A 144,179-nucleotide genomic window follows, 5' to 3' on the forward strand; every position below is an offset into this window, starting at 1 on the left:
GGTTTTGGTTGATTTGTGTCTTAAGGTGTTATTCTAGTACGAACTCTAGGGCTGTTTGTGACACTTATAGGAATAGCCCAACGGATTGATTGGAAAGAATAACTTTGAGATGGTTTCGTACCCTACCATAATCTCTTCGTTCGTTCTCCGCTATTAGTGACTTTGGAGTGACTATTTGTTGCATGTTGAGGGATAGTTATGTGATCCAATTATGATATTATTGTTGAGAGGACTTGCACTAGTGAAAGTATGAACCCTAGGCCTTGTTTCCTAGCATTGCAATACCGTTTACGCTCACTTTTATCATTAGTTACCTTGCTGTTTTTATAATTTCAGATTACAAATACCTTTATCTACTATCCATATACCACTTGTATCACCATCTCTTCGCCGAACTAGTGCACCTATACAATTTACCATTGTATTGGGTGTGTTGGGGACACAAGAGACTCTTTGTTATTTGGTTGCGGGGTTGCTTGAGAGAGACCATCTTCATCCTACGCCTCCTACGGATTGATAAACCTTAGGCCATCCACTTGAGGGAAATTTGCTACTGTCCTACAAACCTCTGCACTTGGAGGCCCAACAACGTCTACAAGAAGAAGTTGTGTAGTAGACATCACTCCTGCTCGAGAGGTTCCTCAGGCACGATAAAATCTCCATCGCCGAGGCTCACCTCATCCTCGGAGGGTGGAAGGTAATTACTGTCCTCCGAGTCTTCGTTTGCGGCCTGTTCATCAAGGCTAGCTTGCCCATCCTCCCGATCGTTTTGTTCAGAGTTTTGCTCGACGGGGTTTTCTTGGTCTTCAGCATCATCCGGAGTATTGTTGTTTCTCGTGTCGGTATTGTTGTCTTTGCTGCGGCGTGATTTAGAGCGGCGCCGTCGGTGCTTTGGTTGTATCTCAGGAGGTTTACCCTCGACTGGGTCTTCTTTGTCATCGCCGTTAGCTTGCTTGGGCGTATCCACCATGTATGCGTCATACGAGGAGGTGGCCGGCCAGCGTCCAGTAAACGGCGAGTTTTTGGCTTGCTCCTCTCCGGCATTGTCATCCATACCGTCGATGTCTTCGGAGACGTAATCGAGCATGTCAGTTAAGTCCTCGACTGTGGTGATGAAGTGGGTGGTGGGTGGGATGTAAAATTCCCCGCTCTCAGCCCTAGTCCGGGCTAGGCGTAGTTCGGACGTTGCTCCTCTGTAATCACGACGGATCACATCAAGTCCAGAGCCTCGCTTAAAGGCGAGGTTTGGCCCGAGAAACAGAGCATGTGGAGTACGGCGAGAGGGAGACTCCTTGGCCGAACTCACACGATGCCGGAGAAGGGTCCGGCTCCATGATGCCTGCCAGCGACACTACTTCCCCCGGCTCTCCCACAATGGGTTTGGTGGCCGTAGATAGTCCGGCGAGCTCAGAGAGCCTGTCTTCGGACCTGGCGATACGCTCCAGATCTATGGCCAGAGCGGAGATTGAGGGCGCGAATCCTTGGAAGATCAAGTCTCCTTGGATATCCGTGACATAGTCCAGATTTCCAAAACTAATCTGGTGACCTGGGGCATAGCTGTCGATCTGCTCTAGATGGCCAAGCGAGATGGCCCGCAGTGCGAAGCCACTGAACACAAAGATCTGGCCAGGGAGGAAAACCTCCCCCAAGGCAGCTTTGTTGTAGATGATTGAGGGAGCCATTGAACCTTCTAGTCACGACAAAGTGGAACTCTCAATGAAAGCACCAATGTCGGTGTCAAAACCGACGGATCTCGGGTAGGGGGTCCCGAACTGTGCGTCTAAGGTTGATGGTAATATGAGACAGGGGACACGAAGTTTTACCCAGGTTCGGGCCCTCTTGATGGAGGTAATACCCTACGTCCTGCTTGATTGATATTGATAAGTATGAGGGTTACAAGAGTTGATCTACCACGAGATTGTAATAGCTAAAACCCTAGAAGTCTAGCATGTAAGATCATGATTACCTCTACGGACTAAACCCTCCGTTTTATATAGACACCGGAGGGGACTAGAGTTGTACAAAGTCGGTTACAGAGAAAGGAATCTTTATATCCGAACGCCAGACTTGTCATCCACACCAAGGAGAGTCCCATCCGGACACGGGAGAGAGTCTTCTGTCTTGTATCTTCATAGCCCATTAGTCCGGCCCATGTCCAACAGGTCGGATGCCCGAGGACCCCTTAATCCAGGACTCCCTCAGGGGGCGCGCGGCCAACCCTTGAGGCCCTTTTCTCCTTTCCCGTATGGCCCACTAAGGCCCACTACTTGTTGGAAATATGCCCTAGAGGCAATAATAAAAGGATTATTATTATATTTCCTTGTTCATGATAATTGTCTTTTATTCATGCTATAATTGTGTTATCCAGGAATCGTAATACATGTGTGAATACATAGGCACCAACATGTCCCTAGTAAGCCTCTAGTTGACTAGCTCGTTGATCAACAGATAGCCATGGTTTCCTGACTATGGACATTGGATGTCATTGATAACGAGATCACATCATTAGGAGAATGATGTGATGGACAAGACCCAATCCTAAACATAGCACAAGATCGTATAGTTCGTTTGCTAGAGTTTTTCCAATGTCAAGTATCTTTTCCTTAGACCATGAGATCGTGTAACTCCCGGATACCGTAGGAATGCTTTGGGTGTACCAAACGTCACAACGTAACTGGGTGGCTATAAAGGTATACTACGGGTATCTCCGAAAGTGTCTGTTGGGTTGACACGGATCAAGACTGGGATTTGTCACTCCGTATGACGGAGAGGTATCTCTGGGCCCACTAGGTAATGCATCATCATAATGAGCTCAAAGTGACCAAGTGTCTGGTCACGGGATCATGCATTACGGTACGAGTAAAGTGACTTGCCGGTAACGAGATTGAACGAGGTATTGGGATACCGACGATTGAATCTCGGGCAAGTAACGTACCGATTGACAAAGGGAATTGTATATGGGGTTGCTTGAATCCTCGACATCGTGGTTCATCCGATGAGATCATTGAGGAGCATGTGGGAGCCAACATGGGTATCCAGATCCCGCTGTTGGTTATTGACCGGAGAGCCGTCTCGGTCATGTCTACATGTCTCCCGAACCCGTAGGGTCTACACACTTAAGGTTCGGTGACGCTAGGGTTGTAGAGATATGAATATGCAGTAACCCGAAAGTTGTTCGGAGTCCCGGATGAGATCCTGGACGTCACGAGGAGTTCCGAAATGGTCCGGAGGTGAAGAATTATATGTAGGAAGTGCAGTTTCGGCCATCGGGAGAGTTTCGAGGGTCACCGGTATTGTACCGGGACCACCGGAAGGGTCCCGGGGGTCCACCGGGTGGGGCCACCCATCCCGGAGGGCCCCATGGGCTGAAGTGGGGAGGGGAACCAGCCCATAGTGGGCTGGTGCACCCCCTTTGGCCCACCCCATGCGCCTAGGGTTGGGAACCCTAGGGTGGGGGGCGCCCCACCTGGCTTGGGGGGCACTCCACCCCTTGGCCGCCGCCCCCCCTAGGAGATCCCATCTCCTAGGTCCGGCGCCCCCCCCTAGGGGAGCCTATATAAAGGGGGGAGGGAGGGGCAGCCGCACCCTTGACTCTTGGCGCCTCCCTCTCCCCTGCTACACCTCTCCCTCTCGCAGAAGAACGGCGAAGCCCTACTGCGGTGACTGCTGCATCCACCACCACGCCGTCGTGCTGCTGGATCTTCATCAACCTCTCCTCCCCCCTTGCTGGATCAAGAAGGAGGAGACGTCACGACGACCATACGTGTGTTGAACACGGAGGTGCCGTCCGTTCGGCGCTAGGATCTCCGGTGATTTTGATCACGTCGAGTATGACTTCCTCATCCTCGTTCTTTGAACGCTTCCACGCGTGATCTACAAAGGTATGTAGATGCAATCCGATCACTCGTTGCTAGATGAACTCATAGATGGATCTTGGTGAAACCGTAGGAAATTTTTTGTTTTCTGCAACGTTCCCCGTCAGTGGCATCATGAGCTAGGTCTATGCGTAGTTCTTTTTGCACGAGTAAAACACAATTTGTTGTGGGCGTAGATGTTGTCAACTTTCTTGCCGCTACTAGTCTTATTTTGCTTCAGCGGTATTGTGGGATGAAGCGGCCCGGACCAACCTTACACGTACTCTTACGCGAGACCGGTTCCACCGACTAACATGCACTAGTTGCATAAGGTGGCTGGCGGGTGTCTGTCTCTCCCACTTTAGTTGGAGCGGATTTGATGAAAAGGGTCCTTATGAAGGGTAAATAGAAGTTGACAAATCACGTTGTGGCTTTAATGTAGGTAAGAAAACGTTCTTGCTAGAACCCTCTTGCAGCCACGTAAAACTTGCAACAACAATTAGAGGATGTCAAACTTGTTTTTGCAGCAAGTGTTCTGTGATGTGATGTGGCCAAAGTTGTGATGAATGATGAATGATATATATGTGATGTATGAGATCATGTTCTTGTAATAGGAATCACGACTTGCATGTCGATGAGTATGACAACCGGCAGGAGCCATAGGAGTTGTCTTTATTTTTTGTATGACCTGCGTGTCATTGAGAAACGCCATGTAAATTACTTTACTTTATTGCTAAATTTGTTAGCCATAGTAGTAGAAGTAATAGTTGGCGAGCAACTTCATGGAGACACGATGATGGAGATCATGATGATGGAGATCATGGTGTCATGCCGGTGACAAGATGATCATGGAGCCCCAAGATGGAGATCACAGGAGCTATATGATACTGGCCATATCATGTCACTATTATTCGATTGCATGTGATGTTTATCATGTTTTTGCATCTTGTTTACTTAGAACGACGGTAGTAAATAAGATGATCCCTCATAATAATTTCAAGAAAGTGTTCCCCCTAACTGTGCACCGTTGCGACAGTTCGTTGTTTCGAAGCACCACGTGATGATCGGGTGTGATAGATTCCAACGTTCACATACAACAGGTGTAAGACAGATTTACACATGCAAACACTTAGGTTGACTTGACGAGCCTAGCATGTACAGACATGGCCTCGGAACACGGAAGACCGAAAGGTCGAGCATGAGTCGTATAGAAGATACGATCAACATGAAGATGTTCACCGATGTCGACTAGTCCGTCTCACGTGATGATCGGACACGGCCTAGTTAACTCGGATCATGTTATACTTAGATGACTGGAGGGATGTCTATCTAAGTGGGAGTTCATTGAATAATTTGATTAGATGAACTTAATTATCATGAACTTAGTCTAAAATCTTTACAACATGTATTGTAGATCAAATGGCCAATGTTGTCCTCAACTTCAACGCGTTCCTAGAGAAAACCAAGCTGAAAGACGATGGCAGCAACTATACAGACTGGGTCCAGAACCTGAGGATCATCCTCATAGCTGCCAAAAAAGATTATGTCCTACAAGCACCGCTAGGTGAAGCACCTTCTCTCCCTGCAGAACAAGACGTTATGAACGCTTGGCAGACACGTACCGATGATTACTCCCTCGTTCAGTGCGGCATGCTTTACAGCTTAGAGCCAGGGCTCCAAAAGCGTTTTGAGAGACACGGAGCATATGAGATGTTCGAAGAGCTGAAAATGGTTTTTCAAGCTCATGCTCGGGTCGAGAGATATGAAGTCTCCGACAAGTTCTTCAGCTGTAAGATGGAGGAAAACAGTTCTGTCAGTGAGCACATACTCACTATGTCTGGGTTACATAACCGCTTGACTCAGCTGGGAGTTAATCTCCCGGATGACGCGGTCATTGACAGAATCCTTCAGTCGCTTCCACCGAGCTACAAGAGCTTTGTGATGAACTTCAATATGCAGGGGATGGAAAAGACCATTCCTGAAGTATTTGCAATGCTGAAATCAGCAGAGGTAGAAGTCAAAAAGGAACATCAAGTGTTGATGGTGAATAAAACCACTAAGTTCAAGAAAGGCAAGGGTAAGAAGAACTTCAAGAAGGACGGCAAGGGAGTTGCCGCGCCCGGTAAGCAAGCTGCCGGGAAGAAGCCAAAGAATGGACCCAAGCCCGAGACTGAGTGCTTTTATTGCAAGGGAAGTGGGAACTGCCCCAAATACTTAGCGGACAAGAAGGCCGGCATCACGAAAGGTATATGTGATATACATGTAATTGATGTGTACCTTACCAGTACTCGTAGTAGCTCCTGGGTATTTGATACCGGTGCGGTTGCTCACATTTGTAACTCAAAGCAGGAGCTGCGGAATAAGCGGAGACTGGCAAAGGACGAGGTGACGAGGCGCGTCGGGAATGGTTCCAAGGTCGATGTGATCGCCGTCGGCACGCTACCTCTACATTTACCTACGGGATTAGTTTTAAACCTCAATAATTGTTATTTAGTGCCAGCTTTGAGCATGAACATTGTATCAGGATCTCGTTTAATTCGAGATGGCTACTCATTTAAATCCGAGATAATGGTTGTTCTATTTATATGAGAGATATGTTTTATGGTCATGCTCCGATAGTGAATGGTTTATTCTTAATAAATCTCGAGCGTAATGCTACACATATTCATAGTGTGAATACCAAAAGATGTAAGGTTGATAATGATAGTCCCACATACTTGTGGCACTGCCGCCTTGGTCACATAGGTGTCAAACGCATGAAGAAGCTCCATGCGGATGGACTTTTAGAGTCTCTTGATTACGAATCATTTGACACGTGCGAACCATGCCTCATGGGTAAAATGACCAAGACTCCGTTCTCAGGAATAATGGAGCGAGCAACCAACTTATTGGAAATCATACATACTGATGTGTGCGGTCCAATGAGTGTTGAGGCTCGCGGTGGCTATCGTTATGTTCTCACCCTCACTGATGACTTGAGTAGATATGGGTATGTCTATTTAATGAAACACAAGTCTGAGACCTTTGAAAAGTTCAAGGAATTTCAGAGTGAGGTTGAGAATCAATGTGACAGGAAAATCAAGTTCTTGCGATCAGATCGTGGAGGAGAATACTTGAGTCACGAGTTTGGCACACACTTAAGAAAATGTGGAATAGTTTCACAACTAACGCCGCCTGGAACACCTCAGCGTAATGGTGTGTCAGAACGTCGTAATCGCAATCTATTAGATATGGTACGATCTATGATGTCTCTTACCGATTTACCGCTATCATTTTGGGGCTATGCTTTAGAGACTGCCGCATTCACTTTAAATAGGGCTCCGTCGAAATCCGTTGAGACGACACCGTATGAATTATGGTTTGGGAAGAAACCTAAGCTATCATTTCTAAAAGTTTGTGGATGCGATGCTTATGTCAAGAAACTTCAACCTGAAAAGCTCGAACCCAAGTCGGAAAAATGCGTCTTCATAGGATACCCTAAAGAAACTATTGGGTATACCTTCTACCTCAGATCCGAAGGCAAGATCTTTGTTGCCAAGAATGGATCCTTTCTAGAGAAGGAGTTTCTCTCGAAAGAAGTAACTGGGAGGAAAGTAGAACTTGATGAAGTATTACCTCTTGAACCAGAAAATGGCGCAACTCAAGAAAATGTTCCTGAGATGCCTGCACCGACTAGAGAGGAAGTTAATGATGATGATCATGAAACTTCAGATCAAGTTGCTACTGAACTTCGTAGGTCCACAAGGACACGTTCCGCACCAGAGTGGTATGGCAACCCTGTCTTGGAAATCATGTTGTTAGACAACGGTGAACCTTCGAACTATGAAGAAGCGATGGCAGGCCCGGATTCCGACAAATGGCTGGAAGCCATGAAATCCGAGATAGGATCCATGTATGAAAACGAAGTATGGACTTTGACTGACTTGCCCGTTGAGCGGCGAGCCATAGAAAATAAATGGATCTTTAAGAAGAAGACAGACGCGGATGGAAATGTGACCATCTATAAAGCTCGGCTTATCGCTAAGGGTTATCGACAAGTTCAAGGGGTTGACTATGATGAGACTTTCTCACCCGTAGCGAAGCTGAAGTCCGTCCGAATCATGTTAGCAATTGCCGCATTCTATGATTATGAGATATGGCAAATGGACGTCAAAACGGCATTCCTTAATGGTTTCCTTAAGGAAGAATTGTATATGATGCAGCTGGAAGGTTTTGTCGATCCTAAGAATGCTGACAAGGTGTGCAAGCTCCAACGCTCGATTTATGGGCTGGTGCAAGCATCTCGGAGTTGGAACATTCGCTTTGATGAGATGATCAAAGCGTTTGGGTTTATGCAGACTTATGGAGAAGCCTGCGTTTACAAGAAAGTGAGTGGGAGCTCTGTAGCATTTCTCATATTATATGTAGATGACATACTTTTGATGGGAAATGATATAGAGCTTTTGGGCAGCATTAAAGCCTACTTGAATAAGAGTTTTTCAATGAAGGACCTTGGAGAAGCTGCATATATATTAGGCATCAAGATCTATAGAGATAGATCAAGACGCCTCATAGGTCTTTCACAAAGCACATACCTTGATAAGATATTGAAGAAGTTCAATATGGATTAGTCTAAGAAGGGGTTCTTGCCTGTGTTGCAAGGTGTGAAATTGAGCTCAGCTCAATGTCCGACCACAGCAGAAGATATAGAAGAGATGAGTGTCATCCCCTATGCCTCAGCCATAGGTTCTATTATGTATGCCATGTTGTGTACCAGACCTGATGTAAACCTTGCCGTAAGTTTGGTAGGTAGGTACCAAAGTAATCCCGGCAAGGAACACTGGACAGCGGTCAAGAATATCCTGAAGTACCTGAAAAGGACTAAGGAAATGTTTCTCATTTATGGAGGTGACGAAGAGCTCGTCGTAAAGGGTTACGTCGACGCTAGCTTCGACACAGATCTGGATGACTCTAAGTCACAAACCGGATACGTGTATATTTTGAATGGTGAGGCAGTAAGCTGGTGCAGTTGCAAGCAGAGCGTCGTGGCGGGATCTACATGTGAAGCGGAGTACATGGCAGCCTCGGAGGCAGCGCATGAAGCAATTTGGGTGAAGGAGTTCATCACCGACCTAGAAGTCATACCCAATGCGTCGGGGCCGATCAAACTCTTCTGTGACAACACTGGAGCTATTGCACTTGCCAAGGAGCCCAGGTTTCACAAGAAGACCAGGCACATCAAGCGTCGCTTCAACTCCATTCGTGAAAATGTTCAAGATGGAGACATAGATATTTGTAAAGTACATACGGACCTGAATATAGCAGATCCGTTGACTAAACCTCTCCCTAGAGCAAAACATGATCAACACCAGAATTCCATGGGTGTTCGATTCATCACAATGTAACTAGATTATTGACTCTAGTGCAAGTGGGAGACTGTTGGAAATATGCCCTAGAGGCAATAATAAAAGGATTATTATTATATTTCCTTGTTCATGATAATTGTCTTTTATTCATGCTATAATTGTGTTATCCGGAAATCGTAATACATGTGTGAATACATAGACACCAACATGTCCCTAGTAAGCCTCTAGTTGACTAGCTCGTTGATCAACAGATAGCCATGGTTTCCTGACTATGGACATTGGATGTCATTGATAACGAGATCACATCATTAGGAGAATGATGTGATGGACAAGACCCAATCCTAAACATAGCACAAGATCGTATAGTTCGTTTGCTAGAGTTTTTCCAATGTCAAGTATCTTTTCCTTAGACCATGAGATCGTGTAACTCCCAGATACCGTAGGAATGCTTTGGGTGTACCAAACGTCACAACGTAACTGGGTGACTATAAAGGTATACTACAGGTATCTCCGAAAGTGTCTGTTGGGTTGACACGGATCAAGACTGGGATTTGTCACTCCGTATGACGGAGAGGTATCTTTGGGCCCACTCGGTAATGCATCATCATAATGAGCTCAAAGTGACCAAGTGTCTGGTCACGGGATCATGCATTACGGTACGAGTAAAGTGACTTTCCGGTAACGAGATTGAACGAGGTATTGGGATACCGACGATCGAATCTCGGGCAAGTAACGTACCGATTGACAAAGGGAATTGTATACGGGGTTGCTTGAATCCTCGACATCGTGGTTCATCCGATGAGATCATTGAGGAGCATGTGGGAGCCAACATGGGTATCCAGATCCCGCTGTTGGTTATTGACCGGAGAGCCGTCTCGGTCATGTCTACATGTCTCCCGAACCCGTAGGGTCTACACACTTAAGGTTCGGTGACGCTAGGGTTGTAGAGATATGAATATGCAGTAACCCGAAAGTTGTTCGGAGTCCGGATGAGATCCCGGACATCACGAGGAGTTCCGGAATGGTCCGGAGGTGAAAAATTATATGTAGGAAGTGCAGTTTCGGCCATCGGGAGAGTTTCGGGGGTCACGCTGACCGTACGTGTGTTGAACACGGAGGTGCCGTCCGTTCGGCGCTAGGATCTCCGGTGATTTGGATCACGTCGAGTACGACTTCCTCATCCCCGTTCTTTGAACGCTTCCGCGCGTGATCTACAAAGGTATGTAGATGCAATCCGACCACTCGTTGCTAGATGAACTCATAGATGGATCTTGGTGAAACCGTAGGAAAATTTTTGTTTTCTGCAACGTTCCCCATCACTACTTCCCTCGGCTAATTCCCGTAACTCTCCGGTACTCCGAAAAATACCCGAATCACTCGGAACCTTTCCGATGTCCGAATATAGCCTTCCAATATATTGATCTTTATGTCTCGACCATTTCGAGACTCCTCGCCATGGTCGTGATCTCATCCGGGACTCCGAACAACCTTCAGTACATCAAATCACATAACTCATAATGCAAATCGTCATCGAACATTAAGCGTGCGGAACCTACGGGTTCGAGAACTATGTAGACATGACCGAGACACATCTCTGGTCAATAACCAATAGAGGAACCTGGATGCTCATATTGGCTCCTACATATTCTATGAAGATCTTTATCGGTCAAACCGCATAACAACATACGTTGTTCCCTTTGTCATCGATATGTTACTTGCCCGAGATTCGATCGTCGGTATCATCATACCTAGTTCAATCTCATTACCGACAAGTCTCTTTACTCGTTCCGTAATGCAAGATCCCGCAACTAACTCATTAGCCACATTGCTTGCAAGGCTTATAGTGATGTGCATTACCGAGAGAGCCCGGAGATACCTCTCCGACAATCGGAGTGACAAATCCTAATCTTGATCTATGCCAACTCAACAAACACCATCGGAGACATCTGTAGAGCATCTTTATAATCACCCAGTTACGTTGTGACGTTTGATAGCACACAAGGTGTTCCTCCGGTATTCGGGAGTTGCATAATCTCATAGTCAGAGGAATATGTATAAGTCATGATGAAAGCAATAGCAATAAAACTAAACAATCATTTATGCCAAGCTAATGGATGGGTTTGTCTATCACATCATTCTCTAATGATGTGATCTCGTTCATCAAATGACAACACATGTCTATGGTCAGGAAACTTAACCATCTTCGATTAACGAGCTAGTCAAGTAGAGGCATACTAGGGACACTCTGTTTTGTCTATGTATTCACACATGTACTAAGTTTCCGGTTAATACAATTCTAGCATGAATAATAAACATTTATCATGATATAAGGAAATATAAATAAAAACTTTATTATTGCCTCTAGGGCATATTTCCTTCATGGGGCGCACTGTGCTTTGTCTCGGTCCAGACGCTATTTATGAGGCCACTTCCGGGTGGCTGATGAGTGGGCCGGAGCAATCTAATCATATCCCGCAGCAGGCGCTCGCCCAATACGTGGCAGAAAAGGTGGCATGAAGATCGAGGCATCCTCGTCTATCCACTTTGTTTACTGCGGCGTGCTCCGTTCCATGGGCTTCCGCGAAATTTCGAATCCCGTGAGATCAGGAGACCGCAAAATAACCAATCGCGCCAAAGATTTCGTACCATATCAACACTTGAAGTTTATCAGTTAAGTTCACTTGACGACCTCTGAATCGATCGAGGTGACTGAAACAAGATCGAAGCTTCAACATGATTCACAAACTCAGACGAAATACCTCCGAAGTATGGAATCGAGACGGAGTCAACTTCAGCTCTTTCTTCACTCGGACCTCAAATCCATTCGGGGGCTAATGAAGATGACATGTGCCTAGGGTAGGGTCATAGGCCTGACCTAGACACCTTACCCAAGGACACTGCCCTAGAGTCAAAGACATTCAAAGTACAACAGAAGAAACTGACTGAGTCCACCAAGGAGTGCAATCCACTCGACCTCCAACCTCACTCGGAAATCCCAATTCCATTCGACCAAGATAAAGTCACTCGACCATATAAGACACCACTCGGAATACAGAAGGCCCAAAGTCACTCAGGATGGCAACGGTCAGGCGTTCACTCTGTAGTCTTAAAGATCATTTATAGCTCTTCATGACTGGCGTTACCAGTGATGCTCTGTCTTAATATACATTGAACCTTGTGTAACGTGGGATGGCCGGGGTCCTGACGCACTCTATATAAGCCACCCCCTCCTCTGGCACAAGGGTTCGCACCCCCTGTAACTCTCACGCATAATCCAGTCGACCAAAGCCTTCGGGCACCGAGACATAGGTCTGTTACTTCCTCCGAGAAGGGCCTGAACTCGTAAACCTTGCGTGCACAACCTCACCGTAGCTGGGATCTTGCCTCCTACGTACCCCCTATTCTATTGTCAGACTTACTCCCATGACACATAGGTCCACCACGAGGATGCCACCGCCACGCCATCCTTACTTGAGTAGACTGGTTTCCAAATTCATCCCCAACGATAGAACCGATGGCCTCGTCAAGGAAGAACCTGAAGAATCTTTATTCAGCACCGTCATCATCGTCGCCGAAGCCAAGACGATGAACAACCTAAAAACCTAGACTACGAGGGAGTAAAAATGATCCACACGCGTGGACCCGGCGACCCCCCTCACCACCAACGACATAGGTCGCCGGCGAAGGGGAGCCGATGGAGGACGGTGCTGGAAGATTGGCCTCTCCTGACAGTGGCTAGGGTTCCAGCCGCCAGGACAAGAGGAAAAGAAAACGATACAACAGCTCTCTGGTCTGGCTCTGACAAGACGACGGGTGCCGAATGCAAGGTCAATTGAAAGACGGTGTGTCGCCCTCAAGAATATGGCGGCCTTGGAATGCTCAACACCGACAAGTTTGCTCGGGCTCTATGACTTCCATGGCTTTAGTATTAGTGGAAGGGACCTTTCAGTTTGTAATACTGTAGCAGCACGGTATCTCACTGTTGCACGTGTACGGTATAAGTCAGTATGAGTGCGGCGTATGTACGTGCTCGTCCTTGAACTGGTAGCGACTCACAGACGAATGTGGCCTCATATCGGTCAGTACGCTATATGCAAACCACAAGTCCCAGTCAGATAGATTACGTAGCCTGAACTGCATTGCAGGATCTAGCGCTTATTGCATATACAGTACAGTAATAATCAAATTAAACAAGAGAACAAATCCATCCAAACTTTTCCTCCGACGTGGTAACTACTCCGTATAAAGTTCGCAGTGGCTAACAACAATAGCACAAGGCTTCACTACTCTAGGATAAATGAGAATTTTCAAATAATATAACTAGCTGACTATCAACAATGCAATTCAAACACTATCGACCTAATCATCGCTAACAGAGTTCACAGTTGTACAAGCATATACTGTATTTAAGTTTAAGGGTGCATTTAGCAGAAAATTATTGGGAAAATATGACGGAGATTGTTGTTTAATTAGACAATGCACAGTTCTGAACATGGATATCCAGCGGCAGTCCTGTTAACTCCCTCATTCCACTGTGTTCAAAATCCAACTGTAAAGCTTCCAGGCTTCAAATTGCTAGCAAAATGGCAGATACTTGGAACGAAAGGAATATAAGATCTGAATACAAGCAAACAGGAAATGATATTAATAACCAAAACTATTGGGAATAGATGGAACAGAACGACCTTGACCTCAGCAAAAGTCAAAAATAAATCCAAGCTCGTTAATTCACAATGGCACGCCATTAGTACGAAAGTGATAGGAAATGATGAGGGTGCTTGGATACGTTTTAGTCTCATGACTAAAAGTAGTGGGACTAAAACTTGCTAGCTTCACCCATGCTTGGATCCAAATACTAAAGAGACAAAAATCAAATTAATGAACATTTATTATCCTCCAAACCCTCCAATCCAGAACTCGCCTGTGTTAAAAGAAAGGAGTTAAATGAGGAGAGAGAGAGGACGAATCCACATTTTAGCAGGGGTACCCTGACTAAAAAAATTTAGCCTCAAGACTAGTTTTAGCCTCTCTTTAGTCAGGGGTGCTTGAAACTTTAGCCTCTTAAAGAGACTATTTTTAGTCAGACTAAAATAAGTCCCTTGGATCCAAGCACCCTCTATGCCCTCATGGAGGAGATTTGGCTCGAAGATCGATCAATGAAAGATGGCCAGCGCCAATACAGTGAAGTCTGCCTCTGCATACGAGCCCCCTCTGACCTGCAGCTATAGTTGTAGGAGTATATAAGTATTGCCCTGGTTTTGCTTTCTTCTTTTTGGTTTTTTGATACAATAGTTTTTTTTGGGTTTTGTTAGTATATGCTCTGGTTGGCTGCCTTTTCAGTTTATTGGTTTGTTTGGTGTTATTTTGTGAACTTCTGTACCTTCTCACCATTCTTCTCAAGTTCTCGTACATCTAATACAAAACAGCATGCATGTTGATACATGTCCAAGAAAAAAGAATGATGCCATAATATGCTAGAAATCCACAAAACACAACAGTTATGTTTTTGAGAATGGTGCACAAATCTCAACTAACCACTTGTCATCTTATCTGTAATTCTAGCAGTACATCAATCATACAGGAGGCACAGAACAAGAGCACCAATTAACAAAGTGATCCTTCAGCAACAAGGAAAAATAATGGGTTAATTTGATAAATGCCACTCGAATTCTGGCGATTCCCAGAAATGCCATTGCAATTTCCAAACTTTGAAAAATGCCATTTCCAGTGGCATTTTCCAAAGTCTGCCATGGCGTTTCTCAAAGTTTGGAAATTGCAGTGGTGCTTCCCGGAATCGCCAGAATTCGAGTGGCATTTATCCAATTAACCCAAAAATAAATTGGGTGTCTCCATAGCAAATCTAATAAATGGAATCAAAGTTAAAAATAGTGGTAGTTCCAAATGCTTCCACAACTAATTTACTGACTATCACTTTCCTAGGTTCCTGACAAAATATTTCCCACAGTAGCTTTGCATTTCAAATATCTAGCTGAACTCATGGATGAAGCGGAAACAATGCTTCTTCTTTCCTAAATTTGCTTCAACTTTTTTCTTTTCCCTTTTCCCTTTCCGACGTAACGAGTCTTTCAAGTTCAACCAAGACAACTTATATCCAATTATTATTTTGTGGCTGCCTGCCAATATCTATTACATCACAGTGTTATGTTACCCTACAGCTTATGTCCAGTGGATTTTGCATGGCCTTATAGGCATAAAACCGTGACTGGAGATGTTGTTATCACACATTATTTATGACAGATTTACATCACGAATTTGTCAGCACCGTAGTTCAGATTATGAGCATGACACTCACGTTTGTAATTTGTAAAGTGCAATGTGACTTTTTAATAAATTCTCAGCTCCCCTAACAAGGTCAAGGTCATACCTGAAGAGGTTCTCATGTGGAATGATCATAAGTATTGTCTAGACAAGATGGTCCGAGAGGTAACAGGATAACTTGTGAGATATCACTAGAGGGTCCTGAAGTTTGTTATCATCGAAGGCCCATGTGTCGACCTGTATATACAGCACATAATGGTAGCAACACAAAATGTATTCTTAGAGACGTGGACATCTTTGCTAACAGGGCACCAGGCACACACATGTTGAAGTATTTCCGCCATGCAAAATTCAGAGACATGGATGCCATGTCAGCGGAAACGTGGTCATTTCAGGATGTCAAGTAAGTAGTTTGGAGGCGAGGGATATCTACTGGACTCATCCAGCAGCCTCATGCTTCGCAAGGAGTTAAAGTAACACTAGTCAAGAACAGGTGTTTGGCCTTCAGAAGGGAAAGAGAAAAACAAACATAGTGCGTTGCGCAAGCAGTTACCTATGGTAGATGTTGTAAGTCAATTAGCCTTTAATTACAGAATTTTTTCCTATGCATGGACGAAGGACCTGAAATAAAGGGAATATCACAATTTGGCGAAGGTACAAAATCTACCATGCAACAAAGTTATGTTTTGAACTGGAAACTGTTCACATGGATCTTACAATGACAACAGCACTAGTGACAAAAGCCTTGCAACCATCTAAAAGTTATCATTTAGCAAAAACAGTACTCCAAAGTCAACAGAACGGACACAAGGGACACAATTCTATTACAATCACAGTTAAAGCTGCAATGTCATTAAACAGTAGGGTTAATCTTTCTGTTCAGGAACTACTGGACAAGATAAGGTAGCTTAACCTTTTTCCCGAAGAGATAAGATAGCTTAACATGATGTGTTGTATGCAGAGTCACCAAACTGAGCAGCTTTAATTGTGTAGGTGAACTGTTGGATCTGAAGCATTCTGCATCGGTGGAGGACAGAATGGAGCGGCTGTAGTTTCTTGGTCAGGACTCACCTGCTTGGATATGATACTATGGTCAGTGATTCTCGTACTGGACAGATCACGTATGTGCAGCTACTGCAAGAGGGGCTATCTGCTTACAATTTATAGCCAATAATCGGCTGGATCTTTCAAAAAACCTATTTTCAACTACAAATTTTCTTTAAGAGCAAACAGAACATGCTCCAAAATACTCTGCAATTACTAGTACTTTCAACAGCCAGCAGGTCATTTATGGACTATACATCTTATATTGTTCACACATCCACTCTCTCGAATGCTTATCGGTGACAGGATGCTGGTTTGATTCCGTGGTCGGATGTATAACAGTTCTAAGTTCCAAAATCATAAACTGAAAGCAAGTAAGCAGGAATGTGATAATTCAAAGGAAAGATAAGCGAAACACAAGGTGTGAGCAAACCTCAGAGTTCACTGTGGCGTGAAGAAGCCCTTGAAGCACCAAAGAGATCTTTGGCAATGATAAGCAAGCCCTCCAAGTCTTTGGCTCCCGCCTGAAGGCAATCCTTCAGCAACCCCCCTTCCTCCACCTCCCACTTCACATCCAACACCACCTCCCTTAGCGGCCCCTAAACACAAGCGTACAAAAATTTACCGACTGATCATTGCTGCAATATGGTCCGTTGGATGACCTAGGGACCAAGTCATTTCTAAAGAAAGCAGAAGAAGACCAGATCATGTACCTGCTCGGAGAAGGTAGAGAGGAGGCCGTTTAGGAGCTGAGTAGCGGCGGCTAGGAGGTCACCGTAATTACGGCGCAGCCACTGGGCCGCCTCGACCGGTGACTTTAGGCGCGAGGCCTCCGCCGCAGCGGCGAGGAGGCGGGCGGCGGCAGTGGCGCAGGAGAAGCCGCATCCGGTGACGGAGGAGAAAGCATAGTGGCGGAGGTAGTCCCAGCCGAGTGCCCACGCACCGCGAGAGGAGAGAATGGACAGGTGCGAGGCGATTCGGCGAGCGCGGGCAGCGGCAGCGGCGTCCCCCCGGTCGGCGCGGGCGACCGCGACGCGGGTGAGGAGGGAGTGGGAGAGGGAGAGGAGGGAGGCGACCTCGCGCAGTGGGACGCGGAGCGCGTAAGCGCGGGGAGGAGGTGGGAAGACTAGCAGGAGGACGATGGCTATGAGAGGGAGAGGGGGATGGGAACCAGATACTCGCCGGCGGCGTGAAGCGCCGGCGAAGGTCATCGAAGGCGGCGGGAGACGGAAGAAAGGGACAAGTCGGTGTGAATGCTTACCAAATCTGATGTTCTTTCGGGGCGATTTGATTTTCAGCCACTACTTACTTTGGACTTTAACAATTTGTCACTGCTTAGATTGTAAATAATCTTTTGCCACTCTTTAGGTCTTGTTCGGCAGCTCTTCAGCTCCGTATAATACGGGAGCGAACGGATCGTCAGTTTTGCAACTTCAGAAAATTGCACTGCACGTCGCTCCGCTCTGGCCGCTTCAGGAGCAGAGCGGTGAAGCGGAGGGCTGCCGAACACGGCCTTAGTTTGCCATTTGATTTTTTGCCACTTTTTAACATAAAACAATACTTGCAAATGATGGATATATTGTATGGACAAAACGATGGGCAAGTATGCCCTTGTGTGCCTGTTAGACGCCGATGCATGCCAGGACACAGGAGAAGCGGCAGCAGCCAGCAGCCGCTACCTCGCAGCGCACGGTGGTCCCTGACGGTCGCCGGCTACCTCCCGACGTCCATGGTGAGTCGCGACTTGGTCCCGGCGACGGCTCCACGAAGCGGTGGCAAGCAGCAGTATGCGGCGCCGACGACAAGCAGCAGCAGTAGCCCGTGGTGGCGGCAGGCATCAGTACCACGGGACGGCGGGGACAAGCAGCTGGACGTGGCGGCAGCGAGCAGCGGCGCATGGCTGGAAGGGTCGGTGGCAAGCAGAGGCACGGAGCAGTTTGCCATGGACGTTCCTATATGCGCCGCCATGGCTGCTCGTGGTGGTCTCCAAGGAGCCAAGGAGGCCCCCAGTCCGCCCTGGCTGCGGCGAGGGTACGGGGCTGCCGATCTAGGGTCTTTGAAGGCTGACGCCGGGAGGTAGTCGCCGACGACGAAGGCCGCCGGAGCGCCGGCGACGACGAAGGAGAGATGGGGATCGAGGCTATCCTCAATCGACTGCAAAGGGCAAATTAGGGATTTCATCGTGGGTCCCATTTGACAGGGGCAAAATATCAAAGTACAAAGTAACGTGTGGCAAAAAATCAATGACAAAGTAACCGGTGGCAGATTGTCAAAGTACAAAGTAAGACGGGGCACAAAATCAAATCCCCCGTTCTTTTGGGGATGCATCTCCAACGCTGACCCAAATCGGACACCTCCGAGCGGGACAGTCTGCGGACATTGATACAGTAGTCGGCTATTTAATCGTAATCATAAATTATGGACATTTTAAAAGAAATATATTAAAAATGAACAAATTTAATGCATATTTAAACAAACAAAATGATTTTCATTCATATTTGAATAATGTTTACATAAAACCGGATGTTTTTCATCTAAACCGACACAAATTCATTATATTTAGACATATTTCAACTAATTGTACCCTAAATCTAGTTTAAATGACCGCCGGTATCCACTTCTCATGTCCGTCCGACCACGAGGCCTGAAAAATGAAGCTTTGCCTTCGCAACCTACAAGCGGTCAATCGGTCGACGATGACGAGCTCGACAAGTTTACCTTCAACGGGAGGGGAGGAGTGGCGGTCTTCCCTGGACCTGAGTGCCGGTGGCCTCCCATCTCGTGATGAGTGGATTTTAAGCATACTTTTTAGAGTATATTTGAATGCCAAAATCGTTTATATCATATCCATCTATTTCGTCAAGGTGGAGTTTGTTAGAGTTGTGTCAAATATAGTGTACAAGATATGTTATAGTTAGACTCTGAGTTGTATTGTGTTTAGATATGATATTGAGTCGTGTCTAAGTAGGACACTTATATCCTAGTTCGCTTATATAATGAGAGGGTAGACACACAGTGTAATATATGCCAACATAATAGCATATGAACGCAGGGGAAGCCGGCGGCATGTGCCGGTGTCCAGGGCGATTGTATGCGGTATTATAGCGGTGTCATGGGGAGGAGCGCCCATAGTCAGGCTTCGGGGATGTAGCCATATCGGTGAACCTCATTAACAAATCTCGGTGTCATGCTCGTGTGATTGCTTGGTCTTCATATGGGCAGTGGTAGCCTCAGATTTATTCTAACAACATGCACACTTATCCGTCCGACCCTAACTCCGCCAACCACTCACAACCAAGCCACCCGCATGGCCATGGCTGCCCGCCCGCACCTGAGACACACACTCCGCCTAGAAACGCCATGCCTCCCGCCGCCAAGGCCGCTGCCCAACATCCAGACACTCCCAAGACCATCCCAAAGAGGTCGGCTTTGGTCAAAAGGGGACACACTCAACCAACGAAACCGCAGCATTCGCCCCACCTCAAAACATCACCGGATCAGCAACCGCCCGCACACGGGTGGGGAAGCGGATGCATCCACGGCCGTCACACCGCCGTGCCAACGAGGGGTGGCCCGAGTCCCATTAGTCGTCGTATCTCTTTCTATGACTGTAACACTCCCATGTATTAAGCTACAGTAATCCTCATGAATATGCTAGGTCACTTTGCTTTGCCATGCTTGATCACTATGGATTCAAATCTCATTTCAAACTCCACCTTTGAAATCAATTCAAATTGCAAGTGAAATTTAAAGTTTCACAAACATGATTGCAAAATAGTTCATCATTTAGAAAAATATTTCATAACAATTATTTGTTAAGGAAAACAACATCACTTATTTGCTTAAATGGACTATAGCAATTAAACAGTGCCAAATCAGCATATTTTTAAGTGCTTTTCCATTTATGAAAAATTCAGACAAATTCAATTACCTCTCAAACTTTTTGTGACAGTGCCAAATATTACAATGTAATTAAGTGGCCAAGTTCCATATTTTACAAAACTCTTTTGATACTAAAAAGAAATGCAAAATAGAAAAGGAATAAAAAAACAAGAGAAAAGAGCTCACCTGTTCAGCTAAGCTCTAGTATGTAGGGACAGGCCCAGCCCACCCACCACCTCACCTTCAACCTCCCGCTACATGAGGCCGACCGAGCGCCCGTGCCCGTCCCTGTCGAGCCACCTCGCCGCCCGCGCTGCTACAGGTGCCCGCGGGTGGATAAGAACTCCACCATGGACCTAGGGGACACGCGCAAGATCTTCCCCCCTTCTCGCACCGCTTCGTCCTCCCACACCATTGCTGCCTCTGTCGTCGCCTCCGCTCGCTTGTGCGTGTAGCCACTTGCCTCCCCGCGCCACGCCACCTTATCCACGAGCTCCACCGGCCTTTGCTGCATCAACTACTGCCACCCGACGGAGCTGGGTGCCCCTGCTTCGCCGAATCCGCCGTCACCTCCAACCTTCTGACGCCGCCGGCCCTCACCGTTGATTCGCCCCTGTCAAGCCTCCCCTGAGCCCATGTTGCACCCCTAAAGGATCTAGGTGAGCCCACGCGTAGAACCCCTCTCCTAGCGCTGCCTCCCGTCGCCCCTAGCCGTAGCTACCGTCGTGCCCGAGATCGCCGCCGTGACAACCGTCCTTGCAACCCTCCGCTTGAGCCCAGCAACGAGCTCCTGGTGCTTCCAGGAGCCTAGCGAGCCCATGCGCGCGTCCTCTCGTGCCCCGTAGTGTTATGGAATGCAGTATTTCAAAAATTATCCTACGATCACGCAAGATCTATCTAGGAGATGCATAGCAACGAGAGAAGAGAGTGTGTCTACGTACCCTCGTAGACCGAAAGCGGAAACGTTTAGTAACGCGGTTGATGTAGTCGAACGTCTTCGCGATCCAACTGATCAAGTACCAAACGCACGGCACCTCCGTGATCTGCACACGTTCAGCTCGGTGACGTCTCTCGTACTCTTGATCCAGTTGAGGCCGCGGGTGAGTAGCGTCAGCATGACGGCGTGTTGACGGTGATGATGAAGTCACCGACGTAGGACTTCGCCAAAGCACTACGACAATATGACCGAGGTGGAAAACTGTGGAGGGGGGCACCGCACACGGCTAAAGATCAACTTGTGTGTCTATGGGGTGCCCCCCTCCCCCATATGTAAAGGAGTGGAGGAGGGTGCCGGCCGGCCTCATGGGGCGCGCCCCAAGGGAGGGAATCCTACTCCTACTAGGAGTAGGTTCCCCCCTTTCCTAATCCAACTAGGAGGGGAAGGAAAGGGAAGAGGGAGAGAAGGAAAGGGGGCCGCCACCCCCTCCCAATTCGGATTGGGCTTCTGGGGGCGCGCCCCTCCACTTGGCCGCCTCCTCCTCTCTTCCACTAAAGCCCATGAAGGCCCATTAACCCCCCCGGGGGGTTCCGGTAACCTCCCAGTACACTGGAAAATGCCCGAACCTATCTGAAACCTTTCCGGTGTCCAAACATAACCTTCCAATATATCAATCTTTATGTCTCAACCATTTCGAGACTCCTCGTCATGTCCGTGATCACATCTGGGACTCCGAACAACCTTCGGTATATCAAATCACATTACTCACAATACATATCGTCATCGAACGTTAAGCGTGAGGACCCTACGGGTTCCAGAACTATGTTGACATGACCGAGACTCATCTCCGGTCAATAACCAATAGCGGAACCTGGATGCTCATATTGGTTCCTACATATTCTACAAATATCTTTATCGGTCAAACCGCATAACAACATACGTTGTTCCCTTTGTCATCGGTATGTTACTTGCCCGAGATTCGATTGTCGGTATCATCATACCTAGTTCAATCTCGTCACCGGCAAGTCTCTTTACTCGTTCTGTAATGCATCATCCTGTAACTAACTCATTAGTCACATTGCTTGCAAGGCTCATAGTAATGTGCATTACCGAGAGGGCCTAGAGATACCTCTCCGAAACACGGAGTGACAAATCCTAATCTCGATCTATGCCAACTCAACAAACACCATCGGAGACACCTGTAGAGCATCTTTATAATCACCCAGTTACGTTATGATGTTTGATAGCACACAAGGTGTTCCTCCGGTATTTGGGAGTTGCATAATCTCATAGTCAGAGGAACATGTATAAGTCATGAAGAAAGCAATAGCAATAAAACTAAACGATCATAATGCTAAGCTAACGGATGGGTCTTGTCCATCACATCATTCTCTAATGATGTATTCCCGTTCATCAAATGACAACACATGTCTATGGCTAGAAAACTTAGCCATCTTTGATTAACGAGCTAGTCAAGTAGAGGCATACTATGGACACTCTGTTTGTCTATGTATTCACACATGTACTAAGTTTCCGGCTAATATAACTCTAGCATGAATAATAAACATTTATCATGATATGAGGAAATATAAATAACAACTTTATTATTGCCTCTAGGGCATATTTCCTTCAGTCTCCCACTTGCACTAGAGTCAATAATCTAGTTCACATCGTCATGTGATTTAACACCAATAGTTCACATCTTTATGTGATTAGTTCACATCTCCATGTGACTAATACCCAAAGGGTTTACTAGAGTCAATAATCTAGTTCACATCTCTATGTGATTAACACCCAAAGAGTGATCATGTTTTGCTTGTGAGAGAAGTTTAGTCATCGGGTCTGCCACATTCAGAGCTGTATGTATTTTGCAAATTTTCTATGTCTACAATGCTCTGCTTGGAGCTACTCTAGCTAATTGCTCCCACTTTTAATATGTATCCAGATTGAGACTCAAAGTCATCCGGATTGGTGTAAAAGCTTGCGTCGACGTAACTCTTTATGATGAACTCTTTATCACCTTCATAATCGAGAAACATGTCCTTATTCCACTAAGGATAATTTTGACCGCTATCTAGTGATCCACTCCTGGATCACTATTGTACCCTCTTGCCAAACTTTATGGTGAGGTACACAATAGGTCTGGTACACATCATAGCATACTTTATAGAACCTATGACTGACGCATAGGGAATGACTTTTCATTCTCTTTCTATTTTCTGCGTGGTCGGGTTTTGAGTCTTTACTCAACTTCACACCTTGCAACACAGGCAAGAACTCCTTCTTTGACTGATCTATTTTGAACTACTTCAAAAACTTGTCAAGCTATGTACTCATTGAAAAAAACTTATCAAGCGTCTTGATCTATCTCTATAGATCTTGATGCTCAATATGTAAGTAGCTTCACCGAGGTCTTTCTTTGAAAAAACTCCTTTCAAACACTCCTTTATGCTTTCAGAAAATTCTACATCATTTCTGATCAACAATATGTCATTAACATATACTTATCAGAAAGGTTGTAGTGCTCCCACTCACTTTCTTGTAAATACAGCCTTCTCCAAAAGTCTGTATAAAACCATATGCTTTGATCACACTATCAAAGCATATATTCCAACTCCGAGATGCCTGCACCAATTCATAAATGGATCGCTGGAGCTTACACACTTTGTTAGCACCTTTTGGATCGACAAAACCTTCTGCTTGCATCATATACAACTCTTATTTAATAAATATATTAAGGAATAGACATCCATTTGCCAGATTTCATAAAATGCGGCAATTTCTAACATGATTCGGACAGACTTTAAGCATCGATACGAGTGAGAAAATCTCATCATAGTCAACACCTTGAACTTGTCAAAAACCTTTCGTGACAATTCGAGCTTTGTAGATAGCGACACTAGTATCAGCATCCGTCTTCCTCTTGAAGATCCATTTATTCTCAATGGCTCACCAATCTTCGGGCAAGTCAATCAAAGTCCACACTTTGTTCTCATACATGGATCCCATCTCAGATTTCATGGCTTCAAGCCATTTCGCGGAATCTGGGCTCATCATCGCTTCCTCATAGTTCGTAGGTTTGTCATGGTCAAGTAACATGATCTCCAGAACAGGATTACCATACCACTCTAGTGCGGATCGTACTCTGGTTGACCTACGAGGTTTGGTAGTAACTTGATCTGAAGCTTCATGATCATCATCATTAGCTTCCTCACTAATTGGTGTAGGAATCACTGGAACTGGTTTCTGTGATGAACTACTTTCCAATTCGGGAGAAGGTACAATTACCTCATCAGGTTCTACTTTCCTCCCACTCACTTCTTTCGAGAGAAACTCCTTCTCTAGAAAGGATCCATTCTTAGCAACGAATATCTTGCCTTTGGATCTGTGATAGAAGGTGTAACCAACATTTCTTTTGTGTATCCTATGAAGACGCACTTCTTCGATTTGGGTTCGAGCTTATCATTTTGAAACTTTTTCACATAAGCATCGTAGCCCCAAACTTTAAGAAACGACAGCTTTGGTTTCTTGCCAAACCATAGTTCATACAGTGTCGTCTTAGCGGATTTAGATGGTGCCCTATTTAACGTGAATGCAGTTGTCTCTAATGCATAACCCCCAAAACGATAGCGGTAAATCAGTAAGAGACATCATAGATCGCACCATATCTAATAAAGTGCGGTTACGACGTTCGGACACACCATTACGCTGTGGTGGTCCAGGTGGCGTGAGTTGCGAAACTATTCCGCATTGTTTCAAATGAAGACCAAACTCATAACTCAAATATTCGCCTCCGCGATCAGATCATAGAAAATTTATTTTCTTGTTACAATGATTCTCAACTTCACTCTGAAATTCTTTGAATTTTTCAAATGTTTCAGACTTGTGCTCAAATCATCTGTGAATGTCAGAAAATAACGATACCCGCCGCGAGCCTCAACACTCATTGGACTGCATACATCGATATGTAAAGGGGTGCAAAAGGAGAGCCCTTACTTTTGTACACCGACACAATTGGTAGAACCTCAAATAATTATGACAATATCCAGGCAATGATCATTACATAGGCATCACATCCAAGATTAGTAGACCGATTCCTGCCTGCATCTACTACTATTACTCCACACACCGACCGCTATCCAGCATGCATCTAGTGTATTAAGTTCATGGAAAAACAGAGTGATGCAATAAGAACGATGACATGATGTAGACAAGATCCGTTTATCTATATGGCGGTAGATATAGATCTCGTCTTTTTATGCTTAGTAGCAATGATACATATGTGCCGGTTCCCTTTCTGTCACTGGGATCAAGCACCATAAGATCGAACCCACTACCGGGCACCTCTTCCCATTGCAAGATAAATAGATCAAGTTGACTAGACAAAACCCAAATATCGGAGAAGAAATACGAGGCTATAAGAGATCACGCATAAAAGAGATCAAAGAAACTCAAATACTTTCATGGATATAAAAAGATAGATCTGATCATAAACTCAAAGTTCATCGATCCCAACAAACACACCGCAAAAGAGTTAAATCATATGGATCTCCAAGAGACCATTGTATTGAGAATCAAGAGAGAGAGAGAGATGAAGCCATCTAGCTACTAACTACGGACCCGAAGGTCTACAAAGAACTACTCACGCATCATCGGAGAGGCACCAATGGAAGTGGTGAACCCCTCCGTGATGGTGTCTAGATTGGATCTGGTGGTTCTGGACTCTGCAGCGGCTGGATGAATATCTCTTCGACTCCCCTAGGGTTCTGGGATTTGTGGGGTATTTATAGAGCAAAGAGGCGGTCCGAGGCGCGCCCTGGTGGGTTGTTCCCTCCTCGGGACTCCCCCCAGGTGCTTCCAGGGCCCAATATCTTCCATCTGGTCCATAAAAAATCTCCGTAAAGTTTCATGGCATTTGGACTCCATTTGATACTGATTTTCTGCGATGTAAAAACATGGAAAAAACAGCAACTGGCACTTGGCACTATGTCAATAGGTTAGTACCAAAAAATGATATAAAATGACTATAAAATGATTATAAAACATCCAAGATTGATAATAAAACAACATGGAACAATAAAAAATTATAGATACGTTGGAGACATATCAATAGGCATCACGTCTCTATCAAGTAGACCGAAATGATTCTGCATCTACAACTATTACTCCACACATTGACTGACTCCCGGCTGCGTCTAGAGTATTAAGTTCATAAGAACAGAGTAACGCATTAAGTAAGATGACATGATGTAGCGGGATAAACTCAAGCAATGTGATGAAAACCCCATCTTGTTATCCTCGATGGAAATAATACAATATGTGTCAGTTCCCCTTCTGTCACTAGGATCGAGCACCGCAAGATTGAACCCAGAGCTAAGCACTTCTCCCATTGCAAGAAAAACCAATCTAGTTGGCCAAACCAAATCGATAGTTCAAAGAGACTTGCGAAGATATCAAATGAAGCATAAAAGAATTCAGAGGAGATTCAAATAATATTCATAGATAAGATGATCATAAATCCACAATTCATCGGATCTCGGCAAACACACCGCAACAAGTATTACATCGAATAGATCTCCAAGAACATCGAGGAGAACATGGTATTGAGAATCAAAGAGAGAGAAAAGGCCATCTAGCTACTAGCTATGGACCCATAGGTCTGTGGCAAACTACTCATGCTTCATCGGAGAGGCAATGGTGTTGATGTAGAAGCCCTTCGTGATCAAATCCCCCTCTAGCAGGACGCCGAAAAAGGCCCCTAGATGGGATCTCACGGGTACAGAAGGTTGCGGCGGTGGAAAAATGGTTTCGTGGCTCCCCTGGAAGGTTTTGGGGTATTTGAGAATATATAGGATGTCCTGGACTTAACACAACAGATGCCCTAGCAAAAGGACTTAGGTGTGGAGCCATCGCGACGTAGTTAGCTTAAAGGGGTTAAACGGGACAAAGGACACAGAGAGTTTTACCCAGGTTCGGCCCCTCTCAACGAGGTAAAAGCCTACTCCTGCTTTAGGTTGTATTGCTTGGGTTTCGATTACCAGGGAGCGAATACGCTTGACCTAGTTCTCGACTTGTTGTTTTCTTGCCTTAACCCGCTGCCGGGTCACCCCTTTATATACACAGGTTGATGCCCGGCGGCTTACAGAGTCCCGACCGGTTCATACACAACATGTACGACTCGGTGACTAACTAAACTTGCCTTACAATACAAGTTAAACATATGGCGGTTCATCCTCTTGGGCATCCAGTCGCCTCTGGGTCCTGGACCTTCAATAAGCTTGCTTCATAACCCGCCATCTTCATCTTTAAGTCGCTAGTGGTATGACCCGGCCCCTCCTGGGCGGGTCATACCCGATAGTTATATCCCCAACATTAGGCCCCAGGTTGATTTGAACTTATTCACATCAATCTTCAGTACTTGACTTAGCAGAACCTTTCATCATCAATTTTATGAACTTGTGGTAACCCGCCATGACGTCAGCTCATCGATTTATGTTAACCTGCCATGATGTCATCTTGTGTCGGTGTACAAAAGTAGGGGCTCTCTTTGTACCCCTTTACTTGTGCATGGGCAGTCAGAGCCGCGCCCGCGGCCACACTGAGCAGGGCAGAGGAGGGAAGCCGGAGCACGAGACAACCGAAGCAATGCCAAGAATAGAGACACAAAGAGCAAGAGAGCGAAACCCTTGCCGGGGCAGCCTCCGCGGCCCCGGTAAGAGCCTTGCCGGGGCAACTTGCCCAATGCCAGCAGAGCGCGCCGCCCTTGAGCCAAGGGGTTCCAACACCGTCAACCACATTGGAACCAAGGCTCGGGAGGCACCTCCATGGTGGCATGCAGATCTTTGTGGAGATCATAAATACACAAGATCAGACGAGGACCAGAAGACGATGATCCTTGGCAGGGTCCTTGCCTAGGAGATCCACGAGACCCCCGGCAAGATCCTTGCCGGGGATGACCGCGGTGCCACGGCAAGACCCTTGCCGGGCCCTCGGCAAGACCCTTGCCGAGGACATCTATGGGGTCGCAGCCAGGCCCACGTCTGCCAAGACTCCACCACTGCTCCCATGCAGCTGCTAGCTCAACCAGATGGGCAGGCATCTGCGTGGCAGCATGCGGCCTCCACACCGACTCAGCAAGCACCTGCGTGGTGGCATGCAGATCTTCGTGAAGACTCCGCCACCATGCCAGCCCAGCGGCCAGCCAAGGTGGCACTACAACGCCTCGTCAGTTCAGACGCGCGTCGGAGCCAGGCGAGTCAGCGACAGCTGGGACGAGCTTCCTTGCCGTCCTCGATAAAGCAAGAGGGGTACGTCGGTAGTGCATTAAATGCATTTGTCCGATGGTGCCAGAGGATAGAGTCAACCATTATTCACCCTTCCACCTCCTGTGTGACACTGTGGCGACCCCTTTTGGGTATAAAAGGAGGCCTGAGGCGTACTGGAGGGGGATTCAGATCTTTGGAACTAGACACACACCGTAGCTAGTTCAAGAACTCAAGAACACTCAAATATACATCAAAGAAGGACTAGGGTATTACGCGTCTCCGCGGCCCGAACCTGGGTAAACGATCATTGTGCTGACCGCCAGGCCCGCTCTTTGCACAACCTCGTGCCCGCCAATCGTAGAAGGGATCCCAATGATTCCACAGGTGTCGTTTCCCCAACATCTCTGGCGCGCCAGGTAGGGGGCGCAGTTGTGGAAATCTGGTCAGGTTGAAGCAGCGGCTTCATCATGGTCATCACTCCAAGGAAGAAGACGACCGAACAAGTGGCATCCTCGGTGGATGCCGTGAATGCTCACGCGGCGACAAAAAAGCTAAGTCATGCAAAACTTTGAGCAATTCCTTTTTATATATAAGGTTATCATCCTTGACGATCTTGCCCTGTGTATGGAAAACCTGCACGCAACGGGGGCCCTACCACTATTGGCAACACCCTCGTTCTGTTTCGAGTCCGCTCAATAGTTCAAGCGGCTACGTCGAGAATTACAGGATGACCTTCTGCGATTGGCAACGCTCTCGTTCTATCTCGAGTCCGCTCGACAGTTCGAGCGGCCATGTTAAGAGCAGTGAGGTGGTTTGCCCGACAGCAAGCGCACCCGGCAGGCCATTGGGGGTCCGTCCTCAAGGCGCCACGGCCTGGGTTTCCGCGCCGGCAAGCCTACCCGATTAACGTAGGGTGGACATACAAAGGGAGATCGAACGGGAAAATAACATGCATCATTTCAAAAGCACTGCAGAGTTATATTACATCAATTATTGCTGCGGTTCTAACTAAAGATAAAAATTGTCTTGGTCGTGAACCTGCAACGGCGATAAGAAATGGGGTGCCTAGTCCCGGCGCTGGCCTTCTATCCTCCGAACTCCGTCGATGCGGCTGATGACGGGCTCGATACGCTCGTCGAGCATCGCGAGGTCCACGTCTCCGGCAAGCTCTCCAGCGCAGCGTCGAAGTCGAGGTTGGGGTTCCAGTATGCCACCTTGGTGAGGACCTTGGTCATGGCACCCCGGCAAAGCCTCCGGGCCTCATCGGCCAGCGGGGCCGCCCTGTTGGAGCGGAACTGATCCAGGGCCCCGAGAACACCCTCGAAGAACAAGGTCTGCCTGGCATTGGGACTCACGCTCGGCTCCGGGATGTACCTCACGTTTGGCATCCCCATGGTAGCCAGCTGCGTGGTGATCCTGCCGGTGACGCCGGCGAGGCGGTTGATCCAGAGGTTCTCGCCCTTCACAAAATCCTCGTGGTTGGCGGCTTCGTTCTTCCGCAGCTGCCTCTCCTTCTCCAGATTCTTGGTCAGGGTCTCCTCCCGGGCCCTGACCTCTGACATCGTCCCCTCAAGACCCTCCAGCTTTAGGTTCATGTCTTGGATGGAGTCATTGACCTTGGAGAGTAGCTCGGCCTTGCCGAGGACTGTGGCCTGCGCGTCAGTCAAAGCGCCTTTGGCCGCGTCCTTATCCCCTGTCAGCTCCAAGATCTGCTTCTTCAACCTGTCCCGCTCCACCTCCAGCTCGTTCACCTTGCCGGCATGGACCTGGGCCTCAGCATTGAGTGCCTCCTCGTGCCTCTGCTCCAGTTCCTGGGTCCACTGCACGACAAGCTTCTTGACCTCCTCGTCCATGCCACTGAGTGTCGTGGCGAGTTTCTCCTCGTGAGCCTCAAGGTCCTCCTCCTGGGAGTTCAGCGCGGCCTGGTGCTGGCGCCGAGCGGCCTCGTCCTTGGCGGTCTGTTGTCTCGCCGCCTCCTGGGCCTTCTCGATACCGGCCTGCTTCATGACGAGCTCCAGCTTGCGCTCGGCTAGCAGATCCTAGGCGGTCTTCAGTTCCTCACAGGCCTGGCGGAACCAAGCCTGCGTCTCGGCGACATGCCCCTTGAGGTCCACCTCTGCCATCCTGGACTTGGCCTTGTCCAGGCGGGCACATTGAAGCACCTGGAGCTTATGGAAGTTGGCGCTCATGCCCTGGAGGAGCCGCTCTTCCTGGGAACCGCTGCCACCGGCACTCGGTTCATCAACGACCTCAAGCCCGGCGGCAGCAAGCACCTCGTCGTCGAACACATCCCCCTCGGCGGGTGCCCTGGTGCTCGCCGTCCATGGGAGGTGGACGAACAGGTCGTCGCCCACCTTCAGGTACTTGCCCCGAGCCAGAGGCAGCGGAGGAGGAAGGATGGTCATCAACCACCTCCTCCTCGGCGGTGGCCTTGCCAGCCTCCCCGGCAGGCCCCTTGTCGGCCTCCTCAGCAACGGCCTCGCTGGTCTCCCCGGCAGGCCCCTTGGCGGCGTCATCAGCAGCGCCCTTGGTGGCCTCCTCAGCGGCGATCTTGTCGGCCTCGGCCGTGGCATCCCTGGCAACCTCCTCGATGACGGTGTCCATGTCCTCCCGGTCCCCCGAGGATGGGTCTGGATACCGAGAAGGGGAATGAGGCAAAGTCAAGACCATAATTCAAAAGAAGAAAAAAGAGCAGGGACAGAAGGCAAACAACTCACCCGTGCCAGGCTAGGAAGAAGTGGCTCCCTCCCACCAACATTCGGTGCCGGGACGGAGCCGCCGACGCCCGGGTTTGCCTCCTCCTCCTCCGTGAGCATGGGCTCGGTGCTTGGCGCCCTTCCCGGAGACGCCCCTCGGGGCGGCGTGGTTGATGGGAGCGGCGTGTTGGGGGTGGCCCTCAGTGGCTCCTCCTGCTGCCGTCCTCCTCCTGCAACCACGGCAAGGTCAGCACCAACAGATCGTGCCCCAGCACACGTTGATGGGGAGCGAGTGATAAACGCACGCTGGGGGCTGCGCCGGGGGATGCTATCCGGGCTCCTCTCCACCACCAGCGGCGTACCCGAGGTGCCCGTCGGGGGCTGGCCGCCCGTCGAGGCCCTGGCCCTCTTCGCCACCCTCTGGGCCAGCGTCTCCACATCCCTACAAAGATAAAGACAAGTCAAGAAAAGCGGCACGGTCTGAGGGGACGGAGATGACAAAAGACAAGATACTTACTCATCCTCCACCTCCTCTTCCGCTGTCTTCCTCTTCCTCCTCGGGCTGAGGGACCGAAGTCGAAGATGACCTCCGTGTCGTCATATGCGGGAGGAGGGGAAGCGGGTGGAGTCCAAGGACGCTTGGACGAAGAAGAGGCAGTCGCTTTCTTCTTCGCCACTGCAGCCTTCACCGCCTTCCTCGCCGCCACAACCCTCGTCTGGTGCACAGACGCCTCTTGGGTTTGTTGCAGTTGCGCGGCCCTGCCGGGCCGGACCGGCTCACTAGAGCTGGCCCACCGCAGGATATGCCCTCTCCCCATGGCCGGGGGGTCGACAGCCTCGAACTCCTCCCCGGACAACTCATCGACCACATCTTCAATGAGAGGGGCCCTGATGCCGGCGCTGCTGGCCTCCCCAGCGGATTCCGCCCACTGGGCGAGCTCCCTCTCCTCCACGACCGTCGCAGCCTTGTCCTCCACGCTGCTAGCGCTGCTGGCCTCCTTGGCGAGCTCCGCCTCCGCCGCCCTGGCGGCGATATAATCCAGCTCCGCTTGGGTGGTGTCCTGGGTGAGCAACGGCTCCTCGCAGACGTACTTCTCCGACAAGGTGTCGAATAACTTCTGCACCTGACCCGCTCCGGCTCGGCCCAATTCGGGTCATGGCCATGTGCATTAAAGTCCGGCATCATGGCGATGATGTCGGTTTGGCGGGAGTTGTTGCTCAGCGGGACCACCCCCGCCGGCAACCCAAACAGGGGCCCCTTGGCGCCCTTGGCGGCCTTGCCGGTCCTCTCAGCCTTGCCGTCGCGGTTCACGTTGAGCTGAAAAAGCCGCTGGCAGAAGTGGGCGTGCCCCATCACCGTGAAGTTGTGGTTCAAGCCGGGGCGAAGCCGCATGATGTCAGCCGCATTCATGAAAAGCCAGGTCGGCCTCCCCTTGTTGTGCAGTGGAGCGATTCGGCGACGGATGAAATCCGCCCCAATCATCTCCAGGGTGAGCTCGACAATGGTGGGGCGATGGATCCTAGTGGTGGCGACCTTGAGCTTCCCATCCCGGGCGTCGACATTGCCCCAGTCGTCTCTGCAAACCGGCGGCGCCTGGCGAACCTGGCAAAAGTCCTGTGGGTCCTCCTCCTCAATCCAGCACCACCGGCTCCGCCACTCCTCCCACCTCTACTTCTGAGCGCCCTCCGGATATGTCCCCTTCTCCTGGGTCCTTGGGATCCAGGCGACACAACCAGAGATGGCGCCTCCCTTCTGGATCCGAGGATAGAAGTAGTGGCGAAAAAGCGCCGTGTTGGGATGCACTCCGGCGAAGCCCTCGCAGAGATGGGCGAAAAGGGCCATGCATGCCACGCCATTTGGAGTGAAATCCAGAAGGTGGAATCCATAGGTGTGCATGACATCATTGAAGAAATCGGAGAAAGGGGGCAGAGGCCGCAAGAAAAGTAATCGACGAAGAATGGATACCGATTCGGGCCGGCCTCAGTGAAATCAGCGGGGATGATGCGTGTGGCCGGATGCCCCGTCGTCTCCCCCCGTCTTGCACCCCCGCAGGGGCTTGAAGTTGTCCCGGAGATGGACCGCGTCGACCATCAAGGGAAAGTAGGCGAGCTGCGTCCGCCGCGCCGCCAACTCACTCTCCGGCGGCTCCTTCCCCCCGGCGTCCTTGGCCACTCCCTTGCCTTTGCTGGTTTTAGGTGCCATGGCGCCTGCGAGAGGCGAAGGATGAAGGACAGCGAAGATGCGGCGGTGGCGAGCGAGAGCAAGATCTTGAGGAGGAGGAAGGAGGGGACGACGGTTCCGACATTGGAGAACGCACAGAAGGTAAATGAGCAGTGCGCCCATGGTTATTCCTTTTTACGGGGAAGGCGCGAGCCGCCTCTTTACCATTTACTGCGACATGACGCATGCGTGCGGAAAACGCCCCACGCATGACCCCCACATAATGCATGACCCTCCACGTCGTGCGTTCAACGCAGGTCGTGGGGAAGCGCAGCGGATGGAAAAGTTACTGCAGTAAAAATCTGCCCCGCCTGCCCACGCACCATTCTGGGCCTAGCCCAACAACGCATCGCGCTTATGTGTGGCCCAGGCCCGGGAGCTCCTGTCGGTGTACAAAAGTAGGGGCTCTCCTTTGTACCCCTTTACTTGTGCACGGGCAGTTAGAGCCGCGCCCGCGGCCGCACTCAGCAGGGCAGAGGAGGGAAGCCGGAGCACGAGACAACCAAAGCAACGCCAAGACCAGAGACACAAAGAGCAAGAGAGCGAGATGGACTTCCCCAGCAAAACCCTTGCCGGGGCAGCCTTCGCAGCCCCGGCAAGAGCCTTGCCGGGGCAACTTGCCAAATGCCAGCAGAGCGTGCCGCCCTTGAGCCAAGGGTTCCAACGCCATCAACCACATTGGAACCAAGGCTCGGGAGGCACCTCCATGGTGGCATGCAGATCTTTGTGGAGATCATAAATACACAAGATTATATGAGGACCAGAAGATGACGATCCTTGGCAGGGTCCTTGCCAAGGAAATCCACGAGACCCCCGGCAAGATCCTTGCCGAGGACGACCGCGGTGCCACGGCAAGACACTTGCCGAGCCCCCGGCAAGACCCTTGCCGAGGACATCTGCGGGGCCGCAGCCAGGCCCACGTTTGCCAAGACTCCACCACCGCTCCCATGCAGCTGCTAGCTCAACCAGCTGGGCAGGCATCTGCGTGGCAGCGTGCAGCCTCCACACCGACTCAGCAAGCACCTGCGTGGTGGCATGCAGATCTTCATGAAGACTCCGCCACCACGCCAGCCCAGCGGCCAGCCAACGTGGCGCTACAATGCCTCATCAGTTCAGACGCGCGTCGGAGCCAGGCGAGTCGGCGACAGCTAGGACGAGCTTCCTTGCTGTCCCCAATAAAGCAAGAGGGGCACGTCAGCAGCGCATTAAATGCATTTGTCCGATAGTGCCAGAGGATAGACTCAGCCATTATACACCTTTCCACCTCCTGTGTGCCACTGTGGCGACCCCTTTTTGGCTATAAAAGGAGGCCCGAGGCATACTGGAGGGGGATTCGGATCTTTGGAACTAGACACACACCGTAGCTAGTTCAAGAACTCAAGAACACTCAAATATACATCAAAGCAGGACTAGGGTATTACGTGTCTCCGCGGCCCAAACCTGGGTAAATGATCCTTGTGCTGACCGCCAGACCTGCTCTTTGCACAACCCCGCGCCCACAAACCGTAGAAGGGATCCCAGTGATTCCATAGGTGTCGTTTCCACCGACATTTTGTATTAACTTCACACGAAACCGAGAATATCTCATCATTTATTTATCTTTTAATGGACCTCCCAAAAATCAAGGCGTCCGCACAGCCACATAATCATTTTTAGCCTCCTCGATTCCCGCGCATGCCTTTTATCCACCTCCTTATAAATAGGGACATGGGCCCTATTTTCACTTTTACCCTTGCCCCCTCGTCTCCATCTTCTTCCTCTCAATGCTCCTGCGCACCCGAGCTCCACCACCGTCGGCCTCCGTTCACTGCATCAACTCCGGCCGCTGCATCACCCAGAACGGACCAGAACTCCGTGGTGCACCTCCACTGTCCGTCAGCATTAGTAAGTTCAACTTCACCCCAGAACAGATCTGTACTTAGGGGTTTCACTTGTTCATCGGTGTTCTTCACTATTTTTCATTTTCTTCTCTAGATCAAGTAGTTTTTGATCCGAATACGTTAAAAAACTTGTGCGGTAGCAATTTAGCACTCGTTTTTAATATCAAAATACCTCCCCTCCATTGAAGATCTCATCTGAGCACACAAACTTTTTTGTTACCACCACCTTAGGTTTTAGAATTTACTTCATTTTCTGAACTGCTGCAGATCCAACATTACAACACTAATCTATGAAACATGTTTGTTCAACACTTAGCCATTCCTCACTTACAGATCTGTAATATGGCGACTGTTCGGGCGGCTTAACTGATAATCCATAACCCGGCATGTACCATTAGTCCCCTTTTAAGACGCCAATAGATATATCTGCATAACTCAACGCTATTTTCCGGCTTAACATATCGGCTCTTTACAACACTTTATTTTTGAATCAATGGTCCGGCTTAACAACATAATCTTAAACCGGCAGTACTTCTTTCTTTTAGGCCTTCATCTTCAAAAATGAATAAGACTGTCACCACATGTAACTAGGTCGTTTCCCGGGTCACCGAGGAAGCATTGAACGAGTATGTCCAGACATGCGTCCTAGACAAAAAAGATGTCATCCATTGGAGGGTCCCAGGCACAGAAACCCCTCATGAACCCAAGGATGGTGAAGTGATTGTCTTTACTAATCATTTGCTCCGGGTTTTTAGCCCTCCCGGCTCAAAATTCTTCCGTGATGTGCTGAACTTTTTCAAGCGCCATCCTCAAGATATTGGGCCAAATTCTGTTTCAAACATCTGCAACTTTCAAGTGTTCTGCGAGGTGTACCTTCAACAGGAGCCAACTGTAGAACTATTCAGGGATTTTTACTATTTAAACCGGCAGACCGAGTTCACAGATGGGCCTAGCCTAGAATTAGGTGGCATCTTGATTCAAAGGCAGAAAGAAGCCACTTTCCTAGCCGCCAAACTGCCCAGTCATCCCAAGGACTAGAACCAAACTTGGTTTTATTGCCAAGACACTTCTCCTGAAGGGGAAAACCCTCTGTCGGGTTATCGTGCCAGCCGACTTAGCAACAAGCATCCTCTTCCAGACCACATCAGCATAGCGGAACGGAAAAAATATATGCTCGTCTTTTCAAAGATCCGAGATTTAATGGCCAATGGCTTGACCGGATTTGATCTGGTTTGATGTTGGGTCGCCTGGAGGATTCTGCCCTTAAGCCGCCGCCCCAGCTTAATGTGCGTGTACACCTATGACTTAAAAGATCCACAGCGCCACTTACAGATTCAGTTGACTGATGATGATATCAATAATATGACCAAGTCTCTTTTGAACGAGAGCTTGGCATATTGCAGCAAAGCCGGACTGAATCCTTTCTGCATTCTCAACTAGCCACCAATTGTAAGCTTGTAACAATTTTTAGTTGAATCATATTCTAACTTAAACTGTCCTATTTCCACAGGCCAATTCTCCTTTTTGGAATGAGAAGCTGCAGGATAAGCCGGGCAAGATGAGCCGGACGAAGAATAAGGCTCAGAAAAAGCCTGTCAAGAAGAAGACCAACACCTCTGAGCCTTTTGATTTGGATGACATTGAGTCAAAGGTAGAACTTGACTCCCTTGGCTCGTTTTTTGTACATCTTATTGACAATGATCACTATCAGGATGATGTGGAAGGCAGCCAAGCAGGCGAAGAGGTAACTATCCTTTCCTCCGACTCAGAACCTCTGCCAAGACAGAAAGTTCGTCAAGCAAGTCGGAAAGTAAGGTTTTCTCATCCTTTAGCTTATTTGGACCTCAACTTTATTTTGAAGAAGTAGCAACATGAAGCTCGCCACACGACCCGGAACAGCGGTGGTGGGGTTCTCTCCTCCGGCTTACCAAACACTCCGACTCCTCGCAAGCGCCCTCCAAAGGTTTCACAAACTTCCGACTTAGCTTATCTCAAAGCAGGTATTTTTCGGCAGCCTCTTAACCCTTCCGACTCAAATGACCAGGGAACATCTCATTCTTCCTCCGGTGACTCAACTGGGACCCAAATCCCAATCTTCAAGACCGTACCCGGGTGAGAATTTTAAGTCTACGCACTCTCAATTATGCACTTGACTGTCATATTAACCTTGTCTTGTGCTTCATTTTCAGCGCTATGGCAAAGCCCGGTGAGAAGCTGAAGGTGACTAAAACAGTTGAAGACTCAAATCTCAATGAACCGAAGAAGCAAACAACAGAAACTTCTCTCCAGGCTGTTGAGGCCACCATTGATGACCTGCCACTAGAGGAGCACAACGTCACCATAGACCATATGGATGTTGAACCGGCCATTACCAAGCCGCCAAGTCCCATCAAGCCTACTGAAAAGAAGGCTAATGATGTTGTCATTACTGGGCTTGGTTACATGACACCGGGCAACCCCACGGTCCACTACAAGAATCTTGTTAATACATGACGGATTCAATCTGTCATGGAACAGTGCAAATCCGTCATCGAGGGAGGTCCGTGATGGATTTAGAATCCGTCATGTATATCGTGTCATAATTTGACAACCGTACCACCATGAAAGTTCCTGTCCGTCACCGATGAGTCCCTAGGCCCGCCTAGGCCCGGTCCTCTATGACAGACTAATCCGTCATGGATTGACATGGCATTGTGCAAGCATGAGCCTGACGTGGAATCTAGGAGGTACCAGCATGGATCTAACATGGCATCCTGCATAGCCAAGCCCATTCCCCATTTTTTTAGTGTGTCCGTGTAACACCCTCGATGCAGCTATACCTCCCACATGTCGAGGCACGACTTAGAGGCATAACCGCATTGAAAGCAATGTCGCAAGTTAGGCAATCTTCACAACATCCCATGTAATATAGATAATAGAAGGGGAGATACATAGTTGGCTTACACTCGCCACGTCAATCAAAGTACATAAATAGCATTACATCAACCAAACACTCATGGCCCGACTACGGCGCCAAAATAAAAGATAAACCCAACATGCGACACGGTCCCGATCGCCCCAACTGGGCACCACTACTGATCATCAGGGAAAGACACATAGTAACGGTGTGAGTCCTCGTCGAACTCCCATTTGAGCTCAAGCGCGTCATCTGGAACGGAGTCATCAGGCCCTGCATCTGGTTTGGAAGTAATCTGTGAGCCACAGGGACTCAGCAATCTCGCACCCTCGCGATCAAGACTATTTAAGCTTATAGGTAAGGCAAGGTAAATATGTGGAGCTGCAGCAAGCGGCTAGCATATATGGTGGCTAACCTGTTCGCAAAAGAGAGCGAGAAGAGAAGGCAAGGCACGAACGAATAACTAGAGAACAACCTGCGACAAGCATTACTCCAACACCGTGTTCATTTCCCGGACTCCGCCGAGAAGAGACCATCACGGTAACTCACACAGTTGATTCATTTTAATTAAGTTAAGGTTCAAGTTATCTACAACAGGACATTAACAAATTCCCATCTGCCCATAACCGCGGGCACGGCTTTCGAAAGTTCAAATCCCTGCAGGGGAGTCCCAACTTAGCCCATGACAAGCTCTCATGGTCAACGAAGGAATAGACCTCCTCCCGAGGCATTCCGATCAGACTCGGTACCCCGGTTCTACAAGACATTTCGATAAGTTAAAACCAATCCAGCAACACCGCCCGAATGTGCTGACAAATCCCGATAGGAGCTGCACATATCTCGTTCTTAGGGCACACTCAGATTGTCCTAGGTACGGGTAGGCCAGCCCAGAGTTGCCCCTGGTGGCCACCGGCAGCTGACAGGTGGACCAACACTCAGAGGAGCACTGGCCCGGGGGGGTTTAAAATAAGATGACCCTCGGGCTCCGGAAACCCAAGGGAAAAAGAGGCTAGGTGGCAAATGGTAAAACCAAGGTTGGGCATTTCTGGAAATGCTTTAATCAAGGCGAACTATCAAGGGGTTCCCATTATCACCCAACCGCATAAGGAACGCAAAAATCCGGGAACATAACACCGATATGACGGAAACTAGGGCGGTAAGAGTGGAACAAAAAACTAGGCGAGAGGCCGAGCCTTCCACCCTTTAACAAGTATATAGATACATTAAGATAACAAGGAAATATAATGATATCCCAACAAGTAAATAATGTTCCAACAAGGAACGGTCTCCAATCTTCACCTGCAACTAGCAACGCTATAAGAGGGGCTGAGCAAAGCGGTAACATAGCCAATCAACGGTTTGCTAGGACATGGTGGGTTAGAGGTTGGACATGGCAAATAGGGAGGCGTGATCAGCAAGTGGTAGGCATCGTAGCATAGGCATAGCAAAAGAGCGAGCATCTAGCAAAGCAAAGATAGAAGTGATTTCGAGGGTATGATCATCTTGCCTGCAAAGTTGTCAGAGTTGACTGGATCCTCGAAAGCAAACTCAACGGGCTCCTCATTAGCGAACTCGTCTCCCGGCTCTACCCAAACAAGACAAACAAGCAACAAGGACACAATCAACCACGTGCAAAGCTCAAACAATATGATGCAAACATGGTATGCTATGCGGGATGCGATATGCGATGCATATGCAAGATTTGACAAGGAATGAATGAACCTGATCTCAACATGGAAATCCAAGTGTGCCACTGGAAAGGTGAGATGAAATCGCTTGAAAACGATATAAAGAACGCCGGAATCGGAGTTACGGTTTGGAAATGGCAAGCAATTCAAATATGGCACCGGTCTGCGATATACAGCAAGTAGACACCTAAATGCAACAAGATGAACATGCTACAGCACCCAAACATGACAACAAAATATATGGCAGGGATCCATACATGATTCTTAACAAAAGATGAACACTGAGCTTCGGCCAATTCATCCATTAACAGGTTCAAACAAGCATGGCAAAAATGCATTTGGTAAAACAGATTTCAGACTTAGTGAAATTAACACTTGTCTAGAATTTCAGATCAGGTAGCACACTTTGGACCATGAAAACTATATGCTACAGGACCTGAACATGGCAAAGTAAAGCATGGCATGGAGCTACTCAAAGAGCTTAACAAAAGTCCCTTAGTGACCTTGAGCCAAAAGGGATCAGAAAATACATTTGCAAGGATGTGAACATGGCAAAAACATAATCAGATCACAGGCTTAGTGAAAAACTAGAGCATGCTAAATCAGATATCAAGTAGGCATATTTACGAGCTCGATGCACTCACTACAGAGCAAGTCATGACCATCTAAGCATACAACCATCAAGAATACACATTATACAAGCTAGACATGGCAACAACAATAATATAGCATGCACGGATCAACTATAACATCCTCGACAAAATCGCTAACAAGTAGACAATCTGCCCAGATTCACGAAATAGCAAAAGTAGAGCTCGATTGACTCAAGCTAGGGTGCTCCATAATTGCAAACAAAGACATGGATGGATAAAGCACTACAAGATTAACAAAACATCCTTACTGATCATCCTCAAAAGAGGCACGGATCACTAGGAAATAACATGAACATATGGCATATTGAAATAAACAGATCAAGGACTTAGTGGAAATGCTAAGTCCCTGAAATCAGCATTAACGAATGCACCACTTTGCAAGCTTGTGCTAGTCACCACACACATCAAAAAAATACATGGATGGCACCTCTGGAAAGATGACAAAGCATATAACAAAACACATGTAGAGCTCAGGGGCATATCATGCTCACAATAATCATGGCAAAAATGACAAATATCTAATTGGAGCAGCAGATCTGACAATTATCCCAAATAGCACTCTTCCAACAGCATTTCGGGCACGAAGATGAACTCAAATGAAAATGATGCAATGATAGGAAATGATGTGATCTCTGAGATGAACATTTTTATATGCTATACGCGCAAAACGGATCTACGGATGCGGAGTTACGACATGACGAACATGGGCATTTGAATCAGAAATCTTGGGGACTTAGTAGATTTCGAGGGGGGGAAAGTCAACCTCCGTGAGTTTTCAGATCTGGGTGCGGTGAACGAGGATCGCCGGAGGAAGGCCGCGCGGTGACCGGAGGAGAAGAGGGAGGTCGCCGGCGATGTCGAGGTCGTCGGATCCGGTCGCTCCTTGACCGGATCTGGCTGGAGGAGGGGGTACTCCGGCGAGCTCCTGCAGGGAGGCGCGGCGCGGGGCTCGGAGGAGGTGTGCAACTGCGGCGGCGGCGGGGAGCTCCAGGCACCTGCGGGGAGCAGGCCACGGCGGAGCGGCGAGCTCCGGCAGCTGCGAGGCAGGCGACCACGGGCGGGCGGCGCCCGTGCGGCGGCGGCGGCGGAATGGGCCGCGGGGGCCCGGTTCGGGCTCCACGGGCCTCGGGCGTCGACGGGTCGGCGGGATGATGGGGCGCAGCGTGGTTCGTTGGCGGAGGCGGCGGACGTGTCCCGTTGCGGCCGGACGTGTCCGATGCGCGCGAGGAGGATGGATCTAGGGTTAGGGGAAGAGTGGAACCGCGAATTTCGGAGGGGGGGGTGTATATATAGGCATAGAGGGAGCTAGGAGAGTCCAAATGAGGTGCGGTTTTCGTCCATGCGATCGTGATCGAACGCTCTAGATGATGGAGAGGGTTTTGGTGGGTTTTGGGCCAAAATGGAGGGGTGTTGGGCTGCAACACACACGAGGCCTTCTCGGTCCGTCGGTTATCCGTTGGAGCATCAAACGAAGTCCAAATGGTACGAAACTTGACAGGCGGTCTACCGGTAGTAAACCAAGGCCGCTTGGCAAGTCTCGGTCCAATCCAGAAATGTTTAACCCCCACACACGAAAGAAAGGTAGAAATGACCACCGGAGGAGAACGGAGCACCGGAATGCAAAACGGACAACGGGGAAAATGCTCGAATGCATGAGACGAACACGTATGCAAATGCAATGCACATGATGACATGATATGAGATGCATGACAACGACAACAACACACGGAGGCAAAGACCCGAACCCGAGAAAATAAAATAACTTAATGCCGGAAACGGCAAGAGTTGGATTACATATTAGGTAAATCATATCTGGGGTGTTACAACACTCCACCACTACGAAAGGATCTCGTCCCGAGATCTAGGACTGAAAGAATGCCGGGTATTCAGAATGGAGGTGATCCTTGCGTTCCCAGGTAGCTTCACGGTCAGAATGGTGTGACCACTTGACTTTGAGGAATTTGATTGACTTGTTGCGAGTCTTGCATTCAGTCTCTTCAAGAATAGCAAGGGGGTGCTCACGATAAGAGAGATCTTCTTGGAGCTCAATGTCTTCGAAGTTGACGGTGCGGTCAGGAGTCTTGAAGCACTTTCGAAGCTGAGAGACATGGAACACGTCATGCACATTTGCAAAGTTTGAAGGAAGCTCGAGTTGATAGGCGAGATCGCCTCTCTTGCTGACGATCTTGAAAGGTCCCATGTATCTAGGGGCAAGCTTCCCTTTGATACCGAAGCGACGAGTACCTTTCATTGGAGAGATGCGGAGGTAAACATGATCTCCGATCTCGAAAGACAAATCACGGTGCTTACTATCATAGTAGCTCTTCTGGCGGGATTGGGCTGCTTTGAGGTTATCTCGAATGAATTTGCACATTTCCTCTGCCTCTGTGATTAAGTCATTTCCCTGAAGTTGACGTTCACCGGTTTCAGACCAGTTGAGAGGGGTACGGCACTTCCTGCCATACAGAATTTCAAATGGGGCCTTGCCCGAACTTGCTTGAAAACTGTTGTTGTAGGAGAATTCAGCATATGGAAGACAATCCTCCCACTTCATGCCGAAGGAGATCACACAAGCCCTGAGCATATCTTCAAGAATCTGGTTGACACGCTCGACTTGACCGCTAGTTTGAGGATGGAAAGCTGTGCTGAAGCGGATGTTGGTGCCCATGGCCTTCTGAAAAGAATCCCAAAACTTGGAGGTAAAGATGCTGCCACGGTCTAAAGAGATCACTTGTGGAATACGTGCAGAGAGACAATCCGAGAGGTATAGAGCTCCGCCAATTGAGCTGCAGTGATTGACTCTTTGATAGGCAGAAAGTGAGCCACTTTAGTGAGTTTGTCGATGACAACGAATATAGCATCATTGCCACGCTTGGACTTTGGAAACCCAGTCACGAAGTCCATCTCAATGTGGTCAAACTTCCATTCTGGAATGGCAAGAGGTTGGAGGAGACCAGCTGGCCTTTGGTGTTCTGCCTTCACTTTTCTGCAGACATCACATTCATTCATGAACTGAGCAATCTCGCGCTTCATTCGAGTCCACCAATAAGCCTGCTTGAGGTCCTGATACATCTTCGTGCTCCCAGGGTGGATGGAGAGGAGAGAATTGTGAGCCTCGTTCATGATCACTTTACGAAGGTCACCTTTGGGCACAACAATACGATCCTCGAAGAAGAGAGTATCCTTGTCATCAAGGCGGTAGCACTTGTACTTGGGTTGACTCTTGGCAATCCCAATCTTCACCTTTTTCACCATAGCATCAAGGAGCTGGGCTTGGCGAATCTGGTCTTCCAAGGTAGGAGAGACTTGAAGGTTGGTGAGGAAACCTTGAGGAACAACTTGCAGATTAAGTTTGCGGAAAGCTTCACAAAGCTCGGGTTGATAAGGCTTGAGAATCAGACTGTTGCAATAAGCCTTCCTGCTCAATGCGTCAGCAATCACATTGGCCTTGCCTGGAGTATACTCGATACTCGGATTATACTCTTGAATCATTTCGACCCATCGAGTTTGCCTGAGGTTGAGATTAGGCTCAGTGAAGATGTACTTGAGACTCTTGTGGTCAGTGAAAATGTCCACTTTTCTTCCGAATAAGAGATGTCTCCAAGTCAAAAGAGCATGCACAACTACCACCAACTCGAGGTCATGAGTGGGGTAGTTCTTCTCATTGGGCTTCAACTGGCGAGAGGTATAAGCCACAACTTTCTTCTCTTGCATCAACACTGCACCAAGACCTTGGAGAGAGGCATCGCAAAAGACCTCATACGGCTTGGATTCATCAGGCGGAGTCAGAACTGGAGCAGTGACCAATTTCTCTTTCAAAGTGTTGAAAGCAATGTCACACTCTGGAGACCAAACGTACTTGACATGCTTCTGGAGAAGATTTGAGAGAGGCTTCGCGATCTTAGAAAAGTTTTCAATGAATCTTCGACAGTAGCTTGCGAGACCGAGGAAGCTACAGAGTTGCTTCATGTTCTGAGGTGGTTCCCAATTCACAATTGCAGACACCTTCTCAGGATTCACCGCAATGCCCTTGGTAGAGATGATATGACCAAGATAAAGAACCTCATCGAGCAAACATTCGCACTTAGAGAACTTGGCGTAGAACTGGTGTTCCCTGAGCTTATCGAGTACCAAACGCAAGTGCTTGGCATGATCTTTCTTGTTCTTCGAAAAGACCAGAATGTCGTCGAGATAGACCAAAACGAAGTCATTGGTGTAGGCGTTGAAGATGAAGTTCATCATGCGAGAGAAAGTCGGAGGAGCGTTGACGAGGCCAAAAGACATGACAGTGTATTCATATGAACCAAAGCTTGTCCTGAAAGCCGTCTTGGGAATATCTTGATCACGGATTCAAATCTGATGATAACCCATACGGAGATCAAGCTTGGAGAATACTTGGGCACCTTTGAGTTGTTCGAACAGCTCGTTGATGTTGGGAAGTGGGTATTTGTTCTTGATGGTCTTCTTGTTCAATGGACGGTAATCAACACAAAGTCGGTCCGTTCCATCCTTCTTCTTCACAAAAAGAACACTACAACCCCACGGAGAAGAACTAGGTCGGATGAGACCCATTCTCTCTTGAATATCGAGTTGCTTCTTCAGCTCCTTCAACTCTTCGGGTCCGAGCTTGTAAGGACGCTTGCACACCGGTTCCGTGCCAGGCTTAAGATCGATGATGAATTCAACTGGCCGGTGCGGAGGCATTCCTGGAAGCTCTTCTAGAAAGACGTCTTGATATTCGCAAACAACTGGGATTTGCGAGATAGCATCTAGTTCACCCTTCTCATTGAGAGAAAACTGACGGATGGTATCATCACGAGTGGCAAAGACAATTACATCCTCAGACGAATGAGTCAATTGAATCTGCCTGGCTTCACAATCAAGATGCACCTTGTGCTTAGAAAGCCAATCCATTCCGAGAATAAGATCAATGTCCAAGTCACCAAGAACCGTTGGAGAAGCCAGAAACTTGTAGTCACCCAAGGTGATAGTAACATCCGGAACGATGGAGTCAGCATGCATGCGCTTACGGGGAGAGACACCTGCTAACGGACTAGGCAAAACTTGCGAAGTCAATTCATGTCTAGATGTAAACGGTCTAGAGATGAAACAATGCGATGCACCAGTGTCAAAAAGAACTTTAGCTGGAATATCATTAACAGGAAGGTTACCCATGATGACATCTGGCGAGTCCACTGCCTGAGCTGCATTCATCAAGTTGACCTTGGCGCGCTTGGGGTTATGCTTGACCACAACTGTACTTGCCGATCTCACAGGAGGAGGAGGAGGGAGGCGCCTCTAATTGAAGCATTTGTTGGCATAGTGACCCTTCTGTTGGCACTTGTTACACGTGACCTCTGAAAGCGGACGGTGATACGGAGCACTCGATCTTGGAGCTTGAGACGAAGTCTTGTTCTGAAAGCCAGGGTTGGGTGGGTGGGAAGATCCACTGCCACCTTTGCTCTTCTGATACGGCTGACGGAACGGAGGAGGAGGAAGCCAATACTTCTACTGCTTGGCCACTTGAGTAGAGGAAGAAGGAGTAGTGTCTCTGACTCGCTTCTTGGAAGCATCACACCTCAGTTGAGCAGCCTCTTGCTTCAATGCCATGTTGTAGAACTCATCGTACCTCAAGGGCTCAAAGAGAACAAGAGCTAGCTGGATTTCTTCTCTGAGACCACCCCTGAACTGGTATATCATGCTCTTCTCGTCAGGGACGTCCTGCTTAGCAAAGCGGGCGAGCTTCTGGAACAACTTGTTGTAGTCATAGACAGACAAAGAGCCTTGCTCCAGGTTGCGGAATTCCTCACGCTTGCTTTCAACCACGCTCTGAGGAATATGATGAGCTTTGAAGTCTTGATGGAATTCATCCCAGGTAATCACACGGCCTCCTCTTGAATCCTTGTACTGCTGGAACCATTCTGCAGCTTGGTCTTTAAGTTGGAAGGAAGCGAACTTGACAAAGTCCTCAGGCCCGACGTTACTGCACTCGAAATGCTTGCACAGATCCACGAGCCAATCGTCAGCATCAGTTGCCTCAACACAATTGCTGAAAGTCTTTGGCCTATTAGCAAGGAACTGGTTGAGTGTAGCAAAGTGATTCTGGTTGTTGCCTTGGTTGCCTTGGTTCGCTTGATTGCGCTCTTGAAGAATTTGCATGATCAACTGTGTGTTTGCATTGGTTGCGGCCATCACAGCTTGCCATGCCTCCGGAGGAGGGGGAGGTGGTGGCGGATCCTGATTCTGATTCTGATTGCTGCTCTTAGCGGGAGCCATCCTGAAGAGGGTGACAACCGTTAGCACATTGACAGATAAAATGAAGCTGAATCCAATGGGTTGAAATTGCAACATATAGTCTTCACATCCGAACAAAATGAACGAATGCATTCCACTTGAAATGGTCACATATCCATATATTGAGAAGCCACTTAGAATTTAGGTAGAGGAATAAATCAACAAGGTACGGAGCAAGAATGAATACTCGGTAAGAAATCCCAATCTCAAACCAAATATCCGTGGAAGAAGAACTAGAGCTACAAGAATTCCCACCTATGAAACTCCCGAACCTTTCCGGTTATGCAATCAGGTGTTGGGGATACAGGGGAAGCATAATATCTCACCCAAATATAGCAAATCCTACATCCAGCTGTATCCATCCTTCAACACATAACCGAGAAAAACTTCGGAAACCATCTACCTCAACCTTCGCAAAGCACCCGTTATACAAGTTATGGCAATACTCCCAAACTCCCGCCCCAGTACTGGGTGGCGTCGAGGTTATCTCACCAACGAACTGCATAAAAGAGATTTTCGATGTCGGCGTACTAAACTCAGGTATTGCAGAACTGCAACGATAAAATTGTGACGACAACACCTCAGAGCTCAACTCCCCGGGACACTGCCACAACCCCTAAAGACAGGAGGCACCAAGAACAATGTTCTCGTCACAAAACCATCGGAACGATTCCAAGATACCCGCGTGATCCTAAATTTTTTTTAGTGAAATTTGAGAAGAGAAGAGTCAAAACTCTATGTCAAGATGCCTTACCAGAGTGATGAGGAGACTGGGGAGTAAAAGAATTCCTAAACTCTCCGATATATAATTCCTAAATGACTCAAAACATTTTTCTAGACACAACTTGGCCGCTAAAAATGATCAAGCAATGGGGGCTCCTAAGGTCGGGGAAGGCTCTGATTACCAACTTGTAATGCCCTCGATGCGGCTATACCTCCCACGTGTCGAGGCACGACTTAGAGGCATAACCGCATTGAAAGCAATGTCGCAAGTTAGGCAATCTTCACAACATCCCATGTAATATAGATAATAGAAGGGGAGATACATAGTTGGCTTACACTCGCCACGTCAATCAAAGTACATAAATAGCATTACATCAACCAAACACTCATGGCCCGACTACGGCGCCAAAATAAAAGATAAACCCAACATGCGACACGGTCCCGATCGCCCCAACTGGGCACCACTACTGATCATCAGGGAAAGACACATAGTAACGGTGTGAGTCCTCGTCGAACTCCCATTTGAGCTCAAGCGCGTCATCTGGAACGGAGTCATCAGGCCCTGCATCTGGTTTGGAAGTAATCTGTGAGCCACAGGGACTCAGCAATCTCGCACCCTCGCGATCAAGACTATTTAAGCTTATAGGTAAGGCAAGGTAAATATGTGGAGCTGCAGCAAGCGACTAGCATATATGGTGGCTAACCTGTTCGCAAAAGAGAGCGAGAAGAGAAGGCAAGGCACGAACGAATAACTAGAGAACAACCTGCGACAAGCATTACTCCAACACCGTGTTCATTTCCCGGACTCCGCCGAGAAGAGACCATCACGGTAACTCACACAGTTGATTCATTTTAATTAAGTTAAGGTTCAAGTTATCTACAACCAGACATTAACAAATTACCATCTGCCCAAAACCGCGGGCACGGCTTTCGAAAGTTCAAATCCCTGCAGGGGGGTCCCAACTTAGCCCATGACAAGCTCTCACGGTCAACGAAGGAATAGACCTCCTCTCGAGACATTCCGATCAGACTCGGTATCCCGGTTCTATAAGACATTTCGACAAGTTAAAACCAATCCAGCAACACCGCCCGAATGTGCCGACAAATCCTGATAGGAGCTGCACATATCTCATTCTCAGGGCACACTCAGATTGTCCTAGGTACGGGTAGGCCAGCCCAGAGTTGCCCCTGGTGGCCACCGGCAGCTGACAGGTGGACCAACACTCAGAGGAGCACTGACCCGGGGGGGTTTAAAATAAGATGACCCTCGGGCTCCGAAAACCAAAGGGAAAAAGAGGCTAGGTGGAAAATGGTAAAACCATGGTTGGGCATTGCTGGAAAAGCTTTAATTAAGGCGAACTATCAAGGGGTTCCCATTATCACCCAACCGCGTAAGGAACGCAAAAATCCTGGAACATAACACCGATATGACGGAAACTAGGGCGGTAAGAGTGGAACAAAACACTAGGCGAGAGGCCGAGCCTTCCACCCTTTACCAAGTATATAGATGCATTAAGATAACAAGGCAATATAATGATATCCCAACAAGTAAATAATGTTCCAACAAGGAACGGTCTCCAATCTTCACCTGCAACTAGCAACGCTATAAGAGGGGCTGAGCAAAGCGGTAACATAGCCAATCAACGGTTTGCTAGGACATGGTGGGTTAGAGGTTGGACATGGCAAATAGGGAGGCATGATAAGCAAGTGGTAGGCATCGTAGCATAGGCATAGCAAAAGAGCGAGCATCTAGCAAAGCAAAGATAGAAGTGATTTCGAGGGTATGATCATCTTGCCTGCAAAGTTGTCAGAGTTGACTGGATCCTCGAAAGCAAACTCAACGAGCTCCTCATTAGCGAACTCGTCTCCCGGCTCTACCCAAACAATACAAACAAGCAACAAGGACACAATCAACCACGTGCAAAGCTCAAACAATATGATGCAAACATGGTATGCTATGCGGGATGCGATATGCGATGCATATGCAAGATTTGACAAGGAATGAATGAACCTGGCCTCAACTTGGAAATCCAAGTGTGCCACTGGAAAGGTGAGATGAAATCGCTTGAAAACGATATAAAGAACACCGGAATCGGAGTTACGGTTTGGAAATGGCAAGCAATTCAAATATGGCACCGGTCTGCGATATACAGCAAGTAGACACCTAAATGCAACAAGATGAACATGCTACAGCACCCAAACATGACAACAAAATACATGGCAGGGATCCATACATGATTCTTAACAAAAGATGAACACTAAGCTATGGCCAATTCATCCATTAACAGGTTCAAACAAGCATGGCAAAAATGCATTTGGTAAAACAGATTTCAGACTTTATGAAATTAACACTTGTCTGGAATTTCAGATCAGGTAGCACACTTTGGAGCATGAAAACTATATGCTACAGGACCTGAACATGGCAAAGTAAAGCATGGCATGGAGCTACTCAAAGAGCTTAACAAAAGTCCCTTAGTGACCTTGAGCCAAAAGGGATCAGAAAATACATTTGCAAGCATGTGAACATGCCAAAAACATAATCAGATCACAGGCTTAGTGAAAAACTGGAGCATGCTAAATCAGATATCAAGTAGGCATGTTTACGAGCTCGATGCACTCACTACAGAGCAAGTCATGACCATCTAAGAATACAACCATCAAGAATACACATTATACAAGCTAGACATGGCAACAACAATAACATAGCATGCACGGATCAACTATAACATCCTTGGCAAAATCGCTAACAAGTAGACAATCTGCCCAGATTCACGAAATAGCAAAAGTAGAGCTCGATTGACTCAAGCTAGCGTGCTCCATAATTGCAAACAAAGACATGGATGGATAGAGCGCTACAAGATTAACAAAACATCCTTACTGATCATCCTCAAAAGAGGCACGGATCACTAGGAAACAACAGGAACATATGGCATATTGAAATAAACAGATCAAGGACTTAGTGGAAATGCTAAGTCCCTGAAATCAGCATTAACAAATGCACCACTTTGCAAGCTTGTGCTAGTCACCACACACATCACAAAAATACATGGATGGCACCTCTGGAAAGATGACAAAGCATATAACAAAACACATGTAGAGCTCAGGGGCATATCATGCTCACAATAATCATGGCAAAAATGAAAAATATCTAATTGGAGCAGCAAATCTGACAATTATCCCAAATAGCACTCTTCCAACAGCATTTCGGGCACGAAGATGAACTCAAATGAAAATGATGCAATGAGATGAAATGATGTGATCTCTGAGACGAACATTTTGATATGCTATACGTGCAAAACGGATCTATGGATGCAGAGTTACGGCATGACGAACTTGGGCATTTGAATCAGAAATCTCGGGGACTTAGTAGATTTCGAGGGGGGGAGAAAGTCAACCTCCGTGAGTTTTCAGATCTGGGCGCGGTGAACGAGGATCCCCGGAGGAAGGCCGCGCGGTGGCCGGAGGAGAAGAGGGAGGTCGCCGGCGATGTCGAGGTCGCCGGATCCGGTCGCTCCTTGACCGGATCTGGCCGGAGGAGGGGGTACTCCGGCGAGCTCCTGCAGGGAGGCGCGGCGCGGGGCTCGGAGGAGGTGTGCAACTGCGGCGGCGGCGGGGAGCTCCAGGCACCGGCGGGGAGCAGGCCGCGGCGGGGCGGCGAGCTCCGGCAGCTGCGAGGTGGGCGACCGCGGGCGGGAGGCGCCCGTGCGGCGGCGGCGGCGGAATGGGCCGCGGGGGCCCGGTTCGGGCTCCGCGCGCCTCGGGCGTCGGCGGGATGACGTGGCGCAGCGTGGTTCGTCGGAGGAGGCGGCGGACGTGTCCGGTTGCGGCCGGACGTGTCCGATGCGCGCGAGGAGGATGGATCTAGGGTTAGGGGAGAGTGGAACCGCGAATTTCGAAGGGGGGGTGTATATATAGTCATAGAGGGAGCTAGGAGAGTCCAAATGAGGTGCGGTTTTCGGCCACGCGATCGTGATCGAACGCTCTAGATGATGGAGAGGGTTTTGGTGGGTTTTGGGCCAAAATGAAGGGGTGTTGGGCTGCAACACACACGAGGCCTTCTCGGTCCCTCGGTTAACCGTTGGAGCATCAAACGAAGTCCAAATGGTACGAAACTTGACAGGCGGTCTACCGGTAGTAAACCAAGACTGCTTGGCAAGTCTCGGTCCAATCCGAAAATGTTTAACCCCCACACAAGAAACAAAGGTAGAAATGACCACCGGAGGAGAACGGAGCGCCGGAATGCAAAACGGACAACGGGGAAAATGCTCGGATGCATGAGACGAACACGTATGCAAATGCAATGCACATGATATGAGATGCATGACAACGACAACAACACACAGAGACAAAGACCCAAACCCGAGAAAATAAAATAAAATAACGCCGGAAACGGCAAGAGTTGGATTACATATTAGGTAAATCATATCCGGGGTGTTACAGTTCGTTTAGCCCATTTATTTCAATCCAGCCCATGATATTCATCCAACCAGCTACGACATCACTCATTAAACATAATCAAACAAGCTTTCGCAACACAATTAATTTCCATTGAACATGTCAATTGTTTGGCCATTTCACAAATTTCTATCCAATTATTTCACTAAGTAAAGGCCTTCTAAAATGTGCCCAAGTACACATCCAACATCAGTTCACATGCCCTGAATAACAATTACATTAGATTACAAATATGGAACGCTGTACAGACCCTCTTAATCATCAAGTTCACCTCCGTAGCTCAAACTTCCTAAGCGCCTCTCACCACCAAGGAAACCTGTAAAAAACAATATGCTTCTGTTACAATATGCTCTCGAAACCTGTAACAAACTTCCTAATAGATACACTAAAGTATCAAGAACAGCAAGTGGACTCTATATTACAAAAATATATTTTGTGACGAATCTAATGAAACTAATTCTGTAGTGAAGATGTTGATATAGCTTCCTTTAAAATTTGTCAAATTCAGTTAATTCGGAATGGTAGAGAAAACAAGAATTAAATGAAATGTTTAAGGTGGAGATACTTCCAAAGTTACACTGCACTTAACGTAATTTACTAAACTATAACCACTACCACTACCACTGGATTTTCATAACAGATCCTACATGAAACAAATGCAAAATTTGATTATTATATTTAGAATTGGATAAGAGCAAATCCATCAAACATAGAACTTATATGATGGTCTATGGCAATCTGATCTCTACCAGTAATGCAAGAAATAACAAACCAGGCTGTGAGTAATTCTGAACAAAAGAGCTATACAGCCAACGATGGTCCGCAGAATATTTCAGGGAAGTATATCTAAACTATTATAAAATAATTATGACTGAATATGTACTGTAGTGTGAGAATGTAGTAGTGATTGCCGTCGTTGATGAAAGTCCTGAAATATGTTAACCAAGGAACACTATTTCAACAATACAGAAAGATAAAAATGCTAGAACTTAAAGCGACATCCAGTAATACATAAAGTGGATAACTCCCTTTTCCCGATATATCAAGCAGCTACATTCCCTTTTATTAGGCAGTAAGAAGAGATACAATTCTACTTTTCTCTTTCGACTCTGGAAAGACACAAAAATGCATAGCACATACGATTTTTCCCTAAGTTCTGGAATTTTACAATGCCTACAAACGAGAATAACAAAGTATATACGCTAAAAACAATGGCATCACTAACAAACATTATACATGATGCAGAGAAGTACAAATTTAATTTATTGCATGGCTTAAGTAATTACCCAAGTAATTCTTGCTAGATTTTTCAATATTTTTGCCTTTTCAAGTCCTTGTGCAGGAGTTAAGTACATTGCAATTATATAATTGCACATGAATTAGAGCACTATGAGTTTTGATCCATCGTACAAAATACTATCAGTTTAATTGTCACGAAAAATTAAGATTAGACACACCACATGGAACTTCAAGCGGCTTGTTTATCATTTTGCATCTTCGTCAAGTATTTTAGGTACCTATAGAACAAGACAGAGAGAAATAAATAATTGCATGTATGATGTATCTCAAGATTAAACTGTACAGCTACATGTGTGGGCAGTCGATAGCTACATGAAAGTTTATTATCCATTAACCAAAAAACATATAGGTTGAAAACTGCACAGCTAAAACAAGCCCATTAACTATAAACAATAAAAGTCATATTTATATGAAAAGAAAACGGCGGAAAGAAAACAGAAAGTACTCTCCTTATTCTTGAATTTGAAAGTTTTGTGACTTTAATAGTAATCATTTCAGTAAGTATAGGACCAGAATCATGGACTGAATTTTTAGTTAGAAGAACAAGCATTGAATTATGTGTATTTTCAGTCAAGCTTACTTCCAGAAAACATTATACTTCACAAATACAAACTGAGCCCTAGCCGAACATAAGGGCAAATAGATGTTTGAGTAAAGTGTATGCATAACATAAAAGGCATGTGCAGGAAAGGGCAGTGCAGATAACATCACCAAGTAAAAAATGTTTCTGGTCCATGTGAGATATCCAAAATTATGCTGGCAAGGACAGTGGAGATATCATCACCAAGTAAAAAATGTTTTTAGCTGTACAAATACCATTAGATGCACTGACCGATGTGGGATCCATCACCATTATGTGCATGCAGAAACATTGGACACTGCAGTAAAATGTACCTACAGAATCTGCAGATACGAGTTTTTCTTCAGTTAGATATAAAATGGTATGAGTTTCTTAATTCTAAAAGCTGACAGGATAAATCTTGCAGGAAATTACTCTGAATTAGCAGTGTTCAACTACAAAGCTATGCTTGATATGCAACAAGAATAGAAATTTGCCTAGTACTTTTTGTTTCTAGTACAAATAAAGGAACAAAGCACAGACAATCTGTAACAAGCGAGTAACCCTCAATGGTGCTCGTGCCCTTGCTGCTCGTGTTAATGTCAAACAAGGCAGACACCTAGATGTTTTCCCTGTACCGGTTCAACATGGCCAACGAGGCCTGCAGCCATCCTCTAACAGGAACGACTAGATCCATCCATGGCTGGTGTTTTGCCCAAGTGTTTTGCTCGTCCCAGTGGTACTTTGTACTCCTCGGCAGAGCTCCAAAAAACCCTATATTACCAGAGATGAACAGAGGGGGGCTGTAGGGTACGGGACCGGTGCAGAGGTACGTACTAACTCTTTCCGGCCGGAGAAGGTGAACAGCGGGGCGTAGAGCAGGCTGCGCACCACGGATGGAGAAGACGACCGCGACAACGAGGGGACCGACGGTGGCGCAGCTGACGGACAATTGGACCGAGCCACAAGGGCCGCCGATGTACTCTGGATCTGTGGCGGTGTTGCCACCTCCTGTACCTCACCTCAGCTCGCCGCCAGATGGAGCTGGATCAATGCACGCCGCCAGCGACGACAGGGACGTACAAATCTGGCAGTTGGTCCCACGGCCACCGTTGCCGCCTCAGATCGACGGGTATGACTGGATTGCAATAGCTCGAGGGGCCGATCTGAATGGGGAGGGGCGTGGAGTGGGGTAGATGGGTAGGGGTCAGGGGCAGTATATATGTGCCGGGCCCGGCAGGGGGTGGTCCAGGGGCCGCCGCCGGCGCCGACATGGAGCGGCGAGGGGAGGAAGGTGAAGTGGCGGCGGCTATGGTTGGCACGGGAGATTGGAGAAAGGTAACTAGGGTTAGGCTAGAGTGTGGACTTTGTAGTTAAATGGGCTGGCTCGACAATTTCGGCCCCCCGCGCTGGTGACTTAAAATTTTCCGTCACGCACGCTTTTTCACAGTTTCGCTCTATTTTTTCTCCTACATACACATTGATTGCTTCCAAGTGACATTGGGTCAAACAATGGGCACGCAAGACACATCAGCAGGAGCCACCCGTGACGGTCCAATCATGGATCAAGAAGTAAAAGGCTAGGCCCCGTTAGCCGATCCATGACAATTTCCATGACGGCCTCTCGATGTCCGTCATAAAGGCAGTACCGTTTTGTGGCTCATTCGCCGCTTGCTGATATGTGACGGTTTTCATGACAGTTTACAAGAACGTCATCACAAATCCGTCACAGTTTTCATGACAGTTTACAAGAACGTCAAAACATAGTGCTAAGGAAGAATTATCGTTGCTGACAAAGGCAAATGGTCGGTGAATCTGGAAAGCTATGCCCAATACAGCGCTCAAGAGATCCACTCTGGGTATATGAATCATCCTCATACAAGCCGTGACTTTGAGGCCGGCTTAGTCAATCTTATGAAGGGACGTTTTGAGGTAAAATCCTCAATCTTCTTTATATAAGTATATTTCTGTCAGCCGCCCAGTCTACTGGATGTGATAGAATTGAATATGTTGTAGACTGTAGATAGCCTTATATATAACAAGATCAAAACAAGTAGCCCCCAAGGACCGGCTTAAACTAGAAAGTTGAGCCGGGACTTCAAATAGTAGTGATCAATGTTGCATATGTAGCCCCCAAGGGCCGGCTTAATCAGCATGAATAAGCCGGGACTTGTCACCATAATTGTGATTAAAATCCAAGTATGTAGCCCCCATGAGTCGGCTATAATCATAACAATTTAGCCATGTCATCATAGAATTGTCTTCAAAAAAGAGAAATGTGCATTAGCCCCTCAGTGCCTAGTGAAATACTTGTATTGTGCTTGGGACTTCAAATAAAATGATTGTAATACTACCTATCATATGCATACTACAGGCGGAGCTAAATGCGAAGGAATCCCAAGTCGCCGATCTTCAGCAAAATATAAAGTTTCAACAATCTGAAACTTCCAAGTCCAAATCGGAATCGACAACCGCCTTGGAAGAGATGCGAAAGTTGAAAAGGGAGTTCAAGGCTGACATGACAAGCTGGGAGCCTGAGAAGACAACTCTGTTGAAAAGAGCAGAGGAAGCGGAGTCTGCCCTTAAGCCGGTAGCCGATGAGCTTTCCGGTTTAAAGCATCAAATTAACACCATGACAGCTGCCATCTTTGGTAAGTAACATTCTACTTCAATCTCTCCGTAGCAATGTATATCAACCATTACTCGGTTTACCAACACTTTTTCATTGATGCATGCCCGAGAAGCTCCAACCTTGGTCAAGATATGTGCGTCAAACTCAAAGCCTCATATACTCTCGTGGAACAATTATACACTGGCGCTCAACGAGCCATCTTTGCTGCCTTACACAAAAAGTCACCACCTTCTCTTACCAAGGAAGTGCTGGAGAGGCTATCTGTGTTGTCGCAAAGAATCAAAGAGTTGAAGCGATCAACTGCCCGAGAAGGTGCCATCACCGCATTAAGCCGGGCAAAGGCGTGGCAAGCAGATCTTGATCCAGAAGACTTGGCCAATGGCTGCCCAAGCGTAAAAGAAGACGGATCTCCCTTCAGTGCTGAAAGGATCAAGATGGACCTAGAGGGGGGGTGAATAGGTCCAAATACAAATTTTAATTGTTACTTAACAATTTTTAGGCAATAATGCGGAATGTGAAAGTGAGCCTAACAATTGCAAGTGAGGTACTAAGTACTAAGCAGGTAACACAAGTAGTAACTAGGCAAATACAAAGTGATGAAGTAAGTGCTAAGAGACAAGTAACCACAAGTAGAGAGTTAGGGTTAGGGATAACCGCAACTCCGGGAGACGAGGATGTATGCTGATGTTCACTTCCTTGGAGGGAAGCTACGTCACCGTTAGAGAGGTGGATGTTACCACGAAGGCACACCAACGCCACGAAGGCTCACCCTATTCTCCCTTTGAGACAACACCATGAAGGCGTTTCTCAACCACTAGTGGTAGACCTTGGGGTGGTCTCCAAACCCTCACAAACTTTTCGGGGGTAATCACAAAGCTCGATTCCTCTCCGAAAGACTCCTACCACCTAGGAGTCTCCAACCCCCAAGAGTAACAAGATCGATGGGGAAAAGCTCAAGACTTGCTCAAATCACAAATTCTTTTGGTGCAAAGATGGAGAAGGAGTGGATCTATCACTTGATTGGACAACTTCTCTCGAATGCTCTCAAATCCCTTGGGGATCTAAGATTTGGTGTGGAGGTGTAAGAGAGAGAGTGAGATGTGTTCTAGGGTTTTTCAAGAGTGAATGGTCAACCCTCTCCCTTGGAGGAGAAGGGCTATATATAGTGTGAGCTCAAATATGGCCGTTGTAGTGCAAGTGAACGGGCAGGCCGTACATCTGGGCTAGGGGCCGGACATCTGGCCTGGCAAGCCACTTAAAGAGCAAGGCAGAAAACAGAGCAGGAAACAGAGGGGCCGGACATCCGGGGGTCAAGCCCGGACATCCGGCATAACAGGAAGGCCCGGACATCCGGTAGGTGGCCGGACATTCGGCGCACAGCCCAGCATAAAAACGCCCTCTGGACACCTATGTACGGATATCCGGCAAGGAGCCTGGACATCCGGCGAGCACTGGGAGCCTAGACATCTAGCGTAGAGGGCCGGACATCCGACAGCAACACTGCACAAAAGTGCATTCTGGAATGGCTAGGCCCGGATATCTGGCGAGAGGCCCGGATATCTAGGGAGCAGCCCGGACAGAAAGATTAGAAGTAAAGAGGGGATAAAAAGAACTATGGAAAGGAGTATTTTTTTGACTCGAGCAAGTCTGTTACGAACCCAATCGATCCCCTCTTAATAGTGCGGGATCCTATACTCAAGGAAACAAAATGTAACATCATTTTAACACTTCATCCTTGAGAGAACCCACTTCGTATGCTCTTGATCCACACACAATTTGATGAACCGGGGACCAACACCTGAGATTCACTTGACAACCATTGTTAGTCCCCTACATGTAGATTGTCATTAACATCAAAACATAATATAAGGGCATGATTGCACTTTCAAGTGCTGCTGACTTTCTCAACATAGTAAGGGGAATGCATCCATTAGCAAGCAAGCTGGCTGAAGAGACGGACCTGTCCTAGTATCAGGCGGGTTATGATGCTAAAAACAAGAAGATAAAGGCGCAGGTTCATGAAGCCCAGGACCTTATTCCGTCAATTCGTAAGCACATCTTTGCCCCTGATATTGACTCGTCAACACTTATTGATGACGAGGCTATGTTCAAAGCTTTGACTGGGATCAATTGGGCCACATCTGACTTCCACCCAATGGATGATGAAGAAGAAGATGAACCAGTGCAAGATGACCCGGAAGCCTCGACCCGCCAAGACCAGGAGTCTTGATCCATGAGCCGGTTTAATTACCAGCCATAGCATTTGGTTGCCGTGTGTCTTAAAACACTTATTCTTTTGGGCCGTCCGATGCCTTGTAATAGGCTAGTTGGAAACAATGATTTACCATGCCATCGTGCATGTTGACTTGCATAACACTTTTTGAACCGCCGATGATGTTGAAGATCTGGCACTTATGCTTTATAATATCATCAAATTATGCTGACCATAGTTATCATATTTCTTGCACATAAGCAGATAACATGTGCCTTGGCGGTTTTTATCCCAGGGCGGGTCACAATGCCCCATGTAAAATCCACTGGTGACTGCATAGTCCATAACTAGGGCGGGTTTATCAAAACCTTATATAATCATAACAAAATAAATATCATACCTGCGATATTTGTTCATAATGCCGGCTCACCACGCCACACGTAGTAAGGGTAACAGCCCAAAGACTCAGAGCGCAGCGCCCTATGCAATTTATTCATACTGCCGGCTGATACGTCTCCGTCGTATCTATAATTTTTGATTGTTCCATGCCAATATTCTACAACTTTCATATAACTTTTGGCAACTTTTTATACTATTTTTGGGACTAACATATTGATCGAGTGCCCAGTGCCAGTTCCTGTTTGTTGCATGTTTTTTCTTTCGCAGAATATCCATATCAAACGGAGTCCAAACGGGATAAAAACTGTCGGAGATTTTTGGGAATATATATGATTTTTGGGAAGAAAAATCCACGCGAGACGGTGCCCGAGGTGGCCACGAGGCAGGGGGGCGCGCCCCTGACCCTCGTGGGCCACCAGTAAGGCGGTTGGTGACCTTCTTTCGCCGCAAGAAAGCTAATATCCGGATAGAGATCGTGTTAAAATTTCAGCCCAATCGGAGTTACGGATCTTCGGGAATATAAGAAACGGTGAAAGGGAAGAATCTGAGAACGCAGAAACAGAGAGAGACAGAGAGACAGATACAATCACGGAGGGGCTCTCGCCCCTCCCACGCCATGGAGGCCATGGACCAGAGGGGAAACCCTTCTCCCATCTAGGGAGGAGGTCAAGGAAGAAGAAGAAGGAGGGGTGCTCTCTCCCCCTCGCTTCCGGTGGCACCGGAGTGCCACCGGGGGCCATCATCATCACCGCGATCTACACCAACACCTCCGCCATCTTCACCAACATCTCCATCACCTTCCCCCCTCTATCTACAGCGGTCCACTCTCCCGCAACCTACTGTACCCTATACTTGAACATGGTGCTTTATGCTTCATATTATTATCCAATGATGTGTTGCCATCCTATGATGTCTGAGTAGATTTTCATTGTCCTATCGGTGGTTGATGAATTGCTATGATTGATTTAATTTGCTTGTGGTTATGTTGCTGTCCTTTGGTGCTCATCATATGATTTGATGCGTGGATCACACCATAGGGTTAGTTGTATGTTGATAGGACTATGTATTGGAGGGCAAGAGTGATAGAAGCTTCAACCTAGCATAGAAATTGATGCATACGGGATTGAAGGGGGACCAATATATCTTAATGCTATGGTTGGGTTTTACCTTAATGAACGTTAGTAGTTGCGGACGCTTGCTAATAGTTCCAATCATAAGTGCATAGAATTCCAAGTCAGGGATGACATGCTAGCAGTGGCCTCTCCCACATAATACATGCTATCGGTCTAGTAAAGTAGTCAATTGCTTAGGGGAAATTTCGCAACTCCTACCACCACTTTTCCACACTCGCTATATTTACTTTATTATTTCTTTATCTAAACAGCCCCTACTTTTTATTTACGTAATCTTTATTATCTTGCAAACCTATCCAACAACACCTACAAAGTACTTCTAGTTTCATACTTGTTCTAGGTAAAGCGAACGTCAAGCGTGCGTAGAGTTGTATCGGTGGTTGATAGAACTTGAGGGAATATTTGTTCTGCCTTTAGCTCCTCGTTGGGTTCGACACTCTTACTTATCGAAAACTGTTGCGATCCCCTATACTTGTGGGTTATCAAGACCTTTTTCTGGCGCCGTTGCCGGGGAGCCATAGCGTGGGGTGAATATTCTCGTGTGTGCTTGTTTTCTTTATCACTAAGTAATTTTTATTTGCTGTTCTTAGTTGTTTTCTATCTTTAGTTATGGGTAGGAAACGCAAAATACCAAAAACATTAGTAGTACCTACGAAACCAATGGTTGAAGAACCACTGAAAATCTATCACACTGCTGAAGCTTATTACTTGGATCATCTTCGATCCCTATGTGCTCGTGCTGAAACCCCAACTAGCTTAGTTGAGGGCAAATCTTTAGATGAGCATGCTTGTTATGTGCGACACCGTATATCCGAAGAAGGGAAAATTTTACTGGATCAAATTCATCGTTTGCAATGCTATGCTTGGAATTTATGTGAAATATATGATTTTACTTGTTGTTCTAAAAACCCTAAGAAACACCTTCCCTATCAATGTGAGTTTAGTGATAATGGAATCGTATCTTCGTATGCTAAGGGTGTTTATAATTACTATGATGTTCAACAAATTGAAGAATTTGTTGCTTTTAAGGGTGCTTACGAAATTGCTTCTTTGATTGAAAAGTATGATGCTACTCTTTACAAATCTGAAAATTTTGCCATACTTAAATATTGCTATGATAATTATGCTTCTAATGCCTATGTTTGTCGGGGGACTGATCCACGAACACCTATGGGACCGGCGGGCCGAGTCCCTTTCGGTTCGGTGGGGGCGGAGGTCGTGCAAAGAGCGGATCGAGGCGAAACACGCGAGCAGTTTACCCAGGTTCGGGCCGCACGGATGCGTAAAACCCTACTCCTGCTTTGTGGTTTGTATTGAGTTCTTGCTCGGGAGCGTGGAGTGCTACAGTACACACCAGCAGCTAACGAGACCGAGCGTGAGTGTTCTCTGAACTAGCTAACCCCCTTCTACGTTGCGCATGGGCCTCCTTTTATATGCTCAAGGGGTCACCGACAGGTGGCAACGGAGGCAAAGGGTAAAAATGGAAAGGTGCTGCGGTAGGCACAGCTACCTGCTACAGTGTATCATACCTAATCCCTGACGGCAAGGGACAAGGGCATTAAATGCCCGTCTGTGTCGCCTAAACAGTGCAAAAAGGGACCGCCAGGGACGCCACCGTTCGCCACGATGGCGATCTTGTCAGCGCCGCTTGCCACCGCACGCCGCTGGCTGCACAGCCTCCCGCCACGTACGCCTGGAAGGGTCCCAGAGCGACACGTTGGTGGATGTGCTGGAGCGCGGGCACAGAGTGGTGGCTTATCGCGGCAAGCGCCTTGCCGCGGTCGTTGTCTTGTCACATCTGGGAGCTTGTCGCTCACCGGGCCTTGCCGGGACGCGCGGCGCGTCGCGGCAAGTTCCTTGAGATGCCTTGGGTGGCCTTCCCGGCAAGCTCCTCTTGCCGAGGTCTTAAGATGCTTTTGTTGCCCTTCCCGGCAAGCTCCTCTTGCCGGGGTCTTGTCCCCTTGACTTGGATACTTTGTTCTTGAATGGCTCCAAAGGAACCACGGAGGACCTTGGCGGTCACCCGGCAGGCCTTGCCATGGGATGCTGCGACTGCCCGTGCACAAGTTCGGGATACTAGGGTACCCCTACTCTAGTACACCGACAGGAGCCCCCGGGCCTGGGCCATACACGGTGCCGAGCGTTGTTGGGCCAGGCCCAAAACAGGGCATGGGCACGCGCGGCCTAGGTTACGCCGTATCTCACTCCGTATCCACCGCGCCCTCCCCGAACGGCACGCGTCAAATGCGGCGTTGTGGGAGAGATCGTGGGTGGTTTCTTTATTCAGAAATGCGGAACGTCCACCCCTCCCTCTTTATAAGCAGGGGAAACAGGGGTAGTCCGCCCATTCGCCCGTTGCTGTACCAATCTCAGAAATCTCCGCCGCTCCCTCGCCTTCCCAAAGCCGAAAGAGAGTAGCGCTCCGCCCCCCATTGCCACCAGCACCACCAACGCCGTCGACCTCCTCCACCACTTCCGCCATGGCTCCAAAAGCCGACAAGGGGAAGGTCGTGAAGTCGACCGAGGCGCAGCGGCTTGCGGTGCTGCGGAAGGAGCGAGCAGTCTTCCCCCCCAAGCTTGCCGCGAAGGAGCTGAGGGAGAACTACTACCTCTTCTGGTCGACGGAGACACGAGCACATCCGCGCACGAAGGTACTCCCCGCCGCCGCTTGGAAGAAGGCGCCAAACGGATACCCTTTCTTCGCTTTGTTCTTCTACTGCAGGCTCTGCCCGCCTTTCTCTGAATTCTTTTGCGACATCATGAACACCTACGGGTTCCATCTCCTTGACTTCACCCCCAATGTCGTTCTGACTATGGCAGTTTTCGCGCATCTCTGCGAAAACTTTGTCGGAGTCCATCCCAACGTAGCCCTCTTTCGCCATTTCTTCATACCCCGAGTAGAGAGAGGAGAGCCCCTATCCGGCGGAATCGCCTGGATCTCAAGGGCCAGCAAGAAGGAAACTTATCTGGAGGGAGAATTCCGCGGCAAGTGGGAGGAGTGGAGAGCAGACTGGTGCTGGATCGACGAGGAGAACCCGCAGCCATTCACCACCTGGCACCAAACCCCAGTAGCACGCGGCAGCGATTGGAGTGACGTGGCCCCGGAAGACGACAGGCTGAAGATTGCTGTCACCCGGATCCTGCGCCTCAGGCTTGCCGGGCTTACTGTAGGCGCTGTTGGCGCAGACTTCCTTCGCCGCCGCATCGCCCCCCTGCAGGAACGGGGGAGACCCACTTGGGAGTTCAAGAATGCGGCAGACATCATGAGGCTGCGGCCGGGCCTCAACTTCAACTTCACAGTTCTGGAGCTCAACACGATGCTCCAGGAGCTCTTCAAGTATGACCCCCAACATCCCGAAGTTTTCAGGTTGCCGGGGGGCGTCGTTCCGCTGTGCAACAATTCCTCGCTCGACCGCATCCGTGCAATGATGCCGGAGTGCGACTCACATGGAATTGTGCCAACTTGGCAGGAGCCTGCAGACGATGTCGTGCAGCAGTTCTTCGATGACTTGGTGGAAGTGCCGATCCGCTCCGACGAGAAGGACAGCCTCACCCGCGACACCACGGATGCGGAGATGGCACTCATCGCCACTAGGCTGGAAGAGGCGGCGGCATCCGCGGCCGCGGGCGAGTTCGGGTTCACCGTGGAGGAGGCAGATGCAGCAGAGGTGGCAAGCCGTGCCGAGCGAGGGGAGCCCGCCGGCGAGAAGGAACTTGTCGGACATGGCGTCGGGTCGAGCGAGCCCGCCAAGGATACGAGCGGCTCGCTGGAGATCAACTCCTCTTCCTCCTCATCTTCAGACAGCTCGCCGCAAGCAGAGCCTCCGTCCCCACCAAGAAGGCGTCTCCGCAAGGCCGGCGACGTAGCGGAGCGGCAGGCGAGTGAACAGCCGCCGCGCCGCGTGACACGCTCCACCGTGGCAAGCACTGTTGCCGCAGGAGCATCTCACGCTGCAACGGCAACTGTAGCGGGGCCCTCCCGGACCACAGCTTCTACTCCAGCCGGAGCGGGGTCATCTCAGACCACCGCCACTGCTCCCGCCAAGCGGCCAAGGGAAGCTACTCCTCCGCCTCCTCGCGCCGGACGCGAGCCAGACTTCGACTTCTCCGCGTTCAACTGCGGCGAGGAAGAAGAAGAAGAGTAAGATTTCCTTGTTGTACTTGTAGTTCTTCAATTCTTGCTGTTTGTCTTGTATTCTCATTTGCTTTTCTCTGAACTTGTTCCTCTTTAGGACTCTGGCCCAGAGAGCAGCAAAGAGGGTCAAGGTCCCGGTGATTGTCATTGAGGACGAACCTACTGCGACAGCAGGAGGTGCGCCCGAGACAACCTTGCCGGACCCGGCAACTTTTCTCCAGAGCAGCCCCCAGCGTAAGTATACGGTTTGCTTTCCGCTTGTGAGGTGCGCATGGATACTCTATCTTTGCTGATATTTGGTTGCTGATTTGTGTAGGAGTAGAGCAGCCTCACCAGGAGCCAAGGGAGAATCCCCCGACAAGGGAGAACTCTCCGGCAAGGGAGGGCTTCCCGGTAAGGGAGAAGTCTCCGGCAAGGGAGGGTTCTCCGGCAAGGGATAGCACCGGCGCCCCCCCCCCCCCCGACGGCGGAGACCACGACTGCAGAACCCGGTGCAGGTACTCCTCTTGCTTCAAAACTTCCCTTGGATTCTTCTTCTTTTGATCTTCTTCTTGTTGAATATTTGCTTGACTCTTCCCCCTTTTCCGGCCGTCAGACCCATCCGCTGCAGAGCAGATGGAGACCGAGGTCGCCGCCGACGAAGCAGCCGGTGGTGGCGATGCCGCCGGCGCAGAGGCCGCCAAGGCTGCCGCCGCAGCAACTGGCGAGGGGTCTGGCGATCGCACTGACGGCCCTGAGGCCGCAGGAGCGCCAGGCGCTGCACCGACCGCCGACCCGTCCGCCGTTGCCGCAGCGCCAGGCTCCGAAGAGCCCCAGCCAGGCGTCTACTTGAAGGCTGGCGAAGGCGTCTTCATCAACCTCCCCTGGGCGTCAAGCTCCAGGGCGCCGGTTGAAGGGGAGAGCTTCGACGGAGAAGTGCTCGCTTCCGCTGGGCTGACGCTGGTTGACGCGCCAAGCAGCAGCAGCAACGAGTCTGAGGAGGAGCGGCTGCTGCGGAAGCTGGTGTCGCTCTACCGCGTGCGGCAAGCCAAGCTGGAATCCCGCGAGGCGCTTGTCGCGAAGGCGGGGGCAGACATTGAGAAGCGCGCGGAGGAGCTCGGGGGTTTCCACCGGGAAGCCCTCCGGTCCCTGGCGGAGGAGCGGGAACAGCTCGTCGAAGCGCAGAAGGTCTTCTTCCTCGAGAAGGCCGAAGTCGAAGAGCAACAGCGACTTGCGCTGTGAAGTTAGCCGCAGAGGAGGGCGAGCTGGCGCAGCGGAAGGTTAATCTTGACGCCCACGAGGAGGAGCTTGCCGTGCGCGAGGAAAAACTCGGCGGAGCCCTCAAGCAAGTAGAGGACGCTGCCGTCGCCGCCGAGGCCGCCAAGAAGGAGTTGGAGACGAAGGTGGCGCAGCTAGAAACCGAACTTGCCAAGAAGGGCAAAGAGCTCAGCGCCGCCAAGGACTCCAACGCGGATCTTGAGTTGAAGCTGACCACTTTGACCAAGACGCTGGACGGCGCCAAGAAGGAGGAGGCGGCCTTGAAGGAGGAGATCAAGGCCGACAAGGCGCTGCTAGAGAGTGTTGCCGCCACCCAAAACGCCTTCAGGGAGACTGTGGAGCACTGGACGGAGAGTCTTGTGAATGCTGCCACAGACATTGACAGGGAGTTGGCGCAGCTGGGGATGGAGGATCTCGGGTATCCCTCCGACGAGAACCTCCAACCCAGCGCCAAGCTCGTCTTGTTCTTCAAGGGCGTGGCGACGGCTCTCCAGTGACTCCGGGAAAGGATCCCGAAGCAGCTGGCCGACGAGTCGCGCAAGATCTGCGCGGGAGCTCTTCAGAAAGTGTTGGTGAAGGTGGCCTTCCGCAATCCGGGCCTCAACTTCACCAACGTCCTCAAGACCCTGCCGCCGGATGCTGATCTGGAGGCGCTCAAGGCCCTTGTCGCACCCATTGTGGACAAGGTGAGCGGGATCAAGAGGATCAAGGGCGATCGCGTAGATTAGGCCGCCCATTTCTTCTTTTCTTGTCGCTGTTTGCCATGTTATGAAAACAATCTGTTAGAGCTGCGACAAGCTATCTTTGTAATATAATTTTATTCTATGTAATGATTGCAATGTTATTCCCTTTACTTGGTTCCTCCCTTTGTATGTCTTTGCCCTACGCCTTTAGGGAACTTGCCGGTGCAGGCACCTGAGCCGCGAGCGCTAAGTGCGGGATGTCAGCAGCCTGCTGGCGGTGCCGCTACCGACAAGAAACCTTGTCGCAACTAGTTGCAGCTCACTTAGGTTGTTGAGCGGACTCGAAACAAAGTAAGGGCGCAACTAGCTACGAGTTGGTTCCTCCGCGCACAGGTTTTCCATACAAAGTGCGGTCGTTCAAGGGAGATAACTTAAAATTTTTAAAAAATCTGATTGCTCAAACTTTGGCAACTTAGCTTTTCTATTGTTTGCTTCCCGGTAAGGCGAAATTTTCTTGAACGACGCCTGGTCCATACCATTATCTTCTCCTTCCCCCCTGGCAAACTTGTGGGCGAGGGGAACCTTCCTTTTCTTGAGAAAAAAGAAAGAAGAGAAAATAAAGATACGGAGCCTTACGGCTCGTTATTGCTTACCGGGGTTTAGGTGCTGCACAAAGTGTTAGATAACACATGCATAAAATAGAAAGTATGAAATTGACAAAATGTGCGGAGCACATGAGCTTTACTTATGCACGGGGTCTGCGCCCGGCTTTGTACAAAGGATTACATGCAACAGCGGCAAGACTTGTACAAAAGGTGGTTGCCGGAACAGGTTCCGGCAACCGCGCCTTACGGGTAAAACTTACGAAGATGCTCAATGTTCCAGGAGTTGCTCACCGGAATGCCATCTTCGGTCTCAAGGCGGACAGCGCCAGGCCTAGTGACTCGTTTCACCCGGTAAGGGCCTTCCCACTTCGGCGTCAACTTGTTGGAATTCTTGGCGGACTGAACACGCCGAAGAACAAGGTCGCCTTCCTCGAGACTTCTGGCGCTAACTTTGTGGCTATGGTAGCGGCGCAAAGCTTGCTGGTAGCGAGCAGCTCGCACAGCAGCCTGAAGACGGTCTTCCTCAAGGAGCAGCGCGTCATCTTGTCACAGCTGCTCTTGCTCGAGCTCATCATAAGCGAGCACTCGAGGTGACCCGTATACGAGTTCCGTGGGGAGAACTGCCTTTGCTCCATAGACTAGAGCGAAAGGTGTCTGGCCAGTGTCTCGATTTGGCGTCGTTCTGATCGACCAAAGAACCACCGGCAGCTCCTCGATCCAGTTTCTTCCGCACTTGTGCAGTCTGTCGAAATTCCTGGTCTTGAGCCCGCGCAGCACTTCAGCGTTTGCCCTCTCCGCTTGACCGTTGCTTCTCGGGTGAGCAATAGAAGCGAAGCAGACCTTGGAGCCAAGATCTTGGACGTACTGCATGAAGGTGCGGCTCGTGAATTGCATACCGTTGTCGGTGATTATCCTGTTAGGGATCCCGAAGCGGCAAACAATCGACCTGAAGAACTTGACTGCTGACTGTGCTGTCACCTTCCTCACTGGTTCCACTTCCGGCCACTTTGTGAACTTGTCGATTGCGACGTACAAGTACTCAAAGCCCCCGATTGCTCGGGGAAAGGGGCCGAGGATGTCGAGCCCCCAGACCGAAAATGGCCAGGATAAAGGGATTGTCCAGAGAGCTTGAGCTGGTTGGTGTATCTGCTTGGAATGGAACTGGCACGCTTCACACTTGGTTACTTGTGCAGTTGCATCCTGGAGGGCTGTCAGCCAAAAGAAACCTTGCCGGAATGCTTTGCCGACAAGTGCTCTTGCGCCAATGTGGTGACCACATATGCCTCCATGTATCTCTGCCAACAGCTTTTGTCCGTCTTCCCGGTGAATACACTTCAATTTCACACCGTTCAGTCTTCTTCTGTACAGTGCCTTGTCGACAAACTGGTACATACTTGACTGGCGGGCTACTCTTTCCGCTTCTTCTTGCTCTTCGGGAAGTTCTCCTGTCTGAAGGAAACGGACAATCTGCTGCGCCCATGCTGGAGCTCGTGGCTCGACAACAAGGACTAAAGGCAAATCTGCTGCTGCGGGAACATCCGCTTCTACGGCAAGAACCTGGGGGTCTGCCGGAGCTTGACGTTCCCCGGCAAGCTTGCCGGAGCAAAACTTGTCGGGAGCTTCTGCTTCGACGGAACAAACCCTAGGGCTTGCCGGAGCATATTGCTCCTCAGCGCTCTTGGCGTTGATCTTGGGGACCTTCTTGGCGGCGGCTTCGGGAAGTTCTGCCGGCAAATAGTCACCAGAAATCAACTTCCTCTTCTTGCTCTGCCCAGTTGATGGCGTTACAGACGGTTGAGTCAGCTTGAGCACAAAGATCCCTGGTTCCACAAGTAACTTAAGTGCGGCGCACTTTGACAGGCCATCGACAATGGCGTTCTGAGCTCTTGGAACATGTTCCATTTGTAAGCCGTCAAAGTGCTCTTCTAGCTTTCTCACTTCGTCGACGTAAGCTTCCATCAACGGACTCTGATAACTCTTGCTTACTTGGCGGACGACAAGATGTGAGTCACCCCTGACAATGAGCTTCTTGATCCCAAGGTCTGCCGCGATCCTGAGACCAGCAAGCAAGCCTTCATACTCTGCAGTATTGTTTGTTGCTTGCTCCTTGGGAAAGTGCATCTGGACTACGTACTTGAGGTGCTCTCCGGCGGGTGCGACAAGCAGCACGCCAGCGCCGACGCCTTGCAGCGAAAAGGCACCATCAAAGTACATCAGCCACTCTTTGCCTGCTTCCTTGACGGGGATGCTCATTTCTGGAATTTCTTCATCTGGTGTTGGCGTCCATTCTGCTATAAATTCTGCCAATGCTCTGCTCTGGATAGTTGAAGTGCTCTCAAACTTGAGGCCAAAGCTTGACAGTTCCAGTGCCCACTCAACAATCCTGCCTGTCGCTTCTGGATTCTGTAGTATCCTCTTCAACGGAAAGCGAGTGACAATTGTGATCTCATGTGCTTGGAAGTAATGGCGCAGCTTTCTCGAGGCCATGAGAAGGCCGAAGAGCAATTTCTGCACACCAGAGTACCTTGACCTAGCCCCCTGCAGAAGGGAACTGACGAAGTAAACTGGGCGCTGCACCATCTTCTTCTGTGTCTCCTCGTGCATCTGCGCAGATCCATCTTTGTCGGGACCAGAGCTTGCCGGGGAAGCCCCTTGCTTGTCGCTGGATGCGCCTGCCGTGGTTGCTGGCTCGTCATCTGCCTCCCTCTCTGCTACTAACGCAGCACTAACCACTTGATTGGTTGCCGCTATATATAGCAGCAACTTCTCTTGTGGCTTAGGTGCGACAAGTATTGGAGGGGAGGACAGGTATCTCTTCAAGTCTTGCAGCGCAGCCTCCGCTTCCGGAGTCCATTTCATTGGACCTGCCTTTTTCAATAATTTGAAAAACGGCAGGGCGCGCTCGGCAGACCTAGAGATAAACCTGCTGAGAGCAGCCATGCAACCGGCAAGTCTTTGTACATCCTTGACGCGCTTTGGTGCTTCAATCTGCTCAATGGCCTTGATCTTGTCGGGATTGGCTTCAATTCCCCGCTGAGACACGAAGAACCCGAGAAGCTTGCCGGAGGGGACTCCAAACACACACTTCTTGGGGTTGAGCTTGAGGCTGATCTTGCGCAGATTTACAAAGGTCTCGTCTAAATCTTGGATCAGAGTTGCCTTGTCCTTGCTCTTGACCACTATGTCATCCATGTAGGCTTCCACATTTCTGTGTATTTGTGGCTCAAGAGCGACATGGACTACTCTTGCAAATGTTGAACCAGCATTTTTTAATCCGAAAGGCATCCGTATGAAACAGTAGGTGCCACATGGAGTAATAAATGCGGTCTTCTCCTCATCCTCTTCTGCCATGAAGATCTGATGGTATCCTGAACATGCGTCAAGAAATGAAAGCAAATCACATCCGGCTGTGGAGTCAACAATCTGGTCAATGCGCGGCAAAGGAAATGGGTCTTTGGGACAAGCTTTGTTAACATCGGTAAAATCGATACAAAGTCTCCATTTCCCGTTTGCCTTGCGCACGACTACAGGATTGGCCAACCACGTAGGATGGAGCACTCCTCTGACAAGGCCTGCTGCTTCCAACTTCTTGATCTCTTCTGCAATGAATTCTTGGCGCTCCACTGCTTGCTTCCTGACCTTCTGCTTGACGGGCCGCGCATGAGGACAAACGGCAAGGTGGTGCTCAATTACTTTCCTGGGAACACCGGGGATGTCAGACGGTTGCCACGCAAACACGTCGACATTCGCCCGCAGGAAAGCAATGAGCGCGCTTTCCTATTTAGGGTCGAGAGTGGCACTGATGGTGAATGTACCACCAGTGCCGTCCTCCTTGGCGGACACCTTCTTCGTCTCTGGCGGAGCTGCCATTGTCTTCTTACACTTGCCGGTGGAGCTCGATGGTGCGTCCTCGACGGCAGCGCAGCACCCCGAAGAGGTGTGCTTGCCGGAGTGGGCATCAGAGATCTTGCCGGACTTGGTCTTCTTCCCCCCGGGAGCTTCAACGGCAAGTGACTTGCAATCTGCTGTGGCTGCCGCTTCCCGGTAGATCTTGTCGGCGCAGATAAGGGCATCCTTCTTGTCGCCAGGGACAGAGATGACGCTTATCGGGCCTGGCATCTTCAGCATGTTGTATGCGTAGTGAGAGGCTGCCATGAACTTGGCGAGTGCTGGACGGCCAAGTATCCCATTGTAAGGCAATGGAATATCAGCAATGTCGAAAGTGACCCTCTCAGTCCTGAAGTTCAACTCGCTGCCAAATGTTACTGGCAACGTGACCTTCCCCTTTGGCTTGCTCCTTCCCGGGTTGATTCCTTGGAATGTGCCGATCTCTTCAAGCTCGCTGTCAGGGATCTGGAGTTTCTGGAGTACAACGGAGGAGATCAGGTTCAAGCCGGCCCCGCTGTCAACTAACATCTTAGTGACCTTGAGGTTGCGGATAGTTGGTGAAACCAACATCGGCAAGCACCCGACCGCAGTTGTGCGATCAGGGTGGTCCTCAATGTCAAAGATGATAGGCGTGCTGGACCATTTCAGAAGCTTGCATGACTCGACAGGTGGTTCTGCTGCATTGACTTCTCGCACCCACTGCTTGAGTTGGCGGTGCGAAGTATGCAGAGAAGCACCGCCGTCAACGCACAAGACCTCCGTGGCTTTCTGGAACTCCTGCTCGCTGGTCTTGACATCATCCATGTCTTCGTCGTCGTCGTCTTCATCCTTGTCGCGGCCGCGGGGAGGTCTATCTCCTTGCCGCTGCTTGGCCTTGCCGCGGCGTCCTCCCCGGCCGGCGCGCTTCTTGCCAGATTCTCCAGCGCCTCCTTGGGCCCTCTCCTTGTCTCGTCGCTCGTATTCAGCCTTTTGCTGCTGGACAAGCTGCTCGACCTTCTTGCAGCTCTGGAGGTCATGGCCCTTGGTGCGGTGGATCTTGCAGTACTGCTTGTCGGAGCCGTCCTGCTTGTCGGCGACCGCCACAGCCTGCCAGTTGGTGCATGCGGCAATCTCCTTGCCGGAGCTACCAACTTTGGCTTTCTTGGCGCCACCTTCGTTGCCGGACTGCTCAACGACTAGCACATCTTTGCCTTTCTTCTTCCTGTTCCACCGCCGGTTTTTCTTTGCCGGGGCAGCATCCTCGCTGTCAGATCCTCCTGCTCCTGCATTCTCTCCGGGGATTTTCCTCCCTTCCTCAGTACATGCACACTTGTCGGCCAGGGCATACAGCTCACTGACGTCTCTAATCTTGCACATCACCATCTCCTCCCGCATCCTGCGATTATGCACGTTCTGATGGAACGCGCTGATGACCGCGGCAGGGTGGACATCTGGGATGTTGTGCTGTACACGGCTGAATCTCTGAATGTACTTGCGCAGGGGCTCTCCTTCCTTCTGGGCGAGCAGATGAAGGTCACTCTCTTGGCCATGAGGTTTGTGGCCGCCTGTAAAGGCGCCAACAAACTAATGGCATAGGTCTGCCCAGGAGGATATGGAGTTGTCCGGCAAGTGCATGAGCCAGGACCTGACGTTGGGCTTGAGCACCAGCGGGAAGTAGTTGGCAAGGATCTTGTCGTCCCGCCCCCCAGCAGCCTGCACCGCGATGGTGTAGATGCTGAGGAACTCCGACGGATGCGACTTGCCGTCGTACTTCTCTGGTACGTCCGGCTTGAAATTCTTCATGCTGGGCCACTGGACTTGCCGCAGCTCACGAGTGAATGCAGGGCAACCTACCGCGTACGGCAAGTCGCCTGGTTCCCCTGGCGCATGCATGTCGACAGAGGGCCCAGCGCGCTGGTCTGATTGACGTCGCGCTTCTCTTCGGTGCTCGATGCGAGTACGAGCGTCTTCTTGCTGTCGTTCGTGAAGAACTTGGCACTGATCGCGGCGAGCTCGTGGATCTGACGACGCGGTGGAGTCGCTGTCGAGGTGGATCCGGCGAGTCGGCGATCTTGGCCTTCGAGGTGGAGAGTGCACAGAGGTTGCACCCCCACCGGTCTTGTCGCCACCGGCTCGTTCCTGGCTAACTGGCTGCGGCTGCGACGTGCTCGGCTGCCGCTGTGTGTCGCCGTTGGCGAAGCCGATGAGACTCTGAATGGTGGCCCTCCAGTCGTCGATCTTGTCCGCCATCGGAGGGTAGTCCAGGAGCAGTTGAGCTCGCGCCAAAGCTTCTGCTGCAGTGGCGGGTGGTGGTGGCGAACGGTGCGAGGAGCGGGATATGCTCGGACTTCTAACTATGTTAGAAGGAGCAGTGTCCCGTCCAGGCGACCGTGGCTCGCTCGTGCCAGCATGTTGGCGTGCATGCTGGTCTTGAGCACTCCGAGATCCACCAGCTCGATCTTGGTCCAGCAAACACATGGTACTGTGAGTACCATGACGCTTCCGGTCCCGCGCCTCCTGAGGTGGGCGCGGTGCATGTACGGACACCGAGGTCTTGGAGTGCGCCCGGTCGTTGTGGGAGCCGACTACGCCGCCGATGGGCAGCGCGGCCTTGTCCTTGGACCTGGCAGCACCGTGAGCTCCCTCGTCGATGCCCGTTCTTCCGCCGGCGTCCGCCCCATCAGCCGTTTGCTCCGGTGGTAGCGGGGCGGACGGAGCAGCTACCTCCGAAGCCTTCTTCTTCGGCGGCATGTCGATGAAGATGATGAAGATCTAGCTCGCGTGAACGCCGGATCTGGTTCACACAACCTTGACGCCCCCTACCTGGCGCGCCAAAGATGTCGGGGGACTGATCCACGAACACCTATGGGACCGGCGGGCCGAGTCCCTTTCGGTTTGGCGGGGGCGGAGGTCGTGCAAAGAGCGGATCGAGGCGAAACACGCGAGCAGTTTACCCAGGTTCGGGCCGCACGGATGCGTAAAACCCTACTCCTGCTTTGTGGTTTGTATTGAGTTCTTGCTCGGGAGCGTGGAGTGCTACAGTACACACCAGCAGCTAACGAGACCGAGCGTGAGTGTTCTCTGAACTAGCTAACCCCCTTCTACGTTGCGCATGGGCCTCCTTTTATATGCTCAAGGGGTCACCGACAGGTGGCAACGGAGGCAAAGGGTAAAAATGGAAAGGTGCTGCGGTAGGCACAGCTACCTGCTACAGTGTATCATACCTAATCCCTGACGGCAGGGGACAAGGGCATTAAATGCCCGTCTGTGTCGCCTAAACAGTGCAAAAAGGGACCGCCAGGGACGCCACCGTTCGCCACGATGGCGATCTTGTCAGCGCCGCTTGCCACCGCACGCCGCTGGCTGCACAGCCTCCCGCCACATACGCCTGGAAGGGTCCCAGAGCGACACGTTGGTGGACGTGCTAGAGCGCGGGCACAGAGTGGCGGCTTCTCGCGGCAAGCGCCTTGCCGCGGTCGTTGGCTTGTCGCATCCGGGAGCTTGTCGCTCACCGGGCCTTGCCGGGACGCGCGGCGCGTCGCGGCAAGTTCCTTGAGATGCCTTGGGTGGCCTTCCCGGCAAGCTCCTCTTGCCGGGGTCTTAAGATGATTTTGTTGCCCTTCCCGGCAAGCTCCTCTTGCCGGGGTCTTGTCCCCTTGACTTGGATACTTTGTTCTTGAATGGCTCCAAAGGAACCATGGAGGACCTTGGCGGTCACCCGGCAGGCCTTGCCGCGGGATGCTGTGACTGCCCGTGCACAAGTTCGGGATACTAGGGTACCCCTACTCTAGTACACCGACAATGTTGAACCATATATTGAGTACTACTCCGCTGTCTAAGAAGAGACTAATATTTTTCAGGAGTCTATGGAAGAAGAAATTGATGAAACTGTGAGCTCATTGGATGAAAAAGATGATGAGGAGAGTGAAGAACAAAAGGAGGAAGAACGGATTAGCTACCCGTGCCCACCTTCTAATGAGATTAACTCTTCAACTCATACATTGTTTAATTTCCCTTCGTGCTTACCGAAGGATGATTGCTATGATGATTGTTATGATCCCGTTGATTCTCTTGAAATATCCCTTTTTGATGATGCTTGTGGCCAAGATGCCAATATGAATTATGCTTATGGAGATGAACTTGCTATAGTTTCTTATGTTAAAAATGAAATTGTTGCTATTGCACCCACGCATGATAGTCCTATTATCTTTTTGAATTCTCCCGACTACACTATATCGGAGAAGTTTGCACTTATTAAGGATTATATTGATGGGTTGCCTTTTACCATTGCACATGGTGATTTTGATGAATATAATATGCATGTGCTTGCTGCTCCTACTTGCAATTATTATGAGAGAGGAACTATATCTCCACCTCTCTATGTTTCCAATACAATAAAATTGCAAGAAACTGTTTATACTATGCATTGGCCTTTACTATGTGTGCATGAATTGTTCTTTTATGACATGCCGATGCATAGTAAGAGAGTTAGACTTTGTCATTAAATGATATATGTTACCTTGTGCTCACTACTAACTTACAAATCATTGTTAATTAAAATTGGCTTTGATATACCTTGGGATCCGGGTGGATCCATTACTTGAGCACTATATGCCTAGCTTAATGGATTTAAAGAAAGCGCTGCCAGGAAGACAACCCAGAAGTTTTAGAGAGTCATTTATTTATGTTGTGTGCTTTTATAAAGTTTAAATATAAAAATAATGTGCCAAGGTTTGCCTTTAGGATGTTTACATTTGCTTGATGGTTTGTATGGTGCAGGATAGAAACTTTGGCTGCAGTGCACGATTTTAATTTTTTTACTGGAATGTCAAATGGTTATGATTCTTTTTGCACTGTATTCCTATACAAATTGTTTATGTTTCCTAATTTTGGTAGAATTTTTCAAGTACCAGAAGTATGGTGAATGTTCAGATTATTACAGACTGTTCTGTTTTAGACAGATTCTGTTCTTGATGCATAGTTTGCTTGTTTTGATGAACTATCAATTTATATTAGTGGATTAAGCCACGAAAAAGTTATACTACAGTAGACGCAATGCAAAAACAAAATATGAATTGGTTTGCAACAGTACTTAGAGTAGTGATTTGCTTTATTATACTAACGGATCTTACCAAGTTTTCTGTTGAAGTTTTGTGTGGATAAAGTGTTCGATGATCGAGAAGGTCTTGATGTGAGAAGAAGGAAGAGAGGCAAGAGCTCAAGCTTGGGGATGCCCGAGGCACCCCAAGTAAATATTCAAGGAGACTCAACCGTCTAAGCTTGGGGATGCCCCGGAAGGCATTCCCTCTTTCTTCAACAAGTATCGATATGTTTTTGGATTCGTTTCGTTCATGCGATATGTGCAATCTTGGAGTGTCTTTTGCATTTAGTTTCCATTTTTATTTTATGCACCATGCTGGTATGAGATAGTCCTTGGTTGATTTATAGAATGCTCTATGCACTTCACTTATATCTTTTGAGTATGGCTTTATAGAATGCTTCATGTGCTTCACTTATATCATTTGAAGCTTGGATTGCCTGTTTCTCTTTACATATACAACCTCCATTTGTAGAATGCTCTTTTGCTTCACATATATTTGTTAGAGCATGGGCATATCTTTTGTAGAAAGAATTAAACTCTCTTGCTTCACTTATATCTATTTAGAGAGATGACATGAATTGGTCATTCACATGGTTAGTCATAAAAGCCTACATAAAACTTGTAGATCACTGAATATGATATGTTTGATTCCTTGCAATAGTTTTGCGATATAAAGATGGTGATATTAGAGTCATGCTAGTGGGTGGTTGTGAATTGTTGAAATACTTGTGTTGAGGTTTGTGATTCCCGTAGCATGCACGTATGGTGAACCGTTATGTAACGAAGTTGGAGCATGATGTATTTATCGATCGTCTTCCTTATGAGTGACGGTCGAGGCCGAGCGATGGTCTTTTCCTACCAATCTATCCCCCTAGGAGCATGCGCGTAGTACTTTGTTTCGATGACTAATAGATTTTTGTAATAAGTATGTGAGTTCTTTATGACTAATGTTGAGTCCATGGATTATACGCACTCTCACCCTTCCGCCGTTGCTAGCCTCTCTAGTACCGCGCAACTTTCGCTGGTACCATAAACCCACCATATACCTTCCTCAGAACAGTCACCACACCTACCTATCATGGCATTTCCATAGCCATTCCGAGATATATTGCCATGCAACTTTCATCATCATCATATACATGACTTGAGCATTCATTGTCATATTGCTTTGCATGATCGTAAGATAGCTAGCATGATGTTTTCATGGCTTGTCCATTTTTTGATGTCATTGCTACGCTAGATCATTGCATCCGGTACACCGCCGGAGGCACTCATATAGAGTCATATCCTTGTTCTAGATATCGAGTTGTAATATTGAGTTGTAAGTAAATAAAAGTGTGATGATCATAATTATTAGAACATTGTCCCATGTGAGGTTATCAAACTAAAAGTGGCCAAAGAAGCCCCCCAAAAAAGAGAGAGAGGCCAAAGAAGCCTACAAAAAAGAAAAAAAGGGGAAAAAAGAAACACAAAAAATGAGAGAAAAAGAGAGAAGGGGCAATGTTACTATCCTTTTACCACACTCGTGCTTCAAAGTAGCACCATGTTCTTCATATAGAGAGTCTCTTGAGTTATCACTTTCATATACTAGTGGGAATTTTCATTATAGAACTTGGCTTGTATATTCCAACGATGGGTGTCGGCGTCAAAACCGGCGGATCTCGGGTAGGGGGTCCCGAACTGTGCATCTAAGGCGGATGGAACAGGAGGCAGGGGACACGATGTTTTACCAAGGTTCGGGCCCTCTTGATGGAGGTAAAACCCTACGTCTTGCTTGATTTATTCTTGATGATATGAGTATTACAAGAGTTGATCTACCACAAGATCGGAGAGGCTAAACCCTAGAAGCTAGCCTATGGTATGATTGTATGTTGTCCTACGGACTAAAACCCTCTAGTTTATATAGACACCAGAGGGGGCTAGGGTTACACAAAGTCGGTTACAAAGGAGGAGATATACATATCCGTATTGCCTAGCTTGCCTTTCACGCCAAGTAGAGTCCCATCCGGACACGAGACGAAGTCTTCAATCTTGTATCTTCATAGTCCATCAGTCTGGCCAAAGGGTATAGTCCGGCTGTCCGGATACCCCCTAATCCAGGACTCCCTCAGTAGCCCCCAAACCAGGCTTCAATGACGATGAGTTCGGCGCGCAGTGTTGTCTTCGGCATTGCAGGGCGGGTTCTTCTCCAAATTTCGAACGTTTGTTAAGCAGTGTCCGGTCCCATAAATGTTGAACCTCTTAGCTTCCGTGCCCAAAGGGCTATCTTCCACGCGTCGAATGAATGCGAGGCGCCAGGGCGTTTTTACATTCGCGCCCCTAGCCAGATAAATAAATTGTCTATTAAAGGGATGGGGGTTCTTAGATCCAATCCATACCATCCTCCCCAGCGAGAATTCATCGGAGCGTGCTTCGGAAAGATCCACTCCAGCATGGCCGACCTCCGCAGCTCCTCCTCTCACCCCCGTAGCCCTAAGCCCGGCGATTGGGAGAGGTGTTCAGTCCCACACAGTCGATTAGTCGAACTGCAAACTAAAGGATTTCTCCCTCCGACGTACATGGTTCCCGTCCGAGCCGGGCTCGCCACCTACAATGGAGGGGGAGCAAGCGGAGAGCTTCCCAAGCCCCTCTACGGGGGAGCGGGTATGCCTTGTCCCTTATTTACTGAGGGGACTCGGATTTTCGATTCATCCGTTCCTCCGCGGGCTCCTGGAGTTTCATGGCCTCCAACTGCATAATTTCACCCCTGCTTCTATTTTACACATCGCCGGATATGTTGCCCTCTGTGAGTTATTCCTGGGCTGCGAGGCTCATTTCGAGCTGTGGAAAAGGTTATTTTACCTTGTCCCTCGCACATAGGAGGGGTCACTTTATCAAGTGGGCGGAGCCAAAATATGGCGCATCGCCAAAACCAGATACCTGTCCGGTACTCCGAAGAAGATGTCCAAAGACTGGCCTTCGGAATGGTTTTATATGGAGGACATCCCCCTTCCGGACCCTGTTCGGCGGGGTCTTCCTGAGTTCAGCAATGCTCCTATGAAGAAACGCCGAAGTTGGCGCCCACGGAGCCCCCAGGAGGAAGACAACGGGGAAGTCCTTTACCTGATGAACCGGATTAAAGCGTTGGCTCAATCAAGATTGACAGTAATTGAGGTTATGTCAATATGTATAATGCGGGGAGTGCAACCACTTCAATATCGAGGGCACCCCTTGTGGTGTTTTAACGGGGAAGATGACGCCACCCGTTGCGGGCGTAAGGGTCCGAGCAATGCTGCCGCTTTGGCAAAAATTCTGTCCAAATTGTTCAGAGGAGAGGAATAGGAGTTCATCCGCATCAAGCCACGGGATGGATTCTCCATGTACAACCCGCCAAGCTGGGTGAGTTATATCTCCTTACTTCCATTCTTCCCACATCCTTTGTCGTAGGTACTCACCTTGCCATTTTGCGACAGGAATTGCGAAAAGCCATAAGGGAGGTCAGCAGCCCATCTCCACAGCCAGAGGACCCTGACCAGGCCCTCGGTACCGGTCTCGAAGAAGATCCGGACATATTCGTGGAGCTGATAGACCGACAGTTCTATCAGTTAAGCTGCAATGACGCCATGGTGGCCATTACGGCCGACTATCCCGGACTGCTTCCTGCATCGCAAGTATGAAAAACCCAAAATCCCAACTCCAAAAACTAGGATCCCCATTTAGGCACTTCACCTACCATATGCATATGGTGTTTTTACAGGGAAGGCATTCGGGACGCCATACCGAACCCGCAGCAACTCGCCAACAAGAGGCACCGAGGCCGGGCCGGCCAAAAAGGAAGGCGGTCAGGACGGAGACGTCGGCGCAAAGGTATAACAGAAACCCCGCTCAGTGGTTGTCATCTTTCTCGAAATGTAATGACACCCGTGTTTCTCTAACAGAAAAAACGCTCGCCGGAATATGTCCGACGATGTTGCTAATCACTCTTCCACCAGTCGGGCGCCAGAACCAGACATAGAGGCGGAAGCCGATATGGGGCGGGCGCCGGGTAATCCCCCTATAGAGGATGCAGATATATTATCCGCCACAAATTCAGAAGTGGAAAGCGCCATGAATCATAGGCGCCGCCGGGCCATACTCTGCGACGCTTGTTTCTCGCCAGAGGCATTTGATGCCTTCAATTCTGGAGAGGCGTACCTCCGTGCTGCTCAAGATGGTCTAGCCAGAGCCACGGATCAGTATGTAAAGGATGTACGGGTAAGTAAATCTGACGATTATATGTATCAGTAGCCCCTGAGACTTGAAACAGTTAGCAGAACTGATTTAAGGATCATTTTATTGTGCAGGTTCTTACAGAGAAGAATAGTCGACTGGCACAGGAGCTGGAGGAATGCAAGACCCAACTTCGGGCCGCTGTTGCCGCATTGAAGGAACCTAAAGAGGCCCCTCCTGGTAACATTTCTTTCAAAGAATGACAGGTACCATGTAGCATGTGGCATAGCTGCAGATCTAATAATAGATGTTGCAGATGAATCCGGAGGAGCAGCATGCTGTTCGGCAGCTAAAGGCTGGCGAATGCGTGCTGACTAAAGTCAGGTAGGAGAAAAACAATCTCCAAGACGCCAATACCAATCTGAGCGTGGAACTGAAAGATGTTTGAGCCCATCTTGCGGACTCCGAGAAGGAGAATAAGCGGCTTCGACGCGGCATTTTCAGTAAGTACTTGAACAAATCCTTTTGGAGGAGTTCGGCAAAGAAGCCGGCTAACAGCGTTATGTCTGTAGGTATGCTGACGGGTCGTCCCGCAGAGGAAATGCCTGGGGTCAGCGGGTGATCTTCTATCTGAGCTCTCACAACTGCACGAACAAGTTCGGTAGGTGATGCAAGGTGTTGCCCAGGCCTTGTGGCCATCCGTCTCCCTGCTCGAAGGCGTTGCAGAGCTTACGGAGAAGCTCAAGGGAGCGCGGCGGCGCTTACGATTATGGAAGATATCGGCCTGCCGTCAAGGTTCCAGGGAAGCCTGGGCCATGGGGAAGACGCGGTATACCAAGGCTGACCCAAATCACATGGCCGAGGTCGGACCTGTGGGGCCCGACGGAAAAGAGATCCCCGTTAGCTTAGTTTATGGGAAAGTAGAATTAGCTGCAAAGTATTCCCAACAGGATTGTAGGCTAGACCACCTGTTGGATGGTATAGAAGAGGAATTTAGTCAGTCTGCATGACTATGTAATGAAAGTGACATGTATAATGCCTTCTAGCCGGATTGTAGATCATTTGTCATGGCGGACCTTTTTGCTTCAACCTCGGGACCCAATAGTCCGGAGTGTATCCAAATACCCGCTCAGTTATATAAGAACCGGGGTATGCGTGGAGACCAGGTGTAGGGGTCATTAGTGCTTGAACAGACAAGTGCCCAACTAGTTATGTTATATTACATGGGTAGTAAGAAACATCTTCCAGGGAGAATAGTTCCGTTAAAGGTTCCTTTCCCTGGGCACGCATGCCCTAAAATGCATGTCCGGACTGCGATAGGAAACACAGGAAAAACATCTGGGGCACATATGGAAAATAAATAAAAAATCATCTTTTGTTCACCGACCGAATATTCCCTTAAGAACGCTAGCTTTCGGCTTCACCCAGTCTGAGGTACACATCCGGCTGACCCGGTAGTAACAATCGCAGAGGTGCTCCCCTTATGCCCTAGCCGAATTAACGGGAATGTAGGGCATACATACAAGAGCCAGGCAACCCAGCTTGTCCAAAACTTAAGTCATATCGATGCATATAATGGCGAAAAAAGGTACATGCGGAAGTATAACACATGTGTGGGGCATGAGGCCCAGATAAATAATTAAGCTTCTGTGAAAGAAGCCCCCAGGTAATATGAGCGCGGCTAGCGCATTTATAATGTGCAAACGAGGCACAAGTTGGCCCTTGAAGGCCTAGAGAAAGAATAAAAGAAAGAAAGAAAAACAAGACAGGTAATGTATATGCAAAAAATGGGCAGAGGAAGGAGACTAACATAGAGTCCGGTGCTAGGCGTAGAATCTTCGGAGCCTGGCCGCGTTCCATGGGTTCGGCTCGAGTCGATAATTCGATGCATCCCGCAGACGGTATGCTCCACCGGTCAGAACTTGGTCGATAATGAAGGGACCTTCCCATTTGGGCTCGAGCTTGTTCTTTTTCTTATCTGGCAGGCGCAGGACTAGTTCACCAACGTTATAAGTTTTGGCCTGTACTTCCCTGCTTTGGTATCTGCGAGCCTGTTGCTGATAAAATGCGGAACGGGCTTTTGCCACGTCGCGCTCCTCCTCTCGGGTGTCCAGACTGTCCTGCTGATCGAGCTCGGCTTCTCTTTCTTCGTACATGCGCACTCGAGGTGAGTCATGAATTATGTCACAGGGCAAGACTGCCTCTGTGCCGTACACCATAAAGAAGGGTGTATATCTGGTACTGTGATTTGGCATGGTCCGCAGCCCCCAGAGTACGGAGTCGAGCTCCTCTACCCAGTGCGTGTTAGACTCCATTAAGGACCGCACTAATCTGGGTTTAATGCCGCTCATTATAAGACCGTTTGCTCACTCAACTTGGCCATTGGTTTGTGGGTGATAGACTGAAGCATAATCGAGCTTGATGCCCATTTTGCTGCACCAGAGTTTTACCTCATCGGCCGTGAAGTTCGTGCCATTGTCAGTGATGATGTTGTGGGGGACGCCATAATGGTGTACGACCCCGGATATAAATTCTATCACCGGTCCGGATTCGGCTATTTTAACAGGTTTGGCTTCTATCCATTTGGTGAATTTATCCACCGTGACCAGTAAGTATTTTTTCTTGTGGGTTCCCCCTTTAAGGGGTCCAACCATGTCAAGCCCCCAGACCGCGAAGGGCCACGTAATGGGGATTGTTTGGAGGGCAGTGGGTGGCATGTGGCTTTGGTTTGCAAAAAGCTGGCAACCGGTGCAGCGTTGGACCAAGTCCTATGCGTCTGCCCGGGCCGTCGCCCAATAGAATCCTGTATGGAAGGCCTTGCTTACAAGAGCCCGGGCTGCGGCGTAGTGGCCGCCGAGTCCGGCATGAATTTCTGCCAAAAGGTTCCGCCCTTCCTCTTCGGAGATGCACCTTTGAAGGACTCCAGTAGTGCTTTTTTTATACAGTTCTCCCTCATGGACCCTGTAGGCCTTAGATCGCCGCACTATGCAGCGTGCCTCATTTTGGTCCTCTAGAAGTTCCTGCCTAGTTAGGTAGGCCAGGAATGGTTCTGTCCACGGGGCTATGATGGCCATTATTACGTGGGCTGAAGGTGTTGTTTCAGTGGCAGAGCCTCCGATTATGTCAGAGTGTTCGGTACCGAGGGTTGTGGCCTGGTCTGGACTGACATTGCCGGTGTCCCCCTCCCATACCACGGATGGCTTAAACAACCTTTCTAAGAAGATGTTGGGGGGGGGACCGCATCATGTTTTGTGCCGATGCGGGCGAGGATATCCGCCGCCTGATTGTTTTCCCGAGCCACATGGTGAAATTCGAGCCCTTCGAACCGAGATGACATCTTTAGGATGGCGTTGCGATAGGCCGCCATCTTTGGATCCTCGGCATCAAAGTCTCCATTTATTTGGGGGTATTGCGAGGTTCGAGTCCCCACGCACCTCCAGGCGCTGAATGCCCATGGAAACTGCCATCCGAAGACCATGTAACGGGGCTTCATATTCGGCTGCATTGTTGGAATCTGTATACAGTATCTGTAGTACGTATTGAACTGTATCTCCGGTTGGGGACGTCAGAACCATGCTAGCCCCCAGTCCAGCCAGCATTTTTGGAGCCGTCGAAGTGCATAATCCAATTGGAGTACGCGCCGTACTCTTTAGGGAGTTCGGATTCCGTCCATTTGGCGACAAAATCGGCCAATACTTGCGATTTAATGGCTCGCCGAGGTTTGTATGTTATGTCGAACGGGAGGAGCTCAATGGCCCATTTGGCAATCCGGCCCGTGGCATCGCGGTTGTTTATGATATCATTGAGTGGCACCTCCGAGGCTACCGTAATCGAACACTCTTGAAAGTAGTGTCTCAGTTTCCGGGATGCCATGAATACCGCATAGGCTATCTTTTGATAATGTGTGTACCGTGATTTGCATGGAGTGAGGACAGTGGACACATAATATATCGGCTTTTGAAAAGGGAATTTATGTCCATCTGCTTCTCGTTCGACGATGAGCACTGCGCTTACAACTTGATGAGTTGCCGCAATGTACAACAACATTGGTTCGCCGATGTTTGGCGCAACCAAAATTGGGTTGGTTGCTAGTATGGCTTTTATTTCTTCCAATCCGGCTGTGGCAGCGTCCGTCCACTCGAAGTGTTTGGTGCGCCGAAGGAGGCGATAAAGGGGTAATGCCTTTTCTCCTAAGCGGGAGATAAAGCGGCTTAAAGCCGCTACACATCTAGTTAGTTTCTGGATTTGTTTAAGGTCCGTTGGGGTAGCCAACTGTGACAGAGCTCGAATTTTGGCCGGATTAGCTTCAATTCCTCTACTGGAAACAATGAAGCCCGGGAGCTTTCTGGCTGGTACGCTGAAAACGCACTTTTCCGGATTGAGCTTAATGTCGTATGTTCGGAGGTTGTCGAATGTGAGCCTCAAGTCGTCTATTAGAGAGTCGACGTGTTTGGTTTTAACGACCACATCATCTACGTATGCCTCAACTGTTTTGCCGATTTGTTTCTCCAGACATGTCTGAATCATGCGCTGATATGTTGCGCCGACGTTTTTGAGCCCAAAAGGCATTGTGTTGAAGCAGAAGGTGCCGTATGGTGTGATGAATGCCGTTGCGGCTTGGTCGGACTCCGCCATCTTGATTTGGTGGTAACCAGAGTATGCATCGAGGAAACACAATGACTCGTGTCCTGCAGTAGCATCGATAATTTGATCAATGCGGGGTTGGGGGAAGGGATCCTTTGGGAAAGCTTTATTGAGGTATTTGAAATCAACACAAAGGTGCCAGGATTTATCCTTCTTTGGTACCATCACCAGGTTTTCTAGCCAGTCCAGGTGTTTTATTTCTCTGATGAATCCGGCCTCCAATAACTTGGCTAGTTCCTCTCCCATGGCCTGTCTCTTAGGTTCGGAGAAACGCCGAAGAGCCTGCTTGACCGGCTTGAATCCCTTTAGGACATTGAGGCTATGCTCGGCCAGGCTGCGTGGGATTCCTGGCATGTCTGAGGGATGCGAGGCGAATATGTCCCAATTCTCACGCAGGAACGCTCATAGTGCGGCGTCCACGGCGGGGTTTAACTGTGCCCCGATGGAGGCTATTTTTGTAGGGTCCGTTGGGTGGACTTGGAATTTGACTATTTCATCCGCTGGTTTGAAAGAGGTGGACTTGGATCTCTTGTCAAGTATCATGTCGTTCCTGTCCACTGTGGAGCGCAGCGCAGTTAATTCCTTGGCTGCAAAGGCTTCGGATAATGCCTCAAGGGCCAATGCGGCTGTTTTGTTTTCGGCGTGAAGTGCTGTGTCCGGATCACTAGCGAGAGTGATGATTCCTTTGGGCCCGGGCATTTTGAGCTTCATGTACCCGTAATGGGGTATGGCTTGGAAGACCGTGAACGCCTCCCGCCCTAAAAGGGCGTGGTATCCGCTACTGAACGGGGCCACTTGGAATGTAATTTCTTCGGACCTATAGTTCTACGGCGTGCCGAATACCACATCTAGTGTGATTTTCCCAACACAGCGTGCTTCCCGACTAGGGATGATTCCTCTGAAGGTTGTGCTGCTTTGCTCAATGCGGTTCCAGTCTATTTCCATTTTGTGAAGAGTTTCCTCATGAATGAGGTTTAATCCACTACCGCCGTCCATGAGCACTTTGGTGAGTCGAAAGCCGTCCACGATTGGACTGAGGACCAGTGTCGCTGGTGCTCGGGTTGTTCGGAATTTAGGTTTGTCGCTGGCATTGAAGGTAATAGCTGTGTCGCTCCATGGATTTATTGCTGCTACGTGGCAGATTTCGGCAATGTTGTGGAGTGTTCGCTTGCGCCTATTGTTTGATGCGAAGGTCTCAATGACTGTTAATACCGTATTGTTATCACTGGGATGGTGCTTTGTGGCATCTAGGATGAGAAGGTCTTCGCTGCTTTTGGCCACCTGCCGGAGTATCCAACATGCTCTAAGGCTGTGTGTTGGTATTGTATCCGTTGTACTATGAATTTTGCAGGGTCCGTTGATCCATCCCTCCAATACGGTTCCACGCCCTGTAGAGGATTTTTGCTTATTTGTAATTAACTCGGGTGTCTTATGATAGTGCACCCTTTTTCCTTGGACTGGGTGTATATATGGAGCCGGATTATCCCAAAATTTTGTTTCGGTTTTCCAGGCACTTTCCATCGCACAGTACTTTTGTACTATGGACGCCAAGTCGGCGAAGCGTGATATGTCACGACGACTTATGGCGTTAAGGATTCCCTTGTCCATGCAGTTATTGCAGAAAAGTGAGACTACGTCTTCCTCGCGGCAGTCCTTAACCTTGTTCATCACAAGGAGGAATATGGCCCAATAATGATGTACTGTTTCATTGGGCTCTTGCCTGATGTGGGAAAGATCGTTTATGTCTAGGTGGGTGGGTGTTTTTGAGTCCGAACCCCTACCCAATCTGAGGCCCAGGGGCCGAGGAGTTTTCGATCTTGGATGTTCAGATTCCGGGGTGTTACCCGATGAGTCTGGCCCGCTACCTGACTCTAGGTTCAGGGTTTGGGTGATGTCCTCCCGTAAACGGGTATCCAGCTCGGAGAGCTCAGGAATCCGGACATAGTTAGTCCTCAAGACAGAGGAAGAATTGCCGCATTGTTCCTCCACCACCGCAACATGATGGGTGACCGGTGGAGAATAAATCTCCCTTTGATCGGGTTTAAGCCCAATCCGATCATAGTCCGTAGCGACTCCCAAGGCGGCGATGCGATCCAAGAGCTCATTTAGGGAAGAGAGTTCCATTGGATCCATCTGCTCGGCGAATTCCGAGCCGACGTGGAGGATGTTTTCGATGACCCGAGAAGTCATCGTCGGTGCAGCAGCCGAACAGGCGGTCATGACGAAACTGCCTAGCCGGAGAGTTTGGCCGACAGCCAGGGCTCCCCCAGCGGTAATGTTGTTTTTAACAACGAGATGAGGCATCCTTCCTTACGGCGACTTCACAGAGGAACTCTCAATGAAAGCACCAATGTCGGTGTCAAAACCGGCGGATCTCGGGTAGGGGGTCCCGAACTGTGCGTCTAAGGCGGATGGTAACAGGAGGCAGGGGACACGATGTTTTACCCAGGTTCGGGCCCTCTTGATGGAGGTAAAACCCTACGTCTTGCTTGATTTATTCTTGATGATATGAGTATTACAAGAGTTGATCTACCACGAGATCGGAGAGGCTAAAACCTAGAAGCTAGGCTATGGTATGATTGTATGTTGTCCTACGGACTAAAACCCTCCACTTTATATAGACACCGGAGGGGGCTAGGGTTACACAAAGTCGGTTACAAAGGAGGAGATATACATATCCGTATTGCCTAGCTTTCCTTCCACGCCAAGTAGAGTCCCATCCGGACGCGGGACGAAGTCTTCAATCTTGTATCTTCATAGTCCATCAGTCCGGCCAAAGGATATAGTCCGGCTGTCCGGATACCCCCTAATCCAGGACTCCCTCAATGGGCTTCCTAAAATGCCCTAGGTCTTCATGAGAAAGCAGGTTGGATGCACACCCACTTAGTTTTAGTTTGAGCTTTCATATACTTATAGCTCTAGTGCATCCGTTGCATGGCAATCCCTACTCACTCACATTGATATCTATTGATGGGCATCTCCATAGCTCTTTGATACGCCTAGTTGATGTGAGACTATCTTCTCCTTTTTGTCTTCTCCACAACCACCATTCTATTCCACCTATAGTGCTATGTCCATGGCTCACGCTCATGTATTGCGTGAAAGTTGAAAAGGTTTGAGAACGTCAAAAGTATGAAACAATTGCTTGGCTTGTCATCGGGGTTGTGCATGATGTGAGTATTTTGTGTGGTGCAGATGGAGCATAGCCAGACTATATGATTTTGTAGGGATAACTTTCTTTGGCCTTGTTATTTTGAAGAGACGTGATTGCTTTATTAGTGGGCTTGAAGTATTATTGTTTTTATGTCAAATGATAGACTATTGCTTGGAATCACTCGTGTCTTAATATTCATGCCATGATTAGATTACATGATCAAGATTATGCTAGGTAGCATTCCACATCAAAAATTATCTTTTTTATCATTTACCTACTCGAGGACGAGCAAGAATTAAGCTTGGGGATGCTGATACGTCTCCATCGTATCTATAATTTTTGATTGTTCCATGCCAATATTCTACAACTTTCATATACCTTTTGGCAACTTTTCATACTATTTTTGGGACTAACATATTGATCCAGTGCCCAGTTCCAGTTCCTGTTTGTTGCATGTTTTTTTGTTTCGTAGAATATCCATATCAAACGGAGTCCAAACGGGATAAAAACTGACGGAGATTTTTTTTGGAATATATATGATTTTTGGGAAGAAAAATCCATGCGAGACGGTGCCCGAGGTGGCCAGGAGGCAGGGGGCGCGCCTGCCTCCCCTGGGCGCGACCCTCACCCTCGTGGGCCACCCGTAAGGCGGTTGGTGGCCTTGTTTCACCGCAAGAAATATAATATCCAGATAGAGATCGTGTTAAAATTTCAGCCCAATCGGAGTTACGGATCTCCGGGAATATAAGAAACGGTGAAAGGGAAGAATCTGAGAACGTAGAAACAGAGAGAGACAGAGAGATATATCTAATCTCGGAGGGGCTCTCGCCCCTCCCACGCCATGGAGGCCATGGACCAGAGGGGAAACCCTTCTCCCATCTAGGGAGGAGGTCAAGGAAGAAGAAGAAGGAGGGGGGCTCTCTCCCCCTCGCTTCCGGTGGCACCGGAGTGCCACCGGGGGCCATCATCATCACCGCGATCTACACCAACACCTCCGCCATCTTCACCAACATCTCCATCACCTTCCCCCCTCTATCTACAACGGTCCACTCTCCCATAACCCGCTGTACCCTCTACTTGAACATGGTGCTTTATGCTTCATATTATTATCCAATGATGTGTTGCCATCCTATGATGCCTGAGTAGATTTTCATTGTCCTATCGGTGGTTGATGAATTGCTATGATTGATTTAATTTGCTTGTGGTTATGTTGCTGTCCTTTGGTGCCCATCATATGATTGTGCGCGTGGATCACACCATAGGGTTAGTTGTATGTTGATAGGACTATGTATTGGAGGGCAAGAGTGACAGAAGCTTCAACCTAGCATAGAAATTGATGCATACAGGATTGAAGGGGGACAAATATATCTTAATGCTATGGTTGGGTTTTACCTTAATGAACGTTAGTAGTTGCGGACGCTTGCTAATAGTTCCAATCATAAGTGCATAGAATTCCAAGTCAGGGATGACATGCTAGCAGTGGCCTCTCCCACATAATACTTGCTATCGGTCTAGTAAAGTAGTCAATTGCTTAGGGCAAATTTCGCAACTCCTACCACCACTTTTCCGCACTCAGTATATTTACTTTATTGTTTCTTTATCTAAACAGCCCCTAATTTTTATTATGTAATCTTTGTTATCTTGCAAACCTATCCAACAACACCTACAAAGTACTTCTAGTTTCATACTTGTTCTAGGTAAAGCGAACGTCAAGCGTGCGTAGAGTTGTATCGGTGGTCGATAGAACTTGAGGGAATATTTGTTCTGCTTTTAGCTCCTCGTTGGGTTCAACACTCTTAATTATCGAAAACTGTTGCGATCCCCTATACTTGTGGGTTATCACCGGCTTACAACACCATATGGAGCAAGGGTAACATCCCAAAAACTTGAATGCATAACTCCAAGTATTTAATCAACACACTGGCGGCTTAACGTCCAAAGCCAGGCCGGGTTATCAAAACTCCGGATAGATTCAAATATGAATCACAAGGATCAAGGCAACATGGCCCTAACCAATTTTTCAACCATATATCAATATGGCACAAAAAATGAACCCAATCAATTGTGCAAAACAAATATAAACTAGAAAAACAAGGCATTCATAGGATGCCAAGCCTCAATAAAGTGCTATTCAAGGGCCGCACAACCACTGAGTTAATCCTTAATTCAAACCTGTAAGCTGGGCCTCGCATGACCAATCGCCGTTTTAACTTTGACAAGTTCAGGGTCTTTATAAGATTGACTGTCAAGAGTACATCGGGTAATTCCAGGATTACCTGGGCGGAGTGGCAGACGTACCAGGCAGGATAACCCGGATTTTTGGTGAATACACATGGCGTTCAAGCTAATTACAAGGGACAACAAAGTGCTTGTTCATTCACAAGGAGCCGCCAAGTAATATTTCAATCAAGGCGCATAGGCCGGATCAGTAGGGTAGTCATAACTATGCTCAATGAGCAGGAAGCCCCCAAGTCATTTATAAACAAGGCATACAAGCCGGATCAAAAGGGTAGTCATAGCTATGCTCAATAAGCAGGAAGCCCCCAAGTGATCTTATGAAGTAACAATAAAGACTCAGATTCTCAGAAATGAAATGACAGAGGCCCTGAATTATCAGGGATGCCGGCTTTATTATACTAATCATAATATATACATTGATAGAAGTATGTACATCACAAGGGCCAGTGACTCAGGTGTAATAAGGCTGAAGATGAGCAATGTTCCATGGCCGACGAGTCTCCTCCTCAGATTTGCATGAGTCCTTGTGCTGTCGAATATCAATGATGTAGTAAGATCCATAGTTTAGATTTTTGCTGACCACGAAGGGCCCTTCCCAAGGTGGGGATAGCTTGTGCATGTCAGATTGATCCTGGATGAGCCGGAGCACCAAATCCCCTTCTTGAAAGGTCCAGGTTTTAACCCGACGGCTATGATAACGATGCAGATCTTGCTGGTAAATTGATGAACGAGTCGCCGCAAGGTCACGCTCCTCATCCAGAAGGTCAAGAGAATCCTGACGTGCTTTTTCATTATTAGCTTCAACATAAGCCGCCACACGGGGCGAATCGTGGCGGATGTCACTTGGGAGAACCGCCTCTGCTCCGTAAACCATGAATAAAGGCGTGTAACCCGTAGATCTGTTTGGGGTGGTATTGATACTCCAAAGCACTGAACGTAACTCCTCAACCCAACAACCTGGCGTCCTCTGCAAAGGGACCAAAAGCCGGGGTTTTATGCCTCTCAAGATTTCTTGATTAACTCTTTCAGGGGTGAGCCACTAATGACATATCAACACGAATATGCTCTCGTTGACAAAATTCTTTCATAGCCTCTTTAGACAGATTAGTGCCATTATCAGTTATAATGTTGTGAGGGTAGCCAAAATAGAAAATCACCTTTTTGATGAATTGAACCACCGTCGCCGCGTCGCACTTGCTGATCGGCTCTGCCTCAACCCACTTTGTAAGCTTGTCAACTGCCACCAAAAGGTGGGTCTTTTTGTCCTTGGATCTTTTAAAAGGTCCAACCATATCCAGCCCCCAGACTGCAAACGTCCAAGTAATTGGAATCATCCTCAATTCTTGAGCCAGAGAATGAGCTCGTCTTGAATTTTTTTGACAACCATCACATTTACTGACTAAATCCTCTGCATCAGCATGAGCCGTCAGCCAATAAAAACCATGACGAAAAGCCTTAGCCACGAGAGACTTAGAGCCGGCATGATGGACGCAATCTCCTTCATGAATCCCGCGTAGAATCTCACGGCCTTCCTCAGGAGAAACACAATGTTGAAACACCCCTGTCACACTGCATCGGTGCAACTCTCCATTGACAATAGTCATTGACTTAGACCGCCGAGTTATCTGCCTGGCTAAAGTTTCATCTGCAGGTAACTCACCCCGGGTCATATAAGCCAAATATGGAACCGTCCAATCAGGAATGTCATGAAGAGCCGCCACCAATTGTGCCTTGATGACCCACAAGTGTAGGGGATCGCAATAGTTTTCGAGGGTAGAGTATTCAACCCAAATTTATTGATTCGACACAAGGGGAGCCAAAGAATATTCTCAAGTATTAGCAGCTGAGTTGTCAATTCAACCACACCTGGAAACTTAATATCTGCAGCAAGGTATTTAGTAGCAAAGTAATATGATAGTAGTGGTAACGGTGGCAAAAGGTAACGGTAGCAAAGGTAATATTTTTGGGTTTTGTAGTGATTGTAACAGTAGCAGCGGAAAAGTAAATAAGCGAAGAACAATATATGAAAAGCTCGTAGGCAATGGGTCGGTGATAGAGAATTATGCCAGATGCGATCGATCATGTAATAGTCATAACATAGGGTGACACAGAACTAACTCCAGTTCATCAATGTAATCTAGGCATGTAATCCGAATATAGTCATACGTGCTTATGGAAAAGAACTTGCATGACATCTTTTGTCCTACCCTCCCGTGGAAGCGGGGTCCTATTGGAAACTAAGGGATATTAAGGCCTCCTTTTAATAGAGTACCAGACCAAAGCATTAACACATAGTGAATACATGAACTCCTCAAACTACGGTCATCACCGGGAGTGGTCCCGATTATTGTCACTTCGGGGTTGCCGGATCATAAAACATAGTAGGTGACTATAGACTTGCAAGATAGGACCAAGAACTCACATATATTGATGAAAACATAATAGGTTCAGATCTGAAATCATGGCACTCGGGCCCTAGTGACAAGCATTAAGCATAGCAAAGTCATAGCAACATCAATCTCAGAATATAGTGGATACTAGGGATCAAACCCTAACAAAACTAACTCGATTACATGATAAATCTCATCCAACCATCACCGTCCAGCAAGCCTGCGATGGAATTACTCACGCACGGTGGTGAGCATCATGAAATTGGTGATGGAGGAAGGTTGATCATGATGATGGCGACGGATTCCCCTCTCCGGAGCCCCGTACGGACTCCATATCAGCCCTCCCGAGAGAGTTTAGGGCTTGGCGGTGGCTCTGTATCGTAAAACGCGATGAATCATTCTCTCTGATTTTTTCTCCCCGAACACGAATATATGGAGTTGGAGTTGAGGTCGGTGGAGCGTCAGGGGGCCCACGAGGTAGGGGGCGTGCCCAGGGGGGCTGACGCGCCCCCACGCTCGTGGACAGGTGGAGGCCCCCTGATATGGATTCTTCTTATAGTATTTTTTTATATATTCCAAAATAATTCTCCGTTGATTTTCAGGTTATTCCAAGAACTTTTATTTCTGCACAAAAATAACACCATGGCAATTCTGCTGAAAACATCGTCAGTCCGGGTTAGTTCCATTCAAATCATGCAAGTTAGAGTCCAAAACAAGGGCAAAAGTGTTTGGAAAAGTAGATACGGCGGAGACGTAATAACTCCCCCAAGCTTAAACCTTTGCTTGTCCTCAAGCAATTCAGTTGATAAACTGAAAGTGATAAAGAAAAACTTTTACAAACTCTGTTTGCTCTTGTTGTTGCAAATATGTAAACCCAGCATTCAAGTTTTCAGCAAAGATTATGAACTAACCATATTCACAATAACATTTAGGTCTCATGTTTACTCATATCAATGGAATAATCAACTAGCGAGCAATAATAATAAATCTCGGATGACAACACGTTCTCAAAATAATCATGATATGATATGACAAGATGGTATCTCGCTAGCCCTTTCTGAGACCGCAAAACATAAATGCAGAGCACCTTTAAAGACCAAGGACTGACTAGACATTGTAATTCATGGTAAAAGAGATCCAGTCAATTCATACTCAATGTAAACTAACAGTAATGGATGCAAATGACAGCGGTGCTCTCCAACTAGTGCTTTTTAATAAGAGGATGATGACTCAACATAAAAGTAAATGGATATGCCCTTCGCAGAGGGAAGAAGGGATTTTTAGAGGTGCCAGAGCTCGGTTTTCAAATAGATATGAATAATATTTTGAGCGGTATACTTTCATTGTCAACATAACAACCGAGAGATCTCGATATCTTCCATGCTACACACATTATAGGCGGTTCGCAAACAGAATGGTAAAGTTTATACTCCCCCTCCACCAACAAGCATCAATCCATGGCTTGCTCGAAACAACAAGTGCCTCCAACTAACAAGAGTCCCGGGGGAGTTTTGTTTGCAGTTATTTTGATTTGATTTGCATAAAGCATGGGACTGGGCATCCCGGTGACCAGCCATTTTCTCGTGAGTGAGGAGTGGAGTCCACTCCTCTTGAGAATAACCCACCTAGCATGGAAGATACAGACAACCCTAGTTGATACATGAGCATACAAAACAGAATGTTTATTTGAAGGTTTAGAGTTTGGCACATACAAATTTACTTAGAACGGCAGGTAGATACCGTATATAGGTAGGTATGGTGGACTCATATGGAACAACTTTGGGGTTTATGGAATTGGATGCACAAGTAGTATTCCCGCTTTGTACAAGTGAAGGCTAGAAAAAGACTGGGAAGCGACCAGCTAGAGAGCGACAACAGTCATGAACATGCATTAAAATTAATCAACACCTAATGCAAGCATGAGTAGGATATAATGCACTAATAACCCACAAGTATAGGGGATCGCAACAGTTTTCGAGGGTAGAGTATTCAACCCAAATTTATAGATTCGACACAAGGGGAGCCAAAGAATATTCTCAAGTATTAGCAGCTGAGTTGTCAATTCAACCACACCTGGAAACTTAATATCTGCAGCAAAGTGTTTAGTAGCAAAGTAATATGATAGTAGTGGTAACGGGTAGCAAAAGATAACAATAGCAAAAGTAGTGTTTTTGGTATTTTGTAGTGATGATAGCAATAGCAATGGAAAAGTAAATAAGCGAAGAACAATATATGGAAAGATCATAGGCAATGGATCGGTGATAGAGAATTATGCCGGATGTGGTTCATCATGTAACAGTCATAACCTAGGGTGACACAGAACTAGCTCCAATTCATCAATGTAATGTAGGCATGTATTCCGAATATAGTCATACGTGCTTGTGGAAAAGAACTTGCATGACATCTTTTGTCCTACCCTCCCGTGGCAGCGGGGTCCTAGCGGAAACTAAGGGATATTAAGGCCTCCTTTTAATAGAGTACCGGACCAAAGCATTAACACATAGTGAATACATAAACTCCTCAAACTACGGTCATCACCGGTAAGTATCCCGATTATTGTCACTTCGGGGTTAACGGATCAGAATACATAATAGGTGACTGTAGACTTGCAAGATAGGATCAAGAACTCTCATATATTGTTGAAAACATAATAGGTTCAGATCTGAAATCATGGCACTCGGGCCCTAGTGACAAGCATTAAGCATAGCAAAGTCATAGCAACATCAATCTCAGAACATAGTGGTTACTAGGGATCAAACCCTAACAAAACTAACTCAATTACATGATAAATCTCATCCAACCCATCACCGTCCAGCAAGCCTACGATGGAATTACTCACGCACGGTGGTGAGCATCAAGAAATTGGTGATGGAGGAAGGTTGATGATGACGATGGCGACGGATTCCCCTCTCCGGAGCCCCGAACGGACTCCAGATCAGCCCTCCCGAGAGGTTTTAGGGCTTGGCGGCGGCTCCGCATCGTAAAACGCGATAAATCCTTCTCTTTGATTTTTTTCTCCCCGAAAGCAAATATATAGAGTTGGAGTTGAGGTCGGAGGAGCTCCAGGGGGCCCATGAGGTAGGGGCATGCCCTAGGGGGGCAGGCGCGCCCCCACCCTCGTGGCTAGGGTGTGGGCCCCCTAGTATTCATCTTTTGCAAGGATTTTTTATTATTTCCAAATAGACGTTCCGTGAAGTTTCAGGTCATTCCGAGAACTTCTTTTTCTACACATAAATAACACCATGGCAATTCTGCTGAAAACAGCGTCAGTCCGGGTTAGTTCCATTCAATTAATGCAAGTTAGAGTCCAAAACAAGGGCAAAAGTGTTTGGAAAATTAGATACGACGGAGACGTATCAACTCCCCCAAGCTTAAACCTTTGCTTGTCCTCAAGCAATTTAGTTGACAAACTGAAAGTGATAAAGAAAAACTTTTACAAACTCTGTTTGCTCTTGTTGTTGTAAATATGTAAAGCCAGCATTCAAGTTTTCAGCAAAGATTATGAACTAACCATATTCACAATAACGCTTAGGTCTCATGTTTACTCATATCAATGGCATAATCAACTAGCGAGCAATAATAATAAATCTCGGATGACAACACTTTCTCAAAACAACCATAATATGATATGACAAGATGGTATCTCGCTAGCCCTTTCTGAGACCGCAAAACATAAATGTAGAGCACCTTTAAAGATCAAGGACTGACTAGACATTGTAATTCATGGTAAAAGAGATCCAGTCAATTCATACTCAATGTAAACTAATATTAATGAATGCAAATGACAGTGGTGCTCTCCAACTGGTGCTTTTTAATAAGAGGATGATGACTCAACATGAAAGTAAATAGATAGGCCCTTCGTAGAGGGAAGCAGGGGTTTGTAGAGGTTCCAGAGCTCAGTTTTGAAATAGAGGTGAATAATATTTTGAGCGGTATACTTTCATTGTCAACATAACAACCAAGAGATGGCGATATCTTCCATGCTACACACATTATAGGCGGTTACCAAATAGAATGAAAAAGTTTATACTCCCCCTCCACCAACAAGCATCAATCCATGGCTTGCTCGAAACAACAAGTGCCTCCAACTAACAAGAGTCCCAGGGGGAGTTTTGTTTGCAATTATTTTGATTTGATTTTCATAAAGCATGGGACTGGGCACCCCGGTGACCAGCCATTTTCTCGTGAGTGAGGAGCGGAGTCCACTCCTCTTGAGAATAACCCGCCTAACATGGAAGATACGGACAACCCTAGTTGATACATGAGCTATTCGAGCATACAAAACAGGATATTTATTTGAAGGTTTAGAGTTTGGCACATACAAATTTACTTGGAACGGCAGGTAGATACCGTATATAGGTAGGTATGGTGGACTCATATGGAATAACTTTGGGGTTTATGGGATTGGATGCACAAGCAGTATTCCCGCTTAGTACAGGTGAAGGCTAGCAAAAGACTGGGAAGCGACTAGCTAGAGAGCGACAACAGTCATGAACATGCATTAAAATTAATCAACATCAAATGCAAGCATGAGTAGGATATAATGCACCATGAACATAAATATCGTAGAGGCTATGTTGATTTTGTTTCAAGTACATGCGTGAATTTGTGCCAAGTCAAGCCACTCGAATCGTTCAAAAGAGGATACCACCCTATCATACCACATGACAACCATTTTAATAGCATGTTGGCATGGCACAAGAAACTATGATCTCTAGTTGTCATTGCAAACATGTTTATTCATAATAAGCTGAATCAGGAACGATGAACTAATCATATTTACAAAAACAAGAGAGGTCGAGTTCATACCAGATTTTCTCATCTCAATCAGTCCATCATATATCGTCATAATTGCCTTTCACTTGCACGACCGAACGATGTGAATGATAATAAGAGTGCACGTGCATTGGACTAAGCTGGAATCTGCAAGCATTCAATAAACAGGAGAAGACAAGGCAATATGGGCTCTTTTGTCAGATCAACAATGATACATATAAGAGCCACTTCAACAATTTAATTATGGTCTTCTCCTATCGACCCCCAAAGGAAAGAAAAGGAATAAAACTATTTACACGGGAAAGCTCCCAACAAGCAAAAGAAGAACAGGAAATCTTTTCGGGTTTTCTTTTTAATTACTACTACAAGCATGGAAAGTAAACTAATTAAAAGCTACAACTATTTTTTTGGTTTTTCTTAAGGTTTTATTAAGCACACAAGAAGAAAGCATAAAAAGGGAAATAAACTAGCATGGATGATACAATGAAAAAGTATGAGCACCAACATCTAGCAATGAGTGTGTGAACATGAATGTAATGTTGTTGGGAAATACGTACTCCCCCAAGCTTAGGCTTTTGGCCTAAGTTGGTCTATGGCCACGGTTGGCCTGGCGGGTATCCATAGTAATAGTTGGGGTCGTACTGTGAAGAAGAAGACTCTGACTGCCACTGGTTGGCAATCATTTCCGGATCCCAATGGTAATTAGACTGTCGTGGAGGATCAACTTGTGGTTCCGACTCTGGCTCTGTGGCTGATGTAGGGTTCTGGTAGGCGTGAATAGCCTCTAACGGAACAAGGTACTGGCCTACAGATAAATCAAACAAGGAAGGCATAGGCAGGGTAATAGTCTCAGGATGATGTTTATGAAAGAAAAATTTGTATTTAAGCTCCCCTTCCCCATTCTTAACAATAAAATCATGTGCCACCATACTCTTGTAATCTACATAAACAGTGGGCAGCAATTTTTCTTCCTTCTCATAATGCCTAATAGTTATGTTAAAATGTGCAGCTAGGCATGAAGCATAGATGCCTCCAAAGATGGGGCCCTTTGTACGGTTCAGACTTAACCGTTTAGCAATAATACCGCCCATACTAACAGAGTTATCACAGAATAAACCGTGGAACAAAATAATAATATCATGAACACTAAGGTTTCCACGGTTTCCGCGACCAATTAAGCAACAACTAGCAAATATTGCAAAGTAGCATAAAACCAGAAAATGTATGCTAGTGATTCGTGCATCGGAAACCTTCCTCGTTTCCCCTACAGTGATGGTATCAATAAACCCATCCACATCACCGCGATATGGTTCCTCAATCGTGCCCTCGAAAGGGATCAAACAAACCTAACAAAAATCATAAAGTGATATCTCCTTATGCTCATCATATAAATAAAACTCCACCGTAGGTGGTGAGCTCCTAGCATGGAAATGAAAGTTTTGCACAAAGATATTGGTGAGTAAGAGATATTGTTCGCGTTGTTCGTGGAGGAAGGCGGTGAGGCCTGCATTCTCAGCCAATTCATAAAAATCATCATAAATCCTGGTGCTCTCAAGAAATCATCGGAAGGCCATTCACACGGCTGAACATCCGTGGTGCGAGGCAGATTATATTTGGGCCTCTCTGCTTTTTAATTTTGCTTTTTCTTCGAGCTTCGGCTCGATGAGCCCCTCAAAAATCTCTTCATTATTTTCTGAAAAATTCTGAATTTTTTAGTAACTTCAAAGAAAAGTGAGCCAAACTCAACAATATTGATAGCAACAACTCCTACAAGTTCCTAGAGCCTATATCATGCATTAGAACTACTTGGGACCATATAAATTTGACATGCAAGCTCAAGAACAGGGTCACCTAGGTAGCACAAATTTACAATGAATAAAGCACTAGAAGAAAAACTAATTGGACCAATGGAGGAGTCACATACCAAGGAACAATCTCCCCAAACAGTTTTGTGAGAGGTGCTTTGAGCAAGGAGATCGAAAATCGCAGCAAAATGAGCTAGAACTCGTGCTTGAGTTGGATATTCATGTTTGTGGGAGGAAGGAGTGTGTGGGTGCAAGAATAAGTGGAGGAGGTCCACCGTGGGCCCACAAGGCAGGGGGGCACGCCCTCCACCCTCGTGGCCAGGTGGATGCCCCTCCTGCTGTGTTCTCAGTGCCAAATATTCTCAAATATTCCAGAAAAAATCATATTTAAATTTCAGGGCATTTGGAGAACTTCTATTTTCGGGGTATTTTTATATTGCACGGATAATTCAGATAACAAACGAAAAATACTTATTTTTATTTTATTTAATACAAATAACAGAAACTAAAAGGAGGGTATAGAAGGTTGTGCCTTCTAGTTTCATCCATCTCATGCTCATCAAAAGGAATCCATTAACAAGGTTGAGCAGGTCTTGTTAACAAACTCATTCCGAATAACATGGAACCGGAGAAATTTCGAATAACACTATGTCACATCAACGGGGATATGCACATCCCCAATAATATCATATTTCTTCTTGACAGTAGGAAGAGGAAATTCAAAACCTCCAAATATAATCGATGGAATATTTCTAATAGAGTTGATACTATGAACTTGAGGTTGTTTCCTCGGAAAGTGTACCGTATGCTCATTACTATTAACATGAAAAGTGACATTGCCTTTAGTGTAATCAATAACAACCCCTGCAGTATTCAAAAAGGGTCTTCCAGGAATAATAGACATACTATCGTCCTCGGGAATATCAAGAATAACAAAATCCGTTAAAATAGTAACGTTTGCAACTACAACAGGCACATCCTCACAAATACCGACATGTATAGCAGTTGATTTATCAGCCATTTGCAAAGATATTTCAGTAGGTGTCAACTTATTCAAATCAAGACTACGATATAAAGAGAGAGGCATAACACTAACACCGGCTCCAAGATCACATAAAGCAGTTTTAACATAGTTTCTTTTAATGGAGCATGGTATAGTGGGTACTCCTGGGTCTCCTAGTTTCTTAGGTATTCCACCTTTAAAAGTATAATTAGCAAGCATGGTGGAAATTTCAGCTTACGGTATCTTTCTTTTATTAGTAACAATATCTTTCATATACCTAGCATAAGGATTCATTTTAAGCATATCAGTTAATCGCATACGCAAAAAGATAGGTCTAATCATTTCAGCAAAGCGCTCAAAATCCTCATCATCCTTTTTCTTGGATGGTTTGGGAGGAAAAGGCATGGGTTTCTGAACCCATGGTTCTCTTTCTTTACCATGTTTCCTAGCAACAAAGTCTTTCTTATCATAACGTTGATTCTTTGATTGTGGGTTATCAAGATCAACAACAGGTTCAATTTCTATATCATTATCATTGCTAGGTTGAGCATCAACATGAACATTATCTTTAACATTATCACTAGTTTCAGGTTCATTACTAGATTGTGTTTCAGCATTAGAAATAGAAATATCATTTGGATTCTCAGGTGTATCAATAACAGGTTCACTAGAAGCATGCAAAGTCCTATCATTTTTCTTTTTCTTCCTTTTAGAAGGACTAGGTGCATCTATATTATTTCTCTGAGAATCTTGGTCAGTTCTCTTAGGGTGGCCTTCAGGATACAGAGGTTCTTGAGTCATTCTACCAGTTCTAGTAGCCACTCTAACAACAAAATCATTATTCTTACTGCTCAATTCATTGAGCAAATCATTTTGAGCCTTAAGTACTTGTTCTACTTGAGTGGTAACCATAGAAGCATGTTTACTAATAAGTTTAAGTTCACCTTTGACAGTAGCCATATAATCACCCAAGTGTTCAAGCATATTTGAATTGTATTTCAATTGTCTACCAAAATAAGCATTAAATTCTTCTTTCTTAACCATAAATTTATCAAACTCATCTAAGCATGGGATAGCAAACTTAGTAAATGGGATTTCAGCTTTATCATATCTATAGAGAGAATTTACCTTTACTACCTGTGTCGGGTTATCAAGACCATGTATTTCTTCAATAGGTAATGGATTAAGATCATGTGTTTCTTCAACAGGCGGTAAATTAAGACCGTGTATTTCTTCAATAGGAGGTAAATTCTTAACATATTCATCTTTAATACCTTTTTCTTTCATAGATTTCTTTGCCTCTTGCATATCTTCAGGACTGAGAAATAGAACACCTCTTTTCTTCGGAGTTGGTTTAGGAATAGGCTCAGGAACTGGCTCAGTAAGTGTCCAATTATTTTCATTTGTCAACATATTATTCAATAGAATTTCAGCTTCATCCCGTGTTCTTTCCCTGAAAACAGAACCAGCACAACTATCTAGGTAATCTCTGGAAGCATCGGTTAGTCCATTATAAACCATATCAAGTATTTCATTTTTCCTAAGAGGATGATCAGGCAAAGCATTAAGTAACTTGAGAAGCCTCCCCCAAGCTTGTGGGAAACTCTCTTCTTCAATTTGCACAAAACTATATATATCTCTCAAAGCAGCTTGTTTCTTATGAGCAGGGAAATATTTAGCAGAGAAGTAATAAATCATATCCTGGGGACTACGCACACAACCAGGATCAAGATAATTAAATCATATCTTAGCATCACCCTTTAATGAGAATGGAAATATTTGAAGGATATAAAAGTAGCGAGTTCTCTCATCATTAGTGAACAGGATGGCTATATCATTTAATTTAGTAAGATGTGCCACAACAGTTTCAGATTCATAGCCATGAAAAGGATCAGATTCAACCAAAGTAATTATATCAGGATCAACAGAGAATTCATAATCCTTATCAGTAACATAGATAGGTGAAGTAGCAAAAGCAGGGTCAGGTTTCATTCTAGCATTAAGAGATTGCTGCTTCCATTTAGCTAATAACCTCTTGAGCTCGTATCTATCTTTGCAAGCTAAAATAGCTAGAGCAGCTTCTTTTTCAAAAACATAACCCTCGGGAATAACAGGTGATTCATATTTATTAGGGGAAGAGTCTTCATCATCACTTTCATCAATATTATCAGTTTCAATATTTTCATTCTCTCTAACCCTAGCAAGTTGTTCATCAAGAAATTCATCAAGTGGCACAGTAGTATCAAGAATAGAAGTAGTTTCATCATAAGTATCATGCATAGCAGAAGTGGCATCATCAATAACATGCGACATATCAGAACGAATAGCAGAAGCAGGTTTAATTAGGTATCACAAGCTTACTCAAAACAGAAAGGTGAATCAAGTGCAGAGCTAGATGGCAGTTCCTTACCTCCCCTCGTAGTTGAGGGATAAATCTTGGTTTTTGGATCTCTCAAGTTCTTCATAATAATAAGCAGATATAAATCCCAAGTGACTCAAAGAATAGAGCTATGCTCCCCGGCAATGGCGCCAGAAAATAGTCTTGATAACCCACAAGTATAGGGGATCGCAACAGTTTTCGAGGGTAGAGTATTCAACCCAAATTGATTGATTCGACACAAGGGGAGCCAAAGAATATTCTCAAATATTAGCAGCTGAGTTGTCAATTCAACCACACTTGGAAACTTAATATCTGCAGCAAAGTGTTTAGTAGCAAAGTAATATGATAGTAGTGGTAACGATATCAAAAGGTAACAGTAGCAAAAGTAGTGTTTTTGGTATTTTGTAGTGATGATAGCAATAGCAACGGAAAAGTAAATAAGCGAAAAACAATATATGGAAAACTCGTAGGCAATGGATCGGTGATAGAGAATTATGCCGGATGCGGTTCATCATGTAACAGTCATAACCTAGGGTGACACAGAACTAGCTCCAATTCATCAATGTAATGTAGGCATGTATTCCGAATATAGTCATACTGTAGCGACCCGACCCGAATGGATCAAGTCTCTGTGCTTAAGTGTCATCCCTGGATCGGTATGCTGACACACACAGTACTAGAGGATTTATAACAGAGGTAAATCACATTTATAAAATAACATAAATACTATTACCTCAATCCATATAACGGAAGTAACAAAGGTTGTGGATTCCCATCAACACCAACAACAAAGTTGAGTGTAGAAATCATAACCCTAACGTAGCACTTACTCGTTGTAAGATAATCCTAAAACATGAGACGTTGCCGCCACAAAGGGTCAGTACATTGAATGTACTGGCAAATTCACACCATAGAGAAATGATGTATAATGGCTATCACTACATGCATATATGGCTGGTGGAAAAGCTCTATGGTTATAAGGTTTTTTTGCGGAAAGCGAATTTTTCCCTACTACAAGGAATATAATTTATTTAACTACAAAGTTGGTTCAAAAATATTGAGAGCGTAGACACCCCCTCAATCCCATTAAAAGTAATCATTAACAACCCAACAAATTATTTAAGTAATGTGATGAGATCAATATGATAATCCAAGAACCAGATATTCAAGATGTCCATAACCGGGGACACGGCTAACCATGATTAGTTTATACACTCTGTAGAGGTTTGTGCACTTTTCCCCACAAGACTCGATCTCCTCCGTTGGGATTCTCGTACTACATGGTGTTTGAGAAGTGGATGACCGAGACATAGTCGTTTCAGAACCGCTAGCACCTTACGATCGGGTAGACAGTACCAACCTACATCCCCTACATCTGCTAGTCTACCTCTGTAAGAGTTCGCATGACTTAGTCAATTATGCTAGAGCCCATAGTAGCTTGTGGCTGCACACGGAAGTTTCTAGTATGAATAATCTCATGATCCCTTTGAGCCTGGGTGGCGGTCCATAAAAAACAGGTAATCACTAGAATACCCAGGTGCCTAGACAGGCAATCGCTAGAGTACCCAGGTGCCTCAATCCACCCAGATGTGTGTTAAAGTTGCCACCTTAAGTAAACCATTAATTAACAATCTCACATCTGTCATGAATACTCTCAAAACCCAATCCACGTCTACGAGCATAGCATGGCAATATAAGCATAACATAATAGTAACTCCCAAGGTTTGAATGCAGGGCAATAGGTTCCTACCTCATCAACTACGTCCCAAAATCCACATGTTATCAATCCTACTCATGCAATGTTTGAGGGTGAAACTAATGCATAAAACTGGGTATGAAAGGGATATGATCAAAGTGTGAACTTGCCTGCAATGTTGGTGAAGATGATTTGCAGTCAAAACCCTTGATAGTTCTACTCGTCACACTCTGGTCAATCCATCGCAAGCAAACAATAGTAAACCACACATAAGCACTCACTCAAAAGATCAGAAAGATCGAAGAAAAAAATTTGGAAAGCTTCAAAACCAAGCAAATACCTCTTGCAACATAAAACAATTTCTAATAGTACCAAAATTATGTGAATTCAGCCTTATCAGAAAGTTTAGGTCAAGAGCTTTAATTTGCAAAAAGAATCAACTCAAATGGAGCTACGAAACTCAAGTTATGATCAAACGAAGTTTGAATACAAATCTGTTTGGATTCAAATTTTAAACTTTCAAAAACATGTTTTAAGTTGTTTTACTGGATAGAGGAGATCATAACGAAGACGTGAGCGTTGGTTTCGTTGGTTTTGGACAAACGAGTGGAAAATTACGAAGGTTTGAAGATCAGGGGCTAAACGGTAAAGAAACTAATTACGGATAGGTCCCTGACTAAAACTAACAGAAAAAGAAAAGACTAAATAACGAACGTTCGCTAACTAGTTCTAAACAGAGAACGTTCTTTGAATAGATCTAACTAACTAAAAAAACTAAACCGGGTTTTTGAAACAAAACCGAGAAAAAACACAGGAAACCGATCGGGGTTATACCGGTTCGGTCGGTTCGGTGGTTCGGCGAGAAAAACCGACGACCGGCGACGACGGTTGGCGGCGACAGCGGGGCTCCGGCAAGATCTGGCGGGGCAAGCGGCAGCTGCGGCGAGGCGGGGTAACAACGGCAGTGTGCGGCACGAGGTGCGCGGCAGCAGGCGATGGCGAGCGGCGGCGGCGACGTGATGCGCGGGCGGCGATGCAGCGGCGAGGCGGCGGCGCAGATCCGGCGGGATGCGGCGCGAGGTTCGCGAGGCGGCGGCGGGCGTGATGCGAGGAGCGACGCGGGGCGGGGCGGCGACTTTATAGGGGCGGTCGGCCTCGGTGCGTGGAGAAGGGGCAAGGGAGAGGCGGCGAGGAGGCGGTGTCCGTGAAGGACATGGCGGCGGCGGCGTGCTGATGCTGGAGTCGGGGACGAAGGCGGTGGCGCGCTGGGCTGGGCCTGGCTGAGGAGCTGGGCCTGACAGTCGGCGGGGATTCTATTTTTTTAAATAAAGATTTTCCACACAACAAACATAAATAGAACAAAATAAATAATAATTTTATATAAGCATATAATATATCAAAATTTTCAGAAAAACATTTTCTACAAGTTGAACATTTTTGCAAGATCAACTAAAACACTCAAAAATTCAAATAAATCAAAGAGTGCTATTTCCCTACTAAAATCCAATAAAAATCATTTTGAAAATACCAAAATGATTTCAAAATTATTTATCTCCAATTTTGTAATGTAGGGAATCATGTTACCCTATTTTCCATATATTTTATTTTTGGAGAAAAATAATTTGAATAAAATCCAAATAACTCCAAATTGAAAAATAATTCCAAAAGGACTTTGAATTTAATCCTTTGAAACTCCCAACTCATATTTCATATGTTTTGAAGAAGTCATTTTATCTTCTCTCATGAAAATCATTGAGTTGCTTAAAGTTTCAGAACTGGAAATATTCTCAAATGAAATTCAAATATTTTCAACCCCTTGTTATTTAAATAAATGGAAGAAGTCATGTCATCTTCTCTCCAGGGTTTTGTGATGAAAAGTATTTGAATTCACGGAGAGCATAAATGCAAAATTGAAAGTTTGGGAAAGTCCTTTTATTCCCTCTCATTTAACTTTCAAAAAGTTTTGAATTCACTCACTTTAAGTCAATCAATCACACAACAAACAAGCAAACAATCAAATCTATCTATCTGTTTATTATAACATTCCAAAATTAGAATTTTGGGATGTTACAAACCTACCACCCTTAAAATGAATCTCGTCCTCGAGATTCGGAGAGGCTAGTAAGAAAAAGGTTAGGGTTTGGGGGTCTTCTCAAAATCCATCGATCATCACACGGGGGGTCTGGGGTGCTACCACCCTTAGAAGCATGGTGACAGTTTCATCAAAACTCATATACTCCATCCATATTGTTAACAGTGTCGATCTTCTCAGATCCTCGAGAAAAGTCTTTCTCTAAGCACTTCCGGTAGTGGCATAACCTTTAGTATTGGCGCCAATACTAAACAACTATCGATGTCTCATGGTGGTCAACAATTTATGGTTTCTCCTGCAGGAAATGGGTCTGGGTTGATCCTCACGGTATGACCTACGATTTGGCATCAACTGCCTTGTACAAGGGAAAAATACTTATACCATTCTATGGTTCAACCAAGGCTTAATATCGTCGTCTCTCTACTATAGGTAGATTTACCATCCCATATAGCAAGGCGAATAATAAGAGTAAGTCGGTATGGTGATCAATCCATCCCGCACCCAAATCATTACCTTTGTACATGGTTTAGCGAATCTCGCATTCTAACACTCGGTCATCCTCACAAGCATTGCAGAATTCCTCTTGTCGACAAACCAAGTTCGGATAAATCCATTGATTCTGCAAGCCAAACAAACATCTATCGTTCCTTCACAACTCTCAGGTTTTGCGTAATCTCCTATAAGATCGTCTGTCGACAAAGGTATATCTTCTTCCGGGGTTTTTCCTTCAGCAAGAATGTGCTTGCTTCTTGGTAGGTCCTGGGACCTGTGGGTTATGGCCCACCTCATCACTTGTAAACCTTGAACTCATCCTCGGGGTAGCTGATCGTTATTCCAACATCCAACTTCCAGCTTCCAAGCATACTTAAAATCCATCCAATTGTACTGTCTTCCTTCCTTCTATTGGCACCAAACTAGGACATGATTACTCAGACTCATCATGGAGTTTCCATTGATCCATATTTCCGACATCATACCTCCTTTATATCCAATAGTAATTTATCTCTTCATCCTCGTGGGATATCCCTCATACCGAGATAAAAACTTATACTTATGAAGTCCATATTCCACTTAGTGGAACATCATTATCCTTTCCAGGGTCAAGCATCCTTACAGGGGAATATTGGCCATCTCTGCATGGCACTTCTTCAACTGGGAAACGTGAAACACATCATGAGCTCCTGCCAGTCCTTCGGGTGACTCCAACTTGTTGGCCTCTCTTCTTCCATAAGCTCCAAAACTTGGTATGGTCCTACAAATCTCGGGGCTAACTTTACTTTAACTCCAAATCGTTTAACTACTCGCAGAGGGGACTCACGAAGACATGCTCTATCTCCAATTTCATAGACTACATCCTTGCGTTTATTGAGTCTGCATAACTCTTCTGCCTGGACTGAGCTACCTTCAGTCTATCTCGAATCAACTTAACATTCTCTTCTGACTCCTTGATCACATTTGGTCCAAACAAATGACGGTCTCCAACTTCATCCCACCTACTCTTGGGGCATCACACATATCGAGACAAAACTCGTATTCATTTTGTCTGAAATCCACTCAGTGGAGTATCCTTATCTTTTCCAGGGTCAAGGGTTCTTACAGGGTAATACCACCCTTGAAATGCACAAATTCATCCATAGACCATACTTATCATGTCCTTGAAAATGGTCAAAAATCTTCTTCATAGAGTAACAACTCATATAATCCATATCAGTACCAATGATGCTAACTTTATTCATTCTCAAATGATTACAATGTCACGCTTTTCCATTACATGTCTCAACTCAACACCTCAATATAAAAGAAAATGTTCTCACTTCTACTACTCCATTTCTTTTGTTGCAAACTCAACTATCTAGCACAAGTTTCCTTCTCCTTGGGGCATTCTCTGGCAAAGTGCCTTGCTCCATTACAACTAAAACATATTACTTCTGACAAGTATCGAGGTTTCCTTTTTGGGCAACTGTTGAGGTAGTGCCCTGACTCCTTGCACCTATAACAGGTGATATGACTCAGGTCCTTCCTGGAATCCACTCTGCTTCTCTTTTTGGACTTTTCCATTCTAATTAGGGCTTCTATTTCCTGTGGGTCATACTCTACTTCCTCTATCGGGAATACTACTAGATCCCCATTCAGACAATTTTGGGTGATGTGTCCTTCTTCTCCACATGAATAGCAAGACTTAGTGTAGTGTTTACTCGGGTCTTCTTTAGATGTGTCCTCCATCTCTTCCTTCATCACAACTTCTTCTAAAATTTGCATGAGGGCTCCTTTCATTACTTCTTTCTTCTTCTGGATGGTTCGTTGTACCATGGGGTAAATGTGACACTGAGCAGGATAGTGGGTAGTCCCTACACACAAGAAACAAGTAATCTGCCTAGTTGGGCATTCTTCAACTGGGTGACTTCCTTCACAATTAGGGCATTCATCCTTGTGTTCTTTATGGGTGTGTCCTATTTCTCCACAAATCTTGCATGCACAAGGTTTCTTCATATCCTTTCCATAAGGCTTCAATTTCTGGGACACAAGCTGAGACTTTGGCAGAGTCAACTTAAATTCTTTCCAAGTGGTTACTCCTTGCCATCCATTGATGGTTTGGTACATCCTCCACCAAGTAGCAGCACCTCTTTCAAAGCACTGAAGAGCATGCTGGGTCATATCCTTCCCGACTATAGGGTTATTCTTCATATGGTCCTCCATGTTCTGAATCCATTGGTCTGTCTCCAATTGACTCATCGGTCCAGGAAATATAAGCTCATCTTCATTCATCCTCTATGGGGTCCATGGGTTTGGGGTGAGATAAGAGAGATAGAGAGGGATACACACAATACAAACAAAAGTTTTTGAAAAGACAGATTTTATTTGTGGCTGTCGGGAAAAAGATCAAACAAATGACAGCTCACAAACGTCGCATCTAACGTAGGTATATAGCAGGGGTTTGGTCTTCTAAAGGTCAATAAATCTTCAACGTCTCCAAACTCTTCAAGCCTTGTTCATGCCTCCAATGGCTTCTTCCGATCATGCTTGTCTTTCTCAAGTTCTTGTGCCAGATCAACTCTGTTGATGCAAGGTCTCTTGAGACGTCCTTTAGTATTCTGGAGCTGCATTCCTAACTTCTAGGTTTCAACATCCTTGGCAGGAATCATGGTCCTACTGTCCTTCAGTTCCTGACAAATCTCCTGTATCTCAAGGTTTTACTCCGCTAGCTTCGCTACTTCAGCTTCTTGCTCCTAAGTTCTTCACGAAATGCTTCCTTTCAAATACGGCTTCTTGTAGCTCCATCTTAACTTCTTGATGTAATACTCCAGATCCTGGTGATACAGCAGTTAAGGTTAAAACTTTGTCTTGCTGATAGGTGCACCATCAGCCTTCTACCATCCAATCCTTCCATGCATATGCATGCTTAACTCAGCATGGTGAAAATATCATAAGCGGGTGATAACCTCATGGATAGCCGTGTTTTCTGCTCTTGTCATTTCCATGAGCTATCTCTCCATAGTTGATATCTCCTGCCTTAGGGTTTTCCTTGACAGAACTTTGAGTTTTTAACTCTCCATGCTCCGGTCTTTCTCCATTACACCTTGATCTCGGGCATTGATAACTTCCATAGTCTGCCAAGTTCCATAAGGGTAGCCTTCCTAGGTCATAAAAATTTGGGAATTCTTCAGAGCCTTCAAATTCTCCTAGTCTACGGAGTCTTCAACTGTTGTAGTTTCCATTATTCAGATGCACGGTAAAATCGTCTTCATTCCGAAGTGGTCTTAGTTGTCCGATATCTTGTACTTATTGAAGTGGTCTCATCAGCCGAATCTTCGTGTGGTCAAAAATGGGATAAGGGTATTTGGTCTCACTAAAAGGGAATATTTGAATAAGCTCAGAAGAGAAGAGAGGTAAAAGATCTTTTGAAAATGAAGTTGTAGAGAAAATCTTTTCTATGGGCTTGCCAATTTCTAGGGTCACGTCCTACAGTCAACATGTGCTCTGATACCATCTTGTAGCGACCCGACCCAAATGGATCAAGTCTCTGTGCTTAATTGTCATCCCTGGATCGGTATGCTGACACACAAAGTACTAGAGGATTTATAACAGAGGTAAATCACATGTATAAAATAACGTAAATACTATTACCTCAATCCATATAGCGGAAGTAACAAAGGTTGTGGATTCCCATGAACACCAACGGCAAAGTTGAGTGTAGAAATCGTAACCCTAACGTAGCACTTACTCGTCGCAAGATAATCCTGCAACATGAGATGTTGCAGCCACAAAGGGTCAGTACATTGAATGTACTGGCAAATTCACACCATAGAGAAATGATGTATAATGGCTATCACTACATGCATATATGGCTGGTGGAAAAGCTCTATGGTTATAAGGTTTTTTTGCGGAAAGCGAATTTTTCCCTACTACAAGGAATATAATTTATTTAACTACAAAGTTGGTTCAAAAATATTGAGAGCGTAGACACCCCCTCAATCCCATTAAAAGTAATCATTAACAACCCAACAAATTATTTAAGTAATGTGATGAGATCAATATGATAATCCAAGAACCAGATATTCAAGATGTCCATAACCGGGGACACGGCTAACCATGATTAGTTTATACACTCTGTAGAGGTTTGTGCACTTTTCCCCACAAGACTCGATCTCCTCCGTTGGGATTCTCGCACTACATGGTGTTTGAGAAGTGGATGACCGAGACATAGTCGTTTCAGAACCGCTAGCACCTTACGATCGGGTAGACAGTACCAACCTACATCCCCTACATCTGCTAGTCTACCTCTGTAAGAGTTCGCATGACTTAGTCAATTATGCTAGAGCCCATAGTAGCTTGTGGCTGCACACGGAAGTTTCTAGTATGAATAATCTCATGATCCCTTTGAGCCTGGGTGGCGGTCCATAAAAAACAGGTAATCACTAGAATACCCAGGTGCCTAGACAGGCAATCGCTAGAGTACCCAGGTGCCTCAATCCACCCAGATGTGTGTTAAAGTTGCCACCTTAAGTAAACCATTAATTAACAATCTCACATCTGTCATGAATACTCTCAAAACCCAATCCATGTCTACGAGCATAGCATGGCAATATAAGCATAACGTAATAGTAACTCCCAAGGTTTGAATGCAGGGCAATAGGTTCCTACCTCATCAACTACTTCCCAAAACCCACATGTTATCAATCCTACTCATGCAATGTTTGAGGGTGAAACTAATGCATAAAACTTGGTATGAAAGGGATATGATCAAAGTGTGAACTTGCCTGCAATGTTGGTGAAGATGATTCGCACTCAAAACCCTTGATAGTTCTACTTGTCACACTTCGGTTAATCTATCACAAGCAAACAATAGTAACCACACATAAGCACTCACTCAAAAGATCAGAAAGATCGAAGAAAACAATTCGGAAAGCTTCAAAACCAAGAAAATACCTCTTGCAACATAAAACTATTTCTAACAGTACCCAAATTACGTGAATTTGGCCTTATCAGAAAGTTTAGGTCAAGAGCTTTAATTTGCAAAAAGAATCAACTCAAACGGAGCTACGAAACTCAAGTTATGATCAAACGAAGTTTGAATACAAATCTGTTTGGATTCAAATTTTAATCTTTCAAAAACATGTTTAAGTTGTTTTACTGGATAGAGGAGATCATAACGAAGACGTGAGCGTTGGTTTCGTTGGTTTTGGACAAACAGTGGAAAATTACGAAGGTTTGAAGATCAGGGGCTAAACGGTAAAGAAACTAATTACGGATAGGTCCCTGACTAAAACTAACAGAAAAAGAAAAGACTAAATAACAAACGTTCGCTAACTAGTTCTAAACAAAGAACGTTCTTTGAAGAGATCTAACTAACTAAAAAAACTAAATCGGGTTTTTGAAACAAAACTGAGAAAAAAAACCAGGAAACCGATCGGTGTTATACCGGTTCAGCCGGTTCAGTGGTTCGGCGAGAAAAGCAACGACCGGCGACGACGGTTGGCGGTGGCAGCGGGGCTCCGACGAGATCTGGCGGGGCAAGCGGCAGTTGCGGTGAGGCGAGGCAACAACGGCGGTGTGCGGCGCGAGGTGCGCGGCAGCAGGCGACGACGAGCGGCGGCTTGCGGCGGCGGCAACGTGATGCGCGGACGGCGATGCAGCGGCGAGGCGGCGGCGCAGATCCGGTGGGATGCGGCGGCGAGATTCGCGAGGCGGCGGCGGGCGTGATGCGAGGAGCGGCGCGGGGCGGTGCAGCGGCTTTATAGGGCGGGTCGGCCTCGGTGCGTGGAGAAGGGGCAAGGGAGAGGCAGCGAGGAGGCGGTGTCCGTGAAGGACACGGCGGTGGCGCGCTGGGCTGGGCCTGGCTGAGGAGCTGGACCGGCCCAGTCGGCGGGGATTCTATTTTTTTAAAATAAAGATTTTCCAGACAACAAACATAAATAAAACAAAATAAATAATAATTTTATATAAGCATATAATATATCAAAATTTTCAGAAAAACACTTTCTACAAGTTGAACATTTTTGCAAGATCAACTAAAATACTCACAAATTCAAATAAATCAAAGAGTGCTACTGCCCTACTAAAATCCAATAAAAATCATTTTAAAAATACGAAAATGATTTCAAAATTATTTATCTCCAATTTTCTAATGTAGGGAATCATGTTACCCTATTTTCCATATATTTTATTTTTGGAGAAAAATAATTTGAATAAAATCCAAATAACTCCAAATTGAAAATTAATTCCAAAAGGACTTTGAATTTAATTCTTTGAAACTCCCAACTCATATTTCATATGTTTTGAAGAAGTCATTTTATCTTCTCTCATGAAAATCATTGAGTTGCTTAAAGTTTCAGAACTGGAAATATTCTCAAATGAAATTCAAATATTTTCAACACCCCTTGTCATTTAAATAAATGGAAGAAGTCATGTCATCTTCTCTCCAGGGTTTTGTGATGAAAAGTATTTGAATTCACGTAGAGCATAAATGCAAAATTGAAAGTTTGGGAAAGTCCTTTTATTCCCTCTCATTTTACTTACAAAAAGTTTCGAATTCACTCACTTTCAGTCAATCAATTACACAACAAACAAGCAAACAATCAAATCTATCTATTTATTATAACATTCCAAAATTAGAATTTTGGGATGTTACACATGCGTGCTTATGGAAAAGAACTTGCATAACATCTTTTGTCCTACCCTCCCGTGGCAGCGGGGTCCTAGCGGAAACTAAGGGATATTAAGGCCTCCTTTTAATAGAGTACCGAACCAAAGCATTAACACATAGTGAATACATGAACTCCTCAAACTACGGTCATCACCGGTAAGTATCCCGATTATTGTCACTTCGGGGTTAACGGATCATAACACATAATAGGTGACTATTGACTTGCAAGATAGGATTAAGAACTCTCATATATTGATGAAAACATAATAGGTTCAGATCTGAAATCATGGCACTCGGGCCCTAGTGACAAGCATTAAGCATAGCAAAGTCATAGCAACATCAATCTCAGAACATAGTGGATACTAGGGATCAAACCCTAACAAAACTAACTCGATTACATGATAAATCTCATCCAACCCATCACCGTCCAGCAAGCCTACGATGGAATTACTCATGCACGGCGGTGAGCATCATGAAATTGGTGATGGAGGAAGGTTGATGATCACGATGGCGACGGATTCCCCTCTCCAGATCCCCGAACAGACTCCAGATCCGCCCTCCCGAGAGGTTTTAGGGCTTGGCGGCGGCTCCGTATCGTAAAACGTGATGAATCCTTCTCTTTGACTTTTTTCTCCCCGAAAGCAAATATATAGAGTTGGAGTTGAGGTCGGAGGAGCTCCAGGGGGCCCACGAGGTAGGGGGGTGCGCCCCCACCCTCGTGGCTAGGGTGTGGCCCCCCTGGTCTTAATCTTTTGCAAGGATTTTTTATTGTTTCCAAATAGACGTTCCGTGAAGTTCCAGGTCATTCCAAGAACTTTTGTTTCTGCACATAAATAACACCATTGCAATTCTGCTGAAAACAGCGTCAGTCCGGGTTAGTTCCATTCAAATCATGCAAGTTAGAGTCCAAAACAAGGGCAAAGGTGTTTGGAAAAGTAGATACGACGGAGACGTATCATGCACCATGAACATAAATATCGTAGAGGCTATGTTGATTTTTTTCAACTACATGCGTGAACATGTGCCAAGTCAAGCCACTCGAATCATTCAAAAGAGGATACCACCCTATCATACGACATCACAACCATTTTAATAGTATGTTGGCACGCAAGGTAAACCACTATAAGCTCCTAGCTAATTAAGCATGGAATAAGCAACTACAATCTCTAATTGTCATTGCAAACATGTTTATTCATAATAGGCTGTATCAGGAACGATGAACGAATCATATTTACAAAAAGAAGAGAGGTCGAGTTCATATCAGCTTTTCTCATCTCAATAAGTTCATCATATAATCATCATTATTGCCTTTCACTTGCATGACCAAATAGTGTGGAAAATAATAATAGTGCACGTGCATTGGACTAAGCTGGAATCTGCAAGCATTCAATTCAAGAGAGAAGATAAGGTAATATGGGCTCTTTGTTAGATCAACAATAATGCATATGAGAGACACTCAACATTTTCATTAAGGTCTTCTCCTCTCGGCCCCTAAAGAACAAGAAAAGAAATAAAACTATTTACACGGGAAAGCTCCCAACAAGCAAAAAGAAGAACGAGAAATCTTTTTGAGTTTTCTAAGGTTTATCAAACACACAAGAAGAAAGCATAAAAGGGAAGTAAACTAGCATGGATATTACAATGAAAAAGTATGAGCACTGACAACTAGCATGAGTGTGTGAACAGGAATGTAATGTCGGTGAGAAATACATACTCCCCCAAGCTTAGGCTTTTGGCCTAAGTTGGTCCATGGCCACGGTTGGCCTGGCGGATATCCAAAGTAATAGTTGGGGTCGTACTGAGAAGAATCCCCCTGGTGCCACTGGTTGGCGATCTCTTCTGGATTCCACTAATAAACAGACTGCCGGTGAGGATCAAATTGTGGTTCCGGCTCTGGCTCTGTAGCTGGTGTGGGGTTTCGGTAGGCGTGAATGGCCTCCGACGGAATAAGGTACTTGCCTGCAGATAATTCAAACAAGGAAGGAGCAGGCAAAGTAATAGTCTCAGGGTGATTTTTATCAAATATCAGCTTGTACTTAAGCATCTTTTGCTTATTCTTAACGATAAAACCATGTGCTACCATACTCTTATAGTCTATAAAAACAGGAGGCAGCAACTTCTCTTCCTTCTCATAATGGCTAATAGGTATGTTAAAGTGTGAAACGAGGCGCGAGGCGAAGATGCCTCCAAGGACGGGGCCCTTAGTACGGTTAAGATTTAACCGCTTTGCAACAATAGAGCCCATACTAAATGTGTCATCACGGAACAAGGCATGGCAAAAAATAACAATATCAGGGGCACTAAGGTTGCCACAGTTTCTGCGACCAATTAAGCATCTACTAGCAAATATTGCGAAGTAACGTATAGCAGGAAAAATGTATGCTAGTAATTCTTGCATTGGAAACTTTCCTCGTTTCCCCTACAACAATTGTATCAATAAACCCTTCCACATCGTCACGATGTGGTTCCTCTACGCTGCCCTCAAAAGGTATCAAACAAACCCGACAAAAATCACGAAGTGACATCTCCTTATGCTCATCATATAAATAAAATTCCACCATAGGTGGTGAGCTCCTAGCATGGAAATGAAAGTTTTGCACAAAGATATTGGTGAGTAAGAGATACTGTTCACGTTGGTCGTGGAGGAAGGCGGTGCGGCCTGCATTCTCAGCCAATTCATAGAGATCATCATAAATCCCGGCTGCTCTCAAGAAATCATCACAAGGCCATTCACACGGCCGAACCTCCGCGGTGCGAGGGAGATTATACTTGGGCTTCTTGTTCTCTTCACTTTGTTTATCCTTTGAGCTTCGGCTCGATGAGCCCCTCAAAAATCTCTTCATCTTTTTCTGAAAATTTCTGAAATTTTTAGTAACTTCAAAATAAAAGTGAACCAAACTCAACAAAATTGATAGCAACTACTCCTACAAGTGCCTAGAGGGTATATCATGCATTAAAACTACTTTTGACCATATAAATTTGACATGCAAGCTCAAGAATAGGGTCACCTAAGCAGCAAAAAATGCAATTAATAAAGCACTAGAACAAAAACTAATTGGACCATTGGAGGAGTCACATACCAAAGAACAATCCCCAAAGCAGTTTTGTGAATGGAGCTTTGAGCAAGGAGATCGAAAATGGCAGCAAGATGAGCTTGGACTCGGGTTTGAGCTGGCTAGTGATTTTTTTGGGAGGAAGAAGGAGTGTGTGGTAGCTGGAATAAGTGCAGGGGAACCACCATGGGACCACGAGGCAGGGGGGCGCGCCCAGGGGGGCAGGGCGCGCCCTCCACCCTCGTGGCCAGGTGCTTGCTCCCCTTGCTGTGTTCTCAGTGCCAGATATTCTCAAGTATTCTAGAAAAAATCATATTTAATTTTCAGGGCATTTGGAGAACTTTTATTTTCGAGGTATTTTTTATTGCATAATTTAGAAAACAGACAGAAAATACTATTTTTGCTTTAATTCATGTAAATAACAGAGAGTAAAAAGAGAGTACAGAGAGTTGTGTTTTCTAAATTCATCCATCCCGTGCTCATCAAAAGGAATCCACTAACAAGGTTGATCAGGTCTTGTTAACAAAATCATTTCGAATAACATGAAACCGGAGAATTTTCGAATAACACTAGGTTACCTCAACGGGGATATGCATGTCCCCAACAATAAGAATATCATATTTCTTTTTGACAGTAGGAAGAGGAAATACAAAACCTCCAATAGTAATTGTTGAAAATTTTCCAATAGAATTGATATTGTGGACTTGAGGTTGTTTCCTCGGAAAGTGTACTGTATGCTCATTACCATTAACATGAAAAGTGACATTGCCCTTGGTGCAATAAATAACAGCCCTTGCAGTATTCAAAAAGGGTCTTCCAAGAATAATAGACATACTATCGTCCTCGGGAATATCAAGAATAACAAAGTCCATTAAAATAGTAACATTTGCAACCACAACAAGCACATCCTCACAAATATCGACATGTATAGCAGTTGATTTATCAGCCATTTGCAAAGATATTTCAGCAGGTGTCAACTTCTTCAAATCAAGTCTACTATATAAAGAGAGAGGCATAACACTAACACCGGCTCTAAGATCACATAAAGCAGTTTTAACATAGTTTCTTTTAATGGAGCATGGTATAGCTGGTACTCTTGGATCTCCAATTTTCTTTGGTATTCCACCCTTAAAAGTATAATTAGCAAGCATGGTGGAAATTTCAGCTTCCGGTATCTTTCTTTTATTAGTAACAATTTCCTTCATATATTTAGCATAAGGATTCATTTTAAGCATGTCAGTCAAACGCATACGCAAAAAGATAGGTCTAATCATTTCAGCAAAGCGCTCAAAATCCTCATCATCATTTTTCTTGGATGGTTTAGGAGGAAAAGGCATGGGTTTCTGAACCCATGGTTCTCTTTCTTTACCGTGCTTCCTAGCAACAAAGTCTCTCTTATCATAACGTTGATTCTTTGATTGTGGGTTATCAAGATCAACAGCAAGTTCAATCTCTACATCATTGTCATTACTAGGTTGAGCATCAATATGAACATCATCATTAACATTATCACTAGGTTCATGTTCATTACCAGCTTGTGTTTCAGCATCAGAAATAGAAATATCGTTGGGATTCTCAGGTGTGTCAACAACAGGTTCACTAGAAGAAGGCAAAGTCCTATCATTTTTCTTTTTCTTCTTCTTAGAAGAACTAGGTGCACTAACATTAGTTCTCTGAAAATCTTGCTTAGTTCTCTTAGGGTGGCCCTCAGGATACAAAGGTTCCTGAGTCATTTTACCACCTCTAGTCATAACTCTAACAACATTATCATTCTTATTGTTTAATTCATTGAGGAAATCATTCTGAGCTTTAAGTACTTGTTCTACTTGAGTGGTTACCATAGAAGCATGTTTACTAATAAGTTTAAGTTCACCTTTAACACTAGCCATATAATCACTCAAGTGTTCAATCATATAAACATTATGTTTCAATTTTCTACCAACATAAGCATTAAAATCTTCTTGCTTAACCATAAAGTTATCAAATTCATCCAAGCATTGGCTAGCAAACTTAGTAGGAGGGGTTTCAGCTTTATCATGTCTATAGAGAGAATTTACCTTTACTACCTGTGTCGGGTTATCAAGACCATGTGTTTCTTCAATAGGTGATGAATTAAGACCATGTATTTCTTCAACAGGAGGTAAATTATTAACATCTTTAGCTTTTATACCTTTTTCTTTCATAGATTTCTTTGCCTCTTGCATATCTTCAGGACTGAGAAATAGAATACCCCTTTTCTTCGGAGTTGGCTTAGGAGTTGGTTCAGAAAGTGTCCAATTATTTTCATTAGTCAACATATTATTCAATAGAATTTCAGCTTCATCAACAGTTCTTTCCCTGAAAACACAACTAGCACAACTATCCAGGTAATCTCTAGAAGCATGAGTTAGTCCATTATAAAAGATATCAAGTATTTCATTTTTCTTGAGAGGATGATCAGGCAAAGCATTAAGTAATTGGAGAAGCCTCCCCAAGCTTGTGGGAGACTCTCTTCTTCAATTTGCACAAAATTATATATTTCCCTTATAGCAGCTTGTTTCTTATGAGCGGGGAAATATTTAGCAGAGAAGTAGTAAATCATATCCCGGGGACTACGCACACAACCAGGATCAAGAGAATTAAACCATATCTTAGCATCATCCTTTAATGGGAACAGAGATAATTTAAGGATATAATAATAGTGAGTTTTCTCATCATTAGTAAACAGGGTAGCTATATCATTTAATTTAGTAAGATGTGCCACAACAGTTTCAGATTCATAGCGATAAAAAGGATCAGATTCAACCAAAGTAATTAACTCAGGATCAACAGCGAAATCATAATCCTTATCAGTAATAAAGATAGGTGAAGTAGCATAAGTAGGATCATATTTCATTCTAGCATTCAGAGATTTTTCTTTCTGCTTAGCTAATAATTTCTTAAGATCACTTCTATCATTGCAAGAAAGAAAGTCTCTAGCAGTTTCCTCATCCATAACATAACCTTCAGGAACAACAGGTAATTCATATCTAGGGGGAGAATCTTCATCAACACTTTCATCAATATTATCGGTTTCAATAATTTCATTCTCTCTAGCTCTAGAAAGTTGTTCATCAAGAAATTCACCAAGTGGCACAGTAGTATCAAGCATAGAAGTAGTTTCATCATAAGTATCATGCATAGAAGAAGTGGCATCATCAATAACATGCGACATATCAGAATTAATAGCAGACGCGGGTTTATGTGTCGCAAGCTTACTCAAAACAGAAGGTGAATCAAGTGCAGAGCTAGATGGCAGTTCCTTACCTCCCCTCGTAGTTGAGGGAAAAATCTTGGTTCTTTGATCTTTCAAGTTCTTCATAATGATAAGCAAATATAAATCCCAAGTGACTCAAAGAATAGAGCTATGCTCCCCGGCAACGGCGCCAGAAAATAGTCTTGATAACCCACAAGTGTAGGGGATCGCAACAGTTTTTGAGGGTAGAGTATTCAACCCAAATTTATTGATTCGACACAAGGGGAGCCAAAGAATATTCTCAATTATTAGCAACTGAGTTGTCAATTCAACCACACCTGGAAACTTAATATTTGCAGCAAGGTATTTAATAGCAAAGTAATATGATAGTAGTGGTGACGGTGGCAAAAGGTAATGGTAGAAAAATTAATATTTTTGGTTTTTGTAGTGATTGTAACAGTAGCAGCGGAAAAGTAAATAAGCGAAGAACAATATATGAAAAGCTCGTAGGCAATGGATCGGTGATAGAGAATTATGCCAGATGTGATCGATCATGTAACAGTCATAACATAGGGTGACATAGAACTAGCTCCAGTTCATCAATGTAATGTAGGCATGTATTCCGAATACATTCGTATGTGCTTATGGCAAAGAACTTGCATGACATCTTTTGTCCTACCCTCCCGTGGCAGCGGGGTCCTATTGGAAACTAAGGGTTATTAAGGCCTCCTTTTAATAGAGTACCGGACCAAAGCATTAACACATAGTGAATACATGAACTCCTCAAACTACGGTCATCACCGGGAGTGGTCCCAATTATTGTCACTTCGGGGTTGCCGGATCATAACACATAGTAGGTGATTATAGCACTACAAAAAAGACACATCCGTGACATTTTGGGCCAAATGAAATTTTTTTCTGTCATACATATGACACTTCTATGACGATAATTGTGACAAAACCCGGTATCATCATAGACGTGGTGGGCTCCTACTTCTATGACAAAAAATCATGACAGAAAATGGGCTTTTCGTCCTGGGCGGGACAGAGACGCAGCTGCATGACATTCTTTGGGCCGTCCATGACGGAAAAAACCATGGTAGAAGCGAGGGGGAGGAAAATTTCGGGGAGTTCTCGGTTACGGTGAGAGGTCAGGGGCCGAGCGATGTGTGTTTCTCTCGTACACGTACGCGCATGTGTGCGAGGCGTTGGCTCTAACTGAACCCGAGCGAGGCGTTGGGCTCTAACTGAACCCGAGCGATTACACTACAGGCTACGGTTACCGAACCTGAGCGATCGATCGATGGCTATTAACTAAACCCGATCGAGCGATTCCTTCGCTACTGCTGCTAACTGAAGCCGATCGATGCTGCCTCTGGGATGAACAGTGAGCATTGCGGGGGGGGGGGGGGTGGGTGGGGTGGGGTTGGATGGATAGTGAGCGGTGGCGTTGCCTTTGGATGAACAGGACCCCGTGGTGTGGTGGAGGGCTGGATGAACAGTAGACGGTGGAGGGGTGCCCGTGGAGGGGTGGTTGAACAGGAGCCCGTGGTGTGGAGGGCCGGATGAACAGTAGACGATGGAGGGGTCCCCGTGGAGGGGTGGTTGAACAGTAGCCGGTGGAGTAGTGCGCGGTGGAGGCTGGAGGAGGTCGACGGTAGAGATGAACAGTATCCCGTGGAGTCCCGTTTTGCGGTACGCCACACCCCTCCCGATGAACAGGACCCCCGTTTCGACCGTAGGAGGTCCGTTTCGTCTGTTTTGCGGTACGCCACACCCCTCCCGATGAACAGGACCCCCGTTTCGACCGTAGGAGGTCCGTTTCCTCCGTTTTGCGGTACACCAGACCCCTCCCGATCAACAGGACCCCGTTCCGAACGTAGGAGGTCCGTTTCCTCCGTTGTGCGGTACGCCAGGCCTCGTTTCCATCGCCTGTTCCGTCCAAGCCCTCCCGATGAACCTGACCACGCATTCCATTCCAACCCAGCCGGTTGGCTCCCATGTGTTTCGTTGCCTCCCGATGAACACGACGCATTCCGTTGCCTCCCCATGAACACAACGACGACGCTGTTTCTCCGTTCCGACCCAGCCATGTCAACGAGCCCTGGCCGTACGTATGCGCGAGTAGGCGTTCGAGACCCCGCTCGTATGTACACATACATGGCCGTATTTTCTTTCTTGCACCCTGGCCGCTGTAAGTACATGTACATGCTACGTGCGCGCCTCTACTACGACACGTGCGCGCCTCTACATCCACCAGTATATATGTACGTACACGTTCGCGACCAGAATGACAACGCTATGTACGCTTCGACCAGGGGGAGTATTCATTTTTTGTGTGCGTAATAAGGAGGCACTTCCTTGCGTGCGAAGATATAGCTGGTGGGTCCGAGCTGTCAGCGGCGGTAACGTTTTTTTCACGAAATACAGAGGCCCTTTTGGTGGGTCCCTGATGTCAGGTGGAGGAATCATTATTTTGCGCGTAATAAGGAGGCATTCCCTTGCATGCGGCCATGGACCCAGCTGTCGGCCTCTCCACGTATAGTCCACTTCAGATGCATGTCGGTCGTTGACCATGTTGACCAGCTCGCGCCAAGAGCACCAGGGCGGTGGACGACGGCGAGGCCTAGGAAGGGAATGACACGGAGGCAGGGAAGACTCGAAAGTTGTTTCCCATGCGGAGGGGAGTATGACTCTACGAGGGTTTACTGGTTCGTCTGCCATCACCGGAGAATAACAGCAGATGTGGGTGAGTAGAGGGATGGCTAGGCCAGCGATGGGAGTACGGTGGGGCGGTGAGGCCTGCGTGGCAGCACAGCCGGCTGCGGGGATGTGGGAGCAGGCAGTCCCGTCGGCGCTTGCTTGAGCGGCTGGAGCAGGAAGAGCAGAGATTGAAGAAGCACGACGGCCGTTCGATGGACATCCAATAGTCACTGCTTGTGCGTCAACCTTTTTTTAGGAAAGCCTCAAATATGTGGAAAACAGCATACAACCCATCTGCCATTATTTCTAATAATTTACAGCCCATTTGCTGATTCTTAAGGTTTTTTTGGAGCCCATATTATTTTTGTTAGCATTAAAGCCCATATTGTGGCCACGGTTAATTTTTTTATGAAATTTTGCATATTTCGATGCGGTCCGAACTGTTTTTAATCCCGAAATTTCGACTCACATTCAAACTGATTTTAAAAATAAATATATATCAATATAAAATCCAACAAATTCTCCACGCATAAAAATTAATGTAATTTAAAATCTCGAAATGAAAAAAAGATATTTGAAACTAATTGCCGGTTTGATGTGTTTTAAAAATGTACAACCCATTTCTCATTACTGATGGGCCATTTTCTCGGCCATCCGAATGAAAGCTCTCCTCGTCTTGAAAGATTTGCAGCCCAACAGGCCTGACAAAGCGACTTACTTAGCAAATCACAAAAAAACTGGGCTGTGGCCGTGGACCCAGCTGTCAGCCTCTCCACATACAGTACTCTTCCGATGGAAGTCGTTCTTTGACCATGTTGACCACGCCACGCGGAGAGCACCACGGCGGTGGACGATGGCAAGGCCTAGGAAGGGGACGACGCGGAGCCAGGGAAGACGCGACAGTGGAAGCCCGCGCGGAGAGGAGTATGAGGGTTCACTGGTTCGGCTGTGGTGTGAGGCTGCCGTTGCCGCAGGGCCTGGCCAGCGGTGGGAATAGTAGGGGGCGGTGAGGCCTCCGCGGCAGCACAGCCGACCACGAGAGGCAGGAGCATGTGGCACGACCGGCGCTGCTTTGGGCGGCTGGAGTAAGAAGACCAGAGGTTGAAGAAGCACTATGGCCGTTGGATGGACATCGTACGGTCACTGGAGCTAGAATCGTTCATATTGACTAAGTTGACAAAGCCCTCCGTCCCCGTCAACTTAGTAGGCCCACAAGTCAGCCTCCCATAATGGTGGGTCCCAGCTAGCAGGGGGTAATCTTTTTTTGTGCGTAATAAGGAGGCACTTCCTTGCGTGTGAAGATATAGTTGGTGGGTCCGACATGTCAGCAGGGGAAACATTTTTTTTCGCGAAATACAAAGGCCCTTCCGGTGGGTCCCAGCTGCCAGGTGGAGGAATCATTATTTTGCGCGTACAGTCCACGGCCGATGGATGTTGTTCGTTGACCACGTTGACCAGGCCGCGCCGAGAGCACCATTGCGGTGGACGACGGCGAGGCCTAGGAAGGGAACGACACGGAGCCAGGGAAGACTCGGCAATGGTTGCCCACACGGTGGGGAGTACGAGGGTTTACTGGTCCGGCTGCCGTCGCCGGAAAAATAACAGGAGGTGTGGGTGAGTAGAGGAATGGCCTGACCAGCAATGAAGTAGGATGGGGCGGTGCGGCCTGTGCGGCAGCACAGCCGGCCACGGGAGGCGGGAGCAGGCAATCCCACCGGAGCTGGTTTGGGCGGCTTTAGCAAGAAGATCAGATATTGAAGAAGCAGCACAGCCGTTGGATTAACATCCAACGGTCACTGCTGCTAGAATCGTTTGTGGACTAAGTTGACAAAGCTAAAGTACACGTCAACCTAGTAGACCCACAAGTCAGCCTCCAAATCTGTCCCAAACAACATATAGCCCGAAATTTCTAGCCAGATTCAAATTAATTTTAAATCTAGATATACCTTAATTTAAATTCAATGAAATTTTACCCGCACAAAAACAATGAAATTTAAAATATCAAAATCCGAAAGAAAACAATATTTTGGAACTAATTGCCTGTTTGTTGTATTTTTTCATTTTACAGCCCATTTATTATTACTTATAGCCCATTTATTATTACTTATAGCCCATTTTCTGGGCAAAATGCATCCCTCCTCGTCTTGAAAGATTTCCGGGCCAGCAGGGCGTAGAAAAGCAAGTAGGCCTATGTTGGTTATTCTGCAAAAAAGCTGGCTAGCCATTTTCAGAAAGGAAAAAAAACAAACTGGGCTGGTCATGTGCTAAACATATGAAATAAAAGCCTGGGCTAGACGAGCCACGGGTCCCGCACAACCCAGTTGATACCCTTCTCCGTCCCACAAAAACAAAATTACTGCGCGTGCTACTGGGTCCCTACTGTCATCCTCACCATGTACAGTCATCTCCTTATTGCTCTCGGTTGTTGACCATGTTGACAACACTGGAGGGCGGCGCCGCGGCGAGCGAACCAAGGTGGAGGACGATGGTGAGGCCTCGGACGGGAACAAACAGGAGCCGGGGAAGATCACAGCCAGCCGTGGGAGGCGGGAGCAGGCGGTCCCGCCGGCGCTGGTTTGGCTTTGGCGGCTCGAGGAAGAAGAGACTGAAGAAATGCGACAGACGTTGAATGTCAATACAATGGTCAAGGTTGGCACAATCGTTTGTTGACTAAGCGGACACCAAGTAGCATACTTTTTTATATATAGAAAGAAAATCAAAGACTTGGGAAGGCCTACAAAACTAGCTAGTGTACCAGTAAAGAGACGTTGCCGAGTTTTAGAAAAAAGAAAGACGTGCTCCTATAGCTGGTTCGAATCCAAACCTAGACTATGACTATATATGGTGCTATGCTACTCTGCAAGTAATGAAACTGACATATCCAACGTTCGCTTCTCCTCTTCTCTACTTACTCTGCCTAGCATCAGAAGCTCTGGCCGTAGCAACCATGTCCGCTGGCTGCTCGTCCACCTGCTCTTCAGCAGGCAACAACCAGATATGCGCCAAGTCGCCACCCGTACCATCGCCTGTGGGTCTCATCACATCCCCACCGGCACGCGCACCACAGCCGATTGCTCATCGCAACCCGCTGCCATTGGTGTGGTGCCACTGCTGCAAATCACGCAGAGTCATTCATCGCGTCTCAACCACAATCCGCAACCCTGGCCAGGTCTTGTACAAATGCTCGAATCATGGGGTAATAATATGTTTAAGTGTTGTTCTGCTGCTTTCAGTTGCTGATTTTTTTATAGTTTGGTTGATGATCTTCCAATTTGATTCGTGCAGAAAAGGAAAGATTCGTGTGATTTGTATTTCTGGGAAGTTGTTGATGTGGGGGAATGCAACTACACTGATTATTTGGTTAGCCGAGGAATTCCAATACCAGCAGGTTGGGGTGTTGGACAAGTAACTGAAGGAACGACAGAAGAGGAAGATGCAGAGCAGAAGGTTAAAGATGCAGTTCCTCTGATCATGGCCAAGCAACAGCTGCTGAACGACCTTGACAGCAATGAGGAGATGAAAGAGCCTGTGAAGATAATGGGAAAAATCGATGTGCTCTGTAGGACGATTGTCTCTTTATTTGCAGTGTATGTAGCACTCGTGATGTATTCAATGGCTACGACATGAGCACTTTGCTGAAACTAGTAATGAATGAAACCTGTGTAGCAGGCTGGGCATAGTGTTGTGAACATCTAATGATTTCTATTAATGGAAATCAGGGGGTATCCCCTTTTGCTCATATAAATAAATAAATAGCAGAGGCCCTGTCGGGTCAGCTTTGTTCTCATTCGAAGACGTCGAGCAAATTGCAATCCAACAACAAACTATGTCATCAAATTCAAGTTTCATAGACAAATATGAGTACAACTAAACAACAACGTCATCATGTTTTAGTTGTCATACAATCACCAAAGACAAATCAGCATACATAACAAGTGATGTTCTCACAACAAAATACTAAACAACATGTTCATCAGGTTTCAGTTGTCATAGCAAACACAATTTCACATAGTAGATAAAAAAATGTCTTCTGACAGGCAAATATGACAAAACCAATGTAATTATCATCCGCAGCAGCAGCGTCAACATCTTCGCCATGTGTATCAGTCTGAATCGTAATTCCCCACGGTGTCATCTTCTTCTTTGTCCTCAACGTCCACGAACGTTGGCTTCTTCTTGATCAACTCATGTATGTCCATAGCACGACGGGCAATATTTTCACCGGCGTCATTGACGTGATGGTTCTCAAAGATATTAGGAACATCTGTGTTATCTTGTACATCAGGAGCAGTGTAAGCATCATCTTGTTGTGCAACTTCATTAAACGAATTCCTCTGCTCAAACCTTTGCAATACTCTCTAGTCATTGCTACGTGCAAATGTGTCTTCCAAGAAAAATATATGTGTTGCTTGATTTGCCAAAATAAAAGGCTCGTTGGTCTGGTACGCCGCCTTGACATTGATGGATTTTAAATAATCATCAGCTCTGGGTTTTGCGATCCTGGAAAACAGGTTATACCAATGACATCACAATAGAACCACACACCGATGATCCTCGAAACTGGAGATATACTGCAACTGAACAATGTCTGTTATGTTAGCATACATTTCAGTTGTCTCTTTATCATACGTATCCGTGCTTATGATGGCACTGTTTTGTGTCTTCCTGCCTTCGTCTCGTGCAAGGGTGTTGTAGCGCGCATCTCCAACAACGCAAGATTCATAATGTCCTACCCGAGTATCAGGACCCATTGCTAGTGAGTAAAGGGCATCATCAACTGCATGCCCATCCTCCCGCATCTTCTTAACCTATGGTTAGAAAATAGACAAGCTAATCATCTTATGTACTCAATATATTAAAAAAACTAACTGTGCACTTCAAAAGCTTACATGGTTCTTGAACCATTTCGCAAATCCTGCCATAACCAGTTTGTCAATGTTTCTTGGATTTTGCGGTAGTAACTCCTCTTTGTAGATTCTGCACAACATAGTGATCGTGTCAAACATCTAAATATATAAGAATGTGCTGCAAGTTTAGTAGATTACGATGTATAAGCTACAGTACTGCACTTACTTGATATAAGGTAGTATCCCAGGATAGTTATTCAACACATACGAAACCATTTTGTCCAAATCTTTAGGTTTGTCCTCTTGTCGACTCTTCCCTATAACTCGAATAGAATAATTGAAAACATTGAGCCCGGGATTGTCTTCACCCACCTCTTACCTAAGCTGATCAGCTGTTTCAATGTATTTTGAGCAGAATGTCAACGCTTCTGTAGCAATGTAGGCCTTTGCAATGGAACCCTCGGGTCTAGCTTTGTTCCTAACATAGCCCTTGAAAGTGCCTAGCCGCCTTTCAATAGGGTACATCTAGCCATACTGTACTGGACCTCTAAGTAGTGCCTCATCAGGTAGATGAACAACCAAATGCACCATCACATCAAAGAAGGCTGGAGGATATATCTTCTCAAGGTCGCATAGGATAGTTGGTATCTTGTCTCTAAGATGCTCCAAAGCATATATCCTGATATTCCTACTACAGAGTTCCCTGAAGAATTGTCCCAACTCTGCAACTGCTCTATATAAGTCAGGGCGGCCCAATCCTCTAAGGATAATAGGTAAAACCCATTGAAGTAGGACGTGGCAGTCATGAGTTTTCAACCCTTGTACCTTGTTTCCATCTGCACTGACTCTCCTTTTAGGGTTGGAAGCAAATCCATGTGGGAATCTCACATGTGACAGGACCTCGCAGAATTCTTTTCTTTTTACCTTGTCCAAGACGTACACAGCTGGTGCCATATCCCGTGGTTTACCTTCATCTTGCACCTGCAAATCCTTTCTGATACCCACGTGTCTCAAATCAATCCTAGATTTTAAGGTATCTTTCGTCTTGCCTTTAATATTAAGAAGTGTGCCGATAATGCTATCACATATATTTTCCTCGATGTGCATCACATCAAGATTATGCCGCAGATCCAAATCGTTCCAATACTCCAAGTCCCACAAAGTGGACCTGCGGGTAAACAATAATCTCTCTTCTACCCTGCCACACTTCCTTTTCCCGCTACCATTACCAGGATGGTTTCCCGGTGTAATATGCCTGACCTTCTCTAATTCCACTTGCAACTCATCGGCGGTGAGCCTCTTTGGCGCATCACGGTTTTCATGCTTTGCATTGAACACATGTCTTCGGTATTTTCTAGGATGCGTCTTGTCCTTGGCAAGGAAACGGAGGTGTCCAATGTAACAGATCTTGCTAAGTATTGCGTATGACAGCGGATTCCTGTCATAGCGAACACATGCATTGTAACCATGTGTCGTTCGCCCTGACATAGTGCCCAAAGCCGGATAATCATGGATGCACCAAATTATAACAACACACAGAAAGAAATCAGCTGGTGTGGCCATAGCTGTTGAAGTTCCTCCACAAGAGGCTCCATGAACAAATCCGAATCCTTTCCAGGACTTTTTGGACCTGGGATGAGCAAGGCCATCATGTAGTTTGATTCTTTGGTGCAGACATTTGGAGGCATGTCGTAAGGGATAACAAGCACTGGCCACATGCTATATGTGGCGCTCTGGTGGCCAAATGGGTTTAATCCATCTGAAGCTAAGCCAAGTCTAATGTTTCTCAGGTCAGCAACAAACTCTTTGTGTTTATCATTGAAACTTTTCCACTCACTACCATGAGATGGATGGCTCATTACATTCTGATCTCTATACTCTAGGTTCCTAGAATGCCACAGTACATCCTCTCTTGTTTCAGCATCATGAAACAACCTCTGCAGTCTTGGTGTAATTGGAAAATGTCTCAGAACATTATGAGGAATCCTCTTCACAGCATCGCCATCTTTCCATCTTGATGATTTGCATTTCGGGCATTCACTTAAGTTGGCATAATCCTTCTAGAACATAACACAATTATTCTTACAAACATGGATCATATCATATCCAATTCCAACTGCATGAAGGAAATTCTTCATTTTACTGTAGGTGTGTGGCAGCTCAGACGCATCTGGGAAAGATTTGCGGAAAGCAGCCAACATCGCATCGAATGATTTGTTGGTCATCCGCTCAGATGTCTTCACCTGAAGAAAGGTGACCATAGCTGAGAATACTGACAGCTTATTTCCTGGGGTGACAACAATGTTGCATTGTTCCAACATGCGGGCCCACCGTTTTTCTTCTGTAGGTGTAAGTTCACGGAATGCACGAGCATTCCGTAGCATTGTTTCAATGTTGGTCAAACTCACTGGCTCCGCCACCACCACCACCTCCTCCTCTTCCACCTGAGCATCAGGCAGATCAAGATGGTGATCTGCTGCTTCCACGTAGTCAATAACATTGACGTTCACAGCTTCACCATGATGAAACCACATAGTATATGTGACCGACATCCCATACAAGTGTAGATGATTTTGCACAGTTGATTGGGGTCTTGTAACTGAATTCATACAACTGGTACACGGGCAGAGCCCATCTGATTCCAGACCACCGTACTCAGCTCTGATAAAGTTCAGGAAGTTTTCAACCCCCTTGACATATGCAGCGGAGAATCTTCGAGCAGAAGTTATCCAAGTCTTGTCCATCTGTTAGACATACAAATTAGTTCTTCTACTAGATATTACAGGAAAAACATATATGCTTTTTTATGAAGTCCAGAAAAAAATACCTAGGTCGATGTCTAAAGCTATGGCAAGATATTTGGACGAGCAGATCTAAGTAACGAAATATATGTAAAGCTAATTCAGCAAACAGATTTGAGTGCCAAATTATGGCAGGCTGTTTCAGCAGTCAATGAGGCCGAGCACACAGCCATCGAACTATCGAAGGCCATCACAGCAACAAAGATCGAGTATAAAACGGTGTAGAGCTATTTCACCTAACAGATTGGCTACTAGACCATGGCAATCTACGTCACAATAAATATATGGCAGGATATTTTAGCAACTAATCGGCCTTGGCATGCCATCTCAGCTAAGCAGATTGAGTGCAGAACAGGGCAAGGAAGCTTCTTAAGCAGAGCATATTGACAGTAAACTACTTCGGCAAATAGTGAGATTAACAACGTCTATCAGCTAACATTCAGCGCTACACCGACATGAACGGGGCCTCAGTCTAGAATGCGCGTATCGTGGGAGAAGCTGACCGCCGTGCGTCTCCACATGAACGTCGCCAGCTGTGGCGGTGCTGACCGCCGTGCGCCTCCACAAGAACGTAGCCAGAGGTGGCGGCGCGGCTAGAGGACGGCAGTCTACGAGAGCGTACTGTGGGAGCGAGAGGATCGCCGAACCGCGGCGCCGACGTATCGACGCGGCGGAGAGGGCGGCTTTGGCGGAGCAAATGGAGTGGAGGGGGACAGGGGGGAGGGGGGTTTGGGGAATATTATTGGCTAGTTGGGCGAAGGGCAGTTGAATCGGATTTGGGGGGAATTTTTGGGTGGGGGGGGAGGATTTTCGCGCGGTGGGCGGGGGGAGTTTGGCGCATGGTCGGTTTCTCCAAGTGCAGTCCCACGTGTCAATGAAGAGGCTAGCCGAACCGCGTTCCATTTGCGTGAGCCGTGTGCAGGACCGAACGTGTGTGGGGTGCAATGCGACCACGACCGGAGTGTTGTGAGTGTACCGCCTTTTTCCTTTTAAACTAGGTGCTTCGCCCCCTCAAATTTTTTTTTGTTGCTTCACTCGATCCATCGATACTACTACTAGTAATCCGGTAATCCCGACTAAAACGGCGCGACCGGGTATTTTCCCGCGCGATATGCTGGGAGGTTGGCTTAGTTGGGTTTTTTAGGATGTGTAATGCTACACCTACGTAATCCCAGTTACGTAATTAACGTAATGTGAAACGTGTGAGCTGTTGATTGTAGATTGGGGGGAGGGAGGGGCCCACCACCATGAAAATAAAGGGAGGAGAGAGAGACAATTTACGTTAACCCTTTCGTAGGTTCCCGTAGATGTAGAAAGATGTGAAATGCGTAAATGTGTAGTGGACATACTATTGGAGTGCCTAAGATAAGTTGTGTATGTATAGACCCTATGTGTTTATTTTACTTCGCATGTTAGATTTGTCTCGGTTCAATAAAAAGCAGAGTTGGTGATGATGGTGTTCCCGTGATCCTGCAACATAGGCCGTCCGATCTATATCTAATGGATAGGAAGGAAACTATGACAATTTACCCGCACTCCTCTCCACATTTGCAGATAAGGCTTTCCCTCGTTCATCCTTTTCTCCCACAAGATCTTGATCTTCCGTGCAACGCACGGGCATCTTGCTAGTACTCCTACAATATGTATATTATTGTGAAAGTTCATATACACTGGCCGAGATTAATGCAAACACGACAGATTTTCATTACATTTTGAACTTTTATAGGACAGAAAAATAAAAGAAACCCGACCCTAAACCTATTCTATGGCGGCGACCGACGTCCTCCATCTGCGATCTCTATGTACGGGGGCGGGGTTGAAGACCCGTGAAGTGAAGGTGCGGTCTCTGGCGAGGAAGAGTAGAACACGGGATACGGACCGACCAGTTGGCACACCATGCCCTGCCACATCCCATGCCCTACTCATCCTCGAAGGAGTCCCCGATCTCGGCGGTGCCGGACGTTGGACGGCGGCAAGTAGGATGCGTGGCTGACCGTGCTCCCGTCGTCGGCCGCCAGCGTGGCCAACGCTTGTGCGGTCGCGTCCGCGTCCGGCTATGCCGATATTGCGTCGCGAGAGGCAACTTGAGTGAGGGCGGCGATCTCGAGCTTCATCCCCGAAGACAAGCTCTCCCGCAGAGCGTTCGCACTTGCGGTCATGGCAGATGTGGTGCCAGGTAGGAGGACGATGCGCTATGGTGTGGAGGTTAGCTGGGCGTTGCCGCTTTAAGTAGCGCATTCCGGTGAGGCCAAGCGTCCGGGTGCATCATTAAGTCGCCGGAGTTGGTTCCTCGGGCACCGAGCCTCTTAACTACGACATACGAACGGACAACATGAATGTGGGCAGCTGGCGCCGGCTGGGAACAGACCCTGCGACAGCGCGAGGGACGAAGGTTTTGGTGTGCCAGGGTAGTCAGCTGCGGTCGTGGCAACGTTGGAGATTCCCTTTCCTCACATGTGATCCCCGCATGTCATTGAAAAAGCAAGACGACCCGGCATGGTCTCAGGTCCAGAGGATGCAGTTGGCCGCGCTACACCACTCCGCGGACGCGTCATGGCGCCCCGTGCATCCTCGACGAGCCGGGTGTTGGGGTGTGTTTGGATTGTGGCCAAAGTGCACCTTACCAAAATTTTGGTCATGACCCAAATATTGGTCTTTGTTTGGATGGTTGCCATTTTTTTGGCATGCCAATGAACTCTAGCCAACTCTAGTTCATTTTTCTTGCCAATGTCGGCCAAATCATGGGCAACCAATACCTCAACCAAAATTTTGGTCATGACCCAAAGATTGGTCTTTGTTTGGATGGTTGCCATTTCTTTGGCATGCCAATGAACTCTAGCCAACTCTAGTTCATTTTTCTTGCCAATGTCGGCCAAATCATGGGCAACCAATACCTCAACCAAAATTTTGGCTACCCGATGCTTTGATGGGGCAACCTTGGGCACAAACCAAACATACCGTTGGTCGTGCCACAGCACTAACGTCACCCTTGGCACACTGAAACCGACCGTGTCTAGATACGATATGAGCGTGTCGCTCACCGCGGTCGCCGTGTCCAGAGGCGGTGCTGGAGCTGCGCCCCGTTGTTGGCCCCAACGACCCACATGAACGGTTGTCAGTGGCGAGGAGGTCGTGGGACAGCTCCTCCATTGGACTAGTCTGCCCCACATGTCGGTTTCCCTATTTTCCCGGCCATATTCGAGCGTTAGTGCTCCGCGTTGCGCATTAGGCCTTTCACTATGTAGGCCAAGTGAGACAACTTATTGTTTATTTGAGCCATTCAAGTATAATCATGTGGCATTTTCTTATTTCTCATTCCTCTCCAACCCTCTTCTCCATTGATCATGTCGCCCTCCAGTCGAGTCCATCCTCCCGCATGCCTCATTTGAACATTCCGCCGAGTATCATTCACATGTACCCACCCTAGTCCTCTTTCAATAGATCTCTGGACCCCGAGATGAAATCGAGAGGGAGCGATTGGGGGCACGTGATACCTAAGGCGGATTCAAAATTTTGAACCGGTGATCATAGCATCCGCAAATCATATATAAAGTATATTCAATGTTCGTTTCATTTTTGAACGTACAATATACTCCCTCCTATCCTTTCTAGTTTACATATAAGTTTTATGTGTAGTCAAAGTATCTCTACTTTGATCAAAAAGGTATCAACATTCAACAACGCCCAATCAATATTGTTAGATTCGTATGTACTCCTAGATTTGTACTCGAGATGGTTTCCAATTTGACTATTGACAAGATTAATAGTACATGAGATGTATAATGTGAAAATTATATCATTGGAAAATTCTTTCGCATACGAATTTGACCGCATGCTTTGTGTAAGTTGCATGTCATATATTATTACTCTAACATTTGGTCAAAGTTAGCCTCGAAAAACACACTAGACCCTGTATACTTTGTGTAAGTTGCATGTCATATATTATTACTCTAACATTTGTGTAAGTTGCATGTCATATATTATTACTCTAACATTTGGTCAAAGTAGTATAGTGGAAGTGGATCCTCTGACGTAGGTATCCCTGCCTTACCCTCCCTTTCGGTCACTTACTGTCGGACCCCGTGCTTGCTAGGCCCCGCATGTCAGTTACTCAATGGGTTCGGCCACGTCACGGGATCCTCATCCGTAGTATACTCCCTCTGTTTTTATTTACTCCGCATAAAACGGAGGGAGTGGTGGTATAATAAATGACGCGGGAGGGGGAGGGATGTCAGTTTCCTCTCAACTGCGGTCCCACAAGCGAGCGAAAATGCAAGACGAAGCGTGTTCCATTCGGTAAGTGACGTGGAGGGTCCAGCGTACCGGGCTGCAACGCGAATGCGACAAGAGCGATGTACAGTCAAAACTGATTGAATGGTCATCACCAGAACCACTATTCACAATAGAACCTTCGCTGCTCGGCCTACGCCAGCCACTGCCCTAAAACCACACCAAATCTCCAGCCCATTCCCCCACCTTTCAATCCCCTAGCCCGCATCAAGCGTCCCTAGTTCGCCGGAAAGCCATGGTGCACCGCAAGATCACTTACTACAAGATGCTGACGCCGGAGCGCCGCGCAGAAATCGTGGCGGCGGTCGGCGCCACAGACCTCCGTTCCCAAGCTCGCTTTGCGGCGGGCCAATCCCCGAGTTCTCTAGAGCCAAGCTACGAGGAGGAGGAAGCCGATCCAATGTTCATGGCGGAGGTCGCGGCGCAGAAGGCCCCCGATGGCTATGAGACGATGGACGTTGACTTCGTGCCGGCGTCCGAGTCCCCCATGGTGCAGGCGGACCAGCGGTTCAACATGGCTCAACTCGACGCGGAGCGCGTGCATGCCGCTGCCATCGAGGCTCTCCTGGAGGTGGAACCGGATGTCATGGATGTGAACCGGGCGGCGGAGGCTCAACTTGAGGCGGAGCGCGCGGATGCCGCTGGCATCGAGGCCCTCCTGCAGGTGGAACCAGACGTCCTGGACTTGAACCGGGCGGCAGAGGCTCGACTCGACGCAGAGCGCATGGATGCCGCTCTTATCGACGCCCTCTTGCAGGCGGAACCGGACGTCCTGGACTTGAACCGGGCGGCGGAGGGTCGACTCGACGTGGAGCGCGCGGATGCCGCTGCCATCGAGGCCCTCCTGCAGGCGGAACCGGACGTTGTCGACTTGAACCGGGCTGTGCTCTCGTCTATGCAGAGTGCCCGCACACTCTGCTTGAACGAGTAGTTGGAGGCTGAGGACAACCACAGTGCGGAGACACACGTCAGCAGCGACGGCTGGTTCGCGCTGGCTGCCAAAGACGATGAGGCCGTCTCTTTCAGCGAGTAGTGACAATTTTTCTTTATGTTGTTGTTTTTATGGATCTTTTGTTGTGTAAAAACATATATTTGTTATGCAAGTCGCCTGACTTGGGTCAGTCTACCATTTCAGGCGGTTGGATGAATATCCTACGTCTCCTAACCCTTCTTTCCTTCTTCCTCACCTCTTCTTCTTCCCCAACAGACCACCGCACGGGCCGTACGGATAGTCCCCAACATGCGGTTGGATACACATACTCTATGAACGAAAATTATGTGTCAGCGATAGGATGGCTATGTTTGGTTTGTTCACATGCGACAACACATGTTAGTGAGGGTGCGTTCCCTTGGTTGGGTTTGCGGCATGCAGGAGCGACTGTGTGAGGGTGCGGTGCGACCGCGGCGTGCAGGAGCGACCGTGTGAGGGTGCGGTGCACCCGCGACAGCCGTGCGCAAGTGTACCTCCTTCTCATTTTGAAAAATCTAGGCAAGCTTGGCAAAAATGTGTGGCGAAGTTTGGCAATGCAAGGCCTAGACTCAAACAGGATAACTACGTACTCCCTCCGTTCGGAATTACTTGTCTCGGAAATGGATGTATCTAGAACTAAAATACGTCTAGATAGATCCATTTATGCGACAAGTAATTCCGAACGGAGGGAGTACGTACTAGGAGTACTAGTGTTAAAAAAGAAAGGCGGGGTTTTCCTTCGCGGGATTTAATCGATACAAATCCTCGTTTCACGTGTCAATTAATGCGTATTTTTTCTCCAAAGACCAAAGAGCTAACCATCTCACTCCTCATCACTTGATTAATGTAGTGCCATGCAAACCAACCTTCTCACTTCCGCATGCATGCATGTCGTCTCTCTCTCTCCCCTATCCATCTCTCTGCACGCATGCGCCTCTCGCTCTCTCTCCTGTTTCTGCATGCGAGCAACTCTCTCTGCCTTGGGAAGATGCGAAGCACATGGGAAAGAGAGATGGGATTACTACAGGCACGCATGCGGTGGAAAGGGATGGAGGGCCCAGTTGGAAAGAGCAGCGAAAAAATGCCAATGCGCAAAGCATTGCGGGGAAAATGAAATTTTCTTAGACGCAGACAAAAAAGGACCGGAGGGAGTACTACTAGGAGTACTAGTGCGGTGAGATGGTTTCTCGAAGAAGATGATGGAGAAGCGGAGTCAGCGAAGAGTAAAATGATGGTTGCTTCGTCCGTGCTTGTAGCGACCCGACCTCAGACAGTCAAGTCTCTGTGCTTCAGTGTCATCCCTAGATCGGTAATGCTGACACACACAGTACTCGAAGGATTTATAACAGAGTAGCAATCACACACTTATTACATCGAATGTCTCAAGAGAGAACTTATTACAATAATATGGCTTAAGGCCATCTAATGCGATAACAACAGAAGGCTTGGAAGATAAAGTGAGTCCATCAAATCCAACGGCATAGCTGAGCTGCACGGCAACGACCTAACGAACCTCAATCTCGTCTGAAAAGTCTACAACATAATACGTTGCAGCCCAGAAATGGGTCAGCACATGGAATATGCTGGCAATATAACACATTAGAGCAAGATAAGAATAATACTATCACTACATGCATATTTGGCTGGTGGAAAGCTCTATGGTGTCGGCGTTCTAGGAACGGGGGTCCCCAGACTTGCCTGCCTGCGGGCCGCGGCGTGGCTCAAAAGGGGGCCCAGCGCGGCCCATCTTCATCAACACAGACCCAAGAACCTCGCGAGGGGCCAAGCCTCGCGGGGCAGACGACACGGAGCTTCCTCAGGCACGGCCTCATCAGGCTGGCTGGCGAGGAGGCAGAGAGATCAAGGCGGGGTACCTCACGAGGTGCCCGTGACGCAAGCCATGACGACCAAAGGCGCCAGGCGGGCGCCAGCCGCGCAGTGTCCTCCTTTCCTCTTTGGTGCAAAGGGAGCAAGCGCAGGCGAGAGCATCAAGCAAAGGCACCCGTTTTGGTGCAACGAGACCAAGACCAGTCCAACGGCGGGGAGGAAGTCATTGTGGAGCCCAAGCCAGCGTCACCACCAGAGCCTTTGGCAGGCGAGGACCAACTTTAGTCAGGATAAGTGTACCAGATGTTCCCCTTCAAAATGGCCAATTGTTGGCGCCCTTCCTGCTCAATATTTGGGAAGAGGCCCAGGGCCTTTGCCTATAAATAGGACTAGCAACCCACAGGGTAGAGATAGGAGAGATCGGAGATCGGATCGAAATCAGAGAGAGAATCGAGAAGAGAGAGAGAGAGAGAGAGAAGGGTGACTGAACTCCTCCTAGAAGTTCATCCCCCCAGCCAAGAACAGACCCTCGCGAGGTTGTTCTTCCTTGTATTTCTCTTCATCATCAGCCCAAGAGGCAATCCACCACACCACACACTGGAGTAGGGTATTACACCACAACGGTGGCCCAAACCAGTATAAACCCTGTGTCTCTTGTGCTGTTCTTTCCATAGCTTAGATCTTAGCGAGGCGGAGGGGTGCAGGTAGGTAGAAGGCGAAATCTCCACGCGCACCCCAGTGTTTGAACCTCAAGGGTCTGCCGGAACCCGAAATCCAACATTTGGCGCGCCAGGTAGGGGTGCGCCGGAATTCGTCTTCCACCACCCCGTTCTCCTCCGACCATCGCGTCCATGTCTGACGCTTGTCGGGCCCGCGCCGAGCGCCGGGCCGCTCTCGCTTCCCGCGTCGCCCAGACGGCTCCTGTCGTCGGGCGTCCTCGCCGTTCCCCGTCACCTGCCGTCAACGCCGCCACCGGCCCGCCGGGGGACGAGCAGCAAGCGTCGTCTCAGCATCCGTCCGTGCGGCCAGACGGCCGCACCGCTACTCCCTCGCTCATCCCAGCTGGTTCTTCGTCCCGCGCGCTCCACGCACCCATGGAGGCTCGAGCTGCGCTCATCGCGGCAAACGAGCTCCTGCGCTACCGTCCCGTCGATGACGTCTACGAAGAATGGATCGACCGCGTCGCCAAGCTCGTCCGCGCCGGAGGGGGTTCTCCTGCGCCGTCCGTTCCGCTGCACCGCACCCCGCCCCGCGCGGGCGACGAAGCTCCTTGGGTGCCCCAGCCGCCTCCTCCTCAAGAAGGTGCCATGGCTCCAAGGCGCGTGGCCCCTGGGAGGAACCCGCTCCGTCAGGTGCCAGCGCGGCAAGAGCAGAGCGTCCAAGAAGTCCCTCGCCCGCAAGAAGCTGCCCGGGCGCTCCCTGATCCAGCACGTCGCGACCATGTTCCTGCTCCTGCACGTCAAGACCCCGCGCTGCTCCCAGCTGCAACGCGTGGGGACATGCAAGACCAAGCTCTCCGTCACCCAAGGCCTCCCATGGCCACAGCAGGCTGTTGTGCCTTCACCACCGAGCTACGCAGCGTCGCGTGGCCCGACAAGTTCAAGCCAGACCTGCCTCCTCGTTACGGCGGCACGGCCGACCCTGCGGAGTTCCTCTAGCTCTACGAGCTGGGCATCGAAGCTGCCAACGGAGACGAGAAGGTCATGGTGAACTGGTCTCCCATGGCGCTCAAGGACGGGGCCCGCACCTGGCTCCTGAACCTGGCTCCAGGCACGATCTCCTCCTGGGACGAGATGCGCACCCGCTTCATCGCCAACTTCCAAGGTACTTGCGACTGGCCACCCGCCGTGAGCGACATGCGCCGCATCAAGCAACAACCCGGAGAGACCCTGCAGAAGTACATCCAGCGTTTCAACAACGCACGCCTCAAGATTCCCAAGGTGACCGAGGAGGCCATCATCTCAGCCTTCTCCGACAGCGTGCGTGATGTCAAGATGAAGGAGGAGCTGGCGATGCATGAAGACCTGTGCACTTCCTTGGAGTTGTTCAACTTGGCAACCAAGTGCGCCAGGGCTGAAGAAGGGCGTCTCTCCCTCCTCGAGCTGCCTGCCGCAGACCCAGAAGAGAAGAAGCCCAAGGCCAAGGATGTGAAGCGCAAGGGGGCTGCCATGCTCGCGGCAGAACCAGACACCAAGCGGGGCAGAGATCAGCCCGAATCTTCCAAGGGCAGTCGGTACTGTGTGTACCACGACCTCCACACCCACAACACCAACAAATGTCAAGAGCTCCGAGCCGTGCGAGAAGGAAGGATCGGCCATCGCCCCGACCGCGGTGACCGGGGCTACGGTCGAGGAGGAGGAAGGAACGCAGGGCGCTGGGAAGACCACTGCCCGCGCCAAGGGTGGCGCGATCGACCTCGCGAGGATCGCTGGCAAGACCCGCCTCGCGAGGGAGACTGGAGGGATCAGCCTCGCGAGGATCGCCCGCCAGGCAACGCAGGCCTCCCTCCGCTGCCGCCGCAGCCAGGGAGAAACGAGGACCGCCATCAGGACGAGGGGGCTGGGGGCTTCCAGGAGCCGCGCGCGATCGCCTGCATCCTGGGCGGGGCTCCAGCCCCAGCCTCTCAACGCATCTTCAAGCAGTTTGCCCGCGAAGTGAATGCAGTCCTCCCCAAGCTCAAAGCCACGCGCCCTCTCAGGTGGTCGGCGTGCGCCATCATGTTCAGCTCAGCAGATCAGCTCAAGTGTGCGGCCACAGCCAGAGTCCTCCCGATGCTTTGTTCCCCAATCATCAGCAACGTGGTGGTCACCAGGACCCTCATCGATGGCGGGGCAGGGCTCAACGTCCTGTCCGTGGAAACATTCAACAATCTCCAAGTGCCCTACAACCAGCTTCAGCCAACCAAGCCTTTCTACGGAGTCACCGACGGCTCCACGGTCCCGATTGGGCAGGTCCGCCTCCCTGTCACCTTCGGGGCACGCGACAACTACCGCACCAAGCTCATCGACTTCGACGTCGCTCATATTCGCCTGCCGTACAACGCCATCCTTGGGTACCCAGCGCTGGCCAAGTTAATGGCCGTAACTCACCACGGCTACAACGTCCTCAAGATGCCAGGAAGTGGCGGAGTCATCACAGTGCCCTGTGAAGAGAAGGACGCGGTGTGTTCCCTGGAACGAGCCTTTCAGGCCGCATCGCTGGAAGACCCGGATCGCGGAAGCAGGAGGCTTCCCGAGACCGCCCCCAAGAAGAAGAAGACATCGTCCGGCCCGGCCCCTCAGGAGGCAGGCCCCTCAGGGCCCGCGCCTGCCCAGGGGGAACCTCCTTCCATCGCATAGGAAAGCGCGCCCGGTGCCCTCCTCAGGCAGGGCTCGGGGGCTCTCCCCTGGAGGGCCACCGACCTGGCTAAGGTCACGAGGGAGGCGCTTGGGCACCACATGGAGGCATGTTTCGAAGCACGTTTCCCTCAAGAAGGAGTAAGGAAAGGAGGGCCAGACCCTCAGGAGTTCGTCAGCAAGGCCATTCAGGAGCTACAGGAGTCAAGAGTCATGAGAGGCAGCCGCCGCCTACCAGCTGTGGCTCCCCATCCAGGCGAGGATGGTGGGCTGCGCGTCTACATCGACATACCAGGGCTCAATCGAGTCGCCTCTCTAGAGCGCCTCTGGCCCTCGCGAGTGGGGCACTGCGAAGGTCCACCCCACAGCTACGTTCGCATGCCTTACGGCTTGCCGAACGCGGCTGCCACGTACCAGCGCCTCATGAGGGGCATCATGGAGGCTCAAGAGGCCAGGCGTTCCGCAGCCCTGGCGGAGATGGAGATGGTTCGCGAGGAGCCACCAGCGCCTCCGGAGCCTCCCGAGGCCCCTGGGCCTGGGGGCTCGTGAGGATTGGCTTCCGCAGCCCACCGAGTCTGCTACGCCAACACTCCTTCGTCCTCAACATCATCAGGTGACATCTTTCAAGTTTCATTTCCAGCTGGGAGCGCCCCCTAGGGCTGCATTATTCCCAGGCCGTGTGGGTCCGTCCCTGCGGCATGTATCCCTTTTATTTTATGTTGTTAGCTTACCTTGTTGGGGGCGCCCCTCGGGCTACATCATCCCCCAAGTCGCTCGGGCCAGACCCATCGGCATGTATCCCCTTTTGCATTTATTTCCGGCTATGCGTTCGACCCACCATGCTTGATTATTTGATGCCTGTCCACCGCACCTCTTCTTCTCCATGCCGACCACTTGCACGTTAAAGGGGGGGTACCTGAGCATCACGACTCAGGGCTCTTACTGGCTCTCCAGCCCTCACCCTCTGGCCTTGTCCACGGCATCGCGACCTGGCATACCAGCGACGGCTGAGACCAGCTCGAGGGCCGGGACCCGAGGACGTAGAGTGCCGGCATCTAACCAAATTTGCAGGGACACATCACAAGATAAGGCCCAGTGCCAGGCGCAACCCGCCTAGAGGTAGGGCCCCGTGAGTCCCGCGCTGGCTCACGGGTGCCCAGATACACCTCGCCAGGTCCTACCGTGCCAGCCACGTGCCAGGGCGGGGTTGTACACGCCCCGGGGGCTCCTCCCGAAGGGGAGCCCCCTCCCACGTACCAGTGGAAGCACCATGCTCCGCGCTGGCTGATGACACTGCCGAGGAGCGGCTATGCCCGTACACATACGGAAGCGCTATGCTTCGCACTTGTGATAAACAACTGAGGGCGGCCCCCGGGCCGCATCAACCTCAGGGAGCCCAGAGCTCAGTGTCTAGCCTCATCATAACGCCTCCCCTCGGGAGTGCCGCGCGAGGGGGCTGGGCATGGGGGCTACGCCTGGGTCACACCCAGACGCACGCCACCCAGCCAGGCCCCCCCGGGCCTGGTTCGTCGCGCGTCTCTCCCCGAGCGGAGCCAAGGTACGAAGGCCGTTTGAGCGTCAAGGGGGACTCCTGAGCATCGCGACTCAGGAGCCTAACTGGTCACGTAGCCCCTCACTCCTTAGTTCTGAAAGGCTAACGGCGGTTGAGGTATGCGCGCGGTCGGGCTCTGCAGACGTAGAACGGTAGATCCACCCACATCACACCCCCCTACTTGCTGTTCGTGCGCCAAGGGGGACTCCTGAGCATCGCGACTCAGGAGCCTAACTTGTCACGTAGCCCCTCACTCCTTGGTCCCGTCATGGTTTCTGGTCGGGGCTAACGGCGGCTGAGGTATGCGCGGGGCCGGGCTCTACCGGCGTAGAACATAAGCAAGTAGGAAGGAAAAGCGTAAATTTCAAGGAATTCAAAAGCAAATATTACAGTCCACACTGTTATCTCAATGCCAAACGCAAGTTTAAACGCCTCCCCGAGGCATGATACATGTGCAGGAATTAAAGGCAGGACATGAGCCACAATGGAGTCACTTGTCGGCGGTGGAGCAGCGCGGAGTGGGTTCGCCTCATGGAGCAGCGGGGTCGGCAGCGCCTTGCTTCGGCTTGGTGCTGAAGGCCCGGAACTTCCCCAGCAGAGCCTCCGTGCGACCCTTCACGGCCTTGGCAGCGGCAGCAGCACTCGCTGCTTATTGGCTCCAGCAGGCTGTCGAGGTCGACGCCGGGATCGCGAAGGTAGATGTGGGTGAGGACCCGCGTCAGCGCTGCAGAAGACAGGACACGTGCCTCGGCCTCAGCCGTGGGGCCAAGGCCAAGGTCGACATCTTCAAGAGCGCGAACCAGGAAGGGAAGCAGCTTGGCGGGGCCGTCCTCGGCGCCAGCCAGCGGGCTCTCCAGGCCGCTGTCGTAAAGTGTCCTTAACGAGGAGCGAGCCTTCGCCTCCATCTCCGTGAAGGCCACGCGGTCCTCGGCAAGAACCTGGGCCTTGTCGTCCAGCTCGACCTTCCTCGCCCCCAACTCCTGCTCCAGCGCGCCTAGGCGGTCACGGCGCCTCCTGAGCTTGACCTCCCTCTCCTTGACGGCCGCCTCGCGAGCCTTCACGCCTTCTTCCTGCTCCTGGTGAAGGCGGGCCTCTTTCACGAGTTGGTCCCGCAGGCCTTGCAACTCGTCCTCCAGCGCCTTGCAGCGACCACGGACGTCGACCACCTCCCCCAGGGCTGCGTCATGAGCAGCCTTCACCTCAAGGACGGCCTGCCTCTCCTCATCACAAGGCGTCGAGGCCTGGACCAGCGCCGCCCGAATCAAAGCGTCGGAGCGAATCCATCCTGAAGCCAGCTCCAAGCGCCCGGCCACCAAGCGAGGGTCGGCGCCAAGAAGATCCTGCCGCAGCCGGTCCAGCTCAGCAGCAGCACGATCCAGAACGGCAGGAGGAGTCGGAGAAACAACAGTCGGTGCAGTAGGAGGAGAAGGCGGCAGCGCGACCACAGCATCCTGAGGCGGAGCCTGCTGTGCCCCAACGGCTGTAGTGGCGGCAGCAGGCAAAGGCACCTCGGGAGTCACTTGGGCCATGGGGGCTGAGCTCGCCCCAGCCGGCTCAGCCAGGCCTCGCGAGGACGACCGGGCAGGAGAAGCCCGTGCGTCGCGGTCACCTTCCTTCGCGGGCAGAGGCGCTGCCACGGATGGAACCTCAGGAGCTCCCTTCGGCTTCTTTGTTGCGGGCGCCAGCCTGTCCAAAAGATGTGGACGTCAAGCCTCAGCAGCAGAACAAGAAATAAAGACAAGAATCAAGCGCTTACGGGTCATCGCCAGTGAGCTCAGGCAGCCTCCGGCCAAATTTGAAGCCTGAAAGCCGGCTGGAAGGGTCAACCTTGGGAAGCTCGGGAGCGGAAGGCGTGTCTGCGGTCCGCCTCGAGGCCGGGGCAGACCCGCGGGAGATCAGCCTGGTCCTGTCCTTCTTCGGGTTCGGGGGAAAGCTCCCGCCGCCCTGCTCATCATCATCCTCGTCGTCATCGCTCGGAGAGAGGCGGAGAGCGCGGGACCTGCGCCGGGGGAGGGGAGCCCTCGACTCTCCATCAGTCACCTCGGAGTCAGGCCCTTTTTCCCGCTCCCCTCCTTCCTCCTCT

General features: G+C 47.7%; 1 protein-coding gene and 1 long non-coding RNA gene across 9 annotated transcripts; both read right to left on the reverse strand.

The window, feature by feature from the left end:
* Positions 1 to 13,399: 13,399 nt before the first annotated feature.
* LOC125544709 (adenine phosphoribosyltransferase) lies at positions 13,400 to 18,803 on the reverse strand. Of its 8 annotated transcripts, none has more exons than XR_007299625.2 (5): positions 17,236 to 18,790; positions 16,956 to 17,121; positions 16,392 to 16,549; positions 16,032 to 16,099; positions 13,400 to 13,816 (listed from the first exon to the last, which is right to left on the reverse strand). XR_007299625.2 is itself a non-coding variant. In XM_048708452.2 (3 exons), the coding sequence occupies exons 1-2, from the start codon at positions 17,731 to 17,733 to the stop codon at positions 16,957 to 16,959; spliced, it is 663 nt and encodes a 220-aa protein (XP_048564409.2). In that variant the 5' UTR covers positions 17,734 to 18,803; the 3' UTR covers positions 16,143 to 16,552; position 16,956. The 8 variants fall into 8 exon arrangements, 2 of the variants coding, with proteins under 2 accessions (XP_048564409.2, XP_048564408.2); XR_007299622.2 differs by having other exon boundaries at positions 15,585 to 16,099; XR_007299623.2 differs by lacking the exon at positions 13,400 to 13,816 and adding an exon at positions 13,827 to 14,421 and having other exon boundaries at positions 15,585 to 16,099.
* Positions 18,804 to 52,169: 33,366 nt separating this feature from the next.
* LOC125544711 (uncharacterized) lies at positions 52,170 to 55,365 on the reverse strand. The gene is made up of 2 exons (XR_007299627.2): positions 54,808 to 55,365; positions 52,170 to 54,314 (listed from the first exon to the last, which is right to left on the reverse strand). It is a non-coding gene; the product is annotated as an uncharacterized LOC125544711 (long non-coding RNA).
* Between the last annotated feature and the right edge of the window lie 88,814 nt (positions 55,366 to 144,179).

The sequence above is a fragment of the Triticum urartu genome, chromosome 3A (assembly GCF_056163025.1).
Source record: "Triticum urartu cultivar PI428250 chromosome 3A, HENAU_Tu73, whole genome shotgun sequence".
Classification (NCBI taxonomy): Eukaryota; Viridiplantae; Streptophyta; class Magnoliopsida; order Poales; family Poaceae; genus Triticum; species Triticum urartu.

What these genes read in the sequence shown, in the direction of transcription:
- LOC125544709 (XM_048708452.2), bottom strand. Translation starts at nt 17,733, where the DNA reads ATGACCTTCGCCGGCGCTTCACGCCGCCGGCGAGTATCTGGTTCCCAT. An exon ending in TCTCTACCTTCTCCGAGCAG is followed by an intron (nt 17,122 to 17,235) that starts GTACATGATCTG and finishes GCTTGTGTTTAG; the next exon opens with GGGCCGCTAAGGGAGGTGGT.